At 34.3% G+C, this 116,575-nt stretch overlaps 9 protein-coding genes, 3 long non-coding RNA genes, 1 other non-coding gene and 1 pseudogene across 17 annotated transcripts; 8 read left to right on the top strand and 6 right to left on the bottom strand.

Moving 5' to 3' along the window:
* Positions 1-7,248: 7,248 nt before the first annotated feature.
* LOC106392054 lies at positions 7,249-10,779 on the bottom strand. 2 transcript variants are annotated; one of them, XR_001278660.3, is made up of 8 exons: positions 10,245-10,744; positions 9,970-10,172; positions 9,800-9,877; positions 9,592-9,685; positions 8,173-8,330; positions 7,953-8,068; positions 7,705-7,869; positions 7,249-7,627 (listed from the first exon to the last, which is right to left on the bottom strand). It is a non-coding gene; the product is annotated as an uncharacterized LOC106392054 (long non-coding RNA). The 2 variants fall into 2 exon arrangements; XR_007322377.1 differs by having other exon boundaries at positions 7,705-8,068; positions 9,592-9,699; positions 10,245-10,779.
* A 1,854-nt stretch (positions 10,780-12,633) lies between these two features.
* On the top strand, positions 12,634-13,619 carry LOC106392921. The gene is made up of 2 exons (XM_013833694.1): positions 12,634-13,121; positions 13,250-13,619. Exons 1-2 carry the CDS (start codon positions 12,634-12,636, stop codon positions 13,617-13,619), a joined length of 858 nt encoding a protein of 285 aa, XP_013689148.1.
* Positions 13,620-15,005: 1,386 nt separating this feature from the next.
* On the bottom strand, positions 15,006-15,790 carry LOC125585862. Its single transcript, XM_048755571.1, has 3 exons — positions 15,671-15,790; positions 15,362-15,595; positions 15,006-15,281 (listed from the first exon to the last, which is right to left on the bottom strand). The coding sequence occupies exons 1-3, from the start codon at positions 15,788-15,790 to the stop codon at positions 15,006-15,008; spliced, it is 630 nt and encodes a 209-aa protein (XP_048611528.1).
* Positions 15,791-18,533: 2,743 nt separating this feature from the next.
* On the top strand, positions 18,534-20,221 carry LOC106390202 (protein COFACTOR ASSEMBLY OF COMPLEX C SUBUNIT B CCB3, chloroplastic-like). Of its 4 annotated transcripts, none has more exons than XR_007322376.1 (4): positions 18,534-19,149; positions 19,232-19,377; positions 19,745-19,883; positions 19,968-20,221. XR_007322376.1 is itself a non-coding variant. In XM_048754540.1 (3 exons), the coding sequence occupies exons 1-2, from the start codon at positions 18,562-18,564 to the stop codon at positions 19,291-19,293; spliced, it is 633 nt and encodes a 210-aa protein (XP_048610497.1). In that variant the 5' UTR covers positions 18,535-18,561; the 3' UTR covers positions 19,294-19,883; positions 19,968-20,221. The 4 variants fall into 4 exon arrangements, 1 of the variants encoding a protein (XP_048610497.1); XR_007322375.1 differs by having other exon boundaries at positions 18,535-19,149; positions 19,249-19,377; positions 19,750-19,883; XR_001278217.3 differs by having other exon boundaries at positions 18,535-19,149; positions 19,249-19,377.
* A 1,416-nt stretch (positions 20,222-21,637) lies between these two features.
* Positions 21,638-22,600, top strand: LOC111205900. The gene is made up of 2 exons (XR_002658303.2): positions 21,638-22,241; positions 22,326-22,600. It is a non-coding gene; the product is annotated as an uncharacterized LOC111205900 (long non-coding RNA).
* A 1,317-nt stretch (positions 22,601-23,917) lies between these two features.
* On the top strand, positions 23,918-25,354 carry LOC106394501. The gene is made up of 4 exons (XR_001278887.3): positions 23,918-24,196; positions 24,330-24,423; positions 24,576-24,657; positions 24,743-25,354. It is a non-coding gene; the product is annotated as an uncharacterized LOC106394501 (long non-coding RNA).
* Positions 25,355-40,132: 14,778 nt separating this feature from the next.
* LOC106394623 (pentatricopeptide repeat-containing protein At2g27800, mitochondrial-like) lies at positions 40,133-41,066 on the bottom strand. The gene is made up of 3 exons (XM_013835191.3): positions 40,809-41,066; positions 40,620-40,720; positions 40,133-40,395 (listed from the first exon to the last, which is right to left on the bottom strand). Exons 1-3 carry the CDS (start codon positions 40,982-40,984, stop codon positions 40,364-40,366), a joined length of 309 nt encoding a protein of 102 aa, XP_013690645.1. The 5' UTR covers positions 40,985-41,066; the 3' UTR covers positions 40,133-40,363.
* A 5,347-nt stretch (positions 41,067-46,413) lies between these two features.
* Positions 46,414-48,081, bottom strand: LOC106394743 (RNA-binding protein 48-like). The gene is made up of 7 exons (XM_013835301.3): positions 47,842-48,081; positions 47,686-47,769; positions 47,516-47,596; positions 47,246-47,385; positions 46,965-47,080; positions 46,745-46,807; positions 46,414-46,655 (listed from the first exon to the last, which is right to left on the bottom strand). Exons 1-7 carry the CDS (start codon positions 47,901-47,903, stop codon positions 46,551-46,553), a joined length of 651 nt encoding a protein of 216 aa, XP_013690755.1. The 5' UTR covers positions 47,904-48,081; the 3' UTR covers positions 46,414-46,550.
* An 83-nt stretch (positions 48,082-48,164) lies between these two features.
* On the top strand, positions 48,165-49,655 carry LOC106391156 (pentatricopeptide repeat-containing protein At2g27800, mitochondrial-like). The gene is made up of 2 exons (XM_013831740.3): positions 48,165-48,364; positions 48,447-49,655. The coding sequence occupies exons 1-2, from the start codon at positions 48,222-48,224 to the stop codon at positions 49,534-49,536; spliced, it is 1,233 nt and encodes a 410-aa protein (XP_013687194.2). The 5' UTR covers positions 48,165-48,221; the 3' UTR covers positions 49,537-49,655.
* An 18,474-nt stretch (positions 49,656-68,129) lies between these two features.
* LOC106392920 (E3 ubiquitin-protein ligase RSL1-like) lies at positions 68,130-69,241 on the bottom strand. Its single transcript, XM_048754539.1, has one exon. It carries the CDS (start codon positions 69,120-69,122, stop codon positions 68,367-68,369), a length of 756 nt encoding a protein of 251 aa, XP_048610496.1. The 5' UTR covers positions 69,123-69,241; the 3' UTR covers positions 68,130-68,366.
* A 2,173-nt stretch (positions 69,242-71,414) lies between these two features.
* Positions 71,415-74,955, top strand: LOC106396568 (annotated as a pseudogene).
* Positions 74,956-90,514: 15,559 nt separating this feature from the next.
* Positions 90,515-91,639, top strand: LOC106390328 (uncharacterized protein At4g22758-like). The gene is made up of 2 exons (XM_013830769.2): positions 90,515-91,110; positions 91,198-91,639. Exons 1-2 carry the CDS (start codon positions 90,699-90,701, stop codon positions 91,368-91,370), a joined length of 585 nt encoding a protein of 194 aa, XP_013686223.1. The 5' UTR covers positions 90,515-90,698; the 3' UTR covers positions 91,371-91,639.
* A 7,236-nt stretch (positions 91,640-98,875) lies between these two features.
* On the top strand, positions 98,876-100,339 carry LOC106358128. The gene has a single exon (XM_013797882.1). It carries the CDS (start codon positions 98,876-98,878, stop codon positions 100,337-100,339), a length of 1,464 nt encoding a protein of 487 aa, XP_013653336.1.
* Positions 100,340-116,372: 16,033 nt separating this feature from the next.
* On the bottom strand, positions 116,373-116,479 carry LOC125586575. Its single transcript, XR_007323112.1, has one exon. It is a non-coding gene; the product is annotated as a small nucleolar RNA R71 (small nucleolar RNA).
* Positions 116,480-116,575: the final 96 nt, after the last annotated feature.

The following is a 116,575-nucleotide window of genomic DNA, read 5'->3' as shown; positions in this document are numbered from 1 at the left end:
CTCTAATTGTAGAAAGTGATCCACTATATCTGAAGCATTTCATTTTATTTATTTTTGGTATGTTGTGATACAGAAAAGGAAACGGTCTTTGGCTGGAAGATTCATCACATTGATGCAACAGAGTGCTTATTAAGCATGTGTGTATTTTCATTACTATTTCTTACTTGTACTCTATTTTATATCCAGCATATTGATGTTTGGATTAATGTGCTGAGAAAGAGGTACGACGCTAACCCACAACATTTCAGGAGAGAATGTGCTTCCTTAATCATCTCTTTGCTCAGCAATGGAGATTCAACTACAAAGATTTTAAGGACTCGGAGCCCGATCAGAACGGTTTAGGAAGAAGACTCTCTGGTGGGGCGTGAAATTATTATGCAGGCACTATACCATCATTTTGCCAATCGAACAAGGTTTGGGGGACGGATATTGATGATGTCTATGCGCCAGTGAACTACACCGACACTCATTGGATTGCTATGTAGATATCGATCCCTAAGAAGCACATAGTCGTCTGGGACAACATTTGTTCCAGTATCTCCCCAGAAGAACTCGATGTGGTAATGGAGCTTCTTCTCTACATGGTCCCTTATTTGCTTGTTGAGTGCGCTTCCTCAGACGAACAACGTGCCCAATACAGCCTGGAGCCATTCACATATGAGAAACTGACCAATATACCTCAGGCCCGAGTTGGTGATTGTGGCGTGTACGCTCTAAAGTACATTGAATGTCATGCTCTTGGGATGCCATTTAGTAAAAAAGACTTTGCTAAGCCCAACGGGAAGTCTATGAGGGATAAGATGGCGGTGGATATATTTAAAGAGCTTCCTGACGCGCATGAGTTCGAAAACAATGACAATGATGCCAACCTGGGTGCGTATGAGGGGTGATAAACAGGCTACGTTAGAATTATTTTGTATGATAGATTAGGCTGATGTGTGTATTTGAAATTGATTATTTTGTAACATATCTTCTGCGCATAAGACTTACAGTTAAGTCGTCTGGAATGTTGGACGACTTAACTATAAGTAGTCTGGAAAGTCTTCTGTGCAGTGACCTTTTGTAATCTTTCGGATAATATAAAGGGCAAGACCTTCTTAAATTTGTCTGGTAGTGCAATTTGACAAAGAAGTTGACACAGATAAGTTCATAACACAAAATTTTAATACATAAACTAAACACTGGACGACTAACTTGAAGGTCTTCTGGAAGAATAAACACTGGACGACTAACTGGACGACCTTCTGGACGACTTACTTGAAGGTCTTCTGGAAGACTAAACATTGGACGACTAACTTGAAGGTCTTCTGGAAGAAAAAAACTCTGGATGACTAACTGGACGACCTTCTGGACGACTTACTTGAAGGACTTCTAGAAGACTAAACACTGGACGACTAACTTGAAGGTCTTCTGGAAGAAAAAAACATGGACAACTAACTTTAAGGTCTTCTGGACGACTTACTTGAAGGTCTCCTGGAAGACTAAACACTGGACGATTAACTTGAAGGTCTTCTGGAAGAAAAAACCCTGGACGGCTAACTGGACGACCTTCTGGACGACTTACTTGAAGGTCGTCCACGTCATTTCTTACATTGTGGTTTCGTATGGCCAGTTTCCTTGCATTTTGAGCATCTATAAACCCTGTGTTGCTTCCGGGGTTTGCGTCCTCTCATCCTGGATAGCTCCAACCAAGATTGTCATCTTGATTTCTCCAGTCTTTCCGGACCACGCTTTACATCCGGAGGAAAGCATGTGTGTTCCTCAACTTGCTGTCAAACACAAGGATATATATTCTCTGCGTATCCTGCAAACAGAAAATTCTTTGAGTACATTTGACATACAAGTGTAGAGATATGCAAACCAGCAGATGTTCCAGCAGCTATAGCATGAGAGCAAGGTATTTTCTCCACTGCATAGACACCACAATCACACTTTCCATGTTCCAAATCAACCACACAGTCCATTTTGCCACCTTTCACAAAGAATCGCCATCCATCAATTGGTTGTACCGTCATCGTATCCGCTATCTCCGATCGAATATCAAGCAAGTATTCAACACCCCGACTATGTTGAGTTGGGAGACTCAAAGCATCTTCTCTCCTTTTCCAAAATCACTTTCCTAGCTTCTCCCTTATGAACTCCAACAAGAACTGAATCGGAAATCCTCTAGCTCGCTTCAGAGCGGAATTAATAGATTCAGCGATGTTGCTTGTCTTTATGTTGTACCTGTCCTCCTGACAATAAACCCTTGACCATAGGCTGACGTCGGCATTCTCCAAATACGTTGCAAGGTCTGGGTTTGCACTCCGTATCTCAGCCATGTACCGGTCAAAATCTGAAACCGTATGAGCATAAGCAACATCTTTCACCAAGTACAAGAGATGTTTCCCTTTTACTTTTTGACAATGTTATCTTGAAGGTGATAATAACATATTCCTCGGGTTGCCTAAGGAAACACCTTATCACACGCACTTTTAATGGCTGTGTGCCGGTCGGAGACTATCACCAGAGGCTGCTCATCAGATACACAACTAGCCAATTTTGTGAAAATCCATTCCCAAGAAGGTTCATCTTCAGCATCTATGATCCCAAAAGCCAATGGAAATATCTGAAAATTCCCATCTTGTGCGGCTGCAACTAACATAACACCTCCATACTTCCCACTTAGGTGAGTCTCATCCACCACAATGACCCTTCTCTTATACTTAAAACCTTTGATAGAAGCTCCAAAAGAGAGAAATAGATACTTAAATCTATTGATAGAATTAAGTTCTATAGCCGTGATAGAATCGGGATTTGCTAAGGAGATTTGCTCGAGATATGATGGCAGACGCGAATACCCATCTTCTGCTGATCCTCTCACCAATGTTTGTGCATATAAAAGTGCTCTGTATGAAGTGGTGTAATCAAGCTTCATGCCAAACATGTTCTTCATTGCATCAGTGATATGCTGCGGATTCAACCCATCAATGATTCCAACACGATCAATGAAAAGCCTACCAACATACTTTGGAGTACAGTGTCTCCGCTGAGTGATTCGGTCTCCCACTGAGCATGTATGTTTTCCACATACTTTGTTACCCAAAATATGTTTGTCCCATGTTTCACACTCGCTCTGATCTTCCATTCACAACCACTTACTGGACATGTTGTCACAAGGAGATTTTTCGTTGACTTGTATACTCTGAAGAAGAACCTAAGCCTCACTGCTGTCAACCGCAGCTCTGAAAGCAGTGCATCCTTGCTAACAAAACTCTGGTTGACATAGATATTGTTACCATTCGATCTTCCTCCTTCAATCTTTTTGAAATCTTCAAAACACATATCATCATCTTCCTCATCCTCATCTTCAACCTTTCCTTAAACACTGTAATCCTCACCATTCTCGTCCACTTCAGCAACAATATAGATATCAGCATCCTCCTCCCCATCATCCTCCTCCCCATCGCCCTCCTCCCCATCATCCTCCTCCCCATCATGATTTTCATCTTCAACCAAATCATCATCATCATCTTCAAAACATTCATCAGCTTCATCATCTTCTTCCCTGGACTCTGAAACCGTTTCCACCTTGCTACGACTTGATACACAAAGCCGTACTCCATGCGTTTTGGTTATCTCGAGCAAGTTTCGAACTTGTCTATCACTTGTAACATGAATAGGAGGGGTGTCTGGAGCCAGCATCATTTCTGCTGGTAATGAGTAGGTTATCTCCACAGATTATGTGCTCATTTCCAGGTTATAATCTTCTTGAGCCATTGCAAGAAGTTCATCATGTGTCGAACCTTCACTCAAAAAAAACATTCTCGCTCCTTTGACATTATCAACCACAAAATCCCAACATCAATCTTTCAACAACCATTCTCCATACACTGCATGTTACTGACGCATCATCTGCAAAAATTCAAAATAAAACACATTAGTAAACATAGAGAAAATGAAGGTTTACTAAACATTGACGCAGACGACATACCAGTAAGTCGTCCAAACATGTCATTTTTGCAATTGAATTTTAAATAGGACGACTTACAAGTAAGTCGTCCATCTTTGTTTGTTAAAAAAAAAACTCTAGACGACTTACCAGTAACTCGTCTGGGATAAAACGGGTTAGTTTTGCATTTGACTAAATTGTGTCAGATATTTGACTTTTCCTGGACGACTTACCAGTAAGTCGTCTCTGGGTAAACAAAAATTTTAATATTTTATTAAAGCTATACGACTTATTTGTAAGTCTTCTCAGGTTAGTTTGCAATTCGAAAAAAGAAACTTAAATATTTAACTTTACCCAGACGACTTACTTGAAAGTCGTCCAGGTAGACGACTTACGAGAAAGTCGTCCAGGTAGACGACTTACGGGAAAGTCGTCCGAGATAAGCAATGTTTGACCAGAATCTAGGAAATAAATCTGGACGACTTTGCTTATCCTGGACGACTTTGCTTATCCTGGACGACTTTCAAATAAGTCGGACGACTTTCAAGTAAGTTGTCTTACTTGACGACTTCCGCGTAAGTCGTCTGGGAAAAGTTAAATATTTAAGTTTTATTTTCTAATTGCAAAAGTAATCTGAGACGATTTACAAATAAGTCGTCTAGCTTTAATAAAATATTGAAATTTTTGTTTTCCCGGAGACGACTTACTGATAAGTCGTCCAGGAAAAGTCAAATATCTGACACAATTCGGTCAAATGCAAAACTAACATGTTTATCCTAGACGACTTACCAGTAAGTCGTCTAGAGTATTCTCTAGATTTTTTTTTAACAAACAAAGATGACTTACCCGTAAGTCTTCTACAGCCAGACTACTTACGGGTAAGTCTTCTACGCGAACAGATCTGGAAAAAAAAATCAATTTCATACTTTAAACTAGTGAGATGGCTTCCTTAGCACACAAAGTCTTCTCCAACCACCCAGAACCTCAAACGAAAGTAACCCACCAAGAATAATATGCTTGAATGGCTCTATCAACCATAAAAAAAATTGAATCAAAAGCTTGAGTTTTTTGGATGAATATGGAGGCAAAGTGAAAGAGATGTTGTTTTTAGTTCATAACAAGTGAGAAAGACAGAGTGTAAATCGATTTTAGGTGCATTAAGAGCTTCAAATTGGTTGTTCATGGTGGTTGGGGTATTGATGACAATGGCAATCTTGTAATTACTTGAAGATGATGAGGGTGAGAGAGTAAAAATGTCATTTTCGGAAAAAAAAATTGATGGCATTTTCGTGAATTATATGAACTTGTGGGGTGAATAGGGCAAAACCAATTTCAAAAAAAAAAAAAGTTAGTTTTGTGTTTGACTTTGAGTTTTAGGTCAATTTTGCAAAAAGCCTAATTTCTAACCCTTTTCTTAAAATTATTTAGATCAAATAAAGTAATTGAAAATTTCAAATAATTTATAGAACAAACTTATTTTTACACGTTTAAATACTACAAAAACATTTCAATCAGTAATAATTCAATTAAATTGATGGATTATTTTATTTATATTTCCTAAATAATGGTTATATAATTTATTTAAGTAACATAATAATTCAATAATATCCATTACATAAATAAATATATATATATATAAACTTTATACATTGTACAATAAATATAATAACAAAAATAATAATAAAAATGTTCAAAATATATGTTATCTAAAAAATGCTTAACACTAATTGTTAACAATAAATTTAAACCGATTATAATATAAACCAAATTATTAACAAAATAAATTGCACAAAACAATTATAATAAAATTAATTAAGCTATATTAAAGGAGTAATATGATCAAGAAATATTTATAGTTCCTAATTATTTTATATCTATCATTTTTTCTATCAAAATTTGGTAGAAACATCATAATTTCATAAAATTGCAAAACAATGAACTTTAAAATTTAGATTAAAAGATGACAAATTATGAAAATATAACAATTTAAATCAAATTGGATTACATATCGGTCATCCATCGGTTCAATCAGTTAGTTTCTGGTTTAATTATTTTTTTTTAAGTATAAATATTTTTTAAAACCTAAATCGAATTATCGGATAACTGGAATAACTGGTTTGACTGAGGGTTTAGTTCAAAATATTTGTTAAATTAATAGTAAAATTTTTTATCATAAAATAATCCCTTGCAAAACGGAGATCAAAATCGAGTAAATATACTTAAAACTCCAACAAAATGGCCCTGAACCTCCTTACGTCTTCAACAGACACGTGTCATACTTTTACTATAAGCCTGTAACAATAATGGCAACGCAGTCACCCTTAAATCGGTACTGAAGATTTTGGTAGGTTCCGAAATTATTATTTTTATCACATGGTAATTGATTTGTGATACAAGTGAGAGACTCTACCACTACACTACTGCTAAGAGCACCTTTATCCCAAAAATGTGGTTGGATTTCTAGTTTTTTAATTTTTATTTTACGGGCCCACAAAACAGTACAGCATATACCCAATATATGTTTCTTCTTCTGCAACAATTGAAGACGGTTTTGTCAAAATTCGTGGGTGCCCTCAACATAAGAGACGCTCAGCATACTGCGATGCAGATGCTCTAAGAGCATCGCGATGAAGTGAGCATCTCTAAAGGGTCCACGATTTTGGCAAAAGATGGTATGTTATGTTGCAGAATAAAAGACGTATATTGGGTGGTTTTTGCACCGTTCACGGGCTCCACCGACAAGTGGCGGTCCGCGATTGGAGCGCTTTTTAATTTTTTTTTTTTAATTAGAAGAAAAAAAAACATAAAAAAAATAAAAAATAAGAAACCTTAAGGGATGCAGATGCTCTAATGTATTACCGAAACTTTTTTTTTTTGGTAAAAATGTATTACTGAAACTTAAATATACTATACGTTAACTCATCAATATACTTTAAAATTTGACCTCTCCAAAGTGACTCAACCATATATTTTTCGGAGCTAGCCATAAATAAATGATTATCATGTACAAGAGTAAACCCTACATCATGATCGTAGATCTAGCTTCAGGGTTGAATAAACAATTTAACTATATATGATCAATTTGTCTCGAGAGTTTTATAACGTTCACCAAATTTTTGACGTGACTGAGGTTCTTACTAGACTCATTTTTTCTTTCTTTCTCAAAACTGCAGTGCACTCTCTAATATATGAACAAATTGGTAACTTAAACGTCAGAAATCTTATTCTAGTTACCAACGTGTTCTGAAGTTCATTTGGCAAAGTCATAAGAATTAAGAAGTATGTCGATGGAAAAAAAATGCAGAGTAAAAGTTGGGTTTACGAAAATAAAAAATTAGCTTCCATAAGTGGGATTTTATAAATTTAGATAAGGCTCAATAAGGCTATAAGTGACCAAGCAAAGCATAATGAAAATTTTCTAAGAACATAGAATAGGATTCCTAGAGGAACGGAGTTCCTTAGCAGTTTAATGAAGCTAAGAAGAAAATTCAAAACGAAAGGAAAAGCAGTAATGGGCATTGAGCTTGGACATTCCCTATATGCGAAGCTTAACCATTGCGGGGCTTCTTGACGGTGCGTACATCCTCGTGAAGGTCTGGCACTGTCAACAGGGACTTCCTTGGTGACATCAATGGAGGGCGTACTTTTAACTGCTCCAACTCCAGGCATGTCATCTCCAGTGTTATCATCTTCTCCCTGCCCATGAACCGTATAAATAGCTATAGTCATAATAAGAAAAATTTTAAACATGTTTAGCTACTTATTAAAATTACGTTTCCAGCAGAGTGGTGGACGTTGATTGCGATCAATGATCCTTGCTATGGTGAAGGACTGCTGCTTTTAGGAAAAGTTGAATGGGGACAGCTTTAAATGCAAAGTTATAGTGGTGCCAACCAAATCCTTTAAGCATTGTGGCAAGGGTCTTTAGTCGGGGTATCCTGTTTTAAAATGCTGGTGAGGATGTAGTGGTGTTTTTGAAAGATATAAACCATTAATTGTATAAGGTTCTCGATGGTGTTACTGTTAGTCGAGTAATTTCTTCTGCACATGAGTTGGTTTGCTTAGTCATATCTCCGTCAAATGCCACAAAACCCAGCGGAATTTGTCCTATCTGACCCACAGAATTGGACAAAGTACCTGCAAAAGTTCAGCGTGGACAACATACAGTAGTGGTCAGTGTAGATCCTCAAGCTGGGACATTAATTTTATAAATACCTAAACTTGAGCAATGGGAGGATAACCTGAGAACTCCAACTGCGTTGTCGTAATGGCAGTATGCACGTGTGAATGAGGAAAATCCACGCTGAAGCTTTCGATAGCATTTTGAGCAGGAGGTGTAGCACCACCCATTGGTAGTTTCATTACTAACAACTTATCCAGTGCACAGAAACTCCACAGTCTATTGTAATAATGGATGAGATAGCATTTTAGTTAAAGGTATGAAATAGGTAAAGATGATGAGATAAGGTTACGATTAAAGATGTTAAAATGGTCTTGAAGCCCGCGGACCTAACGGGCTTTAGTATAAAAGGGCGGACCTGTGACCCGTTTAGTATGATATAAAAATAAACGGGTTTATACGGGTCCGCCGGTTTAGACCCGTCTCGTTAACTGGTATACCTGCTAAATAAACAGGTACCCGTTTAAGTCCGTTTATGAGTTTAAAAAAAAAATATATATATTTAAAGATTATTTTTTCAAAAAATATTAGTTTTTTCAAAAAATATTATTTTTTCAAAAAACAAATATTATTTTTTCAAAAAATATTATTTTTTTTATAATTTTTGTTTTGAAACAAAATAGTTATGTTATATATAGTTTGTGTTACAAAACAAATATATATAATTTGTGTTTTTTTTCTAGAAAAAAGTTTAGGTTATAATTGTGTTTAAAACCTACTAAAATTTGTTGATGTTTTTTATGATATTATGAACTAATTAATATTTAATAAAAGTAAAGTTTTTTTTTCAAATTTTGCTTTAATTGGAATTTCTATTTATTATAAGATTTAAAATCAAATAAAACTATTAAAAATTATATAAAGATATGACAAAAGATTATTGACAAAGTATAGAATTTACAAAAAGAAAAATTAAACGGGCCTAAAAGTATGGGCTTAACATTAAACGGGTTTAAACGGGTAGGGTCTAAACAGGCTTGACATTAAACGGACCTAAATGGGTAGGGTCTAAATATATCACTTTCAACCGCAGGATCAAAGCCTACTAACTCTGTCTCGTCCCAAGATTTCAACAGGAGGCGGGTCCAGGTAGCCCATATTAACATCCCTAGTAGTTACGATTGCGTGGGTCAGATACCCAGATTTGAGGACATATGCATCAAGATCAGCTCCAGTTTTTGTACACATTCATACTTGGTTGTACCTGAGGAATTTTTTTCTGGAAATTTCTTGTTGAGTCGGGAGTTAAAGATGATGAATAGGAAAGTAGGACTCTGGCTAACTTTAAATCTTTGACTTTTCTTTTTTTAATGCTTCAAATAATGTATTCGCGGCAAAACATTCTTTGTCAAAAGTAGAAATGTGTTCTTGATGTTTTGTTGAGAAAGAGATGTCATGTCAGGATGTGTAAATTAACAAAATAAGTATCAAGGTACTGGAGGTGTTTAACATGAATAAGTAATCGAGAATATACACGCACCTACAACCAGCTTAGGTAGGATCCATGTTGGTAAGTGAATACAACCTGAGGCCACCAATTTCTCATGAAGCAAAGCGCCGAGCCCATCGAAACACTGAAACATACACCCTGAAGTTTGAGTGAAGGGTGTTGTTAAAAACTTGATCTAAAAACCATAAGAGCCATTGTCAATAAGTTAAATTTTGAAATGAGTGAGGAGTAAACATACCCGTTCTAGCCGTAGGTTCGCCACAATACGCTGAATAGTCTGGGTTTGGTTTTAACCCCATAACCTCCCCGACAACATCTAATATGAACCCGTTAAGAATAGAGTAAATTAAATATTCAGACCAATTGTTATAAACACAACTGAAATTGAAGTTTAGATTAGCAACATACGTGGTAATTAGGTGTTCATGAAGACCTCCTTTGGTATAAGATTAATGGTTTCGGGTATTTCGACCATGGACGTTTCTTGAGTGAATCTAATAGAGACGGCTGCCATTGTGAGCTTGAAAAAATAGATTTCTCTTTTTACATCGAATCCACTGATCTCATAGATTCAAGAGGTGGACGCTAATACCGCCCTTAATCAGCCTAAACTGCAATTCATAGAACACAATCAAACGTTAAGATATAATTTCTGAGCATTAAATTCAGTATAGATAACTAACCTGCTCATCTACCAGAAACATATCGATCTCCTAAAGCTCTCCATCTTTCTTCACATTCCTTGAATTCTATATAATCATAAATCTGATCGATGAGAGTTTTTGAGATGAAGGGTTCCTTCCGTTTAAGATGAAGTATATATAAGGAGGAATTACGGAGGTGTGTTTACGAATCGGGACCATTAACGATGAATTGATTTAAGATGGGGAGATGTGGAGGTCGAAGAAGAGAAACTTCTTACGAAAATCAAAGAGTCGCTCGGTGTTTGTCAGATGAGTAGGAGTCTAAAGCTTACGGGCCAGAAAGAGTCAACTGGGCTTTCAAAATTTTTGTTACGAAGCCCATTTGATATATCACAAAACTTAAAACTTGTTATTACAAATCCAGAAGACAAAATTGTTGTTGGTAAACAAAAATTCACGTGGAACCCACAAAAGTGCTACCTATTATAATATAGATAGACTAGGTAATAATCCGCACAAAGCGCAGAATGTGATTATTAGTTTCGTTATTTTTTAATAAAAAGATATTAATCTGTTTAATTTGGATATCAGTTCGGTTTTAGGTTGTTTTTTTGTTCTTAATCTCCTAAAATATAACTATCATTTTAAATCAATATTTATTTGGTTTGCTCGGTTAAAATATTTGATGTTTTTGTTTTTTTTTTTCCTGTGATAATCAAAATTACTATTATTTGTTTGTTTTTATGTTATGAATCTTAGATAGTCGTGATGTCGAACCAATGGTTTCATATTATAGTTTCTAAACGGATAATAGTTAAAAAATATATATATTAAGACAAATCATTTTACTACAATTTGGTCGATAGTGAAAGAAGCATTAAGAAAAAAAAAATATTTTAACATCCAAAAAATTAGGATATTTCAGTTGTGGTAAATACTTAGTTATAAGGTATAAGGTACTCACGTCAATGTGCACATGTATGCGTACGTAAAAGTATATAAAGATGGTTGATAAATATATAAAGATACTGTTAATTAATATTAAATGACATTTTTTTTTCAAAATAAAACATGAAAAATAAAATTATGAAATTATTTAAAAACAAAAATATTGTAAAATTTATATAAACTATAATATATAACTTATATATAATTCTTTAAATATATGTATATGTATATGCATATAACGAATCAAATTGGATATCCGTTCCTATATATATTGATATTTGTGATTTTCTTTTTTTTTACGGATCACTACAAGAAGTATGAGTATTGGTAGCAGTTCGCGCTAGCACGAATTCACCAACTGCTATTAAAAGTGTCAAAAGTCGGATTCTAACTTTATCGTAGCATTAAATCAACACTACGCAGGATTTTCACTAAGCAGGAAATGAAAAACCCATTTTACAACCTTCTTTATTCGGGTAACACTTTGAACCGCGAACACTTACTCAAAATTTTGGTTCTGACATTTTTTTGGAAAATGTTTTTATTACTCGTTTCTTTCTCTCAACAAAAAAAAAACTTCATTCATTCATGTCAAAAAAATGGAGGTTAACTCCATATACCACATGCCCCCTTAAATGAATTCTCAATGTCTTCTCTCTATTTTTTCTACCATTTTATCCTTGCACTCCCCAAACTAACCTTTCATTTATTTCTCCAATTAAATAAACCAACCATAATTCAACTACCTACATGGCCCACAAAACAACCTTAACCAATCAGATTTCTCCTGGCCCACATGTCTCCTTCTTCATCGTACAACCTCTCTTCCTCTCATCCTCCATAAGCAATTTTTGAACCTCAAAACCAGGGAATTCAGGTTCGTTTTCGATGATTTTTTTTGTGAAATTACACTTAAATATCGTGTATATGATGGGTAACGTTAAAAAAATAAGATTTGATGAAAATTTGAGAGATTAAAAACGATTTCAAAAACTGTGTTTAGGGCTTTTGGGATTTTTTTACGTCCATTTTTGATGAATTTTTTACTGGAATGTTATTAAAACAAATGTATATCTCGGCTAGTGTAAAAAAAGAAGATCCAATGAAAATTATGAGAGATTAAAAACGATTTTGAAAACTGTGTTTATAGATTTTTGGTATATTTTATGTGTGTTTTGATGATTTTATGTGTGTAATTTCATTTAAAATGAATTATACATCATGGGTAATGTAAAATCCTAACAATATCGTCCTAAAAACAGATTAGTTAGACAAGGATATTTTCTGGGTATTACTGGTATAACTAGTTTTACTAAAGCAAAAAAGTTTCACTGGAAATACTAGGATTACTAAATAGATATTTCTTACTAGTATTTCTAGTATTACTATGTATAATACTGAATTAAATTAGTATTAGTAAGAAAAGATTGTACGGTGTGATAATGATAATTCTAATAATATTCTATTTTATTTCAGGAAAATGCAAAATCCGCATTGCACAATTATATGTTTTGATTATGGAGGATATTATGGTGGAGTTCTCCTCGTTGCGACTGCTCAGGATCCTGATCATCACCACTACCCAATTGCGTTTTGTGTAGCAGATGGTGAGAATGATGAAAGCTGGATATGGTTTATGGAACAGTTGAAATCAGTGATATCCGATGTCCCGAGATTGGTATTTCTTTCAGATAGAAACAAAAGCTTGATCAAGTCAGTACGTCTAGTGTTCCCTGAGGCCGAACATGGTTATTGTATATGGCATTTGTCTCAGAATGTTAAAACTCACGTCCATAACAACAAAGATAATTGTGCGTTCAAGTTTAGAGAATGCGCACACGCTTATACGGAGGCTGAGTTCAAGTACCTTTATCATGCTTTTCGCCGGAAGTATCCTAGTGCAGCAGCGTATCTTGACAAAAGTGTTGAAGAGAAGAAGTGGGCTATATGTTACTTCAGAGGAGATAGGTACAATGTTGACACCACCAATTCAGTAGAATCTTTTAATGGTGTTATTAAGGAAGCGAGAAGTATACCTTACTACCAATGTTTGATGTTATCATTGCGAAAATGTCTGAATGGTTTAACAACCATAGGATGGAGGCAGCTGAAATACCATACACACTGAAGCTTGTGCCTATTTTGGAAACCGAAATGTCTAAAATATGTGTTGATGCGGGGTTTCTTACAATTGACGAATTAAACAGCTTCCATCTTGAGTACAGTGTGCATGGTACTGACGGCAAGGTTTATACTGTTGATATGGCTAGGAATACTTGCAGTTATGAGCAATTTGATAAAGACAAATACCCTTGTGTGCATGGAGTGGGTTCTGCCACATTCATGTCTAAGGCAGCGGGAAGGGAACTCCATCTATCAGAGTATTGTTCAAAATACTATTTGGTGGAGCAATGGGCTTTGGCTTATCACATGACCATATATCCTGTTCTTCATATGTCTGATTGAGTTATACCAGAAGATGCTAAAGCAAAGAAAATACTTCCTCCAGATTTTGACAAGAAGAAAAGAAAACCACAACAAACAAAATTTCCATCAGTAGGAGAATCCCGTGGAAGAGGAAAAAGAGGCAGAGGAAGAGGCAGAGCCAGAGAAGAAGGTATGACATCGTATTTCGAATGTGGGAGTGGTTCATGTACTACCTAGGTTTTACTGGAGATTACTGAGCTTATTATGTGAAATATGGACTACTAGAGATTACTGGTACTACTATGTATAATTTGGAATACTTGGTTTTACTGGTATTATTATGTGCAATTTGGATTACTTAGTATTTCTGGTATTATTATATGCAATTTGGATTACTGGGTTTTACTGGTATTATTATGTGCAATTCGAAACCAATATGTATCACTACGTTATGTGTAATTTAGACTATCTTTTTATGATTATTTTCAATTCGTAGGCTACGTATATAATAAATATATAGATCAGACTATTTTTGTTAATTATTTTCAATAGTTTAAGAAAATTTTAACGGTTTTCCAAAATCTTACTTAACTTTCATTGTTAGTATGTGAATGATTAACAATATAGTAAGTAGAATTTTACAAAATATATATTTTTCGTAAATTGTTTATGTAAATGTCTTCTTTGACGATAATAATAGGATAAAATCATTGGTTCTACTACCAAACTTTCTTTTTGAGATGGATTTACTACAAAAACGTAAAAAATGCCCAAATATTATTATGTGTATGGTGGTATTACTATTACCTTGAAGATTACCATAGGTATTACTAAGTGTTAAAAATAATATTAAAATATTTATGACGGCTGCACGTTTTACATGTGAAATGCATTTTTTAATTTGTTTTTTAATAATATATATATTTTAGTGTTTTACATGTGGTTACTAATTTTTGGTATATCTTTTATAGTGTTTTTTGGCGTAATAAACCCATTAAATCCATCTTACTCATTTTTGGGCATGGTAACACCTGTAAACTTAGTTTTCCAAACCTGTTGCAACACACCAAGATTTAAACATTCAAAAGTATTCTACTACCAAGTTTTAAACATCCAAAATACTTAACATTCTACTACCAAGTTTTAAACATAGATTCCTAATAAATACATAACCCTAAGGCTTTGCTTTACGCTTCTTCCCCTCCGTGAAAGGAGTCTGCACCCACTATGATTTCCTCTTTGGTTTGTCACTCTTCTTAGGTACAGCAACAGCGGCATTCTCCTTGCACCTATGCATGATCCAAGGACTCGGTGCTTCCTTGTAAACGACCATGATCCACCTTTGCTTTTCTTCCTCAATATATTCCTCAACAATTTCCCCAGCCTGTTCCTAGACAACTTCCCCAGCCTGTTCTTCAACAACTTTCACGGCCTCTTCCTCTTTTTCTCTTCTTCTGCAACTTTCTTGCTGTTTTTTTCCTCTGTTTCCACAGCCTCTTCCGCAACAACTTCAACACCTTTTCCAGGTTCTTCCTCCATAGGCCTTGTCACTAGTCTCCTCGCAGCCATTTCCTTAGTCCTACCACGTGGTGGTGTGGGAGTTCCCTCCGTCTGATTCCCACGTGGTGGTGTTGGAGTTTCATCGGTTCTATTCGTCTCAACCTTTGGCTCATTATGATTATCTTTGGGAGTTTCCTTTGTCTGATTCCCACGTGGTGGTGTCGGAGTTCATTTTTCTATCTCTGCCTCCCGAGCCTCAGATTCCACCTCATCAGTCTCACTTTTCTCCTTTTCTTACTCCTTGGTTTCGGACTCTTTCCCTTCAACTTCTTCTTCTTGATCCTTTTTCCCTTCAACCTCTGCTTGATCATCTTCGCCTTCAGCATCAGATTCCACCACTTTTTCTTCAACTTTCTCATCATCCTCACTGTTCTCCTTCTCTTCGTCACTGGTTTCAGCCTCTTTCTCTTCACCTTCTTCTTCATCATGTTTCCCTCAAACCTCTTCTTCATCCGCTTCAATTTATTTCCACAGTTTATCAGCTTGTGCTCCACTTCTCTCCTTTAATTGTTTCAACTCATCAGTCTCACTCTCACTCTCACTATCACTGTCTTCCTTGTCTTGCTCATCAGCCTCACTATTTTCTTTCTCTTTCTCACCCTCTTGCTGAGCATTGTCATCAGCCTCTTTCTCTTCCCCTTCTTCTTCATCTTTTTTTCCTCAGCCTCTTGCTCAGTATTCTCGATGTTATCCTTCTATTTCCCAGCCTCTTGCTCAGCATTAGCTTTGTCCTTCTCAGAATTAGCTTTCTCCTTCTCTTCATATGTACCATAGTCCCACTGTCGAAAATCCATGTCTTCACCATGACTCGGCTGCACCTTACTCTCAATAGAAGTTAGTTTGTCTTCCATTTTCTTAGCCCTTCTTCTCAAAAGCCGCTGGTTCTTTTCAATATGACTCATCCTTGAGCCTAGAGCCTCTAGCTTTGTCTCCACCGTTACGTGAAGTCCAACAAATCCTTCTCCCATGAACTCCAAAATTCTCTCTTCAACCTCGAATCTAAACCAGAATTAGAGGATGATCCTTCTGCAAACGTCACCTTTTCTTTGTCTTTATTTTTTGGCAACACTCCTCGTGCAGCTTGATCTAACTCATATAGCTATTTCCACCAAATATTCTTCTGCTTCACATTTAACCAGTAGTTCCAAGTATCACTTGGGCTGCCCTGGCGGTCATACTCTCGCTCCTCATCAATGATACGAGCCAGCATAATTTGCTCACCAATAGTTGGAACTACACACTGTTGATAACCTGAAAATAAAACAATAAGTTAGATCAGTTAAATTTTATGTTCATCTAGCTTCTACTATAACTATATACATGTACCTTTGTGTCTCCAACCGCATCATATATGTCTTCCAAAGGATAACCCTTAAGACTGGACTTTGTAAACCGGCTCTTGCACATCCTTGGACAGTCTTCACTAGCGTCGTCTGAATAGATTCTAAACGCTTTCCCCAAATCCAGAATACACTCAAAAGCCAGAACCTAGTACATCCATTGTCACAGTGTCAGATTTCAATTATATAACAACTAAAAATTTACAAAACTATATGCTTTACCTCTAAAGGGATTATGAATCCAAGAAAGGTGCATGCCTCTTTCACTTCACCCTTCAGATTGTTCATCACATGCTTAATCTCCTTTATTGCATCCTCAAATGTTAGACGACCCCAGGGAAATGATATGCAAGCATCTAAATCGTCCATCATCCTTAATATGAAGAGGTCTAAATGTCCAGCATCCTTCGGCTTTCCTCTTATAATCCGACCAAGAAAAAACAAGACAGTCATCTTCAATCTATCTGGACACGGTGGCATAGACAACATCTTCTGCTTCACATCGCTGATGGTGATCTTCTTTCTGTCATGGAAGTAATAACCCACAAACTTATAACCCCCCCCCCCCAAATTCTCTTAGTTTGGTGGATAACCACCGCAGTCTAAGCCAGGGATGAGGGCATGCTCCCTCATAGAATAGCGGATGGGTACACCATTAACCGCAAACCATGCAACATCATCTTCTGGAGTACAAATGGGGCGCAGGAGTAACATCCACATCCCCTGGAGCTTCAGGTTATCTTCGTCTGGCATGTGGAAGAAATGTCGAAACTGAGGATGGCTTGTGAACCATTCAGCCTCAGGCTTACCCTTGACGAGATTTACTATCTTGGCCACAAAGCACTTAGTTTGTATCTTGGAACTCTTGGGGAACTCATTGCTTTTGAAGTAGAACTCAAGGGGTTGCATTGGTTTCATTTCCTGCAATCAAAATACATATATACATGTTAGTAATACTAGTAATACAAGAAGTACTAGTAGTACTACTAATTACTATTCAGCATTTCTCACTAACAATAACAATGAATAGAAAATATATACCTATCTTTCGGACCCCTCCCTATCGGACCCCTCCCTTTCGGACTCATCTGAGGCTGAGAGCGATTCTACACTCGGTGTTCTCACTGGCTCTCTCACTGGCCTACTCTTCTTACTGCTCTTGTGAACTATCGGTTCCGGCTTTTTTGCAATTGGGTCCGGTTTTCGGATTCTAAGAGATTGACGACACCTTTCATTGTGGACTCCTTTTTGATTTCCCTTCATAACTTCCCTGTACAATACATTACAACACTCAATGAAACTAAATTCAAACCGTAAAACAACAACACAACATCAACTAAGTTTCCCCAATACAATTTTATTAACAAAAATTAAATACAATTTATCACTCAAATCGGAAACACACAAAAAACGCATCAGTCTACATACAGATTCGATGTAATATATACCTAAACAATAGATTTACCAAGTTTTTATCCAATTTCAAAACCAATATCTAAACATAAGACACATTCAAAGTTTTCCCCATATTTGTTTTCAAATCTACATACAAATTCGACCAAATAACAACCAAATAAAGGGAAACTAATCACTTACCACAAGGAACGAAGATGGAGCCTCGATTTCGACAAAGAAGGAAGAAGAAACGAAGCGGTCTAGACTTTAGGGTTTCAGACAAGAGAGACAAATAGATAGTTGAGACACAAACGAACAAGGAAGAACGAAGATAGATTTTCGAATTAGATGGAGAATGAACAAGGAAGAACGAAGATGGATACTCTAGGGTTTCAATCTCCGATTTCGGAATAGAGAGTGTCGAGAGGGGAGAGACGACGAAATGATCAACATTTGGAGAAGGGAATGAGTTGAGTAATTCAAAACGATATCGTTTTGGTTTAGCTGGGTCGGTTTTAGGGTTTGTTATGTGTGGGTCGGATCTTTCCGGTTGGATCTTGTAAATATCTAATTTATGGTAGGGACAATCCGTTTTTAGCCATTTTTTTTCTATTTTAAAAAAAATTAAAAAAAAATTATATTATAATAAAGGGATAAACAGGGATTTTTTTTTGGGCCGAGGGTACATGGAGTTATCCTCCAAAAAAAAATTCAAGTCTTGTTCACTCGATGTATTGATCTCAAACCCAGATTCGGTACAACTCCGGCGAGTTTCCCCACCTCTTCCGTTCTCAATCCAGCGACGCTTCTATTTCTTGATGACCACAGTAGCCTCCGGCTTCGTATCTTTCTCGCTGGCGCTGAATCTGGAGAGACAAATCGACCAAGATTCATCAAATCTCCTTCTTACACTACCTGTTTTCTCTAACCACCTCTCCAATTCAATAGATTTTCAGGCCAAATCTCGACGGTCATGTCCCAACATCCGAACTCAGTCTGCATGTCTTCCCGTGGTTTCAGCATCGTTAACCCAAATCGAAGTAGACACAACAACAACAACAACAAGCCTCTGTTCAAGTATTGTCTCGTCAAAACCAATCTCGGAGGCCTTGCTTAACATATCTCTAGCAGATCTGGATCCAGGAACTGCAAAGCTTGCGATTAGGATCTTGGGTACTGCCTTATCAGCTTTCGGGTTTCTCTTTATTTTGAGGATTGTTATCAGTTACTCCAAGAGAGCTGATGCAACTGCAGATTTGAGTGGTGCTATTGAGGTTTGTCACTCTTACTTGTCTTTCGAGTTACTTGTTTTACCGAAAGAGCATAGCTTTAGAGTTACTTGTTTTACTTCGCTAGATATCTTCATGTTGCAGGCAGGAAACAAGGAGACATTGAGAAGTGCAGCAAACGAACTGTGAAAGTAGTTAGTTATTATACCCTCCACTTCAAAGCAATTGAATCAAATACTCTTATTAATACAGCTACAATGTCCCACTCTCCAGGTGATAAAACAGCTCAATGACGATTGTAGTATTTGTAGACTCTAGTAGTATGCTTTTATGTTGTTCGTTTGTGTAAAGCTGAGAACTTTTGGTAGTTTTTGTTGGTCCCTAACCTCGTGTGAGCTTTTTTTTTTACTATCTTAGTATATTTGTATGAAGAAAGCATCTTGAACTACTAGTTAAGAACTGAGCTTGTCTTGTGTCTGAATCGTGATGTGCTGTCACTGTATTGAAACTGCAGTTTGATAGCTGTGGTTAGATCTTATTTGGTCTTTCTCTGATCTGAGACTTTGCCTGACTATTCTAGAGTTTTGAGTTTGTTTTATTTTGTTGACACTGAAGTTTGATGGGTTTCTTTTTCTTGCAGAACAGATATGGCATTGTGGCAAATGCTTGGATGGTCAGAAGGAGATATAAATGAGGTCTGATACAAAGCCATGATCTAAATGAGATCTTAACAGATTATCTGCTTGTGAGTGTTTGGTCTGCTTCCAGCAGCGTTACAGGTAACTGATACATAAGCTTAAGCTTATTACAATGGCACAATCATTCGTTTCTTTTACTTATGTTAACGCATTGTCATCGTATAGGGGATTGATACTAGAGAGATGCTTGCTGGTGCTGCAATAATGTATGACTATTAGAGAAATTGAAGCTTTTCAGAAGGTGCACAGTGGAGTTGATGAGTTTTATAGCCAGCAGCGTTGAGTTTCACATTTTATTATATTTTAGTTACATCAAAAGTTTGTATTTTAATTTATATGTTTGATAAAAAATAAAGGATTAAAATGATATTTAGAGTTGATAAAAAATATTTGTATATATATAATATTTTAGAGGTTTATACCCCTAACCCCTAAACCTAACTCCAAACCTTATAATAATTTGTTTTTTGTATTTTGTAATTAAAAAAAAAACATAATCTTTGTAATGAAATATAAATTTTTATATATAGATTAAATTGCAATGTTTTTATTTACATTTAGCACTTACAATTTATGTGACAATTAACATTTTGGCAATAATAAATTAGAAAAAAAATATTTTTTTTATTTCAAGTTCTAGACGCTAAACATGCCCTAAACTCCAACATCCAACACTAATGATAAATTTCAAACTGAGCATTTGTGGAAGTTAATAACTAAAACAAAAGTATATAGATGACCAATTTTTTATTTATTTAATTGTATTTTCTAATTTAAAAAAACTCTATACCCTAAACATCTAAACCCTAAACATGTTTCATAATATAATATGAATTTTCTTAAACTCAAAATTTAATCATATTTATAATCTAATCCTAGACATAAACAAAACATCAACTCTAAACTTAAACTCAAAATTTAATCACATTTATAATCTAATCTCATACATAAACCATACATCAACTCTAAACTTAAACTAAAAATTTAATCATATTCCGTCTAACTTCAAACATAAACCATACATCAACTCTAAACTCTAAATTATAAATCTTTTTCGATTATAATTTTAACTTAAAATTTTATTTAATGTAATAATATTGTTGTTGTATTTTTACTTGTGTGTTTTATTAGAGTATAAACTCCAAACCATATTCCCTAAACTCTAAATACTCTACTTCAAACCCTAAGTACTAGCTAGACCACAAATTATAACACTAAACTTCAATTAATTATAAACTCCAAAACATAAATTTTATATATTAACCTCTAAATCTTTAACTAAATTATAAATAACAAGACATATGTTTTTTTTAAATTATAAACTTTAAATCTTAAACTTTAAACACACAACTTTAAATGTAAACTTTAAATCTTTTTCAGTTTTAGGTTTAACTTAAAATTTTAAAAGCATACTAAATTTATAAACTACAACGAAATTATAAACTAAATTTATAAAAAAAAATTAAAATTGAGTATATAAAAGAAAAAAGGCAAATCTCCAAAATAGCACATTTCTAAGTTTATATCACAAAAATAGCACTTAAAAACTAAAACGACCAAAATAACACATTTCTAAGTTTATCCTTTGAAAATTTTAATTTTTTTATTTTTCAAAATTTGAAATCTTATCCCCAAAAACTCATTTCTCAGCTCTAAACCCTAAACACTAAACTCTAAACCCTAAACTCTAAACCCTAAACCCTAAACCATAAACTCTAAACCCTAAACCCTAAACCCTAAACCTTAAACCCTAAACCCTAAACCCTAAATCCTAAAATCTAAACCTTAAACCCTAAACTCTAAACCCTAAACCCTAAACCCTAAATTCTAAACCCCACCCATTAACTCTAAACCCTAAGTTTGTGACTTTTGATAAAACATTAAGTGCTATTTTTGTGACTTTTGACCTTGAGTGCTAGTTTGAGACCTGCGAGAATAACTAAAATATCAATCTCCACCGTTGATAGATCAGAATCTAACGGATGTAATTATTCTTTTTCTTCTTCTTGATTCTCTCACGACCTTTCCAATTTTTTTCCTCACATATCTCAAACCTAAATTATCAAATCTTCTCACAATCCTCTCCGGTCTATCTCTTCATCTCTCAGATCTGGTCGTCCTCTGCAATCTTCTTCTCTCTGCTGAAGCTCCTCACCTCTTCCTCTATCAAACCCCTCTGCCTCTCTCTCTCGTCTTTCCTTTTCTCTTCTCTCTCTCTCTTTTATTTCACAGATCTCTTTTTTTTCGAGATCTCTCTTAACCTCTATCTCACAAACGATTCATCTCACAGATATCTATCTGTCTCACTCTCCTAATCTCTCTGTCACACATCTCCAACCATCTTTTTCAGAAAGGCGGAGGACAAGCAACGGTGGAGGCGCGACAGATTCGTCTCTGGTCAAGCTCTGCGTTGGCTTCACCTCCTCACCACCATCAAAGGTCGACTCACTTCACCTTCCTCTTATCTGCTCTCTTCTTCTCGTGATCTTAAGTATTTATGATTGGTTTTTGTTTTGTTTACAGATTTATTAACGAGCAAGGAAAGGAGAAGCAGTGGTGTGACACAGCGGCGTCTCTGGTCAATCGTGGTGCGGCGGTGGTGCAAGCCGGTGGTGGGGTAGTGGTCGTGCGGCGGAGATTCGAGCATCATGGTCACTGAAGAAGAATGTCGTTTGGTGGCAGTATTAGGTTTAGTTCGGGGTTAATTAGTTAGCCAATTTGAAACTGTAAACCATTTTGTAATTGTAAACCATGTAAACCAAAATTCAATTTATAAAAATACCAATTTTTCATTTTTTATCAACTAAATCCAATTAATTTTAAATTAATTTCTATTTTATGTTTTCTAAAAAGAAATTAAATGTATATTCTGTATAACTTATATATATAATTCAGTGGCATTGAAAATGTGTTATTATAAACGATGTTGCAACACGACTAAAATATCATAGAAATCTACCTAATATCAAATGCTATAAATGATTATAGTATAACTAACGATCAACGCTACAATATCTCTATCTAACATAGCACACGAAAAAACGCTACAATAGGAAGGGGATCTATTATAGCTGCGGCTGTCACGGTGTTCTTCGAAACGCTACTAAAACGATATGGTATCACATTCTCGACGCTATTAATGTCGAAATTTTTTGTAGTGGATATTGCATTTTAGTATTTGATTTGCTTTGTAGAATAACATATATCTAGATTTTTCGGTTCGAATCAAAACGGATAACGAATCGAATCAAAATTTATGAATAATTTGTCTAGCTCTATTCGTAAACAGTAAAAATAACGTAAAGAAGAATCTTGCACGTGAGTTTTATATTAAAAAACGTAAAGTACATAGTGTGGACATATTTATGTAGAGTTTGGCTGAGAAACTCTCTACATGTGACATGTGTCCATTTTAGTGTGAACGTATTTATTACAATGGTTTTACACGTGACATATATCCAGTTTAGTGTGAATGCATTTATTAGAATGTTTCTTCTTTAATAATATATAAGAGATTCTATCACATCACTCACTGTTGCGATAAAGTAATTGTAGTATCACAGATTGGTCATAAAATAAACATTATTCTTTTTAAAGAAAAAATAAGTAAGCATATGTTTTTTTTGCTTAAACTAGTGAACTTATGTTACCGAGTAACACGTTAGATTGATATATTTTGAACACAATATAAGCAGATTTTTTCTTTCTTATGCATGATTTATATTTTTGTATTATGGTATCTTTCTCTCTTCTTTTGTTTAACTTGTGGGTCAGTTTGTATGATTGACAACTTCCACAATTCTGCAGATTTAAGATTTGAATGTTACAGATCGCATCTGCATCAAAGTTAACAATTTCAAAAAAATTTATATATATTTATGTGTCTATATGTTTTTATACTATTAGAACTAAAACACCTTAGTTTTTCTACAGTTTTTAGCATATTGTCATTCCGACCCTTAGTTTCATGGCAGTCATTTTTTCTCTCGAATTAAATCCTTGAAGTGATGGAATTTGGGCACAAATCCACAAACTTAAGTAATTACAGTATAGCACATCAACCTCTGCTATTAACATTTGGCAAAACTGTGGCTTAAACATATCAAAAGTGTAGATCCAGGAGCTGCACGGACAATTATGCTTTTGAAATTCTCCTCCGATGTGTTGCTAACGACGTCAAGAAACGAAGGGACGAAGAAGCTCTTAGATAGGTTTCTTAGTGTAATTGTGATTTAGAGAAAAAGAAAAATGTAATTATCACAAAAGACGTCTCTCCGTGTCTTAGGGACACGTGTTGCTCTCACGATAGAAAAAAAATCTGAAGTCTTTCGTCTCTTCTCTTCCTCTCTTCGTCGACGTTAACTGGAGACCGTCTCGTCCTCGCTCGTTGGCGGGTGAGTCTTCTTCTTCTTTTTCCAGATTGATTTATATTTGATTGATTGAATTTAGTTTTTGATTGATTTAAAATCGGGAATACGAATTACTAGTTTAAGCCATTGATTTGTATTGATCGGTTCTGTTTTGCAGAACATGTGTGGCCATCGCTGGATCCGATTACTGCGTCATCGCCGTCGATACTCGGATGTCTACCGATTACAGATTACTCTAAGATCCATAAAATGTAAGTACTTGATCCTTTGATCCTTTGGGAGAAGTAATCCAGTGCTAGGCTCAGTTGGATTATTAGGGTTTCAGTAGATCAATTTTGGTTTTTTTACAATCGATGATGTTGTTCATTGAGTATCAACATTACTGTCTTTTTAATGTCTCCAGAGCAGACAAGGCTGTGCTCTCTTCCTCTGGCTTTCAAGCTGATGTGAAAGCGCTTCAGAAAGTTCTCAATTCAAGGCACTTGGTGAGTGAGCTTCTTCCCCTTTTGCATTTCTTTGTAAAGATGAAGACTTTGCTTACTAAAGTCTTCTCTTTTGTGTGTCCTACAGGTTTATCAGCATCAGCATAACAAGCAGATGAGCCATCAAGACCTCCAAGAACATTAAAGGCATAGTAAGTGTTTCATTTCGACCAAGGCTGCAACCACCATTGCGACTACAGAGAGGACGAGTCCTCTTCCAATGCGTTGGAGATGGGTTACGCCTGTTTCGGTTTTGGTTGTTTTTCTAGCGAGAGGGAGGAGGAGGTGGTTGTACGTTGGAGGTAAGATCATTGTGAAGACGACTGGGAATACAGGTAATGCCGCAGGTGGGACGGTTATGACCCGAGCTTAGTGTTCATCGTTGAAGCTTGCTGGATGGAGCGCGTCGAGAGCTGAGCTAGACAGCAGTTAAGCATAATGGTCGACATGAAAATTGGTAAAGTCTTGATGACTATCTTCACGTCTTTCACTTGTTACTCCGTGCAACGGAGCGGTCCAGGTAAGGATTCACGCTCTCTCAAGGCTTCATCGAGGAACGATCCATCTCCCTCCACATTTCCCTTGGCTATATTGTCTTTGCATTCGTTTCTTGTATGACACTTCATTTTCTATCCTTCTCACCATACAAAACGAGCAACACATTTGATCAAAACAACAACATTTTCTTTCCGTCGCACCATACATAACGACCAAACACATTTTGATCAAAACTTGTTCTTATTCTCTCCTTCTCTTGATCAAAAAATTTATTCACAAAACAATCAAAACAATTTCTATATGCCATCTTCTTCTCATAACACATTTGAGGGATCAATTGATGATACATTTGATCAATATTTTGGTTTAGTTGAACATATATGGCGTAAATTTGGACGTGGTGAAGACAACAACTGAGCTCGGGTGCTTCTTTCAAATTATTCTCGTTTATTTTACCAATTTTTTGTTTTTATGTTTTATTTAAAAATCATGTTTAAAATTTTATCTTACTATGTTTTATTTAATAAATAAATTTTATTTTTTAAAAAATATGTTTAATAATTGTTTTTTAAGAATTCTTAATTAAGAGATTTACATTGGAGCACATAAATGTTACTCTCTTTTAGCGGAGTCTCTTAACTCACAATAGCTATTAAAAAAAAAGACCCTAAATGGATCTCTAGGTTAATGATGCTGCTTTAAGCTAACAGGGTCAAGAGTATAGAGCTCTTCATTTAGACGCTGTAAAAAAGGACTCAATGAGACAATGACACACTCTTCACATCGATTCGATTTTCCCCTCATCACTCCTCTCGGTCATTGGAGGAAACTAAAAAAGAAAAAATCGAAATAAGAATAAAAACAATTTCCCTTAAAAATAAGGAAATTATAAACTTTGAAGAAAATATACAGAACACAATATTACTAACTCCGTTCTCGAAAGTAAGATTTTTTAGAACTTTTTCTTGTTCCACAAAGATAGATTTTCTATATTATTAAGATACTTTTTTATACTTTCGAGAAACATTAATTGAGAATATTTGAATTGATTAAATTTCATTGGTGGAAAGTTATTGGAAAATGTATAATAAAGTAACAAATTAATTAAATTATAAACATTTATTGAATTCTTAACAAACATGAATACTCTAGAAAATCTTACTTTCGGGAACAGGGACAGGGAGTATCTTTTTTAAGTATCGGTGATTCTCTAAAAAGGTAAACGCACGAGCATGGCGGCCACGGTTGCGACGGGGGTTGCACCGTCGACAATGATTGATCAAGTTCCGAGCCCGACGGCGGCTCACACTACAAGAAAACAGGGGGATTCTGATAGCCGAAATCGTCGGAAATTCGTCGGAATAGACCGATTCTGACGAATTTCCGACGAACCTGTCCGTCGGTATCGTTTCGTCGGAAAAAATAAATTCGTCGGAATTTCGTCAGAACTTCCGATGACTTTCTGACGAATACCGAGAAACGTCATTCTGACAAACTTCCGACGATATTACGATGCAGACACACGAGACCAGAGTTCATCGGAAAAACTACGTACCGACGGAGAGCGTTCCTCGGACAATTCCGACGTAGCGTGTTCCTCGGTGTATTCCGACGAACTTTGGGCGTCGGAATATACCGACGGACAATAGTCGTCGGAATATACTGACGAACAATGTTCGTCGGTATATTCCGACGAAATGTGGTTCGTCGGTACATTCCGACGGATATATGTCCGTCGGTATATTCCGACGACCATTGTCCGTCGGTATATACCAATTTTAAAAACGAATTAATTTTGCATTTTTATATATTTTTTGATATTAATAAATTAAAAAAATCAGAAATTTAAAACTAATAATATTATATAATTTAAATTCATACAAAGGGAAATAGAAAAAAAACATTCAGAAAGTTTAAAATTCATACAAACCGAAATAGAAAAAAAAAACATTCCGAAAGTTTTAAAAAGCCGAAATAAACTAAGATGAACTCGAAGACATCAAACGATCTAGCTTCTGCATAATCTCGGTGTTGAACTTCTTCTGGGATGCCAACTCAGCAAGGATAGTGGCATTCTCCGAAAGGATAGTGGTGTTCTGCTCCTCCAAAGCCCCAATCCGTTCATCTTTGTCATGTAGCTCCTCGAGAATCATGGGATCGGCATACGGAGCTTGCGAAGAAGATGCCGGATACGAAGAAACACGACGGGCCAACCCAACTAAACGGCTTCCTTTTCTTTTAGGAACCGCCTACAAAAATATTTAAAGTAAGTAAATAGGGACAAGTAAGTAATCGAGATTATAAAAAAAAAATATTAATAAAAAAAATTACCTTTTCAACCATCTCATTTATTTGCAATAGAGACAGGTTGGTTGAAGCTCCCGTAGAGTCGCCGTCTTCAGAGAGAGGCTGAGATTGAGATACTATTTCAGCTTCCACCAAATCAACTACACCTTTGATCACGGGGTCCTGAATTTGACCCGTCGTCTTGTTAGTGTGAGCCACCTTAATGAGTTGGAGACGATCAACGGGATTACCGTCATTTGCTTCGATCTAAAAAACCCGCCATTATTAGCCAAGGAATATATAAAATATTTATTTAAAAAATATAAAGATAAATAATAATAAAAAACTTACAAGTTCATCCTCCTTAGTAGACATAGAGCAAGCGCCGAGGTTGTGCAGATACATACCTTTCCCGCCACGATCGCTCTTCCGGTTCCTGGAGTTCCTAGAAGATGTCTCTGCAGTTTCTTCCTTCTCCCAATGAGCTATCAACTGCTCCCACACCGTCCCGTTGATGAACCGTGGCTTCTTGTTCTTCTGTCAAACTGTCTTCCACGCGTTTATCTGCTTTGTATAAGAGTCCATGGCCTTTTCGTTGAATTTCTTACGGACTGTTTCCGTAAGATCGGAGTGCCAGTTGAACTCTTGCTACAAAACAAACACAATTTAATAAGTAAATATATTAAAAAAAATGTAAAAACTTTAAAAAAATGAAGAGTTACTATACCGCAAACTGACGAAACCACAACTCTCGTTCGTCGGAAGGGATCACACTCCACTTTGGATATCCAAAACGGAGCATGGAGTACATCATCTGGTTGATGCTCCGGCTAATGCCATATTTCGACTTGGTGAACCCTTAAAAAAATACAAGTTAGCAAGTTAATTAAAGGAAAAAATATAACGGTACAAATAAAAAAATACTAACCAAGTGTTATGGCCTCGTCGTGGGTTGGGTTGGAGAAACGGGAGATGCTCTCGACCTGGTTGTTGAACCAATAGATGAACCGGCATGACCCCCGGATCCTGTTGAGCAGCAGCGTGAGGGGCAGCGGGAGCTGGAGCGGGAATATATGCGGGAACCGAGTCATGAGACGATCCCGATGCACGGGAACTGCTCACCGAACTACGTCGAAGACGAGCTGCGGGGCGGGCTTCATCCTCGGCCCTAAAAAAAAAAAATTAATACATCAAACATATTTTCAAATCATTTCTATTTTTAATGTTTTCATTTATATATTTACAAAAGGTTTTATAAACGTTTCAAAAAAAACTATTAAACCTTTTATTATACATAGTTTATTACTAGAAACTTATAAAAAATAATAAAAAAATTTAAATTTTTTTATTATACATGATTTATATATATATATATGTATACAAAATTATAAAAAATTTATAAATATACAAAAATGTTGTTAAAAATTTATAAATGAAGAAAAATGTTGTTAAATATTTTTTTTTTTTTTTAAAAACATTTTATTATACATAGTTTATTAGTGGAAACTTATAAAAAATTATAAAAAATTTTAAATTTTTTATTATACATGATTTATATATATATATATATATGTATACAAAATTATAAAAAATTTATAAATATAGAAAAATGTTGTTAAATATTTTTAAAAACGTTTTATTATATATATTTCATTACTGGAAACTTGAAAAACGTTTTTAAAAATAAAAAAAAACGTTTTAAAAAATCAAAAAACGTTTTTAAAAATCAAAAAACGTTTTTAAAAATTAAAAAATGTTCCAAAAAAATCTAAAACAACAATCCAAACAACAATCCTAACTTATATATCCTAAACTATCCATTCAATCATAAAATTTTCAATCAAACAACCTAAAATCCGAGATCTAACTTCCAAAACCCTAAACAATTGATATAAAAGAAGGTTTGGGATGATTCTTACATGATTTGGGGCTTGGGGAAGAGATATGAGAGTGAGAAGAGGATTCGCCGGTGAAGAGAGGTGGAGAAGGGCCGGAATCGCCGGAGAGATGGAGAAATCGCCGGAGAGTGTGCGTTTTGAGAGAGAGAGGCCGCGGAGATATTGAAGAAGGAGGGTTATTATATCCGAGGATTCCGACGGACACGGGTTCGTCGGTATTCCGTCGGTATAATTAAAATATACCAAATGTCGATTCGCGAAAATTTTCAAGCGGTTTGGTTCTCCCGGACAAATTGAAATTCCGACGGAATGTGTCCATCAGTATATTCCGACGGACACATTCCGACGGGATTCTGACGACTTAGTGTTTAGGGTGTTGATTTCAAGTTTCTAAATGCAAAATCCAAATCTTTGATAATATATATAGTATTTGCATAAAGATTTAACAATAAAAATGTTTTATAACAAAATTTTACACAACAACATTTTTTGTAGTGTAAGCTTATATAAATATGATTGTATAAGTATATAATGTTAAGATGAGATGTTATGAAAACAATGATATGCATACATAAATATTTTAATGAGTTGTTATATTTGAACGGTTGCGATCTAATACTATACTAAACACTTATTATGTGTTATTTTCATAGTTTTGGCATCTAAATTTATAGATTTTTATGATTGAAATTTTATAGAAACACATGTCGTCGGTATATTCCGACGAAATACCGACGACCTTTCCAAATTTCAATGAAACCCAATGTCGTCGCTATGTCGTCGGTATATTGCGAGGGATTTCCGACGGACCAATAAAAAAAAAAAAAAACTAATCAGAATCTTCTGAATCTTCATCAAACTCCCCAACCTCGGCTTCTGGCTCTGATGAATGAACTGATGTAACACCAAACGCATTTTCCAGAAGGGATCATAATATTGAAGTTTCCGCCGCGAATGAACTGATGTAACACCAAACGCATCAATCTTCACTCCTCTATCTGGGGTGGTGTCATACCAATCACAATAGAATACTACACAACGCAATCCAACCATTCCAGGAAATTGGATTTCCAATATTTCTTTTATGTTGCCGTAGTAAACATCGTCACCAGAAAAAGATGAAACACCAGCATCATATGAAACACCAGCATCATATGATTAAACTAATCATTTGCATAGGGTAATATGATATATGACTCACATAACTACGAAGCCACGCAGCAAATCCGTTATCTCTAAGTTGTCGAAGCTCATCTTCTGTTGCATGCCTGTGAGTCATACGGAACTCCGCCATATATACACTATATACAAAAATATTATCAATATGAAATAAATTTATTGAATATTAATCTAACAATAAATGAATAAATATTTTTACCTCTCATATTGTAGAACATCTTCACAGTTGGTGAGCAAATATGTTTGCAAATGAGCGTGCTTAGTGTCCGTAAGTCTATGCTTAGTGAATTTTGCACTAAGTCGTCCTATTTCCTTGAACATGCTTGGGACAGTAACATTATATGTTGCTCTCTCCCCTCTATCATCATGCCGAGTAGGTCTTCGGTGTTTTGTATGCACTTCTGGTGGAAAATAATTTTCAACAAAGATTGCAGTTTCTTCATTGATCACCTGTGCCACTATAGATCCTTCCACCCTGCTTTGATTTTTGACCATCTTCTTCAGATGATGCATATAACGCTCAAAAATATACATCCATCTGTACTGCACAGGACCACCAAGTTCCAATTCTCTTGCGAGATGAATAGCAAGATGTTCCATTACATCAAAGAATGATGGAGGAAATATCTTCTCAAGGTTGCACATGGTGACTGGTGCGTTTGTCTTCAAATTATTAATACCCTCTTCAGTCACTACTCTGCTGCATAAGCCGCGGAAGAAAACACTAATCCCTACATAGATAAAAGACATAATTTTCGTAAGTATTAAGTTTTTATAAGCATAATTGTTAAATATAAAAATAAATTAAATTGTAAAAATATAATATACCTGCAATTGCTTCATGAACATTACGTGGCAATAATGCTGAAAAAGCAAACGGAAGGAGGCACTGCATAATTACATGACAATCATGACTCTTCAAGCCAGTAAACTTTCTTTCGCTTCTATCAACGCAGTTCCCCAAATTTGATGCATATCCGTCAGGAAATTTCACTTTATCTGTAATCCAATCAAAGAACTCTTCTTTTCTAGCACCATCCAGCCGATAAATGGGAAAAGGGGCCGTACCGTTCTCATCAACGTGAAGTTCAGAACGATCACAAATATCGACTAAATCCAATCTTGACTTCAAATTATCCTTCGTTTTACCTTGGATGTTAAGGACTGTGTTCATCAGATTATCAAAGAAGTTCTTCTCAATATGCATGACATCTAAATTATGCCGCAATAGATGACTCTCCCAATATGGCAGATCCCAGAAAATACTCTTTTTGTGCCTGTTATGTAGCTCTCCAACCGCATTGACTCGAAGGTTTTCATGTCCACCTACATCTGGCGTCCTTTCTGCATCAAAATACCTAAATTGCTTCAACAAAGATTTCCCACTAACTTCCTCAGGTGGACCATCAAACACCTGCTTGTTCTTCGTAAACGAAGTCTTACTCCTGCGGTATGGATGATCAGGTGGTAGAAATCGTCTGTGACAGTCAAACCAACACGTTTTCCTTCCGTTCTTTAGTTGGAAAGCATCTGTGTCATCTTGACAATATGGACATGATAGCTTCTCATGTGTTGTCCATCCAGATAACATACCATATGCTGGAAAGTCACTTATTGTCCACATAAGTACTGCCCGCATCTGAAAGTTTTCTTTGCGCGAAACATCGTATGTCTCAAAACCATAGTTGTTGCAACTCATATATTAGTGGTTGAAGAAACACATCTAGTGATCTTTTAGGATGATCTGGCCCGGGGACGAGAATTGAGAGAAACAAAAACTCTCGTCGCATGCACAAGCTCGGCCGTAAGTTGTACGGTGTCACAATAACTGGCCATAGAGAATACTGTCTTCCATGCTTTCCAAATAGGCTGAAACCATCAGTAGATAATCCAAGATAAACATTTCTTCTCTCTTCCGCAAATTCTGGATATGTTGACTGGAAATGTTTCCAAGCCTTTGCATCTGAAGGATGTCTAATCTCACCATTTGTGGAATGCTCTGCATGCCATCTCATTGCTTTTGCTGTGCGCTCACACTGATACAACCTCTTCAATCTTTCCGTCAAAGGCAAATACCACATTCTTTTGAATGGGATTGGAACTCTTCCCCTCGTCTCCTGATAACGAGGTTGCCCACAAAATTTGCATACATTCCGTGTCTCATCCGCTCTCCAGTAGATCATGCAGTTGTCAATACATACATCTATCACTTCATACGGTAGTTGAAGACCTGCAACAAGTTTCTGAACCTCGTAGTATGAACCCGGTGCAAGGTTATCCTCAGGTAGAATACCTTTGACAAAATCAGTAATCGCATCCATACATTCTTCAGCCAAATTATAGTCTGTCTTAATACCCATTAATCTAGTTGCAGATGATAAGACTGAATGACCATCTCTACAATTTTGATACAGAGGTTGTTTTCCTGCATCCAACATGTCAAAAAATCTCCTAGATTCGGGGTTTGGTTCTTCCCCTCTATAATGATCATGTATCATCTGCTCAGTACCTACACCATAATCTATATCCGTTCTAGATTCTTCTAACCTAATATCAGGCTGAAGTTCACTAACAGGCTGAGGTTCGCTAGTACCACCATATTCATAACAAGTTTCCCCATGAAGGTACCAAACTTTATAATTACGTGAAAACCCTTTCATATACAAATGAGTCCAAACATCAATTTCTTTTATAACCTTATTATTATTGCAAGAAGAGCAGGGACATCTTAACATACCACTTTTTGCATCCGGTTGCTGTTGAACAAGCCTCATGAATTCTCCAATCCCTTGAACGTATTCTTCCGTAAGCAAATTGGTGTTCGGATCCAAATGAGGTTTATCCATCCACGAACGATAATAAACTTCTGAAGACATGATTTTCACGGAATTGTTATGACTAAAGAGAATGAAGAGAGAATGAAGTGTGAATGAGTTGAATGAGGAGGGGATGTATTTATAGGAAATTGCTTAGGGACCTCCGACGACTTTCCGACGAAATTCCGACGGATGTAAAGCAGTCCGTCGGAATTCCGTCGGTATTGTCCAATCTCAAACGGCTATACAACGGTCATATATATTTGTCGGCAACGGTCACATGGTTCGTCGGAAATTCGTCGGAAAATACCGACGAAATTCCGACGACTTTACTGTTAATCGGAATGTCGTCGGAAATTCGTCGGAATATACCGACGAACTTCCGACGACTACAACGGTTACATTTTTTATCGGAATGTCGTCGAAAAGTCGTCGGAAAATTCTGACGAACCATGTTTCGTCGGAATTCCGTCGGAAATGGCCGACAGAATTCCGACGACTTCGATTTTTTGGATTTGGTCAGAAATTTGTCAGTAATCCGTCACAAATGTCCGACGACATTGGTGTCCGTCGGAACCTCCGTCGGAATTCGGCGTGTTTTCTTGTAGTGTCAGACTTCGGTTCAGGTTCCGGTTTCGATACCGGTTCAGTCTCCAGTGGTTGCGGCTGATCAAACGCATCCGAATTCATCGCTCTACGTGGGAGATGATCTAGACCCGAGCCGAGAGTGGCCGAAACACAACTGTTCGATCTGTTCAAACATATAGCTAGTGTTGTCTCGGTCCGAGTATGTCGCGATCAGAACTTTGTACAAACGCCCCTACACCGCGTTTCACTAACGTGTACGTCAAGAGTCTCCCCAAGGAGATTGGTGAGGACGAGCTAAGGAAACTCGCGGTGTTTCGGGTTTGTGAACTTTGAGTGTGCCGAAGCAGCGGTGCAAGCCGTTGAGAAGATGAATGGCATTAGCTTAGGGGATGATGTGTTGTTCGTTGGTAGGGCTCAGAAGAAGTCTGAGTGAGAGCAAGAGCTGAGAAGGAAGTTTGAGCAAGAGAGGATGAACCGGTTTGAGAAATCACAAAGAGAAAATCTGTCTTTGAAGAATCTTGATGATAGCGTTGATAATGAGAAACTTAAGGAGATGTTCTCTGAGTTTGGAAATGTAACCTCTTCCAAGGTAATAGCAAAAAAATGAATGCAAATATCTTTTTTTATTGATGTTACGTTTGTGTACTTGATCACACGTCCTCTAATTTATATGTGAAAGTTTATGGTTAATCCACAAGGAATAAGCAGAGGGTTTGGTTTTGTTGCTTGCTTATTCCATTCCTGAAGAAGCTTTATAGGTACACAATCTCTTATGAATACACAATCTCTTATTAATACACATTCTCTTATTTATATGTGAAAATTTATGGTTAATACACGTCTTCACCCGTACGTGAATCAGTTGGCATCTTATTAAGATCAATGTTGACCTTATTTGGATTATCTTGCTTCGCTTTATAGGTAACTCTTCCAGAGAGGAGCTCAATTCCAAAGACAATAACCTCCCCCCCCCTTCTTTTCATCAACAGAAAAACTCCAACTTGAAGCTACAACCAATTCCCAAACACCACATGAATCATAGATATGAATCATGGTAGAAAAAATGTGAAGTAAAATTTTTGCGACAATCAATAGAATATATAAAATGGCGTGAGAAGAAGCTTAGCATGATTTTTTTTAAATTTTTTTGTGAAAAATCAATTTTTAAATATATGGATGCTGAATATTTCCAAATATTTTCTTCTTGTATTTTTGGAACTGATTATCCTTATCCGAAGAATCTGCATTCTACTATATGTAAAACAGTAAACATGTTTGAAACTGATTTCTACATGTTTTAGAGTTATAGTAATGTGTAAATATTGATTTCTACAAATTTTAGATTTATAGTAATGTGTAGATTCCGATTTCTACAGATTTTTGAGCGATCGGTTAAGCACAGAATGTGTATTCCAAATATTTTTATAGTACTATTATTTACGTAGATCATGTATTCTAAACATAGTAGATTCAGTGAAAAAATGGATTTTATTTTCTATTTCGTAGAATGTCAATTCTACTTTTTGTAGAACAAAATATGAATCATGATTAAACATTTTTAGAACTGGAAAAAAACATTAAGTTGATATAGGTATTTCATCAGTAGTCACTATTTTTTATTTTTTTGTTTGTAAACATATTTATTTGATTTATTTTCGAAAATACTAAAAGGCATTCGAGGCAAAATAGTACAAAATAGAAATTAGCATATTGTGACATAGTTATCATTTTTTGGCCTAAAAAAATAATTTTCCCTACAATGTTTTATAAATAAACTCCATGGTGAATTTACATATAAATAAACTCCATTGTGAATTTACAGAAGCTCTTTTGGCATGTTTCCACGAGACTTTTTTTTAAAACAAAATTATCTCCAAACTTTGATGTAACCAAATGGTTTTATTTATCTCTATTTCCAATTCCGGTTTCTAAATTGCCAACCCAAAAGTCAAAATTTAATTGATTATTTGGAAATTAGACATATTATATGCGTTAATGAATTATCTATATTATTAAAACTCAAGTACAAAATTGGAGTGTTTGGAGACTTGAATATGACTATTAAAAAAATTTGAAGTGTTTGGAAACATGGATTGTAGTCTTTAAAAAAAAAATTAATTTTATTTGGAAACAATGATAGTAGTATTAAGAAAAAAAAATAATGGGCTTATCTTATTAAGAAAAATTGAAAGTACATCATATTATAAAAAACTATCTATCTCGACCAGTTTTAAAATACACGAAAATGAGTCAATCTAATTGCCTAAAACTTTTATTTTCTAAACTAACCATAAAACAAAATTTAAACTTTATATACATATTTCAAATCAAAATAATAATTCAAAGTTGATTTATATCAAAAATTGATTCAAATATATATATATATATTCAAAAATGGATTTTTACTAAACTATATTTCAATAACCATTAAAAAAAATGTTGTCAATATATATAAGAAAAATATAATACAGAGCCCAATTTGAAATACCAACTCAAATTATGGTTTTTATATTTTATATTAAGCATTTAAAATATAATATATGTAATTATTTATATGATGGTACGTATAAAATACTATTAATTATATGATTACTTATATGATAATACGTATAAAATACGATCAATTATATGATGACAATATACGATATATAATAATGACTAGAGGTGGGCTTTCGGGTACCCATACGGGTTTGGTTCTGATCGGTTTGCGTTTCGAATTTTGGGGTCAAAGATTTCAGCCCTATTTGGATATTTCTAAATTTTGGTTTGAGTTCGATTCGGATCTTTGCGGGTTTGGTTCGGGTTTGGATAACCCATTTAAATTATTTTTAAAGTTTTAAATCACTGTATATTTTAAATTTCTCAAAATCTATAAATCTATATTATTAAAACTCAAGTACAAAATTGGAGTGTTTGGAGACTTGAATAGGACTATTAAAAAAATTTGGAGTGTTTGGAAACATGGATTGTAGTCTTTTAAAAAAAAAAAAAATTTGTTTGGAAACAAGGATAGTAGTATTAAGAAAAAAAGTAATGGACTTATGTTATTAAGAAAAATTGAAAGTACATCATATTATAAGAAACTATCTATCTCGGCCATTTTTAAAATATACGAAAATGGCTCAATCTAATTGCCTAAAACTTTTATTTTCCAAACTAACCATTAAACAAAATTTAAACTTTATATACATATTTCAAATCAAAATAATAATTCAAAGTTGATTTATATCAAAAAATTGATTAAATATATCTATATATATATATATATATATATTCAAAAATGGATTTTTACTAAACTATTTTTCAATAACCATTATACAAAAATGTTGTCAATATATATAAGAAAAATAAAACACAGAGCTCAATTTGAAATACCAACTCAAATTATGGTTTTTATATTTCATATTAAGTTTTAAAAATATAATATATGTAATTATTTATATGATGATACGTATAAAATACTATTAATTATATGATTACTTATATGATGGTACGTATAAAATACCATTAATTATATGATGACAATATACGATATATAATAATGACTAGGGATGGGCTTTCGGGTACCCACACAGGTTTGGTTCTGATAGGTTTGCATTTCGGGTTTTAGGGGTCAAAGATTTTAGCCCTATTAGGATGTTTCTAAATTTTGGTTTGAGTTCGATTCGGATCTTTGCGGGTTTGGTTCGGGTTTTGATAATCTATTTAAATTATTTTTAAAGTTTTAAATCATTATATATTTTAAATTTCTCAAAATATATAAATAAAATAATATATTACCTATAAATTTGAATAACATATGTCAGAATACCTAAGCTTAACATATCAATTGGCTTGATTTAAAATTTTGGACACAGAATCAATAATTATTTTAAGTATTTTTGGTGATTTGAGTATACTTTAACTATTTCAGATATTTACTTTTGACTATCTATATATATTTTCAAGTATTTAAACTAATTTAAAAGTATCATTCTTGATGTTTTATATACGTTAAATCTAAAAATAATTAATATATATATAAGTATATAAATATATTTTTAGATAATTCGGGTACCCTAATACTTCGGTTCGGATCAGATTCGGTTCTCTAAATAACAAAATTTTGAATAACTCGAATATTTAATCAATTTATGTTCGGGTTTGGTACTATATTTTTGGATCGGTATCGGTTCTGTTCCTCGGATTCATTTTGCCAAACACTAATAATTACATGAAAAACAAATATCAACATATTTTTCAAAATATAAACCCGCGCAGGTGCGCGGATCAAAGTCTAGTTTTTTATTTATTATAAATGTTACTACCTCCGTTCCCGAAAGTAAGATGTTTTAGGTTTTTTTCTTGTTCCACAAAGATAGATTTTCTATATTGTTAAGTTACTTTTTTATACTTTTGAGGAACATTAATTGAGAATATTTGAATTGATTAAATTTCATTGGTGGAAAGTTATTGGAAATTGTATAATAAAGTAAAAAATAAATTAAATTATAAACATTTATTAAATTCTTAATAAGCGTGCATATTCTAGAAAATCTTACTTTCAGGAATAGAGGGAGTATATTTCTGTTACAAATTTACAAGTTTTTATGTTTGGTTAAAAATTACTTTCATGAAATATTAAAAATTAGATGTGAAAAAACAAAATTGGAGAAAATAAGATCATCACTTGTTAATAGATAATTTATAATGATTAAATTAGTCACAATTCACTTCAATATTACTTGATTTAATCGATTTTGACCAATTTAAATCAATTCAGACTAATATATAACAATTAAATTAGTCATAATTCACTTTACGATCACTTGATTTATACCAATTGTGGAAGCCACTTAGTCCATTGGTTTGACTAAGAGTTTATTAATGCTTTTATACCAGTAGGTCCAAGTTTCAATTCCCGAAAAAATCGATTTATTAAAACAATTATACAGGTTACAGAGGAAAGACTTACAAAAGATCTTCAACATAGTGCAAGTAAACCCGGTCAGGCGTAGATATTCATAGGGCGGCTATGGTAATGCAGTTAGACGCAAATCCTCGTAAGGGAGATAGTATTATCATTGTCGAATCGTCTATGTAATTTTTTTCATAATTGTAATATTCTAATAAATCAACGTTAAAAAACAAGTTTTATACCAATTTAGATCAATTTGGAGTAATATATAATGATTTAAACTTACTTGAATCACTTAAATCGATCAACTGATTCGGTTATGACCAACTTGCCACTTAGGGAACCATTTTAGACGCTGCTTAACAAAGAATTTTGACACCCACATAAATAAACTTGTTTCGACTTTGACGATTCTCTAGCTTCTTGACCAAATTGGAAAATAGAAATCTGAAGTAAAGAAGTTGTCCTTGTATTTGGAATATGTCAACAAAATTTTCGAAAAGAGGAAACGAACTAAGTGCTTTAGTGAAACCACATGGTGGCACAAAGCCAAACAATGACCATTCAATCATCATTATAAAGACTCTTCTTCTTGTTTTGGCATCGCATTGGGTCCCAAACGGAAACTTGGATATTAGTTTCGTGGAGTACTCATACCAAAAACTAGCGCCTGCAAGAACTCATCATTCTATATATTTTGTAACGTTCTGAAACAAACTCATACGAATTCTACTTGAGATAGAGAGAGACTTTCATGTCTTCAGAAATATCTGCAGAATTCTACGCGGTGATGGCTGGTTTCAAGTCTCTCTCTCTCTCTCTCTCTCAACTAAATATCTGCAGATTTCTACTTGAAGAGAGATAATGCCAAGAAAATATGGAGCGAGCTCTCATGGACAGAATAGATAAACAATACACGCCCTAGATTGGAGAACCAAAAACTCAAGAGATAATCGAGAAAAACAAGTATACACAACTTCACTGTGTCTTTAAAGAAGTGAGACAATTCACACAGTTTTTATCCTAGATTCGTTGGAAACTACAAGCGAAAATTAGTACGAAAGTAAAGTTATTCTCACAACAGGACATATGAAGCCAAGAATACATATCTCATGATATATGAATCTTAATAGGAGTCTGTCTCTATGCAGATACTTTATAACAAGAAAGGGAATAAGTGCACAGACGGTTAACACATCCTTCACTTGAGTCAAAAACAAGGGCACGGCACATAAATTGGTAGAAATGGAAAAAAAAAAAAGAGTCTCTCCCGTGCAAGACGGACTTATTTTTCTAAATTTGAAAAGAGTGAGTAGTATCCGGGAGAGGTTATATCATACATTCCTTACAATAACAATGTTCGAAATCACCATTTAATTGATAAGACAAGAACCCAAGTTACCCAACTAAATGAAAGCAATAACATCTGCCAAAACTTGTATTTGAGGGTTCCATCTAACATATGGTTAATGTATTTTAATAAAGATCTTGAAAACATCAAACAAAGCGGAAAAAGCCCATCCATCTACTACTTCAGGTGCTGCCTCTTAGATGGGACTGACATAGTTAGCAAATCTACCTGTTCGATGAAGATGCAAAGTTGTTAATTTCTAAAATCTAAATCACATCTAAATCAGCTCAGACACATTCAACACATCTTTTGTAAAGAAAACGTAACTAAAGAGATTCCATTTGCAGGAAATTCAAGAACCAATTATGCTTAAGAAAGAGTAGGCACTAGCTGTTGTGTTATCTAAATCCAAACACAACCAATCGGAAGCAGCTTTTGGTAGTATTACTCACATTCATAAGAAGTGAGGTCAGAAGGGAGTTTAGAAACGAGGCAAGCGGCAGCGACAACGCTATGAAACGGTTGATGGGTGCTCAGTTCTCGCCGCAGAAACCTTTTTTGCAGATTCAAATACCAAAAGTCCAAAACTTTATCAATGTATTTACATCAACTGGTAACAAATGTCAGGCGAATGTTATTACCTGGGAAGAGAAGAAGCTTCGATTCGAGTCTGACGAAGAGGCGACGATGGGGAGGAGTTAGAGTTCGGGACGGAGATTCTCGGCAGTCTAGGAGAGATCAAACTTCTTCTTGAAGCGGTTCGTAAGATGGAGCCTAGAGACGTTGACGACCTAGAAGCGATGCTCGTCGCAGCCATTTTCTCTTCTTCTTCTTCTTCTTCTGCTTCTGCAAGTATCGGTAAACCCTCATTAGTGGTTGGATTGCCGGTTCGCTAAACCGGAATACTGTAATTCGGTTTTGCGGACAGAGATTTTTTGGTTTATCTTTACTTTACACTGGATAATTAATGTTTTTAGTTGAAATACCACTTTTCAAAAATACACTCAATCAGAAATACACTATCATTTAGGTTTAAGATTGAATAAATTATTATTTAAAATTTCATATTTAGAAGGATGAAGTTGAGTTTATACACTTCTTTTAAATAATTTTAAGCATTTATAAATAATTTATGACAGTTAATTTTACCATTTTTATAATAAAATTAAAGTATTTATTAAAATAATTTAGAAAATGATATCAATTACATATCTCTTTTCCCAATTTTTCTCCAACCTCTCTCTAAAAACACTTTCATCGATCATTGTCGAAAGCGGTGGCCGGTTACCGTCCTTTTCTTTTGTTCTTGTATAAATACCTTTCGATCTATGATCGATTATCGGCTTCGTTCTGGCGATTTTCCCTTTCGCGATGGCGATTTTGCAGTGATAGTTTCAATTCAAAACATAGCAGTTCTTCCATCCTTCGATTTATCTTTGTTTTGATTGATAATAATAAAACGTCCGACTATAAAATCGGACTTGTTCTCCTCTTCCGCAATACATCATCATATCCTGTTAGCTATAAGTTGGATACTATCTTCTTCGGTTAAGCGCTCACTCCTTTCTAGAAGAATCAATCTTTACTCATCTTCATAGGAGCCTATGTTTGGCTAAAGGATAAAGTATCTTCGATGGTAAGGAGGATGCGATGTTGGATCTATTTTGGTTGGTCTGAAGGATATTTAGTAGAGTCGGCATTCTGAAAAGATGGTCCGGCAAAAAATCTCTTTTAGGGCAATTGAATTTTCCCTGTTTTATCAACTGGTGAAGAAAAAGGTCTTGCTTTCTAGCGGCGGATTGGACGGAAGATTGGAGCTGATGGAGTATAAAGCTTCGAAGAACAAGGCTTCGTGGTACAGAAGACGGTGGCGGTAGCTGAGCTGAAGCGGAGAATTCCGGTGAAGGATATCGCGTTCACACTTGCATGTTACTTTTTGGCCACGTGGCTTTTGTGTATTTAGTTTGTTAATGCGTGTTATAGATGTGTAAGTTCTTTAAAGATGTACTCCTTTAATATGCTTTAATGAAATGCAAAAGTTAACCAAAAAAAATTAGAAAATGATATCAAATCTGAAGTAAAATTTGAATTCTTCATTAATTATTCTTGAACAAGTTGTTAAAATGTAGATTTTTTTTTATCAAATTAATTAATCTAACAATACTAAAAGAGAGATATACTCAAAGGGTAGCTATGCCACATAGGATTAAAAAATCAGCCAATCAGAAACATGTTTTTTTGACACATCAGATAGGCTTCACCATGTGGGCTTCTACGTTTGGGCTTCAATTAATTTCTTATTGCCCAACTGACCCCATTCAGAAAACCAAACCTACGAAGGATGAATCTAACACTTCGTCTTCTCCGATTGAAGATCATACAAACTCAGTTCTAATCGAGCCACTCCTAATCAATTAATCAATTCTCTTTTTTACTCCCGTCAATCAATGCCCTCTTAATGAGTTCGTTTCACCTCCCTCTTTTTCTCTTTCTTATATACTGTTCTTCTTTCCTTTCTACAAGCCAAAACCCTAGAACCGCTCTAAGCTCAAGCCATGGCGATGAAACCAAACGGCAAGTCCCCTGTCTCCTTCGCTAATGATGAAAAAGTAATGTTCTTCAAAGATGTCTCACCAGGTCCCCACGAAACCCAGTTACAGCTACCATCTGGTCCATTTCTGGGAGGCTCGAAAGCCAGTAAAAAAGACACGTATTGTCCTGTAAATGCTCCTCATCGACGAACAGGTACGTGAATTCTCCATAATTTAGTTTCCACTTATTTTATTTTAAACATAGTCGTCTTATGTTAATCTTCACATCGACAACAGGGAATTGTTATTCAAGGATTACGTGTTAAAAATATTTGCATGATATGAAACAAGGATCAGTTTACAAATTCTTCAACTTCTATGGATCCAAAAAGACACTGGTATATTGGGTTGCTGATCATAGCGTAACTGTCTCTTTCTCATGGAACTCTAATTTTCCAATCATCTCTGAGTTACATTGCTTTATGATTGGATGTAGTTTTTAGTCTTTCTTCCTGATTAGATACCGAAATCTCGAATCTTTTTAAAGTAAAATAATTAGTTCAAGTTTTTAGAGTTTTTGGTTTGTCTTAATACTATTTTTCCAGAGAGATGGTGAGCAGGAATTAGAACATTTATGGGGTTTAATATGGAAACAAGCACAATAAAGCAGAAGAGACGATCTGGAATATTGAAATTGATGAGTTTTGTGTGCACTTGACATGATAAGCTTATATAAGATTTTTAACTTCTAAGCTGAGATCTCTTATGCAGAGCAAAGGACAATTTGTAATCGCTTGGGTATGTTCTTATGTATTTTCTTCTAGGAAGGTATATATGCTTACTACCTTACGTACCCAGTATTTATAATTTGATTTCATTTGATATATTTACCTCCTTTCCCTTGATTTCACTTTGTAATATGCTTTGGCAAGGCCTCCATGCAGGTACCATAAAGCAAAATTATAACAAGATCAGTGAAAAGAGAAAGCTTACACGTGTTGAGGTAATAGTTACTTATATGAGTGATATGTTTACAGTTGTATTGAAAAACATGTTCACAGCTTATGCTTAGATATTTTCTCACTAAGATCTGATTGGTTTGCCTATATATTTGCAGGTTATTAGTTGCCTAATTTTATTGGAAAATCTTGAATTATTGACTGTTTGACTCTACCTCCAGCTCTAAACCAAAAGTAAGTAACATCTGTATTAAGAGTTTTGTATCATTTAAAATCTTCGAGAGAATATATAACGATATCGTCTCTGTGTTCCAACAGTTAAGTCTTACCACGGTTCTGAATCCTCCTGTGCCATTTGGCTAGAGACCAAAAATACCTTCACGTAAGCATCTAATTATCCTGTAACTGCAGTAATTGTTAGCATCTTATCCATGGGTCTCTATTAGAAGGGTTATATAAATGTCGACATAGACCCATGAACCATGTCGTTTTGTGAACCTTATTGTGATTTCTTGAGAGAAAATCTGTGGAGGATTCTGAAACACTCAATGTCTGCTTGATATGTTGTTCAATGGTAGTGTGTGGTGTATTTGTTTGGGCAGGTGATATACCGTGACTTCAGATCTTCTAACGTACTCTTAAATGATCACTTTTTTGTCCAGCTGTAATCTTGCAAGAGAAGGACCTCAGGGCAACAATACTGACGTCACAACTGCAGTAAGTATTGTATACTTCCTTACCTTCTTTTGTTTATTGTGCTGTTAGTTTAGTGGTGTGCATTCAATTAGGTTCTGTTTTGGTTTAAGTGGTTTTAGATGATGAATTGATATTTCTTTTTTTTTTGAGAAAGAATATTTATTCTTCTTGATCCTTATCTCCGTTCATTTTATACAAAGTTGCAAGGCACGGCTACACAAAGCCCCTGAGTATGTTCAAACATGCTATTTGCGGTCTAAGAGAGATATTTATAGCCGGTGTGTGTTCTACAAGATCATAACCGGACAACAAACTTTTGAGAGGAACAAGCCAGCCACTGAACAAATAATTGGGTGAAATTCTTCACGCTTCAGCATGATCGTTAACCCTCTGTTACGCAACAACTACCCAGATGCTGGAGCAATCAGCAATCCACTTATAGTGACTAAAGAAGATTATCAAAGAAATGAATAGTAGAGATTGTTCCATAGAGTAAGAAGAAAGAATGTAGCCCCGTAACATGTGCAGGGGAGGTTTGAAAGGGTTAAGAGTATAACTTTTGCGTTTAGAAGTTTCTTTTCATGTCTGATACTATATATATATATATATATATATTATTTTTAATTGTTCATGCAATTGAATCGGTTTTCCAAAAATTATCAGTTTAATATCAAATACAAAGCTTGGGTTGCCAAAATCATAGAATAAAGGGTAAGCTTTATATATTATAACACCTGAACATGAAATTTTATATTACATATGTATACGTTTTCTTATCCTATCCACGAGAAAGCACTCAAGCTTAGGCTTTATAATTCACAAATGCATTTACATATTATCTCTTCTCAGACTCACTATAAGACCCAACCGCAAAACAAAAAGATAGTATTTTCTCTAATTTTGTTATGTAAAATTAAATACTTAAAATTCATTTTAACATTGGTTTTATAATTTATCAAACTCTGCAACTAGATTTATTTTTCTGTAAGTTCTTAGTAAGTCTTTCTCCCTGTTTTTACCAAAAAAATCTTTAGATAAGGAATACATTACAAATACTCTCTAATGTTTATTATCGGAACAATTTTGTTGTCTTCTAACCTATACAAACTAAAAATAGGGTTACAAAGGCGGCATATATAGTTCGGTCGTTGCATTTCTGGGGAGCATATAGCCACATTAATCTTACTATTATGCTGATAAAAATTCCTCTTACCAACTTTACTAACACATAAATCTCTTCTGTACACTATACTAATCCAAAACACTATACATATGGCGGAACCAGAAACATTTTGTATTGGGTCATAATTTTTTTATGGGGTCCAAATTTATTTTTTATGGGATCAAAAGAATTTTTCTTTTACAAAAACAAATAAATTTTTTGAAATAGTGGGGGTTAGCTAACCCCACTCTCCCTATGTTGCCTCCGCCCTTCAAGATAAATTTCTCAACTAAAACACAAAAATTTACAGTATTATTATATTTTATTTCCTAAATCTTTTGGCCATTGAAGTATACAATTATGTTTTTAGCTTCATTTAACTACTCAGGGAGATGGTCCATCCGTAAAACCGTACTTCTTTTTAGAGATTAATCTAGAACTTTCTATACGTATGAGATATCCTCGGATTGATCAAAAAAAAAAACAAGTTTGATTTTCTTTAGTCAACAGAAAAGCAAACATAAATTAGGAGTAGATATAAGAAAATAGGAAAGAAAGAAAAGATACGGTCAAATAAAAAGCGTCATTTTATTTATTTTAATAAGATACCTATTAGTATGATATTGTGTATATACTTATTAATTTTAAAAGAAATAAATAAAATTGATTTTACTTAATTTTAGTTTAAGTATTAAAATAATGATATGAAAATATATTATAATAGTTTCAAATATTCAGATCTAAAAGTGTATTAAATTTACATATATACGAAAGTGTAGTTTTTAAGAATTTCAAATAAAGATGCAGCTTTCAATAAAATCTCATATAATTTTTTAACTTTTTTATAATCTAAAATAGCGGTTAAACGATTTAGTTTTTATAATTATGGTTTGTGATGGATGCAGACAACACAAGAAATTATTATTGCAGTAGCTGAAATTGAATAGAAAAATTAAATGAATTATTCACAACTACAAGAAGACAATTAAGATAAAGGTAAACAGGATTAGCTAAGTAGCATTCCCAAGATCAGTTTTAGATTCTTCTTCGGTTATCGACTCTGGTTCTCTTCAAGTCAGGTTCTGTTTGGAGATTCTGACTGCTTGCTTCTGACCTTTTCTGCTTACCACTTTCTTCAATCTTTACAATATGTCACACGCCAAACGAGGAAATGTTTTAGTCAAGGAGAGTCTTAAGAGGTCACTTATAAGTACAGAAGATTCGTTTACCTTGTTGAGTTTCTCCCTCACAGTTTTAACAGTTTGATTCATTGAAGATGACCCAAAATACTCCTACACAATCACAGTTTAAACCTTTTTATCACTTCTCTTTGTTAAAAAATGAAGCCAACAAGAGCCTTAGATATATATCTTCAAAGTTCAGTGACACAAATGTCGTTATTGTTTGTTTCAAATGAGCACAATTCAAACCAGACAATAAAACACAGACCTGGTCAGATGAAACTCGAGTAATAGGAGCGTTTCTTCTATGGAATTGGTAATCCGTCTCGCTTTGGGTCAAAGCCGGTTTTGTGACTTGTGAGACGCTGCTCTTGCCTTTCTGGGCTGTTCACAAGATGAAACATATAATAGACTTGTCAATCGTCTAAACAGTTTATTGTAACACAAAACACACTTTACTACTACAATTCCTAACTAATCATAAAAAAAAATCCATTTTTTTATTGTTGCAAGAAGACTAATTGAAGTGGGGGAAATAAGAAAGCTTACGGTTGGATCTTGCAAGCACTTCTTTCCTCCTCGTTTCCAACTTATCCATGGTGTCACTGAGGCTCTCGAACTCAGGAGCATATGAAATCTGGAGCCGGTTTCCCAAGAACACTGAGTCATCCAACTTCCTCTTTGCAAATCTATCAAACATTAAACATACCTTTAACCAAACGAATTATTCCTCTTGGAACCAAAAGTAGAGACACAATATAGTAAAGAAACAAGTTAGACAAATATAAAATTCAGACAGCTTTAGCCTCAGAACAAAACCTTGCATTAGCGATGAGACGGAACTTGATCCAATAGACATCAGTAAACTCCTCACAGTCTTCTGCATCCATAGGTTTACATCTAACTCAAAACCAAATATCAGAAACTGAAAGTAACAATGCGGAGGGAGGATCAAAAAAAAAAGAGAGGGCAAGAGCAGAGTTACTCACTCTTCAACCTCTCCGTAAGTAGCGAACAATCTCATCAGATCGTCACCACAGCCTAAAGCCGGTACCTTTCGTACTACCAAGTATCTGAAACCATCAAAAAGGTTCAAACTTTGAAGAAAGAAACAAAATTCGATTAGTGTAAGTTTGGGTATATACCTTGATTCATCGCACACTGTATAAACCCTAACCGCTGGTGGAATCTCTTTGGTTCGACCCATCTTTTCTTCTGCAGTTCCGAAGAGAAGAGAATTTTTTTTATCAGAACCCTAACAACTACGCCCACAAAACAGAGTTTCACCGGCGAGTCCAGTATACTAATTCGTCGCCGATTGAGAGAAGCAGTCGAAATCAAGGAAGATGGATGTTCTCAGGTTTAGTTAAACGACGTAGTTTCTCAGGACTGAAAAAAAAAGACGAATAATCCAATCAACTACCGGTTAAATAGTTGAACCGGGTCTAGTATTTAAAATAATTCCACTGAGCTGAACCGTTCTGCTATTACAGTGGTTTTGGGATTTTTGCAGAAGCTAAACAAAATGGCTGCAGCTAGGTCTGCGTTTATGTCTTCCATCTTCAGAATCGCTACCGCTCGAAGCTTGATCTCACCCGAAGCTAGAGTCTCCTCCACAAACACTTTTTCATCTCTTCTCCAGACTGGAATCGAAGTTTCCATTCACAGGTAATTTTCGATTTTCTTTTCGCCTGAATTGAATTTGCTGGATTTATCTTAATTTTGACGCATCTTTGATACGCTTCCATAGTCTCATTGCTTCCACACGCATCTCTGTTTCTCTGTCTCAAACCGATGCTTGTTACTCAACGACAGTCCCCACGCGTTCACTCAGAAGAAGAATCAGCAAAAGAAACAATCCAAAACCTGTTCTTGACGAATCCAAGTTTCAAGAAACGGTTTCAAAACTCCCACCAAGATTCACACCTGAAGAGCTCGCCGATGCTATTACCCTCCAAGAAGACCCGTTAGTGTGTTTCCACCTCTTCAACTGGGCCTCTCAGCAGCCCAGATTCAAACACGAGAACTGCACCTACCACATCGCCATCAGGAAGCTCGGCGCCGCTAAAATGTACAAAGAAATGGACGACGTCGTGAACCAGGTGCTCTCCGTTCGCCACGTTGGCAACGAAAACCTCTACAATTCGATCTTGTACTATTTCACGAAAGCTGGGAAGCTGATACGCGCGGTGAATATATTCAGACACATGGCGACTAGCAAGAACCTGGAGTGTAGGCCGACGATCAGAGCGTATCATATCCTCTTCAAGGCCTTGTTGGGTCAAGGCAACAACTCTTACACGAGCCATATGTATATGGACACGATACGGTCTTTGTTCAGACAAATGGTGGATAGCGGGATCGAACCGGACGTGTTCGCTCTCAATTGTTTGGTTAAAGGCTACGTGCTCTCGCTCCACGTCAACGACGCTCTTAGGATATTTCATCAGATGGGTGTGGTTTATAATTGCCAGCCGAATTCGTTTACTTATGATTATCTGATACATGGGCTGTGTGCTCAGGGGAGGACCATTAATGCTAGAGAGCTGCTTGGTGAGATGAAAGGGAAAGGTTTTGTTCCTAATGGGAAATCTTATAACTCTCTTGTTAGTGCTCTTGCCCTCAGCGGTGAGGTTGATGATGCGGTGAATTGTTTGTGGGAGATGGTTGAGAGTGGTCGAGTGGTTGATTTGATTACGTATAGGACACTTGTTGCTGAGAGCTGCAGGAAAGGGAAGTACGATGAAGCGAGGAGATTATTGGGTACGTTGAGAGAGAAAAAGCTTGTGGACAGAGATTCTTATGACAAGCTTATGAGTGTTCTTCGAAAGGATTTGTAGATGTGTTTCTTATTTGTCGTAATATCGAAAATTTTGGTGAGATTTACTTACTTGTGCAAGTAATCAACAAGTAACTCAAATTTATATTACTTAATTTTTAAATGTTATATATTAAAACAGAATTGATGTGTGATATTTCATTTTGGATCTTCCACTGGAAATTGGTCATATTTAATTTTACTATCACTAGGATGAAGACCCCCGCGATTCGCGGGGGAAACGATGCAATTTAAAATTACTAATCATATATATATATATATTTGGGTTGGTAATCTAAATGAATGTGAATTATAAATTTGGACATTATGTTTGCACCCTTTATGTTTGCACCCTTTCAGTGACATTATGTTTGCCTATCAGTGACATTATGTTTGTCCCTTTTTGGTAACTTTACTTTAACACACTTTTCATAATATTATATATGAACCCTTTCGGTAAAGTGATGTTCACACCTCTTCAGTGATGATTCGTTCTCACACCTTCAGTGACAACATTTTGCATCACTTTGGTGATGATACATTCACACTTGTTTGTTCACAAAACGTTTGCACCTCTTGGACACAACACATTTGCGCTACTTCGGACACGACACGTTTGTGCCCCTTTGGACACTGTTCGCACCTCTTTGGCCAAAACATGTTCGCACCCTTTTGGTGACGAACTATTCACACCTCTTTAGCCAAGACATGTTCGTACACCTAAGGTGATGATCCATTCACACCTCTTTAGTGACGACACTTTTCACCTTTTCGGTGACGACCTATTTGCACTCTTTCAGTGATAACTTCTTCGCACTCCTTTGGTGATGATCCGTTCGCATTTGGTATGTTGCACCTCTTCGGTTACAACATGTTTGCACCTCTTCGGTGACGATACATTCGCGCCTCTTCGGTTACGACATGTACCTCTTCGGTTACGACAGGTTCGCACATGTTCAGGGTATCATAAGGTTATTAATATTTTCTAAAACAATCAATAACTTTATAGAATAGATATTAACAACTCTTTGGTATTTTATTCGATTATAGTATTTAAGATATGTGTTACACTGTCTAGACACTTAGAAATTTATATCATTTTGGTTAGACATGCAGAAGTATCGAATAATGATGAAGAAGAAGAAATGCGGAAGTGGTCAATATATATATATATATATGTGCGTGTGTGTGTGAAAATGCAATTTTCAAAAGAGTGTGCATTTAGAAAAGTGTTGGTTAACAAAAGAAACGAAAAGACACCTTTTGCATTAGTAATTCGATGAACTCACACCTTTATCGATCAAATAAATTATATCAAATCTAATTAGATTGCATAACCAAAACAAACTTAACCATAAGTTTTTAGTTAAACACTTCAATTTATTAATCAATAAAAAGAAGTGTATCACTCAAAAACTAAAAAGATATACGAAAAGGTGCGTTGTTCAGAAAACTAAGGATGCACATGAAAGACTGTTTCATTCATAACTAAAAGAGTTGTATGAATAGGTGCATCGTTCAGAAATTAACAGATGCAAGGTGCATCGGAGAAAGACATGTTTGCTAAAACATGTTGATGATGTTATGTCGTATTATTATAAAGAAAAAAAAATCGTGTTTGTTACATTATAGAACTGGGATAAACTAAACTATTGGATATAATTTTTTTTCCTATAAAAAAATGATGACATCGTCAGTTAAGAAAAAGAGGTTTACTAAACCATGTTGTTAAATAAACGTTCCGAATTTTAGTTTATCCCAGTTCTATAATACGATCCGCACCACACTGCAGTTAACAATAACAAAAATCTTTACATATACCATATCCCTATACGTTTTTATTACTGTTTTAACCACACTGCAGCTCTACCGTTTGTCCCGCATCGCTCAATCCGTTGTTATACCGTTCAGAGGCAAAGTTCATAAGATGTTTTTATTATTAAAGTGTCTTCAATTATTCAAATTTTCCAGAATCATTTTATTAGCATGGAAAATATGTTTTGTCAAAATTTAAATTAACTCCAACTAAATAATTTGATCGCATATTTTTATATGATAATCTATATTTAGCTTGAGACATTTCTATGCATATATTATCCCGAAGTTTCTTAAGAACACATATTGACAGATATATATATTTTTTTAATGTTTTCTCTATTGATGGTGTTGGAGAAATAAAACAGTAGTGGGATGGATACAAATTATGTGGTTATTGATATATTATTTTGAAGTTTCTAAGTACACATTTTGACACACACAAATTATTTGCATTTACACGAGTTATTTGCAGATACAAGTTATTTTCTTATACTCCCTCTGTGTATTAAAGTACATTTTGACACATAATTTTAAAATATAGCAATCATTAATCATTTAAAAGTTATTTGGAAAATATTTGTAATCAAAATAAAACAAAAAAATATTTATGCTACTATGCGTCAACATATGTTTTTAAATGAAACATTTTTATGTGTGAGAATAAGTTTATAGAATAATACTATCTAAATGGTTTTCAAGATATAATGGCCAGTATCAATCATTATATGGAACCACTTTGTTTAAAACCATATCACTTACTCTACTCAATGGGCAGTCCAAACTCTAGCAGCATATAGCACCAGAGTCGATTTAAGTGGTGGGGCGAGCCCTCCCAGGACCCATGCACAAAAGGAACCCATAAAATTTGTAATTTACTTATAGCGTTAAATTTTTTAGGTTTTAAAGATAATCATTTAGGGTTTAAATCTCCGCATTGGCCGACTGAAAATGGGTAGCGACTTGAATAAAAGATTTTGTAATTTCTCAATTTTAGACTTTAAAGTTATGTTTTCTTGTTTTGTACACAGTCATAAGATTATATATAATGATTGTAGAGCAAACATTACAAGAAAACAGGGGGATTCTGATGGCCGAAATCGTCGGAAATTCGTCGGAATAGACCGATTCCGACGAATTTCCGACGAACCCGTCCGTCGGTATCGTTTCGTCGGAAAAAAAAATTCGTCGGAATTTCGTCAGAACTTCCGACGACTTTCTGACGAATACCGAGAAACGTCATTCTGACGAACTTCCGACGATATTACGATGCGGATACACGAGACCAGAGTTCATCGGAAAAACTACGTACCGACAAAGAACGTTCGTCGGACAATTCCGACGTAGAGTGTTCCTCGGTGTATTCCGACGAACTTTGGGCGTCGGAATTTACCGACGGACAACGGTCGTCGGAATATACCGACGAACCTCGTTCGTCGGTATATTCCGACGGAAATGTGGTTTGTCGGTAAATTCCGACGGATATATGTCCGTCGGTATATTCCGACGACCATTGTCCGTCGGTATATACCCATTTTTTTTTACAAATTAATTTTGCATTTTAATATATTTTTTTATATTAATAAATTTAAAAAATCAGAAATTTAAAACTAATAATATTATAAAATTTAAATTCATAAAAACCGAAATAGGAAAAAAATATTCATAAAGTTTAAAATTCATACAAACCGAAATAGAAAAAAAACATTCCGAAAGTTTAAAAAAGCCGAAATAAACTAAGATGAACTCGAAGACATCAAACGATCTAGCTTCTGCATAATCTCGGTGTTGAACTTCTTCTGGGATGCCAACTCAGCAAGGATAGTGGCATTCTCCGAACGGATAGTGGCATTTTCCGAAAGGATAGTGGTGTTCTGCTCCTCCAATGCCCCAATCCGTTCATCTTTGTCATGTAGCTCCTCGAGAATCATGGGATCGGCATACGGAGCTTGCGAAGAAGATGCCGGATACGAAGAAGCACGACGGGCCAACCCAACTAAACGGCCTCCTTTCCTTTTAGGAACCGCCTACAAAAATATTTAAAGTAAGTAAATAGGGACAAATAAGTAATCGACATTATAAAAAAAATATATTAATAAAAAAAATTACCTTTTCAACCATCTCATTTATTTGCAATAGAGACAGGTTGGTTGAAGCTCCCGTGGAGTCGCCGTCATCAGAGAGAGGCTGAGATTGGGAAACTATTTCAGCTTCCACCAAATCAACTACACCTTTGATCACGGGGTCCTGAATTTGACCCGTCGTCTTGTTAGTGTGAGCCACCTTAATGAGTTGGAGACGATCAACGGGATTACCGTCATTTGCTTCGATCTAAAAAAACCGTCATTATTAGCCAAGAAATATATAAAATATTTATTTAAAAAATATAAAGATAAATAATAATAAAAAACTTACAAGTTCATCCTCCTTAGTAGACATAGAGCAAGCGCCGAGGTTGTGCACATACATACCTTTCCCGCCACGATCGCTCTTCCGGTTCCTGGAGTTCCTAGAAGACGTCTCTGCAGTTTCGTCCTTCTCCCAATGAGCTATCAACTGCTCCCACACCGCCCCGTTGATGAACCGTGGCTTCTTGTTCTTCTGCCAAACTGTCTTCCACGCGTTTATCTGCTTTGTGTAAGAGTCCATGGCTTTTTCGTTGAATTTCTTACGGACTGTTTCCGTAAGATCGGAGTGCCAGTTGAACTCTTGCTACAAAACAAACACAATTTAATAAGTAAATATATTTAAAAAAATGTAAAAACTTTAAAAAAATGAAGAGTTACTATACCGCAAACTGATGAAACCACAACTCTCGTTCGTCGTTAGGGATCACACTCCACTTTGGATATCCAAAACGGAGCATGGAGTACATCATCTGGTTGATGCTCCGGCTAATGCCATTTTTCGACTTGGTGAACCTGTAAAAAAAAAATACAAGTTAGCAAGTTAATTAAAAGAAAAAATATAACGGTACAAATAAAAAAAATACTAACCAAGTGCTATGGCCTCGTCGTGGGTTGGGTTGGAGAAACGGGAGATGCTCTCGACCTGGTTGTTGAACCAATTGGAGAAACGGGAGATGCTCTAAGTTGTCGAAGCTCATCTTCTGTTGCATGCCTGTGAGTCATACGCAACTCCGCCATATATACACTATATACAAAAATATTATCAATATGAAATAAATTTATTGAATATTAATCTAACAATAAATGAATAAATATTTTTACCTCTCATATTGTAGAACATCTTCACAGTTGGTGAGCAAATATGTTTGCAAATGAGCGTGCTCAGTGTCCGTAAGTCTCCGCTTCGTGAATTTTCCACTAAGTCGTCCTATTTCCTTGAACATGCTTGGGACAGTAACATGATATGTTGCTCTCTCCCCTCTATCATCATGCCGAGCAGGTCTTCGGTGTTTTGTATGCACTTCTGGTGGAAAATAATTTTCAGCAAAGATTGCAGTTTCTTCATTGATCACCTGTGCCACTATAGATCCTTCCACTCTGCTTTGATTTTTGACCATCTTCTTCAGATGATGCATATAACGCTCAAAAATATACATCCATCTGTACTGCACAGGACCACCAAGTTCCAATTCTCTTGCGAGATGAATAGCAAGATGTTCCATTACATCAAAGAATGATGGAGGAAATATCTTCTCAAGGTTGCACATGCTGACTGGTGCGTTTGTCTTCAAATTATTAATACCCTCTTCAGTCACTACTCTGCTGCATAAGTCGCGGAAGAAAACACTAATCCCTACATAGATAAAAGACATATATAATTTTCGTAAGTATTAAGTTTTTATAAGCATAATTGTTAAATATAAAAATAAATTAAATTGTAAAAATATAATATACCTGCAATTGCTTCATGAACATTACGTGGCAATAATGCTGAAAAAGCAAACGGAAGGAGGCGCTGCATAATTACATGACAATCATGACTCTTTAAGCCAGTAAACTTTCCTTCGCTTCTATCAACGCAGTTCCCCAAATTTGATGCATACCCGTCAGGAAATTTCACTTTATCTGTAATCCAATCAAAGAACTCTTCTTTTCTAGCACCATCTAGCCGATAAATGGGAAAAGGGGCCTTACCGTTCTCATCAACGTGAAGTTCAGAACGATCACAAATATCGACTAAATCCAACCTTGACTTCAAATTATCCTTCGTTTTACCTTGGATGTTAAGGACTGTGTTCATCAGATTATCGAAGAAGTTCTTCTCAATATGCACGACATCTAAATTATGCCGCAATAGATGACTCTCCCAATATGGCAGATCCCAGAATATACTCTTTTTGTGCCAGTTATGTAGCTCTCCAATCGCATTGACTCGAATGTTTTCATGTCCACCTACATCTGGCGTCCTTTCTGCATCAAAATACCTAAACTGCTTCAACAAATCTTTCCCACTAACTTCCTCAGGTGGACCATCAAACACCTGCTTGTTCTTCGTAAACGAAGTCTTACTCCTGCGGTATGGATGATCAGGTGGTAGAAATTGTCTGTGACAGTCAAACCAACACGTTTTCCTTCCGTTCTTTAGTTGGAAAGCATCTGTGTCATCTTGACAATATGGACATGATAGCTTCCCATGTGTTGTCCATCCAGATAACATACCATATGCTGGAAAGTCACTTATTGTCCACATAAGTACTGCCCGCATCTGAAAGTTTTCTTTGCGCGAAACATCGTATGTCTCAAAACCATGCGCCCATAGTTGTTGCAACTCATATATTAGTGGTTGAAGAAACACATCTAGTGATATTTTAGGATGATCTGGCCCGGGCACGAGAATTGAGAGAAACAAAAACTCTCGTCGCATGCACAAGCTCGGCCGTAAGTTGTACGTTGTCACAATAACTGGCCATAGAGAATACTGCCTTCCATGCTTTCCAAATGGGCTGAAACCATCAGTAGATAATCCAAGATAAACATTTATTCTCTCTTCCGCAAATTCTGGATATGTTGACTGGAAATGTTTCCAAGCCTTTGCATCTGAAGGATGTCTAATCTCACCATTTGTGGAATGCTCTGCATGCCATCTCATTGCTTTTGCTGTGCGCTCACACTGATACAACCTCTTCAATCTTTCCGTCAAAGGCAAATACCACATTCTTTTGAATGGGATCGGAACTCTTCCCCTCGTGTCCTGATAACGAGGTTTCCCACAAAATTTGCATACATTTCGTGTCTCATCCGCTCTCCAGTAGATCATGCAGTTGTCAATACATACATCTATCACTTCATACGGTAGTTGAAGACCTGCAACAAGTTTCTGAACCTCGTAGTATGAACCCGGTGCAAGGTTATCCTCAGGTAGAATACCTTTGACAAAATCAGTAATCGCATCCATACATTCTTCAGCCAAATTATAGTCTGTCTTAATACCCATTAATCTAGTTACAGATGATAAGACTGAATGACCATCTCTACAATTTTGATACAAAGGTTGTTTTCCTGCATCCAACATGTCAAAAAATCTCCTAGATTCGGGGTTTGGTTCTTCCCCTCTATAATGATCATGTACCATCTGCTCAGTACCTACATCATAATCTATATCCGTTCTAGATTCTTCTAACCTAATATCAGGCTGAGGTTCACTAACAGGCTGAGGTTCGCTAGTACTACCATATTCATAACCAGTTTCCCCATGAAGGTACCAAACTTTATAATTACGTGAAAACCCTTTCATATACAAATGAGTCCAAACATCAAATTCTTTTATAACCTTATTATTATTGCAAGAAGAGCAGGGACATCTTAACATACCACTTTTTGCATCCGGTTGCTGTTGAACAAGCCTCATGAATTCTCCAATCCCTTGAACGTATTCTTCCGTAAGCAAATTGGTGTTCGGATCCAAATGAGGTTTATCCATCCACGAACGATAATAAACTTCTGAAGACATGATTTTCACGGAATTGTTATGACTAAAGAGAATGAAGAGAGAATGAAGTGTGAATGAGTTGAATGAGGAGGGGTTGTATTTATAGGAAATTGGTTACGGACCTCCGACGACTTTCCGACGAAATTCCGACGGATGTAAAGCAGTCCGTCGGAATTCCGTCGGTATTGTCCAATCTCAAACGGCTATACAACGGTCATATATATTTGTCGGCAACGGTCACATGGTTCGTCGGAATTCTGTCGGAAAATACCGACGGAATTCCGACGACTTTGCTGTTAATCGGAATGTCGTCGGAAATTCGTCGGAATATACCGACGAACTTTCGACGACTACAACGGTTACATTTTTTATCGGAATGTCGTCGAAAAGTCGTTGGAAAATTCCGACGAACCATATTTCGTCGGAATTCCGTCGGAAATAGCCGACGGAATTCCGACGACTTAATTTTTTTGGATTTGGTCGGAAATTTGTCAGTATTCCGTCACAAATGTCCGACGACCTTGGTGTCCGTCGGAACCTCCGTCGGAATTCAGTGTGTTTTCTTGTAGTGAAAACCGAAACCATACTATGATACCATTATTGTTATTTGGTTATTTGTTGACACGTTTTCATCAAAAATCAGTGTATGCTTGAAGGTGGTTAGGAGGAAAATCCATAAGAGTAGGCCTTATAGAATCACAAGTGTTTGTGAATGCATTTGTTAACGTTTCCTGTTTTTCTTAATATATTTTTGTTTCTTAATATATTTTTGTTTCTTAAATACAGTTCATCTAATATTTACTGGTCTTTCCCAGCTTTGCTTTTTTCTTTTGGACGTTCAGATTCTTATTTCTAAGTGTTATTTTTCTTTTTATTTGAATTGTTTATTCAATCACACAAAAGGTGCTTCAAGTAGATTTGTGACAAGCTTAAGTGCTGATTAAAATTCGGGTTTGATAAGGCTTCTCAGTCAAATGATTTCGTTTCTGTTGGTTTTAGATTACGACATTAGTTATTTCAGTGAGCATAATAAGATGCTACACATTTTTTTGCTTGTTTTGATTAACATCATTGTTTTATTTTGTTGCAATAAGCCATATTTTTCTTGCTTTACAGGGACAAAAATTTTTTTTGCCCCAGGCCCTAAGAAGAGTTTTTTCTTCTCTCAGGGCTCAGAAAATGTTTAGAAAACAGCTATTTTCCAAGATAACATATCTCATCATCTTCTACAGATGTGTTTAATAAATCGATAAGATTCAGAATACTAATACGGTAATAAGACTTGACCAGGAAAATATATATTAACAAATAGCCTAGTTCATTACACAAAAATCTGTACAGTGGTTGAAATTGTGTATACCTTCCAAAGATCTCACTCAAAATTGTATACTATTACAAAGAGAAAAAATGTAACCACATTTATGGATCACTCTTTCAAATAATTTAGTTTTCATTTAAAAAGCATACAAAGATTCTTAAATTAAGAAGATAAATGAGAAATATATATGGTTTTCATTTAAAAAGCATACAAAGATTCATAAATTAAGAAAATAAATGAGAAAGAGAATTTAAGTATATGTGACTTGTAATTTGGCAACTTTGGTTCCAGTCCGCCAAGCTTTGCAAGTCGTTTTTGGTTTATGATCTTTTGAATGCTCGAGTGTCTGAGTCCCTTTGGTTTAGTTTAAATTTACGGCTGGTTTCATAGGCAGAAGCCTTTTATTGTATTTGTTTCAGTTGTAACTCTATCTTTTCTTATCAATATTAGTTCAGACGTAGAAGAAAGGTAAAATTTGTTTCCATTGTTCTTCCCTCACAAAAGCTAAATATGGAATTTAAGGTTGTTAATAGATTAATTGTGTATTAGTTTTACATTTTATTTTTCTCTTCCCTTTTCCATGTTTATATATGGCCAACTCATCTTCTTATAAAGCTTCAAAACACACTTATTAATGTATTTTCATATATTTTTATGGATTCATTAACCCAATTCCATTACACAAGACGAAAAAAAAATGATTGCTACAAAAAATGTTCACTCAGTAAGCTTCACACCGTAAAGTGAAAGGAAAAAATGAATGATTCAAAAAAGAGTAATGACCACAATGAACCCATCTCCATAACATAATGAACAAAAAAAACACACTTTTATGAATTTTCCAACGTTTGTTCACTTGATCTTGTTCTTCCCGTAACTTGGCTATTCCGTGACTCAGCTATGTTCTTCAAATACTCTAGACATATCTGCAAGAGACAAAGATGGCTTCGTCAGAAAAACTGCAGTCAACTCATATGAACAAAGCTTAAGGAGCCAATCAGCATTTAAGGTGTCATGGCAACTTCCACTGAAGATGAAGCCGTCATACTTGTTGAGATCCTTACCATCTTTAAACTCGCCATCTATCAACCAGATATATCAAATAAAGTCAGGGAAACAAAAACAGATAATTCAAATTCAATCCAGAAAGAGACAAATACGATGACTAAAGAATAATCGTCTCAATTAATCAAATACAGTAACCATTCTTAATTAGTCAATCACAATAATGGTTCTCAATAACACAAAATTTATATGAGAAAAGTTAGAGTTTGTTATTACTTGTATCATTTATTTTTAAGGGTAGTACTACAATAAAAAAAGTTAGAGTTTATTTATTTAATAAACATAAATTATAAATTCATAAAATATTATCACCTTGCTCATTATAAGATTTTGGTAACATAAATTTCTCATCTTCTTTACCATCATACATGGAAAAATACTTATTATTAAATCAACCCATTCCATAATTCCTCAATATGCATAGACAACCTCACATATCTCTCTCTCGACAGAAAAACTCTAAACTCTTTTTGTTTGTTGTTATTTTGATATATTATTGAATAAGCATATAATTTAATACGCATTTAATGTCTTCTTTTTTTTTTTCCTCTTCTCCTCTCGGCAATCAAACCCCATTGTCCCAGGTGAAACCATTAGGTTCATTTAATTTTTCTGGTTATCAATCCTACACACACTTATTTTCCCTAACCTAAACGTGTGAACTATATCTTTATATAATACATTTCCTTAACGCCAGCCAAAGGACATTATCAATCTGCTTAAAATCAAATCAAGCCACTAATTGATAACTGTAACGATGTGCCATCACAGAGTTTTACAGATCAAATTGAAAAAGTTATAATTCGATACAGAAAGAGTTTGTCCCCAATCACTTTCAAAGAAATTAAATCAGATAAGGTCCAAACCAAACACAGAGAAAGTAGAATGAAAAATAAACAGATATTTAGGAACCTTGAGGTTGAGTTGTGTAGGAGAGAGATGAAAGCTTTAAGAGTGATAGAACAAAACGTGTACTCAATCCTTTATCTTCTTATCTCTTTGGCCTTCAATCCTTTATGATTCCCTTTGATGAACAAAGGAATCTAAACCCTTCTATTTCGTTTATCACGGTGGCTTATATGTTACATATGGTTTTATTACCGACACAAACATAATTCTTATTTACAAAGAAGCGATAGAGAGAGAAAGTGCAAAACCAAGAGACAGAGGTATAGGGAGAATAAAACATGTATTATGTAGTCCCCCTTTACTTCTCGTGGTGTTTAGGGTTTTCTCTTATCAATTGTTTTTGTATTCAATTTACGATTTTCAGTTTTACTAAACGATTTTGTAAAACATTTCGGCTCTAAAAAGTAAAATATATAGATCATGAAGAGGTACATCGAAGGCTACTCAATAAGGTATGTGTTGTTTGAGAAGGAAACTCTTTAGAGGGAGTTACAACAAGAAACAAGATATTTAAACCAAAATAGTTTTAGGACCATTAGATAAAAAAACATACAATTATGACGGCCAGATTATAACTCTTTGATTTTTTAAATAATATATATAAAATAAAATTATGAAAAGGTATGTTGTTAAGAGATGTGTTGTTTAAATAGATAACTGTTTAAGGAAGAGTTGCTATTATATTTTTTTTAAGTTATGAAAAGGTATGTTTGTTAATGGATGTGTTGTTTAAATAAATAATAACTGTTAAAGGAAGAGTTGCCAATATAATTTTTTTGATGACATCATCAAAAGTATTTTATGTCCGTTAGATCAAAGAAAAAAACAAATTCTGACCATTGGATTAAATTTTTTTTTTCCTATAAAAAATGATGATGTCAGAGGAAAACAAAATTTGGTTTGCTATTATATATAGTTCCTTAATGCCAGCCAAAGGACATTATCAATCTGCTTAAAATCAAATCAAGCCACTAATTGATAACTGTAACGGTGTTTAGGGTTTTCTCTTATCAATTGTTTTTGTATTCAATTTACGATTTTCAGTTTCACTAAACGATTTTGTAAAACATTTCGGCTGTAAAAAGTAAAATATATGGGTGTAACTGGTAACAACTAAAAGGATGGAATGATAGGAATTATAATTTCTGGAATTTAATGGAATGGAATCAGCATTCCACTTATTCCAAAACGTTTTTGATTTGGAATGATTTTTCAAATGATAGTTATTTTTTTTTCTGGAATGTTATGGAATGAAATGGAATACACATTCCATTTTTTAGTTGTAACTGGTGAATTTTTTTTGGAATGCACATGAATCAAGCATTCTGGAAGTTTTTATTCCAAAACACTGCATTCCAGTTGCAGCCATAGATCATGAAGAGGTACATCAAAGGCTACTCAAGAAGGTATGTGTTGTTTGAGAAGGAAACTCTTTAGAGGGAGTTACAACAAGAAACAAGATATTTAAACCAAAATAGTTTTAGGACCATTAGATAAAAAAACATACAATTATGACGGCCAGATTGTAACTCTTTGATTTTTTAAATAATATATATAAAATAAAATTACGAAAAGGTATGTTGTTAAGAGATGTGTTGTTTAAATAGATAACTGTTTAAGTAAGAGTTGCTATTATATTTTTTTAAGTTATGAAAATGTATGTTTGTTAATGGATGTGTTGTTTAAATAGATAATAACTGTTAAATGAAGAGTTGCCAATATAATTTTCTTGATGATATCATCAAAAGTATTTTATGTCCGTTAGATCAAATAAAAAAATAAAATCTGACCATTGGATTAAAATTTTCTTTTCCTATAAAAAATGATGATGTCATAGGTGAACAAAATTTGGTTTGCTATTATATATAGATTAATGTAATTATTAATATCACCTTAATGTTCACATCTTTTAAAATAGAAGTATACAACATCTTTCCTGTACGATCTTATAAGAAAACACTAAGAACACAAATTCTAAATGTAATCACGAACCCTAAGGCAATATGAACTTTAACCCAGATACGTCATGTGGTTTCTTACTGATTTTCGTAATTGGATTTTGAAATTGAGAAATCTTATTTTCAATTTCTAGGTTGTGTACAGAAACTAAAGAAGACGACATTTCAGTTCTCGGAAAGATAAACTTAAGAAGTCATCAAGTAATTTCAAAAGCAATGGAAGTGGTGGTACGGTCGTAAGAAGTCATCAAGCGGTGAGGAAGAAGAATGTAATGTGTGTTCAATGATTCTCCAAACAACAGCCATGAACAGTGGAAAATAAAGCAATCATTGGGTGGAGAGCGATCCAACACGATTTTGAGTGGTGGGATACTATTTTGAATTGTAGTTTAAACTCGAACAATTACGAAGTTAAATAGTCCAACTTTTTATGTTCAAAATTGAATTTTTTTGTTGTGTATTGTTGCATCTGCAATTGTCATATGAGTCGAGGAGATATAGAGTTCTTGCTCAGTGATGGAAGTGTTAGGAAATGAAAGATATGTACTTTATTACAATTATGTGCATTTCAGATTGCAATCTCAACAGTCAGATCATGTACATTGGCAGATGAGGTTAGGTTCTGCATTTGGTGCCTTTTTGGACTCAGTTGTAGATAATGTGTGTAACAACTTGTATTTTTTTAATCCCACGCTTCATTTTAGTGGAAGTGAGATCTGATTTATATATTGGGTCTGCAGCTTATGGTTGCATCTACATTGCTCTTACTATGTACAAAACCTTTCGAGGTTTCTGTAGACCAATTCCATTGTTAATGATGGTACCTTCTACTGCAATCATTGGTAGGCAGATAAGATATGAAACAAGTTCGTTGTCTTCTTCAGTTTCTTTCACTAGCAGAGGAAGTTATGTGTCCTTAACTATAAGGCTACAATATCCACAGTGAGAGAATGACTGCATCTAAAAATGGAACGATTTTAAAGTTAAATCACCAACATCTCTCTGATATTGTAATATATAAGAGCTTTTTCTTTGTGTTTATGCTCTTACTGAATCAAGAAGTGGAATTGATTGACTGATGATCACAGGTTGTTCCTGTAAATAACTTGGGCAAATGGAAAACTGTTACGCAGATGTCAACACTAACCATACTTATTGTAAGCAGGGATAGAAATGTTGAATGGCTTTCAGCTTCTGGTGTTGGCTTGCTTTATGTATCAGGAGGACTATCGGTTTGGTCTTTAGTCGTTTATATGAGAGGCATATGGAAAGTACTACTGAAGTACTCATTTACGTAATCGGTTTTGTTTTTGCCTTGACTGCATTTGGATATACGGATTGATGAAGACAGTCCCAGATTCTCAGTCATCACTTACACAAGAGCATAGAACTTGAATGATGCAGCAATTGAGCAGTGATCTTAGGGGAAAATATCAAAATACTGGTTCCAATAAACTTTAAATTAAAGATATTTAACGAAATTTTAATATTTGAACTTAAAGTCAACATTTTATTTATTAAATTTATTAAAATTATTATTTTTAAAATATTCACTTTTAAAAGTTTACGTATGTTAGAAATAAAAAGTGTATATTTTAAATAATGTGGCGATGAAATTATTTAATTATATCTATATATATATAATTTATTTAATATAATCATATAGTATGTATTTTATATTAAAATTAAATATTATTATATAAAACAAATTTAATAATAAGTATGATTTATATTGTTATTTTTGACAAACAGGAATGAAAATATTGTAGAAAATACTTTCATACTAAAAACTAAAATATTTATAAAATGTTATATAAAATAATTTCGTAATTAGCAATGAAATATTATTATACATTAATATATATATTTATTTATCATTTATAAAATGAAAAATAAAAATTATATCCTAATTTATATTTTTATAGTCATATCCATCATATTAAAAACCATTATAGTGAACTAAATATGATAAATTTATAATAAATTAATAATTTAATATATTTTATTTTCATAAATATAAATATAAATATTTTATGCTAAAATATAATATGTTGGCGGAAAAGGTTAACATTATTAAACTATATAATACATATATAAATTCGTTTAGTAATCAAAAACAAATTCAATAAGATAAGTATATAATAAAAAGTGACCAAATTAAATTACGGAACTGAAATTATAAAGTTATTTTTAATAAACATTTAATACATGATTATCATTACAAAAATATACTACAATGATGTTAAACAAATATCTACGTATATAAAAGTAAAAGTAAACATCTGCGCGATTGCGCAGATCAAGATCTAGTTTACATTAAAACAACTTAGCTATTAAGTTAATTATCCATTAATGTTTTACACAGATTTAAGATTCGAGTCTTATCAAATGTAACTAGGAGTGTCAAAATGAGCTGGTTCAGCTCAGCTCATTTTTTCACGAGCATGATCTCTATATTTTAGGATCATTTAATAAATGAGTTTAATGATCGAGCTTAAATTAGATCACGAGTTATATGAACGATCTTTAATGACTCATGAGCTTATTCATTTTTATACTAAAAATTATATATAATATATATATATATATATATGTTATATATGTTATATATTTGGATAACTTCTATTTTTATTATGTAAAAAAGATAATTTCTATATTTATCATATTTATCTTCTAAAACTAAAATGTAAAACATACATATAAGTTTGCACCTGATCTTTGTTGTTTTGTTTTATGACCGACAACAATGATAAAATATTTTCTATCTCAGATTATTTATTTATACTTTGTTATTACTTTTAACATAAAATATTTATAAATGTTTTATTTTAATTTTATAATTTAAACAGATGAAAACATTGAAGATGAATTTTCTCAAGACTCTCACGAAAAATAGAGATTTGGATCATTAGTTTTGCATTAATTTAATTTATATTAGGTTTTTTTTTGTATTTGTTGGTTTTTATTTAGTATTTAATATTTATGTTTTGGATATTTTTAATATCTAAATTTTGAACAATATTATATAAGTTATTTTATCACTATTTTATTTTATTTTTATATTAGATCACGAGTTAACTCATTTAACTCATGATCTTGGTGATCTGAGTTCGAGTTTACATATTGAAACTCATTTATTAAATGAGCTGAGTGAGCTAGCTCATGAGCTGAGCTAAGTTGAACGAATTAGCTCATTTTGACACCCCTAAATGTAACTCTGATTAATGAAAAAGATAGTTTATGAGATTTTAACATGGTTCAAGTATGTCAGACGTGAATTTTAATGTTATGGCACAAGTAGAACCGTCAGATATTATCTTTACAAGACATGTAAAATTGTGATTTCATGTAAAAAAAAGGGTAGTGGGTGATCCCTTTCTCCGAAGAGGCGAAGAGAGAATGTAAAAGCTTCGGTGGCCACGGGCTGTGTTTATTTAGATTAGCAGCGGATTCGAATTCAAAAAATCTACGGAATACCTTGTGCCACCCGTGGGTTTGGTAGAATCACCATGTAATAATATTTTAAAGTTTTCTAATAAAATAGAAAATATTGATATCATGGGTTTGGTTTTCTCTGGATCAGTTTTTGATTTTATCTAAGTAAAACCACGTAAAAGAAACTGGTAGAGAGAGAGAATCATACTTGGAATAAATTAGTTGTCCAGTGAACTATACAACTATCATTAATGGCTAGACTCGTTAATATCATATATCTAAGGAAATGTTGGATGTATAAAAAGGTCATGTGTGATGTGTAATCTCCAAATCCTTTTTCAAATGTTCTTGGGAAATCGACAGAAATTATGAACTGGTTGGTATGATTGCAACATCGCCTTGAACGATTAATTTGAAAAGGTTGTTGTAAATGGACCGATCACTTCTATTAAAGTTTTTCCTAAATTAAAATTGATCCCTATAAAATAAAGAAGAAGTAAAGAGAATTAAAAAAAAAAATTAAATTAATATTTATCCTACTGTATATTAAAAGAGAAGGCATTTAAGTTGTTTATGTTTTTGAGTCATTCATAAGTGAAAGTTTTAGAAAATTATTTTAATTTTATTAGTCGATGAAAGACCACAAGATCCACTCATAAATTAAGATTAAGGTTTAATATATCGTTTCAAACCACTAATGAATAAATCGATTATTTGTGAATGATTTGAAGATTTAAGAGTGTTTCTTATTGATACTCGGAGTGTATATAAGGATGATAATCAGAGTGTTTATGAATACAAATGAGATTGAATGTAAAATGAGTATAGTTTTTATCTATGAAGCTTGGCTAATCTGAGTGTATAATCAGAGTGTTTCTTTCCTTCATTTACGCCCATTCTTATAGCTTCTTCAAGGAGAGTCATAACAACGACGTGATCCCCTGCGGATATCCAACATCATTAACGCATCCTTTAATGCTCACATCTTCTTTACGTTTTGTGCTGACTAGGTCATGTCGGCAGTGTCTATCATCCTATCTCAGATGGACCTTAGTCCCTCTTGCACTTATTGTCTCTTTAGTGGAACAATGAGCTATTAGGATGAGACTATGTAGTTGCTAGAACCCATGCTTAAAGTGCTGGTGAACATTTGAAGATAGCGTTAGTTACATACTCTTCAAGTTTTTGACAAATATTATCATATCTCATATGCCAACGATTCAAATTCCTTGTGACAGCTACATTTATATATTGTCATAGATAGCCCTTATATAGAGATCTCGTGTATTAGGGATGTTGAATGGGTTTTGGACAATTAAAATGTTTTAAAATGAAAAAAACAATCAGCTAGTTTCTTTAATGAAAAACAAATTTATATAGGTTAGTTTACGTTTAACAGTTTATGCAAGTTTAGGTGTTTACATTACTTTGTTTTCCTTTTTGACAGTAGTAAGAAAAAAAAATTGAAAAATGCATGCGTCACCTCTCAGCCTCGATCTCACGTATTCTACAGATATCCCTACAAATATCGCCAACATGATGGATGTTCAAACTAGAATTCGTGATAGACAAATGCATGAACAACTGAAAGCTGGTTTGGTTGAACATGTATGACGTAAATTTGGACGTGATGAAGACAACACTTGAGCTCGGATGTTTCTTTCAAATTATTCTCGATTATTTTACTAATCTTTGTTTTTATGTTTTTATTTAAAATTCTATGTTTTCTATGTTATCTTTTAATATCTCTTATATAATAAATAAAATTTATCTTAAATAAAACAATATTTAATATATTTTTTTTAAGAACCCCAATATAAACAACTTGCATTGGAGGCAAAAAATTAGAAGTCTCTTAGATAAAATGCTTAACACACTTTTATTAGTAAAAAAGTGATTAAGATATCCATTAGGAGTGCTAGGGATAATGGTGCTCTTAGCTCTCCTCTCTGCCTCTCATCTAGAAGAAAGGGCTCCACTGCCAATTGTAGGAAAAAACTCTGGTGGAGAATCATATAATTTACGTTGTACCAACCAGTACGGGCATACGGCATATCAAAAAAAAAGAATGAAACGTACACCAAAAGGAAACACATGATCATGAAGGTGATTCAAGATGTATATTAAAGCAACTACTCTATAACTCTATTGTAGGTTGCAATCAGCAAATGACAGAGAGCAAAGGATTTTAAAATACAAAGCAAGAATAGTATTTAATCTCCTTTTCAAAAAAAAAAAGCATTTAATCTGTTCTACTTTAGTACCAAATACCGAAAATAGTGATTCCCAAAAAGATAACCCAAGACAAGATGTGTAGCCACATTGGTAGCGGCCGTACCTCCCTTGGGTCAGGGCCATGTCCATGAGGGCAACGTCCAGCCTCGGCTCCACACTGGTAGCAAAATTCATGACCACATCTAACGAATACAATAAAGGTTAATCAGATTTTAAACATTAAACATATTCGAAGGGTAGTGTGATTATATAGAGATGATACCTGCACTTTATGCGGATGCAGCCTTGAGAAAGTTCAATCATGTGTTGACACATTCCGCACTGACGCCACATCTTCTCGTCTGCTAGAGCTTTTAGCTTTCTGTCGTTTTCCGTAGGATTTGGATGCAACCTCTTGTAATGGTCACACAACATATTGCTATGCCACGGAACTTTACATCTGCTGCAAAAGGGTTCACCGCATTTACCGCAGCATCTCCTAACTCCAGCTTCTCTAGTAGATTTCCAGAGCTCCTTTTCCGACGTTAAAGCAGAACACCTAGGGTTCGGGCAATAGAATCTCTCCGATACAGGAATTGAATCCTCTTTAATCCTTTGTAACCATATGGCTTGTAGTTTAGGAGTCAAAAGATAAGCACAGCGTGTAAAAGTCAACTTAGACTTGCAGCGATGCTGAGGACATCTCACAAAACCTTGCTCCAGTAGCTTTACTTCTATATGTCGTTTCACACACTCGGAACAAAACCAATGACCACATTTATCAACAGAAAACATCTGATCAGCATTGATATCTTCATCTAAACATATAGCGCAAGTCGTTTTCTGAGCGTCCACTTGTATCCTTGTTTCATAAACTATTGTTTCTCTAGCTAGTTTATAAACATATCTGATATCATTTGGGGCCACGAAAATAGGAAGGCACGATGCAAATTTTCCTCTGATGTGCTGCACCTCATTCAGTAGCATGCCAGACATATTTTCCTCTAGCACGGATTTTCCCGTAATCTACACAAATAAAATCTAATTAATATTACAATTCATAAACTAGTAATGCAACATTAGTAATGATCATCATTCTATTATTATCACCAACCTCGGTGAAGCAGGAATATGATACGCCTTAGAAAACTGATTCTAGTTTTATGTATTATTACAACTGCATGAAACAAGAGAAAAAAAAAACAAAAGACGTGCGAGCCAAGTAAAACTTACTAATCTGTAAATAGGTTGATAATCGCAGTAAATTGAGATATGATTTATCCCCAAGCCCACGGCTTCGGTCAGACCGCGCGCGCTTCAATGCTCTAAGCTCAGCTTCCAATTCAGTAACGTAGGAACCAAAAATTGGTGTCTTCATCTGAAACAAGACATCATCTTTCTCCCCACAAATTGCGATCCCTAATCCGGCCACGGCCAATGGGTCCTCCTCACTAACCATACCCTTGAAGTAAAGCTTGTACAAGCCATTGGGTTTTGCCTGTGTTGGTTTTCCGGCGTGTTTTGGATCATCTATTCTAGAAAATCCCTTGGCCATCTTTTTTTTTGCCACCGCAACAGAACTCTCCTAAGATTCTTGAGTTTACAGTTTATATGAATGTACCAATAATATCCACACTACACAAAAGGAAAATATCTTTCGATAAACATGTATTTCTATTTAATATTCTGATTTATAGATTTGATAAATTTAATAATGAGAAATATCCTAGAGGGGAAATTTTTTAATTATAATTGATTAGAGATTATAAAAAATGTCTCCTTGTTGTGTACTATAATTTACTGACAATCGTTGGGTAAATTACTAGATTTACAGTCATGACATAATTTTCAAAAACAAAATTGCATGATATCCATAATTATTTTCCTTTTATAAAAATCTAGTAGTATATGTTTTCTCGTTGCACTTTTTTTTTTTTTTGTAAAATTTTAAATTATTATACCAAAATTTTAAATATTTTTACAGAGATTACAAAAAGATTAGTAGCAGAATGTAAAAATGAAACTACACAGCAAACGGAATGTGACAATGAAAAGAACCCAAGCAGAGAAGCTAGCCTGAGAACCAGCTAAGCAGCGGAGCAAGTCGAGACCAAGCATGTCGGAATGGTCGAAGAATTGCTACGAACTATCAAAAGATAGGTGCCCTCAAACCTTGAAACTACGATTTATGCAGCTTCCAAACACCCAACTAACCCAAAGAATCCAAGCACAAATCAACCAAGAAACCCGAGAGAGACCATCTCTGACGGCACGAGAGAAATTCTCCACACGACGATTACGATAGTGACATGCGGAAACACAAATATCTCAATTAGAGATTTAGACATTGCAGATCAGGCAAAATATCTAAACGAGCAATATTTTGAATTTTTTATATTTTTCTGGCCTAAATTTTATTTTTAAATTACAGAAAATAATTTTTGAATTATTTTGTAGTTTCTAAATCTATTAAAAATAAATTTTAAGGCTATTTTGTTTTCAGCAACGTGGCTAGGGGTGGGCGTTCGGGTACCAATTCGGATTCAGTTCGGGTTTATTCGGGTTTCATATTTTCGGGGTCAAAGATTTCAGCTCCATTCGGGTATTTCTAAGTTTTGGTTCGGGTTCGGTTCAGGTTCGGTTCAGATCTTTGCGGGTTCAGTTCGGACTCAGATAGCCCATTGAAATTATTTTTAAAATTTTAAAATTCATTATATACTTTAAATTTCTCAAAATCTATAAACAATATAATATATTACATATAAATTTGAATAACATATATCAAAATACCTAAACGTAACATATAATTTGATTTGGTTTGAATATTTGGATAGATAATCAATAGATATTTCAAGCATTTTTGGTGTTTTGAGTATATTTTAGCTATTTTAGACATTTACTTTTGACTATTTGTATATATTTTCAAGTATTTTGGACAATTTAAAAATATCTTATATATTTTAGATGTTTTTAATAGACATTAAATCTAAAATATATTTATATACAGAGATATAAAAATCTATTTCGGATACATTCGGGTACCCGAAATACTTCGGTTCGGATCGGATTCGGTTTCAGTTATTTAAATACTAAAACTTTGAACCCGTTCGAATATTTAATCAATTTTTGGTTCGGATTTGATACTACTTTTTCGGGTCGAGTTCAGTTCAATTTTTTTGATTCGGATTTTTTGTCCGGCCCTAAACATGGCATTGTCGATTTTTATTAGATCCTATAAACAAAAACATACACACAAAACATATAAAGAAAAAAGCTAAAAATATTAATATCTGAATATATAAAATTAAAATTAGTGTCCCTCACTAAAACCTCCTAAAATTTGACATTAACGGTTACTTCCTACAACTTCTGTCTCTCTCTCTCTCTCTCTCTCTCACAAACACCAACTCTCTCTCTACTTCGTCCCTCTTCTCTCTCTGTCTCTCTCTCTCTTTCTGGTGTTTGAAGAAACCCTAATTCTCGTTCTTAGTCAATCTCCTTTCCTCTCCGGCTAGTGAGTTAAATTTTTGTAGATCTAGAAGAAAGAAAAAAACCATCACTATGCGCTAACTGAGAAAATTAATCTGTAAAAAAGAAATGTCAAGCTCCGACCCGAAACCCGGTCCACCGCCTCCAGCCCCTGAATCCCCCGCAATGCCACCCTCCACTTGGGCCAAACGAACCGGATTCCGTCCCAAATTCTCCGGCGAGACTACCGCCTCCGATTCCGGCCAACTCTCATTGCCTGCAGCCACACAATCAGAATCCCAGCCGGATCTCGAAGCTGGCCAGCCTTGCCTCCGTCGTCCTCCTGTCTCCGCCGCAGCCAACGGTGCGACGGATAAGGATAATAATGAGAAACCACCGCCGCCTCCACCACCACCGCCACAGCGACAACAACCTCCTTCCGCTGCTCTGATGAAGAGAAGGAGAGATTCTGATGGGGTTTCTGGGAGATCAAACGGACCCGGGTCGGGTGACCCGGTTAGAAGACCTAACCGGGTTGAAGAGACGGTGGAGGTTTTGCCACAGAGAATGGATGAAGTATGGACTCAGAGATACGCCTGGACTTGGTCAGTTACTGAGACATTATTATTATTATCTGAAGGAATCATTTTGTTGTTGATAATTATATAGATTCCTTGTCAGAACATGTTATTTACTTTAATTGTGCTAAAGAGAGATTAATACGTTTTCTGTGTGTTCAGTTCCAATTGGGTTCTATGGATTGCAGCAGTACCTCTCCATGTTAGGTTCACTGATTCTTGTTCCACTTGTTATTGTTCCTGCTATGGGAGGTTCCCACGTAAGTGTGATTCTCTACTTTGATCAATGTTGTTTGCATTTAGTTTAATTTCATTTCCATTTTTTGTGTCGATTTGTAGGAGGACATTGCAAATGTGGTCTCGACCGTACTTTTTGTGTGTGTGGAATCACTACTTTGTTGCATACTTCGTTTGGATCGAGGCTTCCTTTGATTCAAGGCCCTTCTTTTGTGTTCCTCGCTCCGGTTTTGGGCATCATTAACTCCCCAGAGTTTCAAGGTCTGAATGGAAATAATGTAAGTAAGAGAAATCATTATAGATTGTCTTGTACAAATAAATCTGACATCAAGTATTGTCTTTTGGTTGATATGGTAGAATTTCAAGCATATCATGAGAGAGCTGCAAGGTGCAATCATAGTTGGTTCAGCTTTTCAAGCAGTGCTTGGATACAGTGGCTTAATGTCGCTGATTTTGAGCTATAAATCTCCCTTGCCTTTCTCCCAAGCTGACACCTTCGATATAAATATTAAATCAAGCATTAGTGATTGTTTCCGTGTATGGTGTTTTGTTTACACATGGTTCTTGGGGCTTATTGTGATGCTATGTTTTCTTGTAGCACATTATCTTCTGACCCTTCTTCTATATATGTTGATCAATCCAGTAGTTGTTGCTCCAACGATAGCTGCGGTTGGACTTTCGTTTTACAGCTATGGTTTCCCGCTTGTTGGTAAATGTCTTGAGATCGGTGTTGTGCAGATACTACTCGTGGTCATCTTTGCTCTTGTAAGTTCATTAAAATTACTGCTAACCGCTTTTTGCAAATAAACCTTTTTTGGATGCTAGTTTCAAGTTAAAACGTATCATATCACATCAGGTTCTTGTTAACACTGCTGTTACACTTTTTTTTTTTGCTGCAGTACCTCCGGAAAATCTCAGTTTTAAGCCATAGGGTTTTCCTTATCTATGCGGTAAGGTCATCTTGTCATTTCCCATTCTACATACTAATTTCTAATTATAACTTACCTTAACTTCTTACTGATAGGTTCCTTTGAGTCTTGCAATCACTTGGGGCGCTGCATTCCTCTTAACCTCAGCAGGAGCTTACACCTACAAAGGCTGCGACCCAAACGTTCCCGTCTCAAACGTTGTATCGAGCTACTGCAGAAAATACATGACCAGAATGAAGTACTGTGGGGTCGATACTTCTCAGGCGCTGAGATCCGCACCTTGGTTTAGGTTTCCTTACCCGTTGCAATGGGGCGTGCCGATATTCACCTGGAAAATGTCTGTTGTCATGTGTGTGATCTCTATAATTGCTTCAGTAGATTCGGTTAGTGTGTTTTTTATTTTTATATCAGCCATTTTGAAGTACCTCTTTTGCTAATCAGTTTATGCTTCAGGTTGGTTCGTACCACGCTTCTTCTCTGTTGGCAGCGTCAATGCCTCCAACTCCCGGTGTTGTGAGTCGGGCGATAGGCCTTGAAGGTTTCGCAAGCGTCCTAGCCGGTTTATGGGGTACAGGTGCTGGCTCAACAACCTTAACTGAAAACGTTCACACCATCGCTGTGGCGAAAATGGGAAGCCGCAGAGTCGTTGAGTTAGGCGGATGTGTTTTAGTTGTATTATCCCTTGTCGGTGAGTAAGTAGTGGCCACTGCCTAAATTCAACTATATGACTCATCATTAAAGAAGTAAGTTTTTTGATATATCTTCAGGTAAAGTGGGAGGGTTTATTGCATCGATACCTCAAGTGATGGTTGCTTCTCTTCTCTGCTTTATGTGGGCAATGTTTACGGCTTTAGGCCTCTCAAACTTACGTTATAGTGAAGCTGGAAGCTCGAGGAATATCATCATTGTCGGGTTATCGTTGTTCTGTTCTCTCTCTGTCCCAGCTTACTTCCAGCAGTATGGCGTTTCTCCAAACTCGAACCTCTCTGTTCCAAGTTACTACCAACCTTACATTGTTGCTTCTCATGGACCCTTCAAAAGCCAATATAAAGGGGTATGTTACGCTTTGCTCACTTTCCGGATCGAACTTTTAGAAGAAAAGGTGGTGACTCATAAGCTTGTGGGATGTTTTATTTGGCAGGTGAACTATGTGATGAACACGCTCTTATCGATGAACATGGTGATTGCGTTTATCATGGCTGTGGTTTTGGACAATACTGTTCCTGGGAGCAAGCAGGAACGTGGGGTTTATGTTTGGTCTGATAGTGAGACTGTAACGAGAGAGCCAGTACTTGCTAAAGACTATGAGCTGCCGTTTAGGGTTGGGAGGTTTTTCAGATGGGTCAAATGGGTTGGCATTTGAAAGAATTAACACAGTGGCTCAAAAGTGTGTATATAGAGGTCAGATGAAGGATTCTCTTTTCTTTTGTTTGTTATTTTTAGTCTTTCTCAGTTTTATGTAACATGGTGAAGTTTTCTTGGGTCCCAAGTTTGTCTATTGGATAGTTTTTGTGGTTTAAAACAGGGAGTTGATGTTGTAAGTTGTATAGATTATTATGATCAGTCCTTTTGTAATACCTTATTGTTCTTTTGGATAACAATATCTTGTGTTCACCACTTCGCCGTGTTGAGATGAGGGTTAAATTTTGCGTGGAACTATGCTATTGCTATATGAAATTTTTCGTAAGGAAATAGATCATTAACTTAAAAAATAAAACAGGAGTAGAGTTTAATCCAATGTATTTTTAAAAAAAATATCAATTTGTAACTATATATTAAAAAATATAAGATTTTTATTTTTTCCTTTTTAGAAATAGTTATCTTATTATAGTGATAGGTTAGATTGAAGTTACCCAGAGATAGGTATAGAAGTAATAAAAACAATATTATAACATTATAACTGAATTTCAGAACAAATAACAATACAAAGCATGGTTATATTTGTTATATACACGTTGAACTAACCTGAATATATTATGAACATAAGCTTAGATTAACAATTACCAACTCATTTGTATATGATACATAAATTTATAAACATAAGTGATAACCTAAAAAATGCGAATCTTTCAGTTTCAATCTATCTATCCGCATTAATTAAATAGGTCTTACAAAATTGTTACATAACATTTTAACTAATATGTATAAACAGATTAGAAATTTTACGAATTATTATAATGATATAGATCATTTGTAATCTTGGTATTGAACTAACCATGGACTTAGTATTTTCTAAACCAGTTAAATGTTTAAATTTATAATAATAAATAATAAATTCATGTGGATATAAACATATAAGAAAAATTATATATAATGTAAAATTCTTTAAAAATAGTTATGTCTAAGAGGATACTTCTATTTTAATAATATATATATATATATATATATATATTGTTTTTTGTTGGACTATCATCCGAAAATATGATATTAAAAAGGATAATTATCTCAAATAGTTATTTTTAATTTTTTGTCATACAACAATCTTTCAGAAAAAAATGATCAAAATAACTCTTTTTTTACTTTTAAATTTTTAATATTTATTTTTTGTTTAAAAAAAATTGAAACCATGTCCTCAATACTCCACTTCTTAGCTCTAAACCTTAAGTTTAGATTAGTTAATCATAAAATATAAATATATTTTTACTCTTTAATGAAATTTTTTGATCATTTTTTGTGTGGCTATTTTTGTAAAATAAACAAAAACATATTATCCTAAAAAAATTCTCTATTAAAAATACCTTCGCTGCCGTCTTTGAAAAGTTATTGGGAAAATTATGTTGCGTCTCATCTATCGATTTATATTTCTTTATTTGGCACCACCGCATAAATATTTAATTGAAAACTTCTATAACAAAGAAAATGAAAATCAAGCCATAAAATATATTATACCCCTATTTTGATTTTGATGATTTTTGGCTGTTCATTTGATTTTGATGATTTTTTTTTTGCTATATATCATCTGGGGGAGGCAACATCTCAAATGAACAGCAAAAAATCATCAAAATCAAAATAGTTTTCTTCTGAAAAGGATAATAAAAGAAAAACGTTGTTGTAGCAGAGCATCAGAACCCAATGGCAAATTGAGGCGGAAAACTATCAACTTATAAATGTAGAATTGTAAATAGTTGGTCGATCATCATATTTATTCCAAACACTGAAAGAATCTCCCCCCACACAAATATATATATTGCAATTTTCATAGAAAGCTAGTACATGTAAGGTTAATGAATACCCTTATATGTTCTAATATATTTTAGACATAAGATTCAGAATCCACGTGATAACATACGGAACAATTACAAAATAATTATGGTAAAAAAAAAAATATACATATATATAGATTTGTGTTACTATTAACCGCAGTTTATAACATTGATAGCCTCAACTCTATGTTTAGTTTATTATAATTTGTGTTTCAATTTTATATTATATTTATTGAAACTAAAAATAGAAAACAATGGCCGGTCTCTCGTTCAATTCTCTGTATTGGTTAAATAAGTAATCAAATAAATTAATGGATAAGATAATATAATTAGGCAACGTGAATAATCAGATTGAAGGAGCTCGTAAACCTACCAGAAAACATATTAATATTAGGTCTACTCATATTTTTATTAGTTTAAATTAGTTAATTTCGTTAAACCTCACATTAGTTGGTCACATAAAATTTTGCCATGAGGTTTATACAAAATCATTTTGCCCACGTAACTCAGATAATTGTACTTAAAAATAAATATTAATAAAAATAAATAATTGTACTCTATAAAAAAACTGCAAATAATTGTAATTGTCGCTAATAAGTTAAGTCTAGTTTACTTGCATTTATGTATTTTTTTCGTTCTTTGAATAAAATAGACTCGTCCAAACGATGTTGCTAGTCTGCAATTATTGAAGGACTAATCGCAATGCAACTTGGGGAGGCAGATGATGGATTATGGACAGCTCCACAGTTCACAAGGCGATATTGGTCACGTCTCAGGCATCTTTCAGTTATGTCGCCTGCTTGGGCCCATCTTAACTTTCTGTTCCTACCACGTGTCTATTTATTTAGTTTCACCCAATTTCATTTTGCGTATGTTTATCTTTTTGCAATTACATCTTCAACTTGGTTAAGTGGGACTTGTCTGGTATCCAAAAGTTCTGTTCGTCTAACCTTTGCATAATCTTATCTACGACCTTAACCGCTGGGCTAGAAAAAAAATCATGAGGCAGATATTGATATAATGTCTAAAGCTTCAGTTTTCACATAAATATTTGTAAGATGAATTGTATGTTTGTCCTAGCTCCAAATAGGTACAAATGGAAAATGTTTATCCCTAATATTGAATTGATACCATTTCTTTATCATTTCATAACTATCTCAACATTATTTATCCCTAATGTTGAATTGATACCATTTTTTTATCATTTCATAACAATCTCAACATAAGAAAAAGTCTTGCTAAGAAAGAAACTCTCCCAAACACTTCTTTATAAAACTTGATATTGAAAGTCCAAGGCACATGACTCAATAATATGGACAATTATTCAAGTTTTCGGTTTTACTAAGATTTTAAGGGTGTTTCAAGAAAGAATACCCTAGTCGTATTTGTGAAATAGCATCTTCCAAAAACTTTTGAAACTTGAAACTTTTCAAGAGAACGATCATATATTGCAAGAACAAGCTCTGCATCTTTAGTTACTTTCCTCACTTTTTTCACCCGCAATTCAAGCTCACACGACATCTTAGTGACTTTTTCACACAATACATCCACCTTCAATCTCTCTGTAAGTCAGTCTACTTGCTCAATTTCCCATCCCACTTGTTGGAATTCGGGACTACGTCAGAGACTACGTCAAGGAATCTGTCAGAGACTTCATCAAGATTTGGTGATGGAAATCAAACAAGATCGCATAACTTAAACCAATACAAGGACGTCATATTAGGAAAGAAAAATATCACTTTTATGGATATAGAAGTTGATAGGATCCTGGAAATATTACTTTGGCAATTATTTTGGAAATATTCCTAATAGGTTTATGGAAAGGGGTGAATGCCCTAATCCAACTAGGTTAATGTAATAGACACTCTCTATATAAGGGGAGCTCATGTGTTCTCTTATCTCTTGACCAAGCAAGTTGATTTGTAAGCTTGAGAGAGAGAGAGAGAGAGAGAGAGAGAGAGAGAGAGAGAGAGAGAGAGAGAGAGAGAGAGAGAGAGAGAGAGAGAGATATCTCTGTGATTAATATTATAGTGGATTGCCTCTTGCCAGGCCCCAGAGACGTAGCCATTCTAGGTGAACTCTGGGTAACCAATTTCTTGTGTCCTTCTTCTATCTTTTCTGTGTTCTACTTTTGTTCTCCATAATTCTGCAAACTCATACTTTCTAACTTACGTTGTCGAGTTCGTCGGAGAGTGTGTCAGCGAGTTTATGTGTTTGATTCTGGTTTAAGGTCAAACTGTTCTTGCCATTGTAGTTTCAACAAAGTGGTATCAGAGCCAGGTTGGTGGTTGTCAATGGCGAACACAAGAATTGAGGTGGAGCGGTTTGATGGAAAGGAACACTTCTCATTGTGGAAGAAGAGGATGTTATCGCATCTGTCTGTACTTAGTTTAAAGGATGTGTTAGAAGAGTCTACGTCACCTTCTGTATCGGCGATTCAGAAGGATGAATGCGAAGATGTTTACATGGAGCGGTTGGTGAAAGAGGAAGCCGAAAGGCTTGAAAAATCAGAGAAGGCGGTGAATCTGATCATTCTCAATGTTGGGGATCATGTGTTAAGGAAGATCGAGTTGTGTACGTTAGCTGCTTCTACATGGTCTACACTGGAGAGGTTATATCTTTCAAAGATTCTACTGAATATAATTCACTTGCAGCACAAATTATATACCTTCAAGATGGTCGATACTCAGAGTATGGATGAGAATATCGATGACTTCTTGAAGATTGTCTCTTACCTATTAAGTGTGAATGTAACTGTGTCAGAGGAGGTACAAGCGATTTTACTCCTTAATTCGCTTCCTTCATGGTTCAACTTTATCAAGGAAACGCTTAAGTACGGCAAGGATACATTTTTGTTGGAAGAGGTGACAAGTGCATCAAGGTTTAAAGATCAGGATCTCAAGACCTCTACGGCTTCGTATGATAATGGTGAATGATATTATGCTAGGGGAAGGACTGAGAAGAAAGATCCTGTGAGGAATGATAAGGGCAAGTCTAGATCGAGCTCGGGGTCTTGGATAACTTGCTGGTTCTGCAAGAAGCAGGGACACACCAAGAGGGAGTGTTATGCATACAAGAAGAAGTATGGCAGAGGAGAAGACGAAGTTGAGATAGCGGTTGTGATAGATCCTGATTCAGAGGATGATGCATTATCGGTAGGAGATATGCGGCATCATGATAAGTGGGTGATTGATTCTGGATGTTCCTACCACATGACGGGTAGGAGGGATTGGTTTCACATGTTCCCAGAGCTGACTTCGGGACAAGTTCTTCTTGGTAATGATTGTGCGGTTGGAGTGCAAGGGATTGGTACAATCAACATCAAAGCTTATGGCGATTATGTGAAGACACTCACGAATGTCAGGTATATTCTGGAATTAGGAAGGAACCCGAAATCTACTGGAACCTTGGATATTTTGGGTTCTCAGCACAGTGGCAGACATGGGACGACTAGGTTTTAAAGCATGGTAAACTATCTCTCCATAGAACACTGTGTGGGTCATTGTACATGTTAGATGGTGAGACTGTGCCAGGTGAAATTAACAGCAGTGTCATGAAGAAATCATCTAAGGATGAGACAGTCTTGTGGCATAGACGTCTTTGGCACATGAGTATAAAGAATCTATGGATTCTTGCCCGGAAAGGGGTGATCGATAAGAGGAGGATTGGAGTTTTGGAGTTTTGTGAGAGCTGTGTGATGGGGAAGCAAAAGAGATTAAGCTTCCACATCGAGAAACATGATACATGTGAAGCTCTGAGGTATGTACATGCTGATTTATGGGGATCTCCAAATGTGACGCCAAGTCTATCAGGAAGACAATACTTTCTGTCTATTATCGATGATTACACAAGGAAGGTCTGAGTATATTTCTTAGCTGCTAAAGGAGAAGCATTTAGCAAATTTTGTGAATGGAAGAAGTTGGTGGAGAATCAAGTCAATAAGAAGGTTAGTTGTCTCAGAACAGACAATGGACTTGAATTTTGTAACACATAGTTTGACAACTTCTGCAAGCACCATGGAATCAAGAAACACTTGACATGTGCATATACACCACAACAGAACAGTGTAGCTGAACGTATAAACATGACTCTGATGGAGAAGGTGAAATGCTTTTTGGTTGAGTCGGGTCTAGAGGAACAATTATGGGCTGAAGCGGTGTCTACATCAGCGTATGTGACAAACATGAGTCCATCTTCTGCCATAGATGGAAACATTCTGGAGGAACTTTGGTTGGGCAAGAAGCCCGGTTATTTGCACCTGAGAAGATTTGGATAAGTGGTTTACGTCCATGCAGATCAAGGAAAGCTCAAGGCCAAAGTTAAAAAGGAAATCTTCGTCAGTTATCCATCGGGTGTGAAAGGATACAAAGTTTGGCTTCTTGAAGAGAAGAAGTGTGTTATTAGCAGGAATGTGGTATTTACAGAAGAGAAGGTCTACGAGGATTTGAATGTCTGCAAGTTAAAAACAGATAACACAGAGGAGTTAAGAAATTACACTGTGCTGGGAGATCCAGCAGGATCTGTGTCAGGACCGGAAGTTGAGACTTCAGGTGGAGTTATTGACGAAACAGCTGAGCCAGCTGTTGACGCAGATGAAAAACATGGTGAAAATCTTGAAGGATATCAGCTAGCAAGAGATAGAGTTCAGAGAAGAATAGTTCCACCTGCACGGTACTCTGATTCGGAGGATATATCAGCGTTTGCATTATATGTAGCTGATGATGTATGTGTTGAGGAACCTCAAGATTATAATAGAGCTGGAGCGATGAACAACAAAGAGAGAAGGCAGTGGGATGAAGCATGTGGTGAATAGATGACTTCACTGGATAAGAACCAAACCTGGAAGCTTATGAGAAGGCCTAGTAAGCATAAGGTGATAGGCTGCAAGTGGGTGTTTAAACTGAAGTCCGGTATACATGGTATTGAGAAGCCTAGATTCAAGGCTCAGTTAGTTGCTAAGGGATACTCTCAAAGGGAGGGTATTGATTATCTAGATGTGTTTTCACCCGTCGTGAAACATGTATCCATAAGGTTCATGTTGTCAATTACAGTGAATCTGGATTTGGAACTTGAGCAACTTGATGTAAAGACTAGATTTCTTCATGGTACACTTGAAGAAGATATTTACATGGAGCAACTATAGGTATTTCAGGTTAAATGAAAGGAGGATCACGTTTATCTACTTCAGAAGACTCTTTATGGACTAAAATAGGCACCAAGACAATGGAACAAGTGTTTTGATCAGTTTGTGGTTAGTCACAGATTTGTGAAGAGTGAATATGATCACTGTGCTTACATCAAGGAGGTAACCAATGATACATACATCTATCTGATGTTATATGTGGATGATATGTTGGTTGCGTCAAGGGATGCAGCAGAGATCAGGAAGGTAAAGCAGCTATTGAGCAGCAGATTTGAGATGAAGTACTTGGGTTCAGCATGGCGAATTTTGGGAATGGATATTGAGAGAGATCGTGAAAGAGGAATTCTGACACTATCTCAATCTAGTTATATCAGGAAGGTTCTCATGGTATTCGACATGGATGAGTCAAAGAGTGTGTCAACACCTGTTGGTGCACATTTCAAATTGTATGTCGTAGTTGATGATGAAGCAGAGACAAGTATGGATGATATTCCATATGCTAATGCTATCAGAAGCATAATGTATGTTATGATAGGCATGAGGTGTGATTTGGCATATGCATTGGAGTTGGTTAGCAGGTTTATGAGTAAGCCTGAGATGGTTCATTGGACTGCGTTTAAGTGGGTATTGAGATACCTAAAGGGAACACAAGATCTGAAACTGTGCTTCAGGAAGATTGAGGTGTTTAGAGTTGAAGATTTCTGTGATTCTAATTTTGCTTTGGATCTGGACAAGATAAGGTCAATCTCAGGTTATGTTTTCATGGCTGGTGGAAATACAATCATCTGGAAATCAAGTCTACAAAGTGTAGTGGCTCTGTCAACGACTGAAGCGGAATATATGGCGCTGGTTGAAGCAGTCAAAGAATGAATGTGGTTAAGGGGCTTAGCGGAGGAGCTTGGATTAAAGCAAGACATGGTGGAGATATCGTGTCTCTCAAAGTGCATTGTGTCTAGCAAAGAACAATGTGTATCATGAGATGACTAAGCACATCAGCAGAAAGATGCACTTCATCAGGGATATTATCACTCAAGGTGATTTAAGTGTGAAGAAGATTTATACTTCTAAGAATTCTGCTAATACATTAACCAAGGTGGCTCCGGTTAAGATGTTTGAGGAAGCGGTGGACTTCCTTGGGATGTCCGAACACTGAGGAGCATTCGACATCGCCTAGCAAAGCACGAGTTTACTTAACCTAAGTAGTGGATCATATTTGATGTCATCAAGGTGGAGTTTGTTGGGATTCGGGACTACGTCAAGGAATATGTCAAGGACTTCGTCAGGATTTGGTGATGGAAATCAAACAAGATCGCATAACTTATACCAAGACAAGGATGTCATATTAGGAAAGAGAAAATATCACTTTTATGGATATGAAATTTGATATGATCCTGGAAATATTACTTTCATGGAGTTATGGAAGTTGACAAGTATTTTGGAAATATTCCTAATAGGCTTATAGAAAGCGGTGAATGCGATAATCCAACTAGGTTAGTGTAATAGACTCTTCCTATATAAGGGAAGCTCGTGTGTTCTTCTTTCTCTTGACCAAGCAAGTTGATTTGTAAGTTTGAGAGAGAGAGAGAGATGTTATATATCTTTGTAATTAAGATTATAGTGGATTGTCTCTTGCCAGACCCTAAAGACGTAGCCATTCTAGGTGAACTCTGGGTAAACAATTTCTTGTGTCCTTCTTCTTATGTTCTCCATAATTATGCAAACTCATACTTTCTAACTTATGTCGTCGAGTTCGTCGGAGAGTGTGTCAGTGAGTTTGTGTGTTTGATTCTGGTTTAAGTTCAAACTGTTCTTCCCATTGTGGTTTCAACACCACTCTCTTTGTTTCCCTACTTCCAACCGAGATCCGTTCGCAAGATTGTTTTTTCACTCGGAGTCGACCTGACCTAACCATGTATCGTCATTTCAAAGACGCAGACTATGAAAATGTGCTTCTTTTTGAACAAGCAAAACCTCACACATCAAAAGAATAAATGCTCCAAATATGGATATATCAGCTCTAGCAAAGAAAATGCACTTACCTTTATAATAAGATTCACCAAACCCTCGAGAACAAAGAATTTGGATTCTCATCTCTTCTATACCTCGCAAGTGGAACGTTAAAGGAAGAGCATTTGGTTCATATTTTGGTTAAAAAAAATTCTAGTTCAGATTCAAAAAAAGAAGATAATCTACAGAAAGTCTTAGAAAATAGACCTTATTGTTTTGGTTATTAAATGATAACCATCCAGAGTTGGGAGCCAATCATATCAACTACTTTCCCTTCTCAAATCTCCTTCTGGATCAGAATCAAAGGATTCCCTCTCCACTATTGGCATGAGACAATGATCTATAACATTAGACATGAGTTAGAACTTTGAAAAACCACGAACCCATGACTTATCTTCACCAGTAACTAATCCCTTACCTCGATTCATCAATCCTCCTCGACAAGATCAGACCCTCTCCCTTTCCGTCACATGAAAAACTAATGCATTGTGGAACAAGAGCACGAAGTGAGCTAGCTTAACCTAGATATTCAAGGAAAGCCTGATCACTACATCCCAACGCGGTTCACATGTCCATGATTTCTTTTGTTCCCCCTTTTATGGTGGAAGCCCTAACAATCTGATCGGTTCTAGTTTAGGTGCCTTCTCTCAGGTTCGACGTCATCAAGATCGTCTATGACTCTTCGACGTTCATTAGAGATATCAACAACAAACAGTAGCTTAAGAAAATCTTTGAAATCATCTTTGATACCAATCACCTTTCCTATGTTTTTGTTTCTATTTATTTTTCAAAAATTTCATGATATGAAAATTTGAAAACTGATTCGTTGGTTAAATACTCATTTACTATATCAAACTTTGTTTTGAACTACTCATTTACTTTTCTTCTATTTAATGAATTGGTAACATAAAAACGATCACAACTATTGATAACATTTTGGAATGTGGTATATTTTTAATATTTTGATTGTATTATTTTTAGTATTTTAAATTGTCATGTTTGTATGAATTATGGGGTTTTTTATATATATTTTTAATATCAGAATCAACCATTAAATTTTTTTAAATACCCGTCGTCTAAGGAGAATAAAACTCAAAACACAAAAAGAACTAACCCCATGAAGAACCCACACATTTTCTATTTTCTATTTTCTTGGCATTTTTGCATAAGACGAAAAATACTCTGACCCAACTTACCGCTGGTAACAATAGCTCTCGAGAGTCTCGACCAACTTCTCGACCAACTTATAAATTGTGGTCAACATATTTTTATACGTATATTTTACTGAATTTATTGGCTTTTAAAAAAAAACTTATTTTTACACAAGGGAAGAACTAAAATATAGTAAAACATACAAATAAACACATGGCCACACTGTTACCTTTCGAACATGCTTTCATTTATAAATAGGGAAAAATGTTAAACAAATCCTCAGCTTTATGAATTGGACCATTATAATTTTCATGTTCCTAACTAACCATAAAAACCTCAAACTTTTCGTCGAATGGATCAATTTAAATCCGACGTTAAGTACACTAACAGAGCGTCTAAACGCAGTTAATTCCTGCTGTTAACCAAAACGACGTCGTCCTCTGCTCAATTAAAAAAACACATCTTCCTCATTATCTCTCAAAAAATCGATTTGGGGGTTTTCTTGCTTCACGAACCCTAATTTCACGATTTCAACGGCTGAGATCTTCACGAACTCGATTTGCTTCACTCTGCACGAAGATGAGTTCGGATTCAACGGCTGAGAGCTCAACTGTGAATACGTTTGATATTCGTGGAATTCCGGCGAAATGTGTTTGCGGGACTGCGACCACAATCTTCACGGCGGATACTGTCAAGAATCCGGGGAGACCTTTCTACAGATGTCTTACTCGAAGAAAGGTACATTATTTTCCTTCTTCGATTAGGTTGTGTAGTTGCTGAATTTTTATTAAATTTAAACATGGATCAATTGTCCTAAAATCTTGTGGTTTTTGCATAGCACCATTTGTTTAAATGGGTTGAGGACGCTGTTCTTGAAGAGGTTGAAGATGCTTTGCCCAAGATTGCACAACTTGAAGCCGAGGTAGCTAAAGGAAATCAGATGTTGAGGATTTAAAAGGCGTGATAACTGAGTTGATGGAAGAGGTGGTGAGAACTAAAACAGAATTGAAGAGATGTGAAGTGAAGATGAAGATTGTGTGTGTGATCATAAGCTTGATCAGCATTGGTGTCGTAGTTAGTTTGATGAACTAGAAGTTGTTGGTGTCTTTAAGCTTGATCAGCATGAACTAGAAGTTGTTGGTGTCTTTAAGTTTGATGAACTAGAAGTTGTTGTTGTTGTTGGTATCTTTTTTTAATTGAAAACTGAGTTGTTGGTGTCTGTTTTGAGTTTAAGTTGTTGTGTTTGTTTTAAGGTGACGAACTAAGTTGTTGTTGTTTGAAGTAAAGAAGTAAGTTGTGGTGCTTGTTTTTGAGACACAAACCAATCCGAATTAAAGATTGAAACATAAGTTAAGTGTCAAAGCACTACAAAATAGATTCGAAAATACTGATACACAAGACACAAACATTGAAACACATAAGTGTCAAAGCACTAAAACTTCAAAATAGATTTTTGAAAATACTATCTTCTGAACCTTGTCCCTTCTAACTTCGAAATCACGAAAACCATCATCCCCATCCAGACGCATCTGAGCTTGGTGGTGCATGTGTGGCTTGTTCCCATCTCTCTGACCCTTGTGGTTGTGTCGACCCTCGTGGCTGCGTTGATTCTTGTGGCTGTGTTGACACTTGTGGCTGGGTTTGTTGTGATGATGATGCATGAGACTGTCCCTGGCTTGGTTGTGATGATGATGCATTAGACTGAACCTACAATTAAAAACAAATTCAAGTGAGCATAAGACGATTAGAAACAAACCACGAACATCTTTAAACTTGCCTGATTTTTCCTAGGGCGGCCTTGTGGTTTCTTGGGCTGACTTTCAACAAAGTCATTCTTACATGTCTTCTTGTTATGATTCTATTGCTTGCAATTAGAACATGTAATAACTCGATCAGCACGAGTTAGCTTCGTACTATCAGTTGCAGAGACTTTCGGGCCCTTCACCGTCTCACCCTTGCTCTTGAACCTATCATGGTTCTTTGGTCTTCCCGGGTTTCCTTTTCTCCAGGGTGGTGGGAGGACACCTAATCTACCCGTCTCAGGCCATAACTTCTTCCCTTGAACAGGCCTTACCCCCATGCTATAGGTTTGACGCCACATAGCTATGGTATAACAAGGAGCTACAAAGTCAGAAAGTTTTTTACCATCTTTAAGGATCACATAGGTGGCATGAATGCAAGGAGTTCCAGTTATCTGCCACTGGATACACCCACAACTTAGTTCATCCATATCTACAGCATAAGCCACACCACCATAATCAACCTTTGTGACTGGACCAACTGCTGGGAAGCTCATACAATCCTTAGACTTCGACTCCACTTTAGCCATCTGAAGATGCGCCCTCTTTGTGAACTTTGTCTTCGCATTTTTAGCTATTAAAGCCCTTCTCGCATTTTGAACCATACACTGTCTCCTTATATCCTCTAGCATCTCCAATAATGACTTTCTTCTTGCTTCACGGATGGTTCTGTTGAAGGACTCACTTAGATTATTCAGATTATCGTTGCACAAGGTCCCTAATTTGAAGTATGCTCTGGACCAAGTTTCTGGTTTGGTGACTTGAAGAGTAGCATATGCGCCTAAATTGTACTCTTTCAGCCTCTCACTCCACATTTTATAATCTCCAGCTGTATAACTCCTTGCTATTCGCCAGAAGAGTCTTTGTAGCGTCATATCATGGCTGCTTTTCTTCCAATTATCAAAAATCTGTCTACAACACTGTCTATGCTCAACCTCTGGAAGAATGGTATGGACTGCTTTAAATAAACCCTGCCAATTACAAGTATGAGACAGTTAAAAACACTGAGATACAGTAATGCTTTAAGCTTTAAAAGCTTTAAAAAATCAAGATCAGACGCTTACCTTTTGTTTGCCAGACAATATAGCATAGCCTTTGCCATCTTTTAAGCCCAAGTCATTTGCGAGGTGTCTCACAAACCAGTCCCAATTCGTGTCATTCTCCACTTCTACTACTGCCCATGCAATAGGAATAATCCGATTGTCTCCATCACGCCCCACAGCAGCCAAGAGATGACCTTTTATGTCCCACTTTAGAAATGCTCCATCTAAACCTATTATTGGTCTACAAGTAGTCTTCCAAGTCTCCTTCTGCGCATGAAAGCAAACATATAGCTGGGAAAATCTATGTTTACTTCCTACTGTCGGCCAATGGATGGTTTCGATATCCATTGTAGTGCCAGGGTTGGTTCGAAAAATCTCAGCTTGATAATCCCATATCTTGTTGAAGTGTTCTTCGTGGCTTGCTTTTCTTTCTTTCATAACCTTTGTCTTCGCATTCCCACAAGCTTCCACACTCACAAACATCCTATACTCTCTCTGGATCTCAGCAGCAATTTCATGCTTGGTGATTTTGGGATTCAATCTCAGCCTCTCAACAAACAACATTGCTATAGTAGAACACTTCAAAAACTTTGAGTGTCCTGTTATCTCACACTTGTGCTCATTCACATAACATTTGATCATCAGCTTCTGTTTGCTCTTCTCATAAGAACAATACACCCTCCAGGGACACGAGCCATCTTCACACTTCGCACCTAACTTCAAAGCAGTGGACCGGTAAAGCTTGATGTTACGTCGGGTTTTTAATGTATACCTGAGAAAAGTATGCTTGAATTCTTCAGCAGTGGAGAAAGTGTTTCCTATCCCAATCATTGCCTCTGGATCCACATCTTCTCTGTAAGCTAAACTGGGAATTGATTGTTCTTCATTTTCATCATCTGATGATAGAGGATCCGGAACTTCTTTTTCATGCTCCCAATACCATTCGTCCCCACTATCTTCATCATTCTCACAATCATCATTCCTCGCTACTTCTCCGAAGAAGACAGTCAAATCACGACCACCTTCTTCCTCGATACCACCATGACCGCCTGCTTCATCAGGGACTTCTTCGTTGTCTGGGGCTTCATCAGCTTCGTCGTCACCGACAATACCACAGTCATCCTCGCTGATTTCCCCTTCTTCTTCCATGTCGAGTACATCTGTTTTGCTTTTTTTCTTCTTACGTACATCAGCTTCGTCGTCAACTCCACCTTTTCTTTTCGCTACAGAACTGGTACCACCGAGTTTCCCTTGTCGAGACTTCTTGTTCTTTTCATTACCCATTTTCTTTCTTCTTTTTTTATGTCGAAATTGTGAAATTAGGGTTCGTAATTGAGAAAACCCCCAAATCGATTTTGAGAGATAACGAGGAAGATGTGTTTTTTTTAATTGAGCAGACGACGACGTCATTTTGGTTAACGACAGGAATTAACTGCGTTTATACGCTCTGTTAGTGTACTTAACGCTGAGTTTAAATTGATCGAATCGACGAAACGTTTGAGGTTTTTATGGTAAGTTAGGAACCTGGGGTTTATAATGGTCCAATTCATAAAGCTGATGATTTGTTTAACATTTTTCCCTTTATAAATATTGAAAATCTGTTCTTAAGAGAATCTCCGATGGTTGGCTTCATTTTCAGCTCCAAAAGTGCATTTTATTCAAAATGAAGCAAAAAATGAAGCATATCTCCTCCAATGTTTGCTTCATTTCTTTCTTGTAAAAGGAATATTCCAAGTATATTACATGTCCACTTTATCATTAATTATTAATAACATCTTATACTTTTTTATATTTAGTAATTTTACCCAAGTGTTTTGTTTTAACAATAATCTAACATAATTATTATTTAATATAAATCAAACATTTTCATATAAAAATATTATTACATAACATAAATAAACAAACACAAAACACCATATTTTGTAAAAAAAGACATCTTATATATATTTTTTCTGTAAATGATTAATAAAAGTGTTTAGAAGTAAAATGTGATATTATTTATCTTCCATTATTTTTAAACGAATTAAAGTTCTTAAAATGAATATTCTCATGTTTTCAATATAAATATCTAATTAGATGAATAGAATTGTCAAAATTTTAAATTGATTGGATAATGTTGACGTATATAATTTATTTTGGTAAAAGATAGAAACAAACAAAAGTTAAAAACCAATTTATAATTTAGAAAGTTCAGTTTCAAAAATGAATCAAGAAATGAAATACTATTGAAACAAAATTTACTTCAAAATAAAGTAAAAAATAAAAAATAAAGCACCATTGGATGGTCTAACATGGTTTTGACCTCATTTAAACAAAGGAAAAGCGTGTCTTCATAAAAAAGAAAGAAGATAAAACCAAAATAGTTTCGACTTTCGATTAACTAAAATAACCATGTGCATGAATACAATAATTAAACCTCAGCCAAAGGAAAGGAACTTGCCCTCAAAATAGTTTAGTATCACATAAACGAATTGATTACCGAACATTAAAATGTGTTAAAGAAAGCGAAAGTACTACTATATTACTCTTAATAATCACAATTAAAATACAGTAACTAAATGAGCATATTAAGTGGTAAAATTAAAATAGCAAGGGTCTAACTCCATCCAAGTCCTAGTCCAACTTGGTGGTCCCTGTGATCGGTAGATAATTAAGAGCCACCGGTTGAACCTGGGCACAATACCGAAACTAACACGAATAATTGGAGATGCAGTTCACCTGTAGTATCCGGTTTCCCGGTTCCCTCACTCCTCTCAGAAACATCCAAGTCCAACAAGCCATTTCTCACAGTTTCATTATCTACAATCCACTATAAATACTTCCGCCTACAACTCTCAAATTTTCTCACATCCAACTTTAACCTTCTCGCCCTCGTCCTCCTTCACTATTTACAGTTGTGCCACTCTGGTTATGTTAGCTTCCTGTGACCGGCGCCAATACAAGAACCTCCCTCCACTCCTGGCTTCATCAGATTCCGGCGAGAAAGATTTGAAAAGCCGCTGATTTTTCAAGCATGCCGGTAAACTCGAAGAACGCTAACCGGAAAGGAACCACCGGAGAAACCGAGAAGAATCGTCGAGGAAAGTTACAGGAGAAAGCGATGTCATTTCACGGCAGAGGAACGGTGCCTCATTCGAATCCAGGAGAGCTTCGACGACCGAAGACGTTACCGGAACTATTCTCCAGCGGTCGAACCGTCGTTGAACCGGTGTCTTCTAAACCGCCGCGTCTGACGAAACTGCTTCTCAACGTGACTGTTCAAGGGAGTTTGGGAGCTCTGCAGATTATAATTTCGCCGGAATCCACCGTGGACGATTTGATCGACGCCGCGATTCGTCTTTATGTGAAGGAAGCTCGCCGACCGTTCTTACCGGAATCTGAACCGTCCCGGTTTGATCTCCATTACTCGCAGTTTAGCCTCGAAAGTATAAACTCTCTCTCTCTCTGTTTTCTTCTTTACAAATCGTTGCCGCCAATTTGAGAGATACTGAGTATCTGAAACTCGTTTTAAGGTATAGGAAGAGAACAGAAGCTGATCTCGCTTGGGTCTAGGAACTTCTTCTTGTGCGGTCGGAAAGAGAACGGAGGATTGGTCGGAAGTGGATCGTCGGAATCTTGTTCGAAGGAAGCAGAGAAAGTGGCGGCGAAAACTGGTTTTCACTGGCTCAAATTCATGGGTTTCTAGAAGTTTTTACCATTTCTAAATTTAATTCAAACTTTTTTTTTTTTTTTCTTATTTTAGGAAATAAATATTGATTTTAGGAAACTTCGTGTTGCCTCCCTAGAAAGGGCCACAAGATAGGGGATTGTTTGCATTCTAGTATGAGTCAAACGTTTAAATCTGTGTATATATAGTATCCTATATAGAAGAAATAAAGTCATTATTAACTAAGTGGGATATAATGTATTTTTAATCAAATTATATGCCAATAATTGTACCTGGTTTTTTGTTTATTTTTATATCTGTTGTTTGTGAAAAATGTGGTTCGGACTTTCGGTTTATGTAATAACGACTGAAACCAACCTTATCCCCAAAGTCAAGACATTTTGGTGACGACTACAAACCAATTAAGTTCCGTGTTGCTCTGATTCACCCAGTTTTATGCTCGCTCATTGAGATTCTCTTATTGATTAATTTATCTAAATAGTAGTATAGACGAGAACATTCGAGCAATTTGTTTAGTTAACATATGTTTACACATTTAAACAAATAAAAACAACTATGCTACATGCCATGATCAACTCAACATTTGAATATCATACACCACCCATACATCCATACTTGAAAAAAGTAAAATTTATAAAAAGGAATTTTATTGGTCCACAGAGTATGTAACCATTTATCACCGGGTATGGTCCATATGAAATATTTTCGTTGCCAAAAAAAAATTTGTTGCAAATAAATCTAGTACACAAATCATATACCTTCAATTTGGATCGCAGGACCTTTTTTTAGGTGTAGAAGTTTTTGGACAAAAGCATTATCCGTAACAGATTGATTACAAGTCTCTTCCTCTAAGGCATTGCTGATTAGACAATCTTTTCAAAACCTTTCACTTATTATTTAATTAATCCACTGCGGCTAGATATCTCAAAACTGATTGCAACTTTTGTGCGCCATGTTCAAAGGTTTGAATACATTTTTATATGTTCATGAAGAAGTTGGATCTTTCGGCCCATTTTGTCATAGATAACAGATTTAGCGAATTAATGTTATGATTTACAAAACTCAAATATTTTGACGACTATATGAGTAAAGGCGATTCTGATCGACATTGAACAAAAACAAAATGGTATCAAGGATATGAATGGGAGATCATTACAAAAGTGTAGGCTTGTAATAGGTATGACAGTATTACTAATCACTTACCTACCAAACATTTCTTTAGAGACTCTAGGACGAACCCAGTTTCATATCTCAAACTTTTTGTTCCTATTTATACCTGTTGACTAATAATCTAATTTGGGGGCTATGAATGTGTTGTTTTCTGGACAAGAAGATTATTCCAAAAACATCTAGTGACATCAAGTTGATAAATGCTGGTAAGATTTTGTAGAATGGTAAAACTGTTGCTCGATCGGCGTAAAGCTCCATTTGATGATCTCCCGAAATCCGTCATCACAATGCACCTTGTCGTGCAACCGTCTCCAACAAAAGCTAGACCATGTGCTTATTCTCTTTAATTTCTCATCTCTGTACATCTTGTTTGTAGTAGAATGAATGCTTACGTGTTATTGAAAGATAAACAACACAAAACTCCTACTATCGGTGTGTTTTTTTTTTTGTTATGTTTTCGTCCATTACAGGGAAGAAAATTGAAGTGGAAGAATCTCCACAAAGAAGCTTTTGCTCATGTACCATAATGTGGGAGAATAAGTCCCAGACCTCAAATCTGAAAGAGAAGAATTTAGAAACTTGTTTAAAAGTCTTGTTTCACTAAGGTTTTTGCTAGGAGACCCTAAAAACATAAATTATCACGCTTCATATTCTGTATTCATCAGAAGTTCAAAGAAAGCTTTCATCAGTGACGTCTGTTGAAGTCTTTTTCTCTTGCATTGTGATGAAAATTCTTGTTTGTAGCAACTTAATATAAAGAGAAGAATTTTTTTTTTGTTTCCAATGATTCTAGTATCATCTCTGCAACATATTTTGTTGTATGGCTCTGTTAATCTCTATACCTTAGGACATTAAAAATGAATCAATGTACATAGTCTAATTCCTAAAAGTTTACTAAAATTGTTTTGTCAAAACAAGATTGACAACAAAGAATAAGGAGAAAACAACATATTTATGCATGCAAGGCCGGCTCAAATGTATTGTCCTAAGGCGAAATTAAAAATAGACACTTTAATTATTCATTGGTCCAAATTAAACCACTCAATTTTCATTATTTATTTTTATTCGTGTATAAAACCCAAATTCACAAGAAAATTATAAAAATGATGTACTACTGCAATGGTCTATAAGGCCCTCCAATATTTTTAACATAAATTTGATGATTTTTTATATTGCCGCCGAACAATCTATACTATATAAAAGTTGAGGCTATAAGCCATCGAGAGCGTCCACATAAGATTTAAACGACCAATCGTAGTATGACAAATTATTATTTAAGTTTACTATTTTTAAAAATGTTAATATTACCAAAAAATGTTTATTTCAAACTAAAATATAAATCAATATCGAATAAGGTAAATTTACAAAAATATAAATACTATATTAAGTTAACATAATGTTTAATATTTTTCGAAAATTAAAAAATAAATAACGAAAAGAATAATTATTTTAAAAATACAAGACTTTCAAACAAGTATAACTATATAAATCTAAATTTAAACTCATGATTTTCAAAGTTTAGGTTATATACTATTGAAAATATTCAAACTAACATATACTATATATAAGTTGATATTATAAATCATTGAGAATGTTCACATATTATTTTAAAGCACCAAAAATATACCAAATCATTTTTCAATTTGGTATTTCTAAGAATGTTAATGTTACGAATTTTTTTTTTCAAAATAAAATATAAATAATTATCAAATAACTTAAACTTACAAAGTTAAAAACATCATGTACAAATCTATATTATATAAAATAAAGTTTCGAAAATTAACATAAAAATAACAAACAAATATAATAGTTAATTTAAAAATGCAATACTTTCAAACAATTATAACTATATAAATCTAAAACACATGATTTACAAAATTTAGGTTATATACTGCTGAAAATATTCAACAAAAATATGTACTATATGTAATTTTATGCAATAAATCATTGAGAATATCCACATATTATTTTAAAGCACCAAAATATGTCAAATTACCATTTTAATTATTATTTTAAAAATTTCAAGATTTTCAAAAAATGTTTATTTCAAAATAAAAAGGAAACTACTATTCAATTGAGTGAAAATGCAAAATTATTAAAGGAATCAATTTGATATATAAAGTAAACCTTTGAAAGACCAACATAAAATCAACTAACAAAAAAAATCTTAAAGAATACAAGATTTTAAAATAATAAAAACAATATGAATCTAAAGCACTTTTCGTTACATATGAATCTAACAAAATATGATTTCAAAATGGAAGCTATTTCTTTCAAAAAAATATCAATAATAAATTTTATAAGCAAAATTGCCAAATAACTAAAAGAATCAGTTTATTATAAGAAATAAATGTTTGGAAGATCAACATAAAATTAACTAACAAAAATAATCTTTAAAATATAAGGATTTCAAATAATAAAAACAATGTAAATCTAAATCACTTTTTCATTACATATGAATTGAAATAACATATGATTTCAAAATTGAGGATATATATTATTTAAGTGTTCACATAGAATTTAAAAATATCATTATAATAATATAAAAGTCAGCATCTTAATTTGATAAAGTAAATAAAAATATTATTAAAGATAATTAACTTGATATATAAAATAATTATATATTTGAAATTAAACAAAAAATTAACAAAAATAAAAATATTCAAAAAGAAACAAAGTTTTAAAAAACATATTTATAAATAATCACGTATGTAAAAATAAATAAAAATCAGCACAAAACTATAAAAAGATAAATTAAAATTTGTAAAACTTATCTTTAAAGTTAGATTGATATTTGTAACTAATTATTGAAAACTTAATATAATAAGAGATTGTTCACGTACCTTATATGAATTGGTATTGATCGCATATTATTACTAAAAATATAATTATGTATGTAACCTTTAATATGATATGGACTATATGCTTTAAAAAACAGAAATAACTGAAAATATTCACAAATAACATATACTATATATAATTTGATGCCGTAAATTATTGAGAATATTCATATATTATCTTGAAGCACCAAGAAATATATGTTAATCACCATTTTATATATTACTTATAGAACTTTCAAAAATTGTTTCTTTTATAATCAATGTAAAATTTAGAAAAAGCCAAAATCATTAATGGAATCATATTGATATATAAACTAAATATTTGGAAGAATAACATAAATTTTACGTACAAAATATAATATTAAAAAATAAAAGAATTTGAAATAATAAAGAAAATATGAATCTAAAGCACATATGATTTTAAAATTGAGGCTATATGTTATTTAAAGTGGTCACATAGAAGCTAAAATTATTATTAATAATATGTATTCTCAAAATGTTAATTTGATATTTTTAAATATAAAATTTCAGATATTTTATTTCTCTCAAAATAAAATTAAATAAGTTTAAATATTTTTGCCAGAAATAATTAACTTTATTTTTAAACTAAATATTTGAAAATTAAAAATAAAATTTTATCGAACAAAAATAACATTTTAAAAAAGAAATCAACATAAAAAAATGTTCTAATAATCATGTATGTGAAAGTAAAATAAAAATAAATACAAAATTACAAAAATGATAAATTAACTAATGTATTAATTATCTTAAAAATTAGATTGATATTTATACTAAATTCTTGAAAACTTAACATAAAAAGAGTTTAACAAGAAAAAAACAAATTATGTCCACAACCAATATTACGATAAGGGCTATATACTATTAAAAATATTCATATATAAAAAAAAATACGAAAAATATTCCAAATCAGTATCATTGTTTAATATTTTTATAAATCTTAATATTTCTAAAGTAAATCTATAAATTAATTCCAAAATATGAACTAAAATTAACTAACCTGATATATATGCTAACTATCTTAAAACATAACACTAAAATTTATTAAAAAAATTCATAAAGTATGTCAAAACATAAAATAGCATATACATAAAAATAAATATAATTAATATTAAAATAATTAACCTAATCAAATAGGTAAAAAATAAAATTTTAGTATTTTTATATTGGTGTTGGCTACAAAATCATCTAATTTTATAATAGATTATAAAAAGTTCTTAAAAACATTGGTCAATTTTCGTTTCTTTCTTACCGGACCAATTCAGTTTTGGCTTATAATAAGCTTACAAAGTTCTATTAAAAATAAAATGTGGTAAGAATAATCCACAATTAATACACATATTGTTGATTAAACAGTTTGTTTATATGCTTTTGAATTGCCTTTTATCAATTAAATAAATTAACATAGTTATTTACTCATCAACAATTAGATTTTAATAAATTTTGAGACAATTGTTTTTAAAAAGTCATAATCCAAATATTCATTTAACTAACCAAACATGTTTTTATGAAACATACCTAAATTTTTTTATTATCTAAAATATTTTTTTTTAAATGTCACTAATAATAATAAATCGAAGTACATGGTAACACTTTTCCGAGAAAAGTAACTTCTCAATCGGGGAAAACATTTTGTGAACCGCTAAAACATCATAATCCCACCACTAATTTATATTGTAATTATATCAAGTAGGAGATATATTTAATTTTTTAGATTTTTATTTTTTATTTTAATAAATAAAATATTACTTAATATTAGCATAAATTATATATATATATATATATATATATATATATATATATTTTTCTCCTTTTCTTATATCTATCAAACAGATAGTTACTATTATTTAAATTTCATCAAAATATTTATGATTTAGACCTAAATATGGGACATTTGCTAAAACCAACCCAAATATTCAAGTCAAATGTAAAAGTGTACCCCAATTTCAGTCAAATGCAAAACCAACCTAAAGGAGTAGTGAAAGTACTATTTAACCTTTATGACCAAACAAAAAACAGAAATGTATTTTACGTTTCTATCCTTTGGAAGTCTATACGTAATAAAAGAAGTCTACATATATATAGACTTCCTACGAAGTCTACTTTATAGACTTGTTTTGTAGTCTACACTCTAATTTGATCTAATAATTTAATTTTGAAAATGTATAAAAATAATTATTGTGATATTTTTAACTAATCATCAATATAATGGATAATATGAAGTAAATAAATTAAAATTTCATATAATCGAACAATTTTGAAGAATATATACTAATTTGGTTATCATGTGTTAGACTATGTTCATAGTTTAGAAACAAAAGGTTCTAACATGTTATGTCTTTTAGTAGTTGATTTCATAGGGTTAGATTTTAGATTTTGTTTTATTAACTTAAATCTGCATATTAATGTTTAGTAGTTTATATTTTGTATAAATGAGACTTTTTGATTATCAAGCAAAACATTTAGGGTTTGAGATTTGTGGTTTAGGGTTTCGTAGACCTACAATAAAGTCTATTTATCTGAAGACGTCTTTTTCGGTCTATATTTTTCAATTTGTTTTACAAAAAATCATTATATTTAAACTAAGTAAAGTTCCTTACGAATAAAAAAGTGAAATCATATACTATAACTATTAAAAAATAAAGAAATAAATTTAATAAATCATATATTAAAATTATTAAAATAATAAAGAATAAACAACAATAATTAAAATATTATAGTAGACTTCCAAAAAGGTCTACTATGTTATAGTAAGATCTACTCCAAAATTTTAATTTTAGTAGACTTCAAACGAAGTCTACAGTATCGTAAATTTTAACCTAGTTACATTTTTGTCTCCCTATATAAACAAAATTTATACAATCTCTCTCTAAAGTGACTGCACAAGTTTTTAAAACTCTCTCCCTTCTCTCTAAAACTTTCTCTCTTCTCTCTAAAATTCTCTCAATTGTTTCTAAATCTCTCTCATTAACTTCTTTCTCTATAAAATTTTCTCAAGTCTTTCTCACAATATTATCTTGTCATTTTAGATATTATGATTCATGGTTTTCATCTTCTCCTTTAAAAATGTAAGTTTTAGATCTATAGATTTTAAATGTGTATTTTTATGTTTATTTCTCACAATATTATCTTTTTTTGGTAGGTATTATCACTCATGGATTTCATCATCTCCTCTAAAAATGTAAGTTTTAGATTAATAGATTTTAAATATGTATTTACATGTTTATATTCAAATAAATTTATAGATCAAGCTCTCTACATTAATTTGCTACTAGTTTACCTTATAAATTCTATTATGTAAAGTATTTTCAATGGATCACTAAAACGGGAGAGAAGAAGGTGGAGGCTGTTAGATCAGGTCTGCGGATCTCGATCCCCCGGTTTGATAACTCGGAGATCATTGCGAGATATGCAAGAACCCTCATAGGAAGGTGCATGAACCCTCCAAAACAAGATATGAAGGTCCTTTTGTTTGTGTTTCCGAGAATTTGGAACATGGAGGGCCGTGTGGTGGGTACAGACCTTGGTCTGGGGAGGTTCCAGTTTGATTTCGAACAAGAAGAGGATATCACGGAGGTTCTGAAGATGGTGCCGTATCATTTTGATTTCTGGATGGTGTCTTTAGTGAGGTGGAAGCCGGTTTTAGAACCAAACTATCCCACTAAGATCACGTTTTGGGTGAGAGTTTTGGATATCCCTCTTCAGTTCAGGGCAGCTCAGATTTTTCAGAGCGTGGGGGAGGCGATTGGTCAGGTTCAGGGCCAGGTCGATATTGTGGAGGGACGGGTTCGAGTGGAGATCGATGGCTTTAAACCTTTGGTGTTCTCTATGGATATTGAGTTTGAGGAAGGGGTGGAGATAAAGGTGGCGCTCCGATATGAGAAGCTTTATGGGTACTGCACTGAATGCTTTTGCTTGACTCATGAATATTCCTGTTGCCCGCGGCTGCATAAGGAGGAGCTTCCAGGTGCAGGTGTGGGAAGATCAGATGGTGAAGGGGCTCAGGCAGTAAGCTATAAGGCAGTGGTGGCACACGGTAGCGGCAAACTGAGCGGTGAACGTCGAGAGCAAACTCGTTCACAAAACATCAGAGGTGGTGATAAGGGCAAAGGTATTGCGTATGAGAAACATGGGAGCTCCAAGCAAGACGGGCCTTTTCATCCTTATAAGGGAAAGTTCACTAGAGGTGTTGGTGATGGGTCCTCACTAAATGGTAGGGGTTCCGGATATGGAGATAGGAGACGTGGTATGCAGTCTCGTGGTCCTCAGCCTAGGGGGATGGTACATCGGGGCCAGCAACTTGCTTCTGTTGCGGAAGGAGAACAGCAGCTACCTGATCCCACAAAACTGATGTTCGATGCTTTCAAAGGGGTGGGTAAGTATTTAAGAGAGGAAGGCCCAATAGGGGCTGAGGCGGAAGCCAGTGGTGGGAATAATAAAGCACGTAAGGCGCTTTTGTTTGAAGAGACTACTGCTGGGCATGATCTCGTTTCTACTGGAGAGGGAGTGGAGCATGCTGGAAATCTGGTGTTGAAGATGCAGAGTGAGGATGATGATGCAGTGAAGAAGGATGATGAGAGGGCCTTGCACAAACAGGCGTTGGATGAGGCTAATATGATGTTAGAGGGCGAGCTTCTCTCTGACTCAGAGCTTCTGTTAGAGGAGGGAGAGGAACTAGAGGACTGGGAGCATGGCGAGATCACTGATGGTATGGAAGAGGAAGAACATGTTGGTGAAGGAGTAGAGGAGGGGGAGCAAGCTGTTCTGGAGGCTGATGCTGGCGAGACTGATGTGGCTGATCCAGGAAAGGCTCCTTTGAAGAAAGGTGTTAAGGCGGGGAATGGGGGAGCTCCAAAGAAGCGGTCAGGGCCAGGTTTCGTCTCTCCACGTAAGAAGCTCCTTGCTAAGGTGGCTAAGGCTGGAGATAAAGGAGCTAAGAAGGCCTCAAATAAGCCATAGTGCTTAGTGAAGTAAAGGTGTTGCAGGCCACGGTTTTTGTTTTCTGGTTTTTTGAATAATGTCGGATTCTTTTATGAAATCCTTTGAAACAGGGTGCTGTTTTAGTCATTTGGTTTGTTTCTTTGTTAATCCCTTGGGTGTTACCAGGGTATGGTTTTACTTTGTTATTGTGTTGCTTTTGGACTGGGTGAAGTGTTCTATTAATAACTGGTTGGTCTGTTTACATCTTGGAGTCAGGAGCCATGTTGTGTGGTGGATGCGTTTGCCTTTCATTCAGGTATATTTTAGTTCTAATATATATTTTAAATTTGATACTAGACACCCCTTTAAGGCTATTAGCTGGCCTACTTGGATATTTTGTGGTGGTTCTCTTTTTTCTGGTTATGGTGGACTCTTTAGGGTTTGTAATGTTTGGTGCGATGTCTGGTATTATGTCTATGGAATCTGCTCGAGTGATCAGTATTTGGCAGGAGGCAGGTTGTGTTATGCTGTGGTTCTGAGGTGGTGGCTATGGTCATCTTTTGGAAGTAGTTTAATGTTGATCTTTCGGAGACAAGGTTCTAGTTGGGGTTATAGGTTTGTTAAGCTACTGTGTCTTCATGTTATGTGCTTTGTGGTTTTTTCGAATCGTTTTTTGTTCGATGGTGTTGCGCTAACCATAGTGATAATAGTGTTGGTGGTTGGTTTGGGGTTTTCATTTGTGCCAGAGAGTAAACTTTTATGGATGAGGGGATGGAGCTTTGTTGGTATCGTCCAGTTATGGATTTGGGATAATTTTGGTTTAAGTGATGCTTTGGAACAACAGGTGAGGAGATTCTTATTTCTTGGTTATATGAGTTTCAATGGTTTCTCTGCTCTATTTCTCCGGTATGATTTTGGTTGGCAAGTCGTTCCTATGGTGTCTTCGGTGGAGGAGTTTGCCGTTAAGGGGTTGTCTTCCGAGGCAGGAAGTAATTTTGATGGTTTGAGTTGGTTTGTCTCAGGTTTTTCATGCATGATTATATGGTGGTCTCGACAATCTGTTGTTTTATGGCCCGTTGGTTGGCTAGATGAAATTAATTTTTGTATGGAGACAATATGGCCTGTTTTAATGGTAAGGTTTACAGGTGGTATAATGTTTGGTTATAGTTTATATGGAGTGGTATCACGTAAAGGTTTTTTAACATATGAAGATTATAAGTTGGAATTGTCAAGGTCTCGGAACTAGTTGGACTATAAGTTATTTACGGGAAATATATTATAAGCATCGACCAACTTTTTTGTTTTTGTCGGAAACAAAACAAAATTTTGAGTTTGTTCAATCTTTCCAATTTCATTTTGGGTTTACTCATCTCCATACGGTTGATCCCCAGGGAAGAAGTGGAGGCTTGGCGTTAAATTATGACTCTAGTTATAAGGTCAATATTATTTCGTCTAGTAACCGAATTTTAGATATTGAAACAGAATATAAAGGAAAACGAATTTTCTTGTCATTTGTTTATGGGGAACCAAAGCAGGACCTAAGAGCACCAGTTTGGGAGAGATTAACAAGGATAGGTATCGCCCGTTTGGAACCGTGGTTTATTATTGGAGATTTAAATGAGATTCGAGGCAATCATGAAAAAGAAGGTGGTAACCTTCGGCATCCAGATACATTTGTAGATTTTAATAATATGATAGATAATTGTGGCTTAATGGAATTTCCTAGTGTTGGTAATACTTTATCATGGAGTGGTCGGAGACATCGTCAAGTGGTAAAATGTCGTCTGGACCGGGCACTTGGGAATAATGATTGGCATAATCTGTTTCCATACTCTTTCGTCGAGTATTTACGTATGGTAGGGTCGGATCATCGACCGATAGTCGCAACGATTGATGATAAAGTCATTAAATTTAGGAAATCTTTCCGCTTTGATAAGAGATGGGTAGGACAAGAAGGACTTATGGACTCAATTACACGAGGATGGAACTCTAGACGTGTGAGGGATAGGAATGGAATTGTGGATAGAATTCATTGGTGTAGACATGAGATCTCAACCTGGAGGAAACAGAATCCGCCATATGGGAAAGAGAATATTAATTCTCTTCAAGAGGCTCTTGAGGAAATTCAGAACGATTTTTCTAAATCAAATGAAGAGGTCTTAGAGGTTTCACGGAAATTGCAAGAGGCGTATCGTGATGAGGAGCAATATTGGGAGCAAAAATGTAGAACTAAATGGCATACATGTGGGGATAGAAATACAAAATTTTATCATGCTTTGACAAAACAAAGGCGTATCCAGAATAGAATTATTGGTCTCCATAATGAGGAAGGAAATTGGGTGAACACAGAGACGGAAGTGGAAGAGGTGGCGGTTAAGTATTTTACAGATTTGTTTCGATCAACTTTGCCATCTGAGTTTGATAGTTTTTTGGAAGAGGTACCAACCTCAGTGACGGAAGCCCAGAATCTCCGGCTAATGGCTGATGCTACCGAAGACGAGGTCAAGGCTGCACTATTTATGATGCAGCCGGAAAAAGCACCAGGTCCTGACGGAATGACTGCGCTTTTTTACCAACAGTCCTGGTCGATAATAAAGGGAGATGTGGTTGATATGGTCAATGATTTTTTGCGAACGGGGAGTTTTGATGGAAGACTGAATGTGACAAATATTTGTCTTATTCCAAAGACAACGAGGCCAAATCGAATGACTGAACTTAGACCGATAAGTTTGTGTAATGTTGGATATAAAATTATTTCAAAGGTGCTATGTCAGAGGTTAAAAGGCTTGTTACCAAATCTTATTTCAGAGACCCAATCGGCATTTGTTTCTGGAAGGCTAATTTCGGATAATATTCTCATTGCGCAGGAAATGTTCCATGGGTTAAGAACAAATAATTCGTGCAAGGGAAAATTTTTAGCGATCAAGACGGATATGAGTAAGGCGTATGATAGGGTTGAGTGGTCTTTTTTACAGCGCCTTCTACTGAAAATGGGTTTTTCTATGGAGTGGGTGGCTTTGATGATGCAGTGTATATCATCAGTTAGTTATAAGGTCTTATTAAATGGACAACCAAAAGGTTTTATAGTCCCAGAAAGAGGTTTGCGGCAAGGGGACCCGTTATCTCCATATTTATTCATCCTCTGTACAGAAGCCCTTATTGCCAACATTAGGAAAGAAGAAAGGTTAAAACGATTAACAGGGCTAAAAATTGCACGGGCAAGCCCATCAATTTCCCATCTTTTATTTGCGGATGATAGTTTATTTTTTTGTAAGGCAACGATGGAGGAATGTAGTGTTATCCTACAATTACTCAGAGATTATGAAATGGTGTCAGGACAACAAATTAATTTTTCTAAATCATCGATTCAATTTGGACATAAGGTTCCTGTGTATCTGAGGACGGCCATCCACAATCTCTTAGGTATTACAAATCTTGGGGGAATGGGGAATTATTTGGGGATTCCGGAGAGTCTTGGAGGTTCAAAAATACAGATATTTGGGTTTCTAAATGAGAGGGTACTCAATAAAGTGAATAGTTGGACAGTCCGCTTTCTTACAAAAGGGGGTAAGGAGGTCTTAATAAAATCAGCTGCGTCACCCATGCCAACTTTTGTGATGTCTTGTTACAGGCTCCCCAAAGGGATTACCAGAAAAATTACGAGCACTTTATCTCATTTCTGGTGGAGTAGTGGAAATAATAAAAAAAGGTATTCATTGGTTCTCCTGGGATAAAGTCTGCATCCATAAAGATGATGGGGGTTTGAGCTTTAGGGACCTGCAGGATTTTAATACGGCTTTGTTAGCTAAACAATTATGGCGATTGATTGATAAACCGGAGTGTTTATTTTCCAAAGTTTTTAAAGGTCGTTATTTTCGGAATACTCATCCTCTGGATGACCACAGATCTTACTCCTCTTCTTATGGATGGAGAAGTATCTGTTTAGCTAGGCCTCTGGTTAAAAAAGGGCTAATCAAAAGAGTAGGAACCGGGCAATCGGTATCCGTATGGAATGATCCATGGATCCCTGCTCCTCGCCCGAGGTCAGCATTACCAAAAACTCAGTCTCAAATTTTAAGTCAGTCTCTTATGGTGGGTGATCTTATAAATCCCATAGATTGTTCCTGGAATGAGGATCTCCTGAATGAATATTTTCATCCAGATGATGTGAAGATTATTCGTGGTATAGCAGTTAGTAGAACACAACGGCCAGATACATATGGTTGGACGTTTACGGACTCTGGTAAATACTCGGTCAAATCAGGGTTTAGGACAGAATCCTTATACCCGGATCGGGGTCCACGAGTGTTAAGTTATGGACCTAATGTTAAACCCCTTTTGGCGCATTCTTGGAAACTAAAATGTTCTCCGAAACTAAGACACTTTGTATGGCAAATTTTATCTGGGACACTACCAGTATCCAAAAATCTGAAGGCTCGTGGTATAGAGTGTGATCTCCGGTGTGGTATTTGTGGGGCAGAAGAGGAATCCATCTATCACGTTATTTTTGAATGTCCACCAGTACTTCAAACATGGGCTTTATCTCGAATCCCTTCCCCTCCCGGAATCTTTCCATCTTCCTCCGTTTTTACTAGTCTGGATCATCTTTTTTGGAGACTTCCAACGGATGTTGATTCGGAGTATTTTCCATGGATTATGTGGTATATATGGAAAAATAGGAATGACAAAATTCATAATAATAGGACTGTAAGTCCTCAAGAAATTTTGCGCAGAGCGGATGTTGAAGGATCACTTTGGGCTGAAGCCCAACTCTTGGTACAAGAGAATCAGGGGTTTCCACCGACAGATGGGAGTTGGCAGACATTGGGGTCCTCTCGAGTTTGCTACATTGATGGGGCGTGGAGAGAACATGATGCTTTTACAGGCCAGGGCTGGTATTGCCAAAAGATAAACTCAGAGGACGTAATGATGGGCGCAATGAACCTTCGACGTAGCCTATCACCTTTACATGCTGAATGTGAAGCTCTGATTTGGGCAATGGAGTGCATGAAGACCCTGCAGTTCTCAGATGTAGTATTTGTGACGGATTGTTCTCAATTGGTGAAGATGGTGTCCTCACCTGAAGAATGGCCGGCGTTCGCTACACACATGGAAGAATTCTGCCGAAGTAAGACTTTCTTCCCCAACTTCACGATCAGATATATCTCAAGGGCACAAAACACAATGGCGGACAAGCTTGCACGTGGTGCGAGGAGTTCTCCTTCAGCTATGCTATATGTCGATTCTTTACCTCCGGTTTGGCTATCTGAACCGGTGGCCCCATAGGCTTCTAGTCTATTATGATGTCAAAAAAAAAGTAAAGTATTTTCAGATTTAAAATTATTTTCACATTTCAAGATATATAGAATTTTTCAGATCTGAAAATTATCAGACAGTGTAGACTTCTAAAGAAGTTTACTAAAGCTTGCAGACTTCATATGAAGTTTACTAAACCACAAAGTTTAAGCATACAAAAATATGACTTTAATTTTTTTTCTAAGTTCTTTAATAATTTTATCTTATTTTGCAGGTACTTTCTTCCATAGTTGTTCTCTTCTCCTCCTAGAAATGTAAGGTTTACATCTAGAGATTTAAAATATGTGTTCTAGTATTTATATTCAAATAAAGTTACATATTAAAATTCATATTAATATGTATTTAATTTATAACTATTTTGTCTATTAAATCATATTTTTAAAAGTTTTTTAGATTTAAACTTATTTCATATTTTTAATGTATTTATTTTTCAGATCTATTTTTTTTTATAGAGTAGACTTCATTTGAAATCTACTTAAAACTTACAGTTGGTAGCTTTGACTTTTAAGCATATTTCATTAGAAGTTTACTCAAATATGATTTTAATTTTTATCTTATTTTTCATAATTTTATTTTATTTTGCAGGTATTCTCTTCCAACGTTTTCAAATCATCTTCCCAAAAATGTAAGGTTTCCATATATTCATTATAAGATATTTTGTGTTTATAATGAACTAAATTTATAGATTCATACATTATGGTTTTGCTTTGTTACAAGGATGACAAAAAACCATTTTTGAAATATTTTCCAGAACAAAGTATTTTCAAATTTTCTAAATGCACACTTTTAGATATGAAAATTTTCCATTAATGTAGACTTTAACTCTACTAAACAATAACTTTACGTAGACTTAATAAAAAGTCTACTAAAATATGATTTCATTTTTTATTTTATGTTTTTCTCATAACTCTATCTTATTTTGCAGGTACTTTTTCCAAGACTTTATTTGAAGCATCAAGATTATGAAAAATCAAACATACTCAAGAATACTTTTTAATATATTGCTCTGTAATAACTTTCATAATAAAATATTAATTTTTAAATAATTTTTTAATGCATAATCTATAAACATTGTATTCATTTTTAGTTGTTTTCACTTGTATGATATTATTAATTTTTTGTTAGATATCAATTTTTTTACAAGATCTAACCAACCAAACAAGTAAAACCACCATAAGCTAAAATAATAACTAACACACATGTGATAAGAAGAAAATCTATACAAAATTTTCCCAAAAATTTTCAAGAATAACAGTAATCAAAACAATTTGCAATAAGTATCAAGTGTATAATTATAACACATTAAATTGTGAAATTCATCCAAGACCATTAAAATTTTACTAACATACACTGTAAAATAATTAAATCATGAAAAAATATGATGAATAATACACAAATACACTTTTAATAGAATTTACGACGTAGACTTCAACTGCAGTCTATATTTGTAGATTTACAAAAACGTCTACACTTATTATCTAACATATAGTCAATCAAATTTTTTTTAGTGTATTTGGCGCATGCTTGATACACAAAGGCGTACAAAGTGTGTCTTAGATAACTCGATCAAGTTTCGTACTTGTCGATTATTCGTGACAGGCATAAGAGAAGTATTTTCCTATTCGGAGTCATTTGTTTTAAATGATGTTTGGTAAGGAATAGGTTAGCACCATATTCTCAACTTTGTTGTCCAAATCATAATCTTCTTGTGTCATTTCAAGAAGTTTACCATGTGTACAGCCATCATGCACAAGGAACATTCTTCAACCTTTTCGATTCTTCATCCTTTTCGAATATTTTGTCATCCAAAATGTCTTTGGCCCATGCTTCACACTTGCTCTAAGTTTCCAACCACATCCTTGAACACGACACTTAGCCACATACAGAGTTTTCCTTGTCTTATATGCTGAGAATGTAAATTTATATTCCACAGTCACCGACTTCAGCTTTGAAACAAGCTCAGCCTTACTAGCAAAACTATAAACGAAGACTTACAAATACGTCTACAATTATTAGCTAACAACATTGTCAAATCAAATGAATTATACCTTCATAATTATAAAAAAATTCTTTTCAAAATCACTCAAACCCATTAGGATTAACTAACACACACTGTCAAACAAAAAAACTAGAAAAAATTTAATGAATAATACACAAATTCACATTTGTATAGATTTTTCTATGCAGACATAATATTCAGTCTCTGAAGATGTAGATGTTCTTTTCAGTTTACAGACGTAGACTGTCAAATAGGTCTACTCTTTGGGTTGGTTTTTGCAATTGACCATTTTACGGGTTCCTTTCTATAGTTGAATAAAAGTTGTGATTTTGTACATGTAGACTTTCATTTCAGACTAAATTTAAAAATGTTACTTTTTGGAATTGACCAGAATTCATCCAAGATTTGACTTTCAGAACTAGACTTCATATGCAGTCTACATGTTTGAATTTTTTAGAAAGAGGTTAGTTTTGCAATTGACCAAGTTTGACTTCAAATCAGTAGATTGAAATGAACGTCTACGGGTGTGTAGACTTCTTGTGGAGTCTACTCTCAAATCCGACGGGTCGGTTTTGCAATTGAACAAAATAAAAAGTAGACTTTATATGCAGTCTACATTTTTTTTTAAGATAAGAAGACTGCATATGAAGTCTACAATTTAATAAATTTTTGATTGCTTTTTAAACTTTTTGGTCAAACACAAAACTAACCTATTCCGCGAAGTCAAAGTTTTGGTCAAATGCAAAACTGACATTTTATAGACTTCGTTGGCAGTCTACATTTTGTAGACTTCCGTTGAAGTCTATTTTGAAAAGTCAAAAGTTCGGTCAAATGAAAAACTAACCTCTTTTAGGTAGACGTCTTAGTAAGTCTACCGAAAGTTTTATTTTTGTTGTCAAAGGTAAAGACGGAGACTACTGGGGAAGTCTGCGTTAGAAAAAAAATTTGTCTGGTCAATTGCAAAACTAACCCGTGCGTTGACAAATAGACTTCATCGTAAGTCTCCATGGAGGCGTAGACATACAAAACAGTCTACCGTCGCGACACAGACCTGAAAAAGAACGAAAACCATGTAAATAGTTACCTTTTTCATGTGTAAAGCTCGTTTCCAACATTTTCAACCGTCCAAACTCGAAATATGAGCAAAAAAAAGCATCTTTAACGATTCACTAATGAAAAAACTCGAAAATATGAAGTTTGTGATTATGAAAATGATAGTTATGAGAGTTTTTTAGATGGAAATGTAGAGGAGATGAGAGGAAATAAAGTTTTTTGGGTTAGAATGAGAAAAAAAGTGGTTGAAAATTGAATTCTAGAGTTTTAGAGCTCAAAAATGGTGGTTCATGGTGGTTGGAAAAATTGATGATGATGGCATTTTTGTAAATAAGAAGAAATGGTTAGGGTGTATTTGGTTTTTTGTTAATTTCAAAATTAAGAAAAAAATAAATAAAAATGGCAATTTTGTGAATAATTCAAAAACATAAGGATAGTATGAAAATTTTATTGATGAATAGTATGGACAAAAAAAAAAGGTTGGTTTTGTGTTTGACTTGAAAATATAGGTTGGTTTTGAAAAACACCCCCTAAATATACATATAAAACTATTAGATATGCATTTAAAAGAATTAAATAAGAGTATTTTAAATACAAATATGCATAAAATAAGTATATAATAATACATTCATTCTAAAAATTTGGTAAATATAAAAAAGTTAGATATATTGCATAAGGATTAATCTTTTATGTCATTCAAATAGAAATACATATAAAACTATAATAAAATATTAATAATAGTGTTGTATTAGTTAATAAGCATGGAACAATCTATATGACTCTTTTAATTTTTTTATTAAGAAACAATATACACATGTTTATAAATACATTTATACATTTACGTATACAAACAAACTGATATCTAAATATTAGTTATTTAAATGGCAAAATTGTATAAAAACTTAACTATGAAAAATAATAAAGCACACTTTAAATAAATTTCATAGAAAAATGTATATAAAACAATTTTCTATTATATTATCTTAATATTATTAAAAAATAAAACTAATTATTAATAAAGTATTCATAGCAGTGTATAGAATAGTATAATCTATGTGATATTAAAATTATGTACTTATAAGAAACTATAAATACGTTAGTAACAGTAATTTTACTTTTATAATACAAACAAATAAATAGCTAAGTTCAAAAATAACAATTTATAAAAAAAATGTAAATAGGAAATCAAATAATATTTTAATATTATTAATAAAAATATTTTTTACGAAATTCATCTTTTTCTTAAAAAATATTTGAAAATTAAATTATTAAAGCAGATTTGCGCGTAGCGCGAGTAAAAAATCTAGTCTATATTATATAACAGTTGAGGCTATAAACCATTGAGAGCGTCCACATAGGATTTAAACGACCAATCATAATATGACAAATCACTATTTAAGTTTACTATTTTTAAAAATGTCAATATGATTCGAAAACTGTTTATTTCATAATAAAATAGAAATCAATTTAAATATGGTAAACTTACAAAATTCAAAGAACTAGATATAATTTAACTTAATATATAATATATTTTCGAAAATCACATAAAATCACATAAAATATCTTACAAATATAATAATTAACTTAAAATACATGATATTTAAACAATTAAAACTATATAAATTTAAGACACATGATTTTTAAAGTTTAGGTTATATGCTATTTAAAATATTCAATAATATGATTTAAAACACATAGGTTTTAAAACAACTAATCATAATATGACAAATCATTATTTAGGTTAATATTTTCAAATGTCAATATTTACAAAAAATTGTTTATTTTAAAATAAAACATAAATAAATATCAAATAATGAAAGCTAAAAAGGTAAAAAGATTATATATATATTTAAGTTAACTTAATATATAATTAATTTTGAAAAACTTAAAAAAAATGCAAGACTTTTAAACAATTATAACTATAAAAATTTAAAACATGTAATTTTAAATTTTGGGTTATATGCTATTGAAAATATTCACAATTTTTCTTATTTAAGGTTATTCAATCTGTTATCATGACAACTGCTTTTGAGGCTATAAGCCATTGACGGTGTCTACATAAGATTTAAAACGGTCAATCGTAATATGACAAATCATATGTTTTCATTTATTATTTCAATAAATTATAATAGATCCAAAAATTATTTATTTCAAAATAAAATAGAAACCAATATCAAATTAGTTAAGTTAACAAAAGTGGAACATTATAAATAAGTTGACTTAATATATAATTTTTTTTTTTGAAATTTAACATAAAAATATAAATACAAAGTAATAATTAATTTAGAAAAGCAACCCTTTCAAAAACGTATAAGTAAATAAATTTAACTCATGATTTTCAAATTTTAGGCTATATGCTAATGAAAATATTCACAAATAACATATACTATGTATAAGTTGAAGGTATAAATAATTGAGAATGTTAACATAATATTTTTGAAACACAAAAAATATGTTAAATCATCATTTTATTTACTATATACAAATAGGATTATAAGAAACCAATCAAAATATAAAAACATAATTTTAGTTTACTATTTTCAAAAATGTTTAAGTTTTCAAAATTGATTATTTGAACACAAAATGGAATTCAATATCAAAAATACAAACTACTAAATAAATAATTAAAATGGAAGTGACTGATATATATACACTAAGTATTTTTAAATTTAACGTAAATCTATATTATATAAAATTTTAGGCGATGTTATTAAAAACGTTGAGGCTATAAGTAATGAAGGTGTCCACACATGATTTAAAACAACCAAATATTATGATAAATTATTATTTTAATTTTTATTTTCAAAAATATTAATATTTCAAAAACAATTTTCATTTAAAAACAAAATAGAAACCAATATCAAACAAAGTAAGTTAACAAAGGTAAAACATTATAAATAAATTCACTTAATATATATATATATATATATATATAATATTTTGAAATTTAACATTAAAATAAAATAAAAATGAGAATTACTTTTAAAACAAATACTAGCTTTTAAAAAATTATAAGTAAATAAATTTAATTCATGATTTTCAAAATTTAGGCTATATGTTATTGAAAATATTCCTAAATAACATATACAATTGAGGTGATTGGTTGGACTGTACTGTAAAAAATTTACTGTAGAATTTGTACTGTAAGTGTATTGGTTGTAGCTGTACATTTACAAAAGTATCTTTTTATGCAGAGATTTTTACTGTAGTTATGATAACTGTAGTTGTAAATTATTGGCTGTACTTTTGTAAAATAAAACATGATTGGATAAAATGTGTTGTAGCTGTAAAAAAAAATTTTCTGTTAATTTAAAAACATAACAATTTATAAAATTTATCCAAAATAAAGAAAACCATCTAAAATAAAAAAAAATAGCCAAAGGGAAATCACCATCTAAATAATAATAAATTTTATCTACGAGAATTTCATAAATTCATTGCAATCTCATCAAGTGTTACGTTAGGGTTTTCTTTGCTTAAGTTATCTATTAATTTTTCCTTTTTGTTTTTAGTTGATAATTTATGTTCTTAAGTTTATCTAACTTTAAATTATTAGTTTATGATCAAGGATTATCATGATTCGAATATACTAAGAATATATACACGTACCTCGTATGTTGATGAAAAATATAACGTGTTTTTTTTCAGTTATGAGTTTATTTTTTCTACAGCCCAAATAATAAGGATGTAGGATTTTTGTCTAAAACAAATAGAAAAGTTAAAGTTTTATTTTGTTTTTGCTGTATCTTGAAAAAATAAAGCTACAACTTGATTGGCAAAAATTTACAAAATAAAATATATTCTTAAAAATAAAATTTCAAAGGTTTATTTTCAAAATAAATTAGAAATCAATATCAAGCGTATTTTCTTTAATAATATCCAAATCAAAGAATCGCATAATCCTCATGAAAATAGAACACATTAAGAAATATAGGGTTTAGAGTGAATGAAAAATAACAGTGAACAAAAACGAAAAAACATCCGCGATGAAAAGTAAATCTTACAAGCCAATGACAAAATCCAATAAACAAAAAATGTATAACACCATAAAAAACCGTATATACTAACGAATAATTCCAAAATAAAAACAAGATTGAAAATTTACACTGGCTATCTCTGAAAGATGTTAAGTAAGAGAACAAAGTGAGAGCCCCAAACCACGATTTATTTATGAGTTTCAAATTATTTTTAATCAATCAAAAGAAAATAACAAATTTATTTATCCATTATTTTTTTTTAATTTTAATCGACACTATTATCTTATGTTTTGACAAATATTATTTTAGTCAGTTACTGTCGAAATCTTCATAGAAATTAACCAATAAGTTATACTGAAGTAAATCTAACATGGAGTGATTACAAGATTTTTAAAAATTATTGTTCTTAAAACAAACTACATGATGAATTCTTATAATAAACTAATATAATGATGAAAAAAGAACACATTAAGAAATATAGGGTTTAGAGTGAATGAAGAATAACAGTGAACAAAAACAAAAAAACATTCGCGGTGAAAAGTAAACCTTACAAGCCGATGACAAAATCCAATAAACAAAAAATGTATAACACCATAAAAAACCCGGATATACTAACGAATAATTCCAAAATAAAAACAAGATTGAAAATTTACACTGGCTATCTCTGAAAGATGTTAAGTAAGAGAACAAAGTGAGAGCCCCAAACCATGATTTATTTATGAGTTTCAAATTATTTTTAATCAATCAAAAGAAATTAACAAATTTATTTATCCATTATTTTTTTAAAATTTTAATCAACACTATTATCTTATGTTTTGACAAATATTATTTTACTCAGTTACTATCGAAATCTTCATAGAAACTAACCAAATAAGTTATACTGAAACAAATCTAACATAGAGTGAATTGCAAGATTTTTAAAAATTATTGTTTTTAAAACAAACTACATGATGAATTCTTATAATAATTAGTTTGATTCACCTCGTATAACATATAAAATTTTAAGTAAAATAATTCTAACAAAATGCTCTATGTTGAGTTATTTCGAAGAAAATAATTACAGAACAATGTATATAAGATAGATGAAAAATAAAGAGCCAAAGAAAATATATCAAATTGTTGTAAGTAAAGAAGAGAAGAGAGGAAATTGGTGTGTATTATTCCATGAGTAATGAGTCATTTATATATGATTACAATAGCTTGTGGACAAAGCCACTTGGAGAACAAATATATTTAAGACTTGCCATAATGGCATCACCATAATATTCATAACACTTCCCCTTGATGTCCATTATGCGCGTAAGATGCTGCCTCGTTAAAAACCTCACCAGGAAAACCCAATAGGAAAAACCATGATTAAAGGAAAAGAGTGCAGCCTGCAATGACTTCCCCTCATGTGTACATGCGTCGAGATCTTTGAGACAACGTAGTTCAATAAGATGAGTGAGCTTCTTGAAAGTAGCAGGGTAGCGTTGATATCTTGCATATTTACATTGTTTTATCCATTTATTCATGTACATTTTCATCATATAGATTAGGATTTAGCCATGTCTAGGTTGCATTTTGCATACATATGTCTCTATTAGGTATTTGAGTACCACATGGAGTTCCTGAAGACATTTGGGTGCATTTGGAGCTCAAAGGAGGTGATAAGAGTGATCTTTGGACGAGCACTGCCTGGAGCGACTTCCCGGAGCGACTACATGAAGTCGCTGTGCACCACATCCCAGACCGACTTTCCCAGAGCTACTGCACGAAGTCGCTCGCGTTTTCACGTCCGGAGACACACAGATTTGACCCTGGAGCGACCTCCCAGAGCGACGTGCTGAAGTCGCTCCCGATGTTCAGAGCGACCTGTTGGAGCGACACACCAAGGTCGCTCGCGTCCTATCGTCCGGAGACACCAAAATCGAGCATCCTGGAGCGACCTCTCAAAGCGACCTACCAAGGTCGCTCCCAGCCAGAGCGACCAGCTCGGAGGAACTATCTCAAGTCGCTCCAGCCAGAGCGATTAGCCAGAGCGACCAGCTCAAGTCGCTCGCGTTTTGACGGGGCGAGACATGAAGAAACGCGTCGGGAGCGACCTCCTGGAGCGGCTATGCTAGGTCGCTCCGCGTGTTTTGCTTGGACGATTTTTATGTTATTTCAGGGGCCTTTTGGTCATTTGTTTTGTTGTTTTACATTGCCTAAACCTAAGTTAAGTACTTTGGTAAGCCATTGGAGGCAGAGAATCTCTTTTCTAGAAAACAACTAGAAAACTTCTTTTGATTCAGATTTCATTGCTTTCATCTTGTGTTCTTGTTGATTTCTTATCTATTCCTCTACATGATTAATCTGAAATCCAATATGGGTTTAAGAGGAATCATGGAGATTAGTGAGTAATCACCTTTTGAATTCATGGGTTAGGGAGATCAAGGGTGATTAGGTTAGTTCTATGATGTTTTAGTGTAGATCAATCTTGTTCCTTGCTCGTAGAGTATTCATAATGCATCTTCTGAGTTGGCCACTCAAAAGTTGATCGATAGGCATTTCCCACCCGAAAGGTGTTTGATAAAATGCCTGAGACAACTCTCCTAGGTTTTTAGTATACTTTGCCAAAGACATTTGTTGTTAAAGGTGCTAAGATAGCTAATAAACTTGTTAGTAATGATTGCTTTCACATTATTCAACCAAAGACATATGATGTTTGAGATATGTTAGCAAATGAGCATTCATCTAGACATAGAGCTTGCTTAGAATTGTGTATAGGCTTAAGGTCGATAGTTTGATTGATCATTTGTCATCCTTAGTTTGATACTTGATCACCCAAGGTCTAATCCCTATGTCCATGAGTTCTTTTTTTCCTTAGTCAAGAAAGTATCATTCTGAAATTACTTTCTAGTATTAGTAGTAGTTTAAAATCCATCTAAATCATTGGTTGCACTTAGATTAAGTGAGTACTTGCATTCTCGGTGCTTTGATATCCCTCAGAACTGGTTCGACAATCATTTATACTACATCATTTGTCTTAGGAGCCTTGAAAACTCCTAACATCAAATTGGCGCCGTTGCCAAATTCTGAGTAGATTTGAACATTGAGATTTAGTCACTTATTTGAGACTAAGTCATTTTTATTTTCTTTTGTTACTGATTCTCCTTCTTCACCTCCCTTTCATCTACATGTGTATGAACTTGCGGAGCAGGGGTCCATCAAACCTAGTTCCAAGAGCAGCAGATATCAGAGCTTTAGAGAGAGAGTGTGCTAGAAAGAGAAGAGAAGAAGAGCAACATGCTCACTTGCAGAGATTGGATACTAATATGGGAGACATACCTCAAAATGATGCGAACGCCAATGGAGCTAACAACGTTCCACCACAGCGAGCAGCTCGACCCATTGGCACTTATGACCGCCCCAACATTCATGGTCATAGATTGGGAATCCGAGCACCCGCTGTGGCAGCCAACAACTTTGAGATCAAATCAGGACTCCTCAACGTGATCGAGAATAACAAGTATCATGGCTTGGCTCTAGAGGACCCATTTGATCACTTGGACAAGTTCGACAGCTACTGTGGGTTGTTAAAAACCAATGGTGTGTCCAAAGATGCCTTAAAGCTCAAGCTATTCCCTTTCTCTTTGGGGATAAGGCACGTCAGTGGGAGAAGTCTCTACCCAGTGACTCTATCACCACTTGGGATGACTGCAAGAAAGCATTCTTGGAGAAGTTCTTCTCTACTTCAAGAACTGCTAAGCTGAGAAATGATATTTCCAGCTTTTAACAGAAGAACTAAGAAGGCTTCAGTGAAGTCTGGGAGAGATTCAAGGGCTACCGAGCTCAATGCCCACACCATGGTTTCTCTAAGGAGAGGTTGCTGAGCACATTCTACCGTGGTGCTCTTCCTAAGTACAGGGCCAGACTGGATACAGCTAGCAATGGGTTTTTCTTGGGGAG

The sequence above is a fragment of the Brassica napus genome, chromosome C4, assembly GCF_020379485.1.
Source record: "Brassica napus cultivar Da-Ae chromosome C4, Da-Ae, whole genome shotgun sequence".
NCBI lineage: Eukaryota > Viridiplantae > Streptophyta > Magnoliopsida > Brassicales > Brassicaceae > Brassica > Brassica napus.
Note: the sequence above shows the minus strand (reverse complement) of the source record. Positions and strands in the feature narration are given on the sequence as shown.

Coding starts and splice junctions, on each gene's coding strand:
- LOC106390328 (XM_013830769.2), top strand. CDS start 90,699: ATGCCGGTAAACTCGAAGAACGCTAACCGGAAAGGAACCACCGGAGAA. Junction 91,111..91,197: donor CTCGCAGTTTAGCCTCGAAA/GTATAAACTCTC, acceptor ACTCGTTTTAAG/GTATAGGAAGAGAACAGAAG.
- LOC106391156 (XM_013831740.3), top strand. CDS start 48,222: ATGGCTGCAGCTAGGTCTGCGTTTATGTCTTCCATCTTCAGAATCGCT. Junction 48,365..48,446: donor ATCGAAGTTTCCATTCACAG/GTAATTTTCGAT, acceptor ACGCTTCCATAG/TCTCATTGCTTCCACACGCA.
- LOC106392920 (XM_048754539.1), bottom strand. CDS start 69,122: ATGTCTGGCATGCTACTGAATGAGGTGCAGCACATCAGAGGAAAATTT.
- LOC106392921 (XM_013833694.1), top strand. CDS start 12,634: ATGCAAAATCCGCATTGCACAATTATATGTTTTGATTATGGAGGATAT. Junction 13,122..13,249: donor TGTTACTTCAGAGGAGATAG/GTACAATGTTGA, acceptor TAACAACCATAG/GATGGAGGCAGCTGAAATAC.
- LOC125585862 (XM_048755571.1), bottom strand. CDS start 15,790: ATGAAGAAGAAGGGGAAGAGAAAGAGGCTGATGACAATGCTCAGCAAG. Junction 15,596..15,670: donor CAGTGATAGTGAGAGTGAGA/GTGAGACTGATG, acceptor AATAAATTGAAG/CGGATGAAGAAGAGGTTTGA. Junction 15,282..15,361: donor GGAGTAAGAAAAGGAGAAAA/GTGAGACTGATG, acceptor CGTGGGAATCAG/ACAAAGGAAACTCCCAAAGA.
- LOC106394743 (XM_013835301.3), bottom strand. CDS start 47,903: ATGGGTCGAACCAAAGAGATTCCACCAGCGGTTAGGGTTTATACAGTG. Junction 47,770..47,841: donor ACAGTGTGCGATGAATCAAG/GTATATACCCAA, acceptor TGATGGTTTCAG/ATACTTGGTAGTACGAAAGG. Junction 47,386..47,515: donor CGTCTCATCGCTAATGCAAG/GTTTTGTTCTGA, acceptor AATGTTTGATAG/ATTTGCAAAGAGGAAGTTGG.
- LOC106390202 (XM_048754540.1), top strand. CDS start 18,562: ATGGAGTTATCCTCCAAAAAAAAATTCAAGTCTTGTTCACTCGATGTA. Junction 19,150..19,248: donor ATTTGAGTGGTGCTATTGAG/GTTTGTCACTCT, acceptor TTCATGTTGCAG/GCAGGAAACAAGGAGACATT.
- LOC106394623 (XM_013835191.3), bottom strand. CDS start 40,984: ATGGCTGCGACGAGCATCGCTTCTAGGTCGTCAACGTCTCTAGGCTCC. Junction 40,721..40,808: donor GAAGCTTCTTCTCTTCCCAG/GTAATAACATTC, acceptor TCTGCAAAAAAG/GTTTCTGCGGCGAGAACTGA. Junction 40,396..40,619: donor TGACCTCACTTCTTATGAAT/GTGAGTAATACT, acceptor TTCATCGAACAG/GTAGATTTGCTAACTATGTC.
- LOC106358128 (XM_013797882.1), top strand. CDS start 98,876: ATGGAGGGCCGTGTGGTGGGTACAGACCTTGGTCTGGGGAGGTTCCAG.